The following is a 127,632-nucleotide window of genomic DNA, read 5'->3' on the forward strand; positions in this document are numbered from 1 at the left end:
TGCACATGGTTTAACCATATTCTCTGGCATATTGCTGTATTATCTTTATGGAGTCATATAATTAATTTAATGTGATAATTGCTTAGTCTTCTTACAAGTCACATGAGGAGTATATAATATGCATTACATATCAAATATTACTTCACTACAATATTGTCCAGCAAATTACCCATATTAGCTTACTAATGACTTGCAGTAGTGTAGTTTCATGACAGGAAATGTATTAATATTACATGATATACATGAACCAACATTCAAGACATTTTACGTGTATATTTATCTAATTCAGTGGGTGTATCAGATCAAAGGCATTCAAAAGTCAAAGACTCCTGTTTATACTACAGAAGCAATAAAATGCCAGACACTGAGGTTTGGTATCATTATTTTTATTGTTCAGTTATACGTTTTCATCCTGCTGTTTATTTGCAATGTTTTTCTATTATATTATGCATATGAAGGTGTTTCAATAAAGGTGCAAACATTAGCAAACACATAGAAAGACCATTTACCGTAAATATGGCATTAATCGCACCCTTCAGTTTTACCCTCCATGGTCAGGGTGAGATCGACAAAGGGCCTACTTCCTTGATGAGATATCCAAACACACCGGTACACATTTAGGCAGGGCTCTTTTTGCCCCCATACCATTGCCCTGACCTTATATCAATGACCCCAACTCTCCAACACAACTAGTCCTAGTGCTGGTGTCATTTCCCCCCAATGGAAGATTCTCAGAGGCAGTATGGAGTGATTGGATAATTTATCTCCTTAGTGGAGTAGTAGTGCACCAATGAAATGCAGAATCACCAATTTACACAAATAAAATTCAGGGGGGAGGGGGGGGCTACCCGCCTTCAGGCCGGGTCTCCTTCAGCACAGCAGCCAATCAGAGACAACCTCATAGACCTCATGACCCCTTGATAGGCTTATTTGAACATATCTAAAAACTCTCCTCCAGTGTTGGTTGACCGAGTCATGATGAGTTTAACTGTGATAAGTAAAGAGATAATAAGACAATAGGACATAGGGCAGTGCGTGTAGATATTCCCAGCAGTGGATCCAGAGTCTACAATGAATCAGGGCAGTGTATAACAGATTCCCAGCAGTGCAACTTATCACACAGGAATGCTGAGGTTCATACAATGACACATTGTATGATTTGGATGGTCGAGAAAGCAGTGCATTTAGCAGAACTCTCAAAAATCTCGATTGCTATAATAAGTGGAGGTCCCACTGAAATATGAAGGACTTCCTGGATGATGTCTGAAGGTATACTTCGGTTTGATGACAGCAGTAAGTATCATGACATCTGACATCAGGGTTTGACCTTTGACCTCTCTCTTTAGCCCTAGCTGTTCCCTCATTCAGGATCCTTCAAGAGAGTCCATCACATCTCTCACATTCAAATCATTGTCTGGGTCTTTTTATCAAATGCTTTTTAGTGTAGCAAACTATTCAAAAAAAGCATCACACTAATAACAATACTCCCTTTTCAGAATTTCATACTGTACATATAATGTTTCTTGGCGTAAAGAACAATCAGTGAACCCCTTGATTACTGTACATGTGCAGTATCGGAACTCTATATGTCTGTCTGTCTCACAGAAACTTCTGGACCAGCGTCTTGACCATGGCATGAGACTGCTCTTCGAGTGCAGGAGAACAGTGGCTGCACTAACATCTCAAGTGACTAACAATAATACTAAACTGTACCATGTGACCAGTCTAACGTTGGACAGGTAGCTTACTCCATCAAGCCCAACAGATGACTGGTACTGTGAAGTACAGTGACCCCCTCTACCCCAGTGATTCCCCTTGCCCATCCATCCCCTTCCCCATGAGAGCATCATAGCAAATCAGAGAGCAGGATTCGTGATACACGCCTATTCATTTCTGACGCCAGTGTCTGCAGAAGAGACCATCGAACCTCCCCGTGCCAAACCCCTGCCTTTACCCCCCCTTCCCCAACCCAAAAGGAAAATGATCGTAATGATAGGAGGGAGGGGGGAAAGAGTCTTAGGCCTAGATTCTATCAGATCAAGCGTTAACCGGCGATAGCCAAAACATAGCTGATGTTTTGGCAGTGTCAGCGGTGTAACTACGTTGGAGCTGTCAAATCGGTGAGCAGCTGCTCTTGATCATTGTTACGAAGCCAACACCCGAGTTCAGAATGAGAAAGTGTAGGCTATATAGAAATAATGACGCTCAAATTTAAAATCATTAAACAAAATTATAAGGATTTCTATCAGCCTAATCGAGGTGTAGATTACATCTCACATTACAGTGTTCGAACTTGTAAACAAGGCTGCATGGATTTCTCTTTTTGGCAATGTCTGTTTTAGGTATAATGCCAGGAGCCTCTTGTCGATTTCACAGCTCTAACACAGTTCCACCTCCGACACCGCCAAAACAACCGCTTTGCGGATGTCGACTAAAGCTTGTCTGATTGAATAGAGCCCTAAATGAATTACAATACAATTCTTATTCATGATTATAACAACACAAAGAAGTAAGTGAAAGTGCTGTTGCATTCATAAAATCAACGTGTGTGAACTACCATGGTTTAAAGCTTATTTTAGAGCTCGACTTTGAAACATTGACATTGTCATGATGAGGAGGATGAACTCCCTGGTGCCACACTCGTATCAGGCTTTTGCATAAAATGTCAATTCAATGTCCTGATTTTAAAATATTTCCCCCCTTTTTTTCTAAAATATTTCACAGGCAAGAATTTTTTTCAATTGTGTTGTTGTTGTTGTTTGTTGTTGTTGTTGTCGTTTATCATCGTTGTTGTTGTCGTTAAACAAGGTGTAAGAAATCCGTGGGGCGATGTGCAGGCTATGAGCCGCCATCCTGCTCTGTGGAGTCCTGCCCCACCACTTTTTCTCCTCCGTTCAGGAGAGCGGGAGCCTCAGTCCCTGAGTTTTTCCGTGAGCGGCCCTTCTCCTCGATGTCATGCAGCGATGGCTCTTTGTACATGCAAACTGCAGAAAGGGCAGGGGAGCGTGGCAAGTGAGAAAAAAAGAGCGATGGAGAGAGGGAGGGAGGTAGAGAGCGAAGAGGAGTGAGAGAGATGGGATATTTATACAGTATAGTAAAGAGATATGGGGAGAGAGAGAGAGAGAGAGAGAGAGAGAGAGAGAGAGAGAGAGAGAGAGAGAGAGAGAGAGAGAGACAGAGAGACAGAGAGAGAGAGAGAGAGAGAGAGAGAGAGAGAGAGAGAGAGAGAGAGAGAGAGAGAGAGAGAGATAAAGGAAGTAAGAGAGAGAGACAAAAAACAGAGGAGATTAATTGAGAGGTTCAGCAACATTAGAACCTACATTTGCCCCCCAGCAGGGTTGGGGTCGATTTGAATTGAAGTCAGTCAACTCATGAAATAAACTGAAATTCCAATTCGATAATTGAAAAAAGGGCATACATTTTCAATGATTTCTCAATAAACTGAAAAGGAGAAGCTATTTATTTCAAATCACTTCCTGAATTGCGTGACTTCAAATAAAATTGACCCCAACCCTGCCTCCCAGTACCAAGAAAGTTATTTAGCTTCTCAAACTTTAATGGATTATCTGGGTACCTGTGTCTGAGGACTCAAATCTATCAAACACACATTGAGGTCTTCTCAAACAAACATAATTCTTGTAATCTGGCAATCTGACATTACCCCAACCAGAATATGTCATTATAATGTCTCATGACAATTTTGGCCTGCTGGGTAATTTATAAACAAAGTACAAAGACACTTCATTAACACAGCTATGGCTTGTAAAAGTGTGTTATGACTCTGGCATTTTAAATAAACCTTGACTTGACTTTTGGCAGGTGTTGCATTTGAATCCAGCCCTGAGTGTGGCTGGCTGGCAGCCAGAGGGTGTTTCGGTCTCACCTTCGATGGGTCTGGGCACAAAGTGTGAGGAGGGCTTGGTCTTCTTCACCCGGTTGCCCTTCATGACCATGCCGTCCTTGTTGAGGCCCAGGTACCAGGCCCTGCCAGACTCATGCTGCCGGTACAGCGTCGATGAGTAGATGACGTAGTAGTTCTCAAACACAGACTCCTTGAATTTCGCCTCTACTGTGAACAAGTCCTGATGAACAAAGAGAGGAAGACAAGACTTGAGATCAGGTAGTACAATGTTCAGAGAGATAGCCCACCGGATTTAAAATACATTGAATATCGATGGGATTTTTGGTTGAAAACGCAAAAAAAGTTGTCAACGTAGACTCATTTTAACCCCGTCCACCACAAATCAATGACAGGATTAAGGTTTTGTTTATTTCAAGTAGAATTCACGTTTGTTGACAACTCAAATAAATATCAACCAAAAATGGACTTTGATTTTACGTTATGTCAGGTTTTTGCCTGTTACCAGTGGAGGCTGTTGATGGAAGAAATTAAGAGGTTGGGCTATGGGTGTTTACTATGATTACATTACATTCCATCCAGACATCACAATGAGCACATCCTCCCCATTTCTACCTACATCGCTGTCCACTGCGTACAACAGGTTGGTTATGTATAAAATCCAATACAATGATGGAGTTTGAGCAGAATAATCCAAGTCGACCTCTAAAAGATCCTACACTCTTAGAAAAAAAGGTGCTATCTGGAACCTAAAAGGGTTCTTCGGCTGTCCCCATAGGAGAACCCTTTTGGGTTCCATGTAGGACCCTTTTCACAGAGGGTTCTAAATGGAACCCAAAATAGTTCAACCTGGACCCAAAAAGGGTTATCCTACGGGGACGGCTGAAGAACCCTTTTGGAACCCTTTTTTCTAAGAGTGTACGTCATACTACACTTACAGAGAGTAACATTTGGTCTAGATTTCTCATTTTTTTCAGGCCTTGGAATTGGATGACTGTGCCATTGTGTCATAGTACCCTCGAGCTGTGTACAGGTGGACAGGGTGGAGAATGTGATTAATCAGAGCACAAAACACCTCAAGTTGTGTCTACACACACACACACACACACCTACCTGACACATGCTGTAGACATGGACGAAAAGACAGAGATCGCCACGTTTAATGTTTCCAGAAATTCAATTTGACAACATTATTTCTACAATCACCCCTCCATTATTTCAGCAGATGGTAATGTTTCCTTGAGCCCTGAGGGATGTTTTTGTGAGGAAGACAGCGTGGAGGACAGTGGGAGAAGAGCGGGAGGGAGAGCAGTGGGAAATTGAGGGATGGAAAAGGAAAAGTAGAGAATATAGCGATGAAATAGACAGTGAACTTTAGTCAAGGGTCATTACTTTTTATATCACCATCTGACCTCCCAACCCAAATCACTCTATTCGGATAAAAGATCACATTAATGAATAAAAATGTACATTGTCTACAGTGGCGGTCGGTGCCGTTTAAGATGATGGAGGACGATTTGTTTTTAAATGAGCATGGACTTATTTCTATTACAGCATATTGGAGGTTGCTACAATTTACCCTACAACGTAGGTGCACAGGTCGAGAGAAATAATTTAGTAATCAAGGTGATAGACAGTGACACATTCAATACCACCTGACACACTCTTGCCTGAATCTAGCTGATCTAGGGTGTAATCATTAGTCCAACAGTTGCAAACGAGAGTTTCTTTTGGACAAATTCAGGTATGTTTATCCCCGTTTCGTTCCGTTTGCTTCCGTTTAAGAAACGTTTTTCAACAGAATCGGCGGAATTAATACACCCCTGATCACCGCAAACACAGTTTACTTTCATAGCAACCACATACAAACAGCATGATAGTTTGCTCATTGTATAATTCCTTCTCGCATCTACGCGCTCTCCTCCTCTCACCTTTTCAGTGCATAATCCAACAGCTGTCTGTGACCAGGCAAAAAAACTTTCCAAGACATACCATAACCGCTAACCTCTACACACAGCCTACATCGTTGTCACCATATTAGCTAACGTCATAGACCCCCCCACATTCTAAAATAGCATTTTTGTCCCACCCTGTTTTATCATTGCACTGTGATACTAAAAGCAGCATCGGACCATGCGGACGCCTCAGAGCGGTCGGGTAGGCTGTTCGGCTGGATTTAGGACCACACGGACACCACAGAGCGTGCGGACATGCTGTGTGAAGGCAAAGCATATGAAAGGCACGGTGCTGCTGTCTGCGTGTTGTGGCAGCGATTACTCACCTCGCGTTGGACGAAGACTTTTTCTTCAACGAGGCGTTCGCAAAGGATATTCTACAGACTCCCGACAAGGCCCAGATCCCCGTCATTCGCGTGAGGAAGAGACGGAGATATCGTGGACGCAGATCCGGGTGCCTTGTAAGGATCCGACGGCGAACGAGTAAACTGCCTCTCCCATCAATCCTATTAGCCAATGTTCAATCTTTTGAGAATAAAATTGACGATTTAAGATTACGGTTATCCTACCAACGGGACATTAAAAACTGTAATATCTTATGTTTTACGGAGTCGTGGCTGAACGACAACAATGACAACATTCAGCTAGCAGGCTATACGCTACATCGGCAGGACAGAACGGCAAACTCCGGTAAGACGAGGGGTGGCGGTCTCTGTATATTTGTAAACAACAGCTGGTGCACAAAATCAAATACTAAGGAAGTCTCGAGGTTTTGCTCGCCTGAGGTAGAGTATCTTATGATAAGCTGTAGACCACACTATTTACCAAGAGAGTTTTCATCTATATTTTTCATAGCTGTCTATTTACCACCACAAACCAATGCTGGCATTAAGATTGCACTGAATGAGTTGTACAAGGCCATTAATCAACAGGAAAACGCTCATCCAGATGCAGCGCTCCTAGTAGCCGGGGACTTTAATGCAGGGAAACTTAAATCCGTTCTACCTCATTTCTACCAGCATGTTAAATGTGCAACCAGAGGGGAAAAAACTCTAGACCACCTTTACTCCACACACAGAGACGCATACAAAGCTCTCCCTCGCCCTCCATTTGGCAAATCTGACCATAACTCTATCCTCCTGATTCCTGCTTATAAGCAAAAACTGAAGCAGGAAGCACCAGTGATTCGGCTAATAAAAAAGTGGTCAGATGACGCAGATGCTAAGCTACAGGACTGTTTTGCTAGCACAGACTGGAACATGTTCCGGGATTCTTCAGACAGCATTGAGGAGTACACCACATCAGTCACTGGCTTCATCAATAAGTGCATCGATGATGTCGTCCCCACAGTGACCGTACGTACATACCCCAACCAGAAGCCATGGATTACAGGAAACATCCGCACTGAGCTAAAGGGTAGAGCTGCCGCTTTCAAGGAACGGGACTCTAACCCGGACGCTTATAAGAAATCCCGCTATGACCTCCGACGAACCATCAAACAGGCAAAGAGTCAATACAGGTCTAAGATTGAATCATACTACACTGGCTCTGACGCTCGTCGGATGTGGCAGGGCTCGAAAACTATTACAGACTACAAAGGGAAGCACAGCCGCGAGCTGCCCAGTGACACAAGCCTACCAGACGAGCTAAACCACTTCTATGCTCGCTTCGAGGCAAGCAACACTGAAGCATGCATGAGAGCACCAGCTGTTCCGGACGACTATGTGATCACGCTCTCCGTAGCCGATGTGAGTAAGACTTTTAAGCAGGTCAAGATTCACAAGGCCGCAGGGCCAGACGGATTACCAGGACGTGTACTCCGAGCATGTGCTGACCAACTGGCAAGTGTCTTCACTGACATTTTCAACATGTCCCTGACTGAGTCTGTAATACCAACATGTTTCAAGCAGACCACCATAGTCCCCGTGCCCAAGAACTCTAAGATAACCTGCCTAAATGACTACCGACCCGTAGCACTGACGTCTGTAGCCATGAAGTGCTTTGAAAGACTGGTCATGGCTCACATCAACAGCATAATCCCAGGAACCCTAGACCCACTCCAATTTGCATACCGCCCCAACAGATCCACAGATGATGCAATCTCTATCGCACTCCACACTGCCCTTTCCCACCTGGAGAAGAGGAACACCTACGTGAGAATGCTATTCATTGACTACAGCTCAGCATTCAACACCATAGTGCCCTCTAAGCTCATCACTAAGCTAAGGATCCTGGGACTAAACACCTCCCTCTGCAACTGGATCCTGGACTTCCTGACGGGCCGCCCCCAGGTGGTAAGGGTAGGTAACAACACATCTGCCACACTGATCCTCAACACGGGGGCCCCTCAGGGGTGCGTGCTCAGTCCCCTCCTGTACTCTCTGTTCACCCATGACTGCATGGCTAGGCACGACTCCAACACCATCATTAAGTTTGCCGACGACACAACAGTGGTAGGCCTGATCACCGACAACGATGAGACAGCCTATAGGGAGGAGGTCAGAGATCTGGCCGTGTGGTGCCAGGACAACAACCTCTCCCTCAACGTGACCAAGACAAAGGAGATGATTGTGGACTACAGGAAAAAAAAGAGGACTGAGCACGCCCCCATTCTCATCGACGGGGCTGTAGTGGAACAGGTTGAGAGCTTCAAGTTCCTTGGTGTCCACATCACCAACGAACTATCATGGTCCAAACACACCAAGACAGTCGTGAAGAGGGCACGACAAAGCCTATTCCCCCTCAGGAGACTAAAAAGATTTGGCATGGGTCCTCAGATCCTCAAAAAATTCTACAGCTGCACCATCGAGAGCATCCTGACTGGTTGCATCACCGCCTGGTATGGCAACTGCTTGGCCTCTGACCGCAAGGCACTACAGAGGGTAGTGCGTACGGCCCAGTACATCACTGGGGCAAAGCTCCCTGCCATCCAGGACCTCTATACCAGGCGGTGTCAGAGGAAGGCCCTCAAAATTGTCAAAGACTCCAGCCACCCTAGTCATAGACTGTTCTCTCTGCTACCGCACGGCAAGCGGTACCGGAGTGCCAAGTCTAGGTCCAAAAGACTTCTCAACAGCTTCTACCCCCAAGCCATAAGACTCCTGAACAGCTAATCATGGCTACCCGGACTATTTGCACTGCCCCCCCACCCCATCCTTTTTACGCTGCTGCTACTCTGTTAAGTATTTATGCATAGTCACTTTAACTCTACCCACATGTACATATTACCTCAACTACCTCAACTAGCCGGTGCCCCCGCACATTGACAATGCAACGGTACCCCCCTGTATATATAGCCTCCCTACTGTCACTTTATTTTACTGTATATATAGCCTCCCTACTGTCACTTTATTTTACTTCTGCTCTTTTTTTCTCAACACTTTTTTGTTGTTGTTTTATTCTTACTTTTTTGTTTAAAATAAATGCACTGTTGGTTAAGGGCTGTAAGTAAGCATTTCACTGTAATGTCTGCACCTGTTGTATTCGGCGCATGTGACCAATAAAATTTGATTTGATTTGATTTGATTTTAATAATAATATATAATAATATAATATAATAATATGCCTACTCTTTATTTGACTGATGAACAGTGCCTTGCAAAAGTATTCATCCCTCTTGGCGTTTTTCCTATTTTGTTGCATTACAACCTGTAATTTAAATGGATTTTTATTTGGATTTCATGTAATGGACATACACAAAATAATGATTATTATTATTTTTTTTATTATTTTTTTTTAAAGTGGTGCATGCATATGTATTCACCCCCTAGCTAGCTCACTAACTTTAGCTATTATTTTTGCCTCAATCACACTAGACCTGAATTAAATGATGAAGCCAGCGGCCAAACAATTGAAGACCAATATTCGTATGTTTTCTGACAGCGCGATGTGAGTTTTTATTAGATTCGGTATAGCAATGTAACATTATTGATCTGTCAATTTCCCTAGCTTATTCCCTACTTTTTACACTGACATGGTATAAGCAGCTCTACAGGCTACACTGTCATGGTGCACAGTCAGTACACAACACTATGCTCATCGTGTCTTAGCAGGATCAGATGGTGACAGGTGTCCCAGAAGGGTTAGACAGCAAAGGAAGACCAGTCTACGGAGCGCAGGTGAATTTTGCAGTATATTATAACAATCAGTGAATGGATACAAAGTGCCATCTTGAGTTGATGGGTGGGCTACAGTCTGGGATCTGGGAATAATGGTCATTTCAATTATTGAACCATTTGTATTTGTATTTATTATGGGTCCCCATTAGCTGCTGCCAAGGCATCAGATACTTTTCCTGGGGTCCAGTAAAATGAAGGCAGTTATACATTTAAAAAACATTAAATCCATAACAGATTTCACAGCACACTAAGTGTGTGCCCTCAGGCCCCTACTCCACTACCACATATCTACAACACAAAATCCATGAGTACGTGTGTGTATAGAGCTTATGTTATCGTGTGTGTATACATGTGTCTGTGCCTATGTTTGTGTTGCTTCAGAGTCCCCGATGTTCCATAAGGTGTATTTTTATCTGTTTTTTTAAATCTGATTCTACTGCCTGCTTCCTGATGTGAAATAGAGTTCCATGTAGTCATGGCTCTATGTAGTACTGTGCGCCTCCCATAGTCTGTTCTGGACTTGGGGACTGTGAAGAGACCTCTGGTGGCATGGCTTGTGGGGTATGCATGGGTGTGTGAGCTGTGTGCCAGTCGTTCAAAACAGACAGCTCAATGCTTTCAACATGTCAACACCTCTCTCAAACACAAGCAGTGATAAAGTCAATCTCTCCTCCACTTTGAGCCAGGAGAGATTGACATGTTTGCTCTCTGTGTACATCCAAGGGCCAGCAGTGCTGCCCTGTTTTGAGCCAATTGCAATTTTCCTAAGTCCCTCTTTGTGGCACCTGACCACACGACTGAACAGTAGTCCAGGTGCGATAAAACTAGAGCCTGTAGGACCTGCCTTGTTGATAGTGCTGTTAAGAAGGTAGAGTTACGCTTCTCCCCATCTTAGCTAATGTTATATCAATATGTTTTGACCATGACAGTTTACAATCCAGGGTTACTCCTAGCAGTTTAGTCACCTCAACTTGCTCAATCTCCACATTATTTATTACAAGATTTAGTTGAGGTTTGGAGTTTAGTGAATGATTTGTTCCAAATACAATGCTTTTAGTTTTAGAAATATTTAGGACTAATTTATTCCTTGCCACCCACTCTGAAACTAACTGCAAATCTTTGTTAAGTGTTGCAGTCATTTCAGTCGCTGTAGTAGCTGACATGTATAGTGTTGAGTCATCCGCATACATAGACACTCTGGCTTTACTCAATGCCAGTGGCATGTCATTAGTAAAGATTGAAAAAAGTAACGGGCCTAGACAGCTACCCTGGGGAATTCCTGATTCTACCTGGATTATGTTGGAGAGGCTTCCATTAAAGAACACCCTCTGTGTTCTGTTAGACAAGTAACTCTTTATCCACATTATAGCAGGGGGTGTAAAGCCATAACACATATGTTTTTCCAGCAGCAGACTATGATCAATAATGTCAAAAGCCGCACTGAAGTCTAACAAAACAGCTCCCACAATCTTTTTATCATCAATTTCTCTCAGCCAAACATCAGTCATCTGTGTAAGTGCTGTGTTTGTTGAATGTCCTTCTCTATAAGCATGCTGAAAGTCTGTTGTCAATTTGTTTACTGTGAAATAGCATTGTATCTGGTCAAACATACATTTTTCCAATAGTGTATTAAGGGTTGGTAACAGGCTAATTGGTTGGCTATTTGAGTCAGTAAAGGGGGCTTTACTATTCTTAGGTAGCGGAATGACTTTTGCTTCCCTCCAAGCCTGGGGGCACACACATTCTAGTAGGCTTAAATTGAAAATATGGCAAATAGGTGTGGCAATATCGTCCGGTATTATCCTCAGTACTTTTCCATCCAAGTTTTCAGACCCCGGTGGCTTGTCATTGTTCATTTCTTCACCTCTTCCACACTCACTTTAAGGAATTCAAAATTACATTTGTTTTTCATAATTTGGTCAGATATACAGTGGGGAGAACAGGTATTTGATACACTGCCGATTTTGCAGGTTTTCCTATTTACAAAGCATGTAGAGGTCTGTAATTTTTATCATAGGTACACTTAAACTGTGAGAGATGGAATCTAAAACAAACATCCAGAAAATCACATTGTATGATTTTTAAGTAATTAATTTGCATTTTATTGCATGACATAAGTATTTGATCACCTACCAACCAGTAAGAATTCCAGCTCTCACAGACCTGTTAGTTTTTCTTTAAGAAGCCCTCCTGTTCTCCACTCATTACCTGTATTAACTGCACCTGTTTGAACTCGTTACCTGTATAAAAGACACCTGTCCACACACTCAATCAAACAGACTCCAACCTCTCCACAATGGCCAAGACCAGAGAGCTGTGTAAGGACATCAGGGATAAAATTGTAGACCTGCACAAGGCTGGGATGGGCTACAGGACAATAGGCAAGCAGCTTGGTGAGAAGGCAACAACTGTTTGCGCAATTATTAGAAAATGGAAGAAGTTCAAGATGACGGTCAATCACCCTCGGTCTGGGGCTCCATGCAAGATCTCACCTCGTGGGGCATCAATGATCATGAGGAAGGTGAGGGATCAGCCCAGAACTACACGGCAGGACCTGGTCAATGACCTGAAGAGAGCTGGGACCACAGTCTCAAAGAAAACCATTAGTAACACACTACGCCGTCATGGATTAAAATCCTGCAGCGCACGCAAGGTCCCCCTGCTCAAGCCAGCGCATGTCCAGGCCCGTCTGAAGTTTGCCAATGACCATCTGGATGATCCAGAGGAGGAATGGGAGAAGGTCATGTGGTCTGATGAGACAAAAATAGAGCTTTTTGGTCTAAACTCCACTCGCCGTGTTTGGAGGAAGAAGAAGGATGAGTACAACCCCAAGAACACCATCCCAACCGTGAAGCATGGAGGTGGAAACATCATTCTTTGGGGATGCTTTTCTGCAAAGGGGACAGGATGACTGCACCGTATTGAGGGGAGGATGGATGGGGCCATGTATCGCGAGATCTTGGCCAACAACCTCCTTCCCTCAGTAAGAGCATTGAAGATGGGTCGTGGCTGGGTCTTCCAGCATGACAACGGCCCGAAACATACAGCCAGGGCAACTAAGGAGTGGCTCCGTAAGAAGCATCTCAAGGTCCTGGAGTGGCCTAGCCAGTCTCCAGACCTGAACCCAATAGAAAATCTTTGGAGGGAGCTGAAAGTCCATTTTGCCCAGCGACAGCCCCGAAACCTGAAGGATCTGGAGAAGGTATGTATGGAGGAGTGGGCCAAAATCCCTGCTGCAGTGTGTGCAAACCTGGTCAAGACCTACAGGAAACGTATGATCTCTGTAATTGCAAACAAAGGTTTCTGTACCAAATATTAAGTTCTGCTTTTCTGATGTATCAAATACTTATGTCATGCAATAAAATGCAAATTAATTACTTACAAATCATACAATGTGATTTTCTGTATTTTTCTTTTAGATTCCGTCTCTCACAGTTGAAGTGTACCTATGATAAAAATTACAGACCTCTACATGCTTTGTAAGTAGGAAAACCTGCAAAATCGGCAGTGTATCAAATACTTCTTCTCCCCACTGTGTGTGTATATATATATATATATTTTTTTTAAATAGCTATATATATATATATATATATATATATATATATATATATATATTTAAAATATAGCTATTATTATATATATTTATATTTTGAGGTGAGAGCATTGGAAATGCTTTTGGCAGTTGACCTGCTTCGGTATTGTGGGTGGCACTGTGTGCTGTTTTCGATGGATGGTTCCTGGCCTCTCGGGGGCCTAGGGATCCGGGGGGACGGGGGTGGTATGTCGATCACTGGGATGACGGCCCAATTTGGGATGGGGAGGGGCTTTAGCGGGGGAATTAGTGGAGAACAATTGGAGGGTTACTTAGTAGCAATGCAAATACAGTGCTATGAAAAAGTATTTGCCCCCTTTCTAATTCTCTACTTTTGCATATTTGTGATACTGAATGTTATCAGATCTTCAACCAAAACCTAATATTAGATAAAGGGAACATAGGTGAACAAATAACACAACAATTACATATTTATTTCATAAACAAAGTTACGCAACACCCAATTCCCCTGTGTGAAAAAGTAATTGCCCCCTTACACTCAATAACTGGTTGTGCCACCTTTAGCTGCAATGATTCCAACCAAATGCTACCTGTAGTTGTTGATCAGTCTCTCACGTCGCTGTTTTAACTCAGTGACGTGTGGGTTTTCAAGCATGAACTGCTCGTTTCAAGTCCTGCCACAACATCTCAATTAGGATTAGGTCTGGACTTTGACTAGGCCATTCCAAAACTTCCAATTTGTTGCTTTTCAGCAATTTTCATGTAGACTTGATTGTGTGTTTTGGATCATTGTCTTGCTGCATGACCCAGCTGCGCTTCAGCTTCAGCTCACAGACAGATGGTCTGACATTCTCCTGTAGAATTCTCTGATACAGAGCAGAATTCATGGTTCCTTCTATTAAGGCAAGTCGTCCAGGTCCTGAGGCAGCAAAGCATCCCCAAACCATCACACCACCACCACCATGCTTGACCTTTGGTTTGATGTTCTTACTGTGGATTGCAGAGTTTGGTTTTCGCCAGGCATTCCTCATGATGCCATCTATTTTGTGAAGTGTACCAGTCCCTCCTGCAGCAAAGCACCCCCACAGCATGATGCTGCCACCCCTGTGGTTCACGGTTGGGATGGTGTTCTTCAGATTGCAAACATCCCCCTTTTTCCTCCAACATAACAATGGTCATTATGGCCAAACAGTTCTATTTTTGTTTCATCAGACCAGAGGACATTTCTCCAAAAAGTACGATCTTTGTCCCCATGTGCAGTTGCAAACCGTAGTCTGGCTTTTTTATGGTGGTTTTGGAGCAGTGTCTTCTTCCTTGCTGAGCGGCCTTTCAGGTTATGTCGATATAGGACTAATTTTACTGTGGATATAGATACTTTTGTACCTGTTTCCTCCAGCATCTTCACAAGGTCCTTTGCTGTTGTTCTGGGATTGATTTGCACTTTTCTCTAGGAGACAGAACGCGTCTCCTTCGTGAGCGGTATGACGGCTGTGTGGTCCCATGGTGTTTATACTTGCATACTATTGTTTGTACATATGAACGTGGTACCTTCAGGCATTTGGAAATTGCTCCCAAGGATGAACCAGACTTCTGGAGGTCTACAAAAAAAAATCTGAGGTCTTGGCTGATTTCTTTAGATTTTCCAATGATGTCAAGCAAAGAGGCACTGAGTTTGAAGGTAGGCCTTGAAATGTGTATGTGTGTATGTGTGTATGTATGTAAGTATATATATATATATATATATATATATATATATGCGAGGGAAAAAAAACACATGGGGGATTGGAAGTGATGCAGACAATTACATTGATGGAAGTTACAATCTATGTGCAATATTAAAGCTGATCTACCCCCTAAAAATTTAATTAAAATAAGAAATGGCTCATCCTCCTGATAACACCACTGTCACACTTATGACATTATATAACGCAAATGTAGCGGTAGGAAACTGTAGCTATAAAAGGTCATTTATTTCCTCAGCCATAGATCTTGATCAAGTAAAACAACAAAAAAACGAACACCCCGACAACAACACCTCAGTATAACAAGCAAGACAGCAATCAACAGGATCGCACCACACATTCACACTTTTCCCTTTTGGTTCCTGGGTCCTTCCACAAAAAAAAAAGAGTGCCTTTTTCATCCCTTTGATATTTTAAGTAGAAATTGTGCACAAATACTGAATTTTAAAAGACTGGTATATTACTGCCCTTTTACATAGTCCACATGGAGAATTACATTTTTAATATGAATAAAGACTTGCTAAAGTGCCAAAATTCTGCACCCTCTGTGACTTTGAGGATGATTTTAACCCACTTAACCCCAACATTTCACAGAGTTCCTAGAGGTATCTTCCAAACCTCTAGGATACATCTGTTTAGTGAGTGTATTATGCAGTGAGTGCATTATAGTCAGAGAGCATTGATAAAATCAATTTGGAGAGCGGTTATTATATGTACGATTTCTCATGGTCCCCAGAGGACGACCCAAAAACAAACTGGGAAGATTTGTGCCAGTTTTTATCAAGCATCTCAGAGTAGGAGTGCTGATCTAAGATCAGGTTCTCCCTGTCCATAATAATCTGATTCATTATGATCTAAAAGAAAAGCTGATCATAGATCAGCATTCCTACTCTGAGACACTTAATGAATATGAGAGAGGATTATATACCACCAGACTGGAGGAAGAAAAGGTAACGTAGGTGGAGAAATAGGAAACATGAGAAGTGGAGGGAGGGAAAGGAAGGAGAAGAGGAAGAAAAGGAGGGAACGGATAGAAATGAGGGATGGAAAGGAGGATGATAACAGGGATCGAAAGAGGATAGGACTTCACTGAGGCAGACAGTAAATAGTTATTATTCATAAATAACCCAAAAGATACACAGATTGCATCCCAAATGGCACCCTATTCCCTATGTAGAGCACTACTTTTGACCAGAGCCCTATGGGGTGCTATCTAAAAGGTGCTATCTAGAACCAAAAAGGGTTATTTGGCTTTCCCCAAAGGAGAACCCTTTGAAGAACCCCTTTTGGTTCCAGGTAGAACCTACTCACAGAGGGTTCTACATGGAACCCAAAAGAGTTCTACCTGCAACCAAAAAGGGTTCTACCTGGAACCAAAAAGGGTTCTCCTATGGGGACAGCCTCAGAACCCTTTTGGAACCCTTTTTTCTAAGAGTGTATGTAGGTAGTAATAGGGTACCATTTGGGACACAGCCAGTGTTCAAATGCAGACCTACAGCGAATCTAAACTGACTTGGTCCACAGTACTAAGTCAGTATTATACAGTACAACAAGAGTACCTGTTACTAAAGAGTTTTTCTAGAACGAGTTTTAATATATCTAGAATATAATCACACACACAAACACACAAAAACAAACACACACACACACACTCAGAGTCAGTCAGGTTTCAGAGTAGCAGAGGCAGGACTCACTGAGGTGTAGAGGAAGCCCTCTCCATTCATGGCTGCGTAGAGGCCGGCCTTCACCCCCTGGATGGCTACCACCCGCAGCCCCACCGGAATGAGGTTAAACAGAGCTGAGAGAGAGGGGGGAGGGAGAGAGAGAAAGAGAGAGAGAGACAGACAGTGGGGGAGGAAAAAGAGAGATACATGGAGAGAGTTACATGGAGAGAAAGACAGAGATAGAGAGAGACAGAGAGAGAGAAAGAGAGAAAGAGAGAGAGACAGGAAGAGAGGAGGAGAGATAATGGGAAAGAGAGAGATAGAGAGAACGAACACAGGTATAATAAAGGTCACAGTTTATTCCTACCCACCTTACTATTTATAAACAGTACAGCAACATCACAGCACTATGTGACTTTCACATTTCAGAAGGGTGTTGACTGAACGGAAACCAAGTTCAGTGTTCTCTGGGGGTCATTGTATTGAATAAGGTAGGCCGTGGAAGGAAAGTGATCTATGGTGGATCTTTGAGTGAATAAGGGAAAAGGTAATAAGCGAATCAGATAAGAACCTCAGGTGTAGGGGGGAATGTGCCAACACGCCCTTGTCGGACGTACTGATTCAATTTCACTCAGTGAAAATTGACAGGCTCCTTGGTTGGCCCACAAATTGCCTTTGGGGCAGAAAAAGAGTAGTGCATACCAGAAGCCAGGAGAGGAGCGAAGCAAGAGCCCATAAATGGTGTGTGTGTGTGTGTGACTGTGCATGCATGTGTGTGGATGTCTGAGCACGATGGAGGTGGATCAAAAGAAATGCATGAGGGAGAGTGAAATGGAGTCAGTGTGAGTGTATGTGTTTGGGATAAAGACAATGAGCAATTGTGTTAGAAAGTGGCTGTCTACGTGCGTGTGTGTACTCTGTGAAGAGGCGTCATGCCCATAGGCCAGTGGAGGAGGAGAGAGTGTAGTCACATACACAGCGTTTGATTTGATTTTATCTGCCGGTGATGGGCAGGACTCGCAGGAGGTATGTTTGTAAATGAATTTGATTAAGCTATGTAGCCTATTGATTCCTTCTTGATGAATAAATTAAACAAAAATGCTTTGTTGTTTCTCTGTAATACTAGCCACCTACCATTTTATGAAGTTGGCTTTAGATAGCCCGTTAGATAGGTTCCCAATCTCCCAACCTCATAACTAGCTACTAAGCCATTTCATGCTATCAATCAAGTTATACATGAGCCTAAGCCTGATGGGATGTTAATTAACTCAGGAAACACACCTGTGTGGAAGCACCTGCTTCCAAGAAATGGCGCCGGAGAAGATGGCTGCGGTTTTACAGCCCTCTAACCAATTGTACTATTATGTGTGTTTTTTCGCGTTATTTGTAATTTATTCTGTACATAATGTTTCTGCCACCGTCTCTTATGACCAAAAAGAGCTTCTCGATATCAGGACAGCGATTACTCACCTTGGACTGGACAAAGTTTTTTCTTCAACGAGTCGGACGCGAAGGATACCATACAGACACCCGACAAGGCCCAAATCCCCGTCATTCGCATGAGAAAGAGACAGAGATATCGTGGACGTAGGTCGGGGTGCCTTGTAAGGATCCGACGGCGAGCGAGTAAACTGCCTCTTCCATCAGTCCTATTAGCCAATGTTCAATCATTTGAAAACAAATTGGACGACCTAAGATTAAAGTTATCCTACCAACGGGTCATTACAAACTGTAATATCTTATGTTTCACAGAGTCGTGGCTGAACGACGACATGGATAACATACAGCTGGCGGGATATACGCTACATCGGCAGGATAGAACGGCTGACTCCGGTAAGACAAGGGGTGGCGGTCTGTGTATATTTGTAAACAACAGCTGGTGCACAAAATGTAATACTAAGGAAGTCTCAAGGTTTTGCTCGCCTGAGGTAGAGTATCTCATGATCAGCTGTAGACCACACTATTTACCAAGAGAGTTTTCATCTATATTTTTCGTAGCTGTCTATTTACCACCACAAACCGATGCTGGCACTAAGATTGCACTCAATGAGCTGTATAAGGCCATAACTAAACAGGAAAACGCTCATCCAGAGGCAGCGCTCCTAGTGGCCGGGGACTTTAATGCAGGGAAACTTAAATCCGTTCTACCTAATTTCTACCATAATAATAATAATATGCCATTTAGCAGACGCTTTTATCCAGCATGTTAAATGTGCAACCAAAGGAAAAAAAACTTTACTCCACACACAGAGACGCGTACAAAGCTCTCCCTCGCCCTCCATTTGGCAAATCTGACCATAACTATATCCTCCTGATTCCAAACAAACACTCGCTGCTTCAGTGTTGTGAAATATTTGTCAGATGTTACGATGGTATACTGAAGTATAATTACAAGCATTCCATAAGTGTCAAAGGCTTTTATTGACAATTACATTAAGTTTATGCAAAGAGTCAATAGTTGCAGTGTTGACCCTTCTTTTTCAAGACCTCTGCAACCCCACACATGAATGGTCTCAGGATGCTTTACTGTTGGCATGACACAGGACTGATGGTAGCGCTCACCTTGTCTTCTCCGGACAAGGTGTTTTCCGGATGCCCCAAACAATCGGAAAGGGGATTCATCAGAGAAAATGACTTTACCCCAGTCCTCAGCAGTTCAATCCCTGTATCTTTTGCAGAATATCAGTCTGTCCCTGATATTTTTCCCGGAGAGAAGTGGCTTCTTTGCTGCCCTTCTTGACACCAGGCCATCCTCCAAAAGTCTTTGCCTCACTGCGCGTGCAGATGCACTCACACCTGCCTGCTGCCATTCCTGAGCAAGCTCTACACTGGTGGTGCCCCGATCCCGCAGCTGAATCAACTTTAGGAGACGGTCCTGGTGCTTGCTGGACTTTCTTGGGCGCCCTGACGCCTTCTTCACAGCAATTGAACCTCTCTCCTTGAAGTTGTTGATGATCCGATAAATGGTTGATTTAGGTGCAATCTTACTAGCAGCAATATCCTTGCCTGTGAAGCCCTTTTTGTGCAAAGCAATGATGACGGCACGTGTTTCCTTGCAGGTAACCATGGTTAACAGAGGAAGAACAATGATTTCAAGCACCACCCTCCTTTTAAAGCTTCCAGTCTGTTATTCTACCTCAATCAGCATGACAGAGTGATCTCCAGCCTTGTCCTCGTCAACACTCTCACCTGTGTTAATGAAAGAATCACTGACATGATGGCAGCTGGTCCTTTTGTGGCAGGGCTGAAATGCAGTGGAAATGTTTTTTGAGGATTAAGTTCATTTTCATGGCAAAGAGGGACTTTGCAATTAATTGCAATTAATCTGATCACTCTTCATGACATTCTGGAGTAAATGCAAATTGCCATCATCAAAACTGAGGCAGCAGACTTTGTAGAAATTAGTATTTGTGTCATTCTCAAAACCTTTGACCACGACTGTACATACCCCAACCAGAAGCCATGGATTACAGGCAACATCCGCACTGAGCTATAGGGTAAAGCTGCCGCTTTCAAGGAGCGGGACTCTAACCCGGACACTTAAAAGAAATCCCGCTATGCCCTCCGACGAACCATCAACCAGGCAAAGAGTCAATACAGTACTAAAATTGAATCGTACTACACCAGCTCTGACACTTGTCGGATGTGGCAGGGCTTGAAATCTATTACAGACTACAAAGGGAAGCACAGCCGCGAGCTGCCCAGTGACACAAGCCTACCAGACAAGCTAAACTTCTTCTATGCTCGCTTCGAGGCAAGCAACACTGAAGCATGCATGAGAGCATCAGCTGTTCCAGATGACTATGTGATCACGCTCTCTGTAGCCGATGTGAGTAAGACTTTTAAGCAGGTCAACATTCACAAGGCCGCAGGGCCAGATGGATTACCAGGATGTGTACTCAGAGCATGCTTTGACCAACTGGAAAGTGTGAAAGGGAGAGGTGAAATAATCTGCAAGGGGAGAGGTGAAGGTGAAATAATCTGCAAGGACACAAATTCAAAGGGATAAGGAGGGGATGTAAAAATACTCCAGCATCGTGAGTGGGTGCAACTGAGCTCCTGTGTGAAGAAGGAGCCCTCCGGCTACAATCCTCTCTCTCTCTCTCTCCACGAAAACACATACTGTACTGTAACCACCATCCATCCACTCTGAAAGAGCACAACTGGGCAGGCGTCTGCCAGTCGTTTTGGGCCGGGAAACAAGAGTTTTTCTTTCCTCTCCCCTCCTCCTCTTATCAGTCCTCTTTTCCTCCTCTTCTCTTTCACTCATATTTTCCTCTCTTCCCCTCTCTTCTTCTCTCCTCTCTTCTGATAGAGCTCATTGGGTTTACTTCTGGCTCCTCTACTCCATCTCTGTCTTCAATATGAGTAGATGTGAACGAAATACGTCTAACATCTTGCCAGCTGTTTATTCTTCTATCCTCCTTCCCCTGAAGCTCTGGAGACTCATATGCTATGATCTTTTCGTTCTGACACAATGAGAGGCCTTCTTCTTCTTCTTCTCCCCCTGGTACAGCAGAAGGGAAGAGGAAGTTTGACTTTCCTTTGCTGAATAGTTTTTTGTTCAGCAGAGTTGCGAGTTGAGTTACTGTGGGAACTGCGGCTGCCGCCGCCCACTCTTCTCTACCATTTCACGACTGCCAGGTACAGTAGATAATCTCGCCCCTGCAATACAGTGTGTGCTGCAGCGCTAACATACACACTCTGACATGACATAGATAGGGAAATAGTCGTTGTGTGTTGAGTCGACCAAGCACAGGTTAACTGCTCACTTACATCTCTATTGAGACACAATGAGCTCCCTCCACTTCATTCTGTCCTTGGCAACATGTTGTGCCTCACTCCAAGAGCACACAGGTTGGATGAGTGGTCCTCTGTGGCTCAAATGGTAGAGCCCGGCACTTGCAATGCCAGGATTGTGGGTTCGATAGCTGGGACCACCCACCATACAAAAATGTACTGTATGACTAAGTCGCTTTGGATAAAAGTGACTTATAGGGCCTTTGCTCTGGACATTAACTGTCACTTTAGTGTGTGTGTGCCCGCACAAGGTACACAAGTCATGGTGCGCACGCACGCATGCACGTAACTTCTGTACCTCTAGGCTGATACTGCATGTAAGTCAAGGAGAGGACAGATCCCCTTCCCACCAGACAGATGGATGGACGGGAATGCTCCTGGCCTGACAGTTAATAGATTGTTTGAGAAAACAGAGCGGAGAGCGATGACACTGATAGCTGGGGCGAATCAGCTCGCCCAGCTGAGAAATACAGCGGCAGAGTGCGAGCCATCCATCAGTCCTCTCTACTCAACTCCACTCTTTTCGGTGTGTCTGCACAGATTTAGCTAGTCACACACAGAGTTGTTTGTGTTTGTGAAAGTGACACAAACGTGACCCTGTTCGACAGGTATGTGAAGGTAATACAGACGGGTGTGCATTGAGTGTTGAGGTTTGCACATGTGATCTCTGTGGAATTCTAGATTGCGGTGTGTCAATATCCATGTACACTATCATGATGAAATGGCATTTGTTATCGTAAGGGCTAGGCATTTTTTCGGACCCACGTGACCTCACCAGGACAAAGTGTATTGTACTTTCAGATTGTATGATAGGAGATGTGCATGTTGGGAATTGTAATGTGTGCCATAAAAACTCACTGTAGTCGCTGTTCTCATCCTTGGTCCCATTTATGGTTCCGTCCGGCTTCATCTGCAGGTAGAAGCCCTGCTCGCTGAACAGTCGTGTCACAATGCCCTTCAGCTGCGGCTCTGCAACATAACACAACAGGGATAAGGGTTAGCTAGCTACTTGGGTCGTGTTCATTAAGCACCAAACAGAATAAAATGGACTGAAACAGGGAGGAACTACCTGAACGTGTCCAATAAGAATAGCTAATTTTAGTTTTCCATTGCAATGACCACGGCCCAGGTCACTCAGGCACCAAAACACTTGAATGCCATGCCCTCATACCCTTACTACCTATTTCAATGATTAAGGGCTGACCAGGAAAAACTATAGACAATAACTAGGGCCCAGAGTTCTTCCTGGTCTGGTCAGGTCACGTGATCAGGAAAAACTCCTGGTCTTATAGTGTAAGCCTGAGTTAGTACCCATTATTGCAGTACCATGTGATAGGCTACATAATGAATGCATTGCTGTGTGATACATGTGATGACTCACAAGTAAACAATGCCGCCCATCATGACAGAGAGGCAGACAGATCCTCTTGCACCATCTCCTCAGACCATCACTCAATGGTAAAGAGAATAAGAGGAATGAGGTTTTTAATCGCGGCAGCTAATTGTACTTTAGTGCCATTCAGAGCATGCAGACACCAACATAACACTAAAATCAGTGGAAAACCATCTCCCAGTTTTGTAGATAACAAAAAGTTTCAGTTGGTGGGTCAAAACTGAACTGAAAAACAAACGGTCTAAGAAGCCACCTCCAGATCATGAACCGGGCACACAATGTGGGGCAGATAAACTTGGCACTACAGCCGCCTGACGCCCAAATCATGCAGGAAGAGACAGAAAAAGACTAAAATACAGCACTATTTAGAGCAAGTCGGTGTGCCAGTTAAACGCTGATGATGAGGCCCCAGTGGCCGATAAAAACCCTGAAAGGTGGAGGGATACGTTAAATAGGATGCAGAAGTGTGTGGTCCGCCCCCTTTCATCCTTCAGTGATAGATATGATACTCTCAGACCTCTGACTAACTTGTAGCCTAACTGTGAGAAATGGCCCATGGGTGGATCAATAAAAGCATTCTTCACCAACGACGCTTCACCTTAACATGGACACTGATATTTTTAGTGCACGTTTTTTTTTATCGTGATTAATCGCATCGTCTGAAAGCATTCAAAATACAAAGAAAACATCCTAAATATATTATCTATACAGCTAAAAACAATGCGCTGTCAAAACAAATTGACATTGGGGGTAAAGTAAGTGTGCTTTATCAATTTAATTGATAATAAATATGCATGGTCAAGACATTGGCTTCTCCCATGGGAGACCCGGGTTCTAATCCCGCCAGTTACAAAAGCATATGCTGATTTAGAGAATCACATGTGAAATGTTGGAAAACACCAAGGGCTATGAGTCATGTGAAAAATCCATGTAAAACTTCACGTGTCCGAAAACCATATGTCTGGTCTGTGCATTTTTTGTTTTCACATGACACTTTTCACGTGATTTGTTCACGTGAAAAATGTACATGTGAAAAATCCATGTGAAACTTCACACGTGTCTGATTTATGTGAATAAAAAACTTTTTTTTCATGTAACATTTTTGACATGATTTGTTCATAAATTATGTGTTTTCATACATGTCTCCGAAAACCACGTGATTTTTCTTACGTGTGTTTTTTTTCATGTTTTTTTGTTGTAAAGGCACTCAGTGCAGCAACCCCCTAGCTAATAAACATTTACCTGTAGCCAACAAGACTAAATAGCCCTTGGTACATTGCCGTTGTAACTCACTTGACCAGTATCCTACATGGATTTTAAAACTCTGATGTCCTCCCCAGGTGAAATGAATAGGGGAGAGAGGTTGCTTACAACTGTGTACATCGATGTTCAGTTACAGACTTCTTTAAAATGATGTATTATGCCAACATAACAAACACGCAAAAAGTTTGAATTTGACTCTGATGGTGGCACGCTCAGTGGTGTAAAGTAACTAAGTAAAAATACTTTGAAGTACTACTTAAGTCAGGGGTTTTTCAGTATCTGTACTTTACTATTTCTATTTTTGACAACTTCTACTCCACTAAATTCCTAAAGACAATATGTACTTTTTACTCCCATACATTTTCCCCAAAAGTACTCATAACATTTCAAATACTCAGTCTGAAAGTGTTCAAAATACAATGAAAACATCTAAAATGTATTATCTATACAGCTTAAAACAACAATGTGATGTCAAAACAAGTTGACATTGAGGTTAAAGAAAGTGTGCTTTATCAATTTACCTGATTTTGCTAACTGTTACATTGGACAAAATCAATATGTTAATATTGTTGTAATGCTTTTTGTATTAAAAAAAATCTTACAGCTCAATTTGATCAAATTCTGAACTTGCGATTAATCGTGATGCTAATCGTTTGCTAAATTTCGGAACGATTTGTAATGAACAACACGTTTTCCCAAAACGTCCTTGTAGATTCTTGAACAGACTTTGAGATATGTTTGCTCCACTCGGTGGATTTGCGGGGTGTGGCTTGAAGCAATGATTGAAGTATTTAAAGGGAGGCGGTGCATTTTGAAACCACAACACAATCCCTCCCCGTTTTCCCCTGGTCGTTCAGTGCAGCTCCGTTTCAGTTAAATTGAACGTTCTATTACGTTTTAATGTACTGAACGCAGCCCTGCTCAAAAGTCACTGACCTGGTTTCCTGCGGACTGGTCTTTTCTTGCCGCTGCAGAACCGAACTTTGTTGAAGACAGTAAATATATGTCTCTCGCACAAGGAGCGGGGATCTTTGCTGGGGCTGGTGCGCCGTTTCGAAGTGGCGACCTTTTCGCTGTTTGCCTCTCTTGCTTGACGTTTCTGTCGTATCAGGGAGCTGGCGAGCGCCGCTGCCATCTCCCCAGTAGACTAACCTGAGTGTAAACCACTTGAATCGTCTCCGCATCTACTATGTGCGAGAATTTGTCCAGATATTGCTGAGGGTGCTGATTATGGTTAGTCCAACGCATAAGGTTGCATAAGTGCGCCATGATGATAAATATGTAGGTAAGGTGCATAAAATGACTGAACTTGCTGAATGCTGAAATCAAACATATTTACGATCCAAATAATGGTAACATCGATATACATTTAAAATATTGCAATGGCAGTCTTTACAAATAGGTAGACTACTATCTCTCTAAATAAAAAAGTAATATTTCACATTCAGCACATTGTGCAAATTTCTCCAAGGTATTCCTCTTTATCTCCAGTCCAGATTATTCACAGGTACCCAGATAAATTGTCCCGTAAATAGTTTCATTATCCATCGTTTTCAATCTTCGTACATTTTTTGTGCTCGACATTCGATAACTTTCGGAGTTCACTGCTCATGTGCGCGGACACACTGCTCGCTAGCCCCGCAGCCCGCGGACGGCATTGTCTTTTGCACAACTACGGGCTCGACACGCGAGCCCCAGGTAAAAAATAATCCAAATTCGAAACCTCAATGTTCTCTGGAAGACGGAGAGTCAAGTTGGACAACAGTCGAAAAATATATGTTGCCATCAGAATGACAGCTAATGAGCATCCTAAGCTGACATCATTCGAACCCATTGGGTACACACTGGTTGAATCAACGTTGTTTCCACGTCATTTCTTAAAAATTACTTTCAACCAACGTGGAATAGTCGTTGAATTGACGGCTGTGCCCAGTGGGAAAAATCTAAGCACAAATCTCACTGTAGCCTGTTGTGAAAAGTACATTCAGAGCAACCGGTGAAGTCCACTCTTCATTGCCTGGTTTGCGAGTGGTTTGCAATCAGCCTTTCTTTTGCGCTCTATGCAATCCTACGTGATTGTGGTTCGGATGTGGAATTCTCGTAGACTGAGAATGAGAGGGAGAAGAAACCAGGGAGGGAGAGAGGAAGAGGGCTTTAGCGTGTGTGTGTGTGGTTGAGAGATGGAGAGAGAGCAGGAGGGAGGGAGGAAGGAAAGAGGCAAGAGAGTTAGGGGAGGGGGCATTGTAAACGAAAGCAATGGTGGGCTGCTTGGCAGGTGGTGCGCCAGCAGCAGTTAAATTCTGTAACTTGAAAAATAAAAGGAAAGCCGCACACTCTAGGAGCTCAGATGCAATAATTTCATATCCTAATAACCAACGTTTCGACAGACAAGCCGTCTTCATCGGCGGGTCTGACCTAGAGTATGTGGACAACTACAAATACCTAGGTGTCTGGTTAGACTGTAAACTCTCCTTCCAGACTCACATTAAGCATCTCCAATCAAAAGTTAGATCTAGAATCGGCTTCCTATTTCGCAATAAAGCCTCCTTCACTCATGCTGCCAAACATGCCCTCGTAAAACTGACTATCCTACCGATCCTTGACTTCGACGATGTCATTTACAAAATAGCCTCCAACACTCTACTCAGCAAATTGGATGTAGTCTATCACAGTGCCATCCGTTGTCACCAAAGCCCCATATACTACCCACCATTGTGAACTGTACGCTCTTGTTGGCTGGTCCTCACTACATGTTCGTCGTCAAACCCACTGGCTCCAGGCCATCTATAAATCACTGCAAGGCAAATCCCCGCCTTATCTTAGCTCATTGGTCACCATAGCAACACCCACCCGTAGTATGCGTTCCAGCAGGTATATCTCACTGGTCATCCCCAAAGCCAACACCTCCTTTGGCCGCCATTCCTTCCAGTTCTCTGCTGCCAATGACTGGAACGAACTGCAAAAATCTCTGATGCTGGAGACACTTATCTCCCTCAATAACTTTAAGCATCAGTTGTCAGAGCAGCTTACCGATCACTGCACCTGTACACAGCCTTTCTGAAATTAGCCCACCCAACTACTTCATCCCCTTATTGTTATTTATTTTGCACCCCAGTATCTCTATTTGCACATCATCTTTTGCACATCTATCATTCCAGTGTTAATTATGAAATTGTAACTATTTTTGCACTATGGCCTATTTATTGCCTTACCTCCATAACGTACTACATTCGCACACACTGTATATATATTTTCTGTTGTATTTTTGACTTTATGTTTTGTTTACCCCATTTGTAACTCTGTGTTGTTGTTTTTAATCGCACTGCTTTGCTTTATCTTGGCCAGGTCGCAGTTGTAAATGAGAACTTGTTCTCAACTGGCTTACCTGGTTAAATAAAGGTTAATAAAAAAAAATTAAAAAAAAATCTGTGTATAATGACAAACACTGCGGGTCACTAGTTTATATAGTGTCAAAGGACACACGCGGGTGTCTATAATCATGGCCGGGTGTGGCCTAATAGCATTGGTCAATTCACAGACAAACAGAACATACAAAACACATGGATAGCATACGATCATACAGTGGGGGAAAAAAATATTTAGTCAGCCACCAATTGTGCAAGTTCTCCCACTTAAAACGATGAGAGAGGACTGTAATTTTCATCATAGGTACACGTCAACTATGACAGACAAAATGAGGAAAAAAAATTCAGAAAATCACATTGTAGGATTTTTAATGAATTTATTTGCAAATTATGGTGGAAAATAAGTATTTGGTCAATAACAAAAGTTTCTCAATACTTTGTTATATACCCTTTGTTGGCAATGACACAGGTCAAACGTTTTCTGTAAGTCTTCACAAGGTTTTCACACACTGTTGCTGGTATTTTGGCCCATTCCTCCATGCATATCTCCTCTAGAGCAGTGATGTTTTGGGGCTGTCGCTGGGCAACACAGACTTTCAACTCCCTCCAAAGATTTTCTATGGGGTTGAGATCTGGAGACTGGCTAGGCCACTCCAGGACCTTGAAATGCTTCTTACGAAGCCACTCCTTCGTTGCCCGGGTGGTGTGTTTGGGATCATTGTCATGCTGAAAGACCCAGCCACGTTTCATCTTCAATGCCCTTGCTGATGGAGGGAGGTTTTCACTCAAAATCTCACGATACATGGCCCCATTCATTCTTTCCTTTACACAGATCAGTCGTCCTGGTCCCTTTGCAGAAAAACAGCCCCAAAGCATGATGTTTCCACCCCCATGCTTCACAGTAGGTATGGTGTTCTTTGGATGCAACTCAGCATTCTTTGTCCTCCAAACACGACGAGTTGAGTTTTTACCAAAAAGTTCTATTTTGGTTTCATCTGACCATATGACATTCTCCCAATCCTCTTCTGGATCATCCAAATGCACTCTAGCAAACTTCAGACGGGCCTGGACATGTACTGGCTTAAGCAGGGGGACACATCTAGCACTGCAGGATTTGAGTCCCTGGCGGCGTAGTGTGTTACTGATGGTAGGCTTTGTTACTTTGGTCCCAGCTCTCTGCAGGTCATTCACTAGGTCCCCCTGTGTGGTTCTGGGATTTTTGCTCACCGTTCTTGTGATCATTTTGACCCCACGGGGTGAGATCTTGCGTGGAGCCCCAGATTTACATTTACATTTTACATTTTAGTCATTTAGCAGACGCTCTTATCCAGAGCGACTTACAGTTAGTGAGTGCATACATTATTAATTTTTTATACTGGCCCCCCGTGGGAATCAAACCCACAACCCTGGCGTTGCAAACGCCATGCTCTACCAACTGAGCTACACCCCTGCCGGCCATTCCCTCCCCTACCCTGGACGACGCTGGGCCAATTGTGCGCCGCCCCATGGGTCTCCCGGTCGCGGCCGGTTACGACAGAGCCTGGATTCGAACCAGGATCTCAGATCTCAGATCAAGGGAGATTATCAGTGGTCTTGTATGTCTTCCATTTCCTAATAATTGCTCCCACAGTTGATTTCTTCAAACCAAGCTGCTTAGCTATTGCAGATTCAGTCTTCCCAGCCTGGTGCAGGTCTACAATTTTGTTTCTGGTGTCCTTTGACAGCTCTTTGGTCTTGGCCATAGTGGAGTTTGGAGTGTGACTGTTTGAGGTTGTGGACAGGTGTCTTTTATACTGATAACAAGTTCAAACAGGTGCCATTAATACAGGTAACGAGTGGAGGACAGAGGAGCCTCTTAAAGAACAAGTTACAGGTCTGTGAGAGCCAGAAATCTTGCCTGTTTGTAGGTGACCAAATACTTATTTTCCACCATAATTTGCAAATAAATTCATTAAAAATCCTACAATGTGATTTTCTGGATTTTTTTTCCTCAATTTGTCTGTCATAGTTGACGTGTACCTATGATGAAAATTACAGACCTCTCTCATCCTTTTAAGTGGGAGAACTTGCACAATTGGTGGCTGACTAAATACTATTTTTTCCCACTGTATATACAACTTGGCTACATAGGCCCACAAACATTTACAATGAATAGCAAAATCACAATAATCACAAGAATGGCTTCAAATCAAAGTTGAGACCGAAGGGAGCAAGGGTCTTTAAATTAAAGATCCAGGCAGCCTCTCGTTTTAACAATAAGTTGTCGAGGTCACCCCCTCTCCTAGAGAGGGTGACATGTTCGATGCCGATATAACGTAGGGACGAAATCGAGTGGTTAGCTTCCAAAAAGTGGGCAGCGACTGGGTATGTCAAGTTTTTGCATCTAATGGTGCTACGATGCTCAGAGATTCGTACTTTTAATTTGCACTTTGTTTTATCCAGATAATGTTTACCACAAGGACAAGTTATAAGATAAATAACTGCCTTAGTGGAGCACGTAATAACACCTTTGATTGGCTAGTGGCCTGTATCTGTACCTGTAGCCTACCACACACATTGAACCAGCTGAATACCGGCTGTCCTGAGGCACTGCTTCTTTCTACCTTATACTGTAAACCTAATTGAAAAAGAGAGCGTATAGCATATTCCCTAAATATTTGTCTGTCAGCTACCAAGCTTGGAATCCAATGATGTATTGTATCCGATTAATCCAAGTAAGTAGATGCAGCAGGGGGGCAATAAAGTAATTAGATACGCTTTGATTGATGACCACAGGCACATTGAAACAGATGGTATCAGCAATGAAGTTCTAATGGTCTGATCTTTCATGGCTATCCTATATCACATTTAACTGAGAAATGGCTTTAGGACACTTCCATAAACAGGGCGATCTCTTGTCATAGCCCATCACTTAATATTCCCATCTCTCATTTGTCCAGAATGATAGTGCAGTTGTCAAATTGTTTCGTGATTCTCATGTTCTAGCAACTGAGACAATTCGATCCAGTGTGGCTTTTTTTAGGTTACAGCGAGTGACACGCACGCAAGTGAATCCTCCACCGTGGACAAGTCACACACTCATGCTATCTAAAATGGATCACCGGGCGGGCCTCGCTCTCCAAACACGGCCCTCTGTCGTGTCAAGCGCAACTTATTCACTCGCATCTCTCAGGGCCGATGCATATTTTTTTGGAACTCAGTTGTGGTCTCAACCTACTGTTGATAGTTAGAATAGTAGAATACACAAGGTACATTTCGAAATGTGGATGTGCATCAGTAGTTCTCTCTGACAGTCACTCAATAAGTCCATGTCAGCTAACATGTTTTATACTTGTTGTAATCATGGTCGAATTACCGATCGGGCCCCCATTGATTTTGTTAGTTACTCTCACCAGATATCATATTAAAGACTGGGGGTGGGCCTGAGTGCATGTGTGGGTATGGATGTGTGTACGCAGACCCGGGAGCCACTGCGGTCATAATGAGTTCACATTTTTTGTGGCCCCCACCCACATCCAAGTTTCCCATCCCTTTTTTCCCACTAATTGGTCTTCTGACTAATCAGATCAGCTCTGAAAAAGACCTGATGTGAAAAGATCTGTGATTGGTCAAAAGTCAATTAGTGGAAAAAATATCAGAATTGGGCTGCCTGTCTAAACGCAGCATACAGTGAGGGAAAAAAGTATTTGATCCCCTGCTAATTTTGTACGTTTCCCCATTGACAAAGACATGATCAGTCTATAATTTTATTGGTAGGTTTATTTGAACAGTGAGAGACAGAAAAACAACAACAAAAATACAGAAAGACGCATGTCAAAAATGTTATAAATTGATTTGCATTTTAATGAGGGAAATAAGTATGACCCCTCTGCAAAACATGACTTAGTACTTGGTGGCAAAACCCTTGTTGGCAATCACAGAGGTCAGACGTTTCTTGTAGTTGGCCACCAGGTTTGCACACATCTCAGGAGGGATTTTGTCCCACTCCTCTTTGCAGATCTTCTCCAAGTCATTAAAGGTTTTGAGGCTGACGTTTGGCAACTTGGACCTTCAGCTCCCTCCACATATTTTCTATGGGATTAAGGTCTGGAGACTGGCTAGGCCACTCCAGGACCTTAATGTGCTTCTTCTTGAGCCACTCCTTTGTTGCCTTGGCCATGTGTTTTGGGTCATTGTCATGCTGGAATACCCATCCACGACCCATTTTCAATGCCCTGGCTGAGGGAAGGAGGTTCTCACCCAAGATTTGATGGTACATGGCCCCGTCCATCGTCCCTTTGATGCGGTGAAGTTGTCCTGTCTCCTTAGCAGAAAAACACCCTCAAAGCATAATGTTTCCACCTCCATGTTTGACGGTGGGGATGGTGTTCTTGGGGTCATAGGCAGCATTACTCCTCCTCCAAACACGGCGAGTTGAGTTGATGCCAAAGAGCTCGATTTTGGTCTCATCTGACCACAACACTTTCACCCAGTTCTCCTCTGAATCATTCAGATGTTCATTGGCAAACTTCTTGAGCAGGGGGACCTTGCGGGCGCTGCAGGATTTCAGTCCTTCACGGCGTAGTGTGTTACCAATTGTTTTCTTGGTGACTATGGTCCCAGCTACCTTGAGATCATTGACAAGATCCTCCCGTGTAGTTCTGGGCTGATTCCTCACCATTCTCATGATCATTGCCACTCCACGAGGTGAGATCTTGCATGGAGCCCCAGGCCGAGGGAGATTCGAGTTATTTTGTGTTTCTTCCATTTGCGAATAATCGCACCAACTGTTGTCGCCTTCTCACCAAGCTGATTGGCGATGGTCTTGTAGCCCATTCCAGCCTTGTGTAGGTCTACAATCTTGTCCCTGACATCCTTGGAGAGCTCTTTGGTCTTGGCCATGGTGGAGAGTTTGGAATCTGATTGATTGCTTCTGTGGACAGGTGTCTTTTATACAGGTAACAAGCTGAGATTAGGAGCACTCCCTTTAAGAGTGTGCTCCTAATCTCAGCTCGTTACCTGTATAAAAGACACCTGGGAGCCAGAAATCTTTCTGATTGAGAGGGGGTCAAATACTTATTTCCCTCATTAAAATGCAAATCAATTTATAACATTTTTGACATGCGTTTTTCTGGATTATTTTGTTGTTATTCTGTCTCTCACTGTTCAAATAAACCTACCTTTAAAATTATAGACTGATCATGTCTTTGTCAGTGGGCAAACGTACAAAATCAGCAGGGGATCAAATACTTTTTTCACTCACTGTAAGTAGCCTACTTCTAGCTGAAAGGTAAAGACACAGCTATTAACTATTTGCTAGCAATAGTCTAGTATCGCAAGATTTTAGTTCTGGGTTAACGAGATTATATATACTTTATTAAACAAACTTTAATTGTGAATGAATTGCAACTAAAATAGTCACCGATTCCCTGTATGGATCAGGGTTCGGGTCAATTTCAATTGAAGTCAATCAATTCAGAAAGTAAACGATTAGTTACCGGAGTGTAACTCCAGTTCTATGAGTGGAGCGGAGCCCCATAGGGGAGCTCTGCTCCTATTGGTTTACCCACTGCCCTAAGGCAGCATCAGCCTGATACAAAATTATGCACACACCTGCAGCCAATAGGAGTACAGGTGTCCCTATAAGAGGGGATGCCTCCCCTCAATCAGCCTCCCGAGATATTTATCTTCAGCGAGACTAGAGAGGGTCGGCAGGGCCTTAAGTCCTATGGGGCTCCGCTCCACTCATAGAACTGGAGTTACACTCCGGTAACTAATCGTTCTATATCGTGGAGCTCCGCCTTAAACCAATAGGAGCAGCGCTCCAAAATGTACTCCCTGCCGAGCCCAACACTTCCCATCAAAATGAAAAGGTCAGGCCTAGCAATGGCTGCAACCAATTCCCGCAGTACTGCAACCACTGTCACCATACAAGTGTCACAATATACTGCGTCATCGGTTAAAAACCCGCCCCACCAATGGCAACACCAATGACTGGTGGGCAGATCACCAGAATACAGGCCATACTAATCTGTACTAGCAGATAGATGGTACCTCAATATCCTGTTACAATACTACCGACCACTAATGGAATAACACCAAGTGTCACTCTACATTGTGTACACGGTAGGCCGCCTCACTCAATCAATGGAACCCCAGAGATTAGTGGGAAGATCCCAGAACATGATTCATACTAATCTGAACAAGCAGATAGATGACGTCACATTCCGTCAAATTGTCATGACCGGTCTAATAGTATCGTAACCAAGTTACTACTATTATCCCACATCATTCCGCCTCACTCCAGTGAATCACTGGTGGGCAGATCAATACATGCCCTCTACTGTACTGAACCTGTCAGTCAGGAGTCATGCCAAAAAGATGTCCTTCTATCAGAAGCGGACCTGATAGAGACCCTGTCTCCTCAGTCCTGCATTCCTCTCCTCCTAGCTCAAGTTCTCCCTTCAGCTACGCTGAGTACAGACTGAGCCAAAGAGTTAGAAGACACATCTAAGAGATAGAAACTGATAAATGGAGACGGTGTTGACCATGACGCCGCTCTACATATATCCTCTACCCCTGTTCCTCTGAAAAGGGCAGTAGAAGCTGCTACTCCACGAGTGGAGTGAGCTCTGATACCCTGAGGCCTGTTGCCCCGCTGCCTCATAAGCTGTCTCAATGCCCAAACAAAGCCAATGAGACAGACGCTGTTTCAAAAGTGGTCTACCTAGTGCAGCCGCACCGTGACACACAAACAGCTGAGGCGATGACCTAATCGCTGCTGTGCGCTCGACGTAACACGCCAAGGCGCGTACTGGACACAGGCGATGGAGCCTTTCCTCACTCCTCTCCCTATGAGGAGGGGGAGAAAAAGCCCACAGCTCCACGGTCTGTGATCTATATGAACTCCTAATAACCTTCGGCACAAATGCCAGGTTAGGACGTAACACCGCTCTGCTCAGATCGCCATTAATGGCCAGGCAGTCAGGTCTCGTCGAAAGAGCACACAAATCACTGACACGCTTAGCAGTAGTCAAAGCGAGCAACAGTGCCGTCTTCATAGACAGCATCTTGAGGGGTATTTGATTCAATGGCTCGAACGGCGACTTACATAGCGCTTCGAGTACCAAAGCCAAATCCCACTGAGGAAGCGTGGCTCTAGGTGTTGGCCTAAGCCGCTGCGTTCCTAATAGGAAACGTTTCACTAGAGGGTGGCTAAAGACATTGTCTCTGCCAAACCCCTCGTGACAAGCTGAAATCGCCGCTGCAAACACCTTAATGGTGGCGGGCGATCGCTGCTTATCAAACATAAGCTGTAGGAAAGAGAGAATACTCTCAACCTGACAGCTCATAGGGTCTACACCTTGTGTGACACACCATCGTGAAAACACGTTCCATCTACTGGCATACATCCTGGAAGTGGAACTGGCACGTGAACCCTGTATGGTCCTGATCACTGCATCAGATAACCCACGGCGCTCTAGCCTGTCCCTCTCAGCAGCCAGGCCTTCAGTGGTTGGCCGATTATGGGCAACTGAGACAACGCGTCCCGTCGATGTGGAATTGGCCAAGGTGGCGCAATCAACATCTGACTCATCTCCGCAAACCAAGGAGCCCCTGGGCGATCGGGGGCTATCAATATCACTGACAGCCCTCCTGACCTCACCCTGGCTAACAGTGGGAGAATGCAGGACAGCGGAGGGAATGCATACAGAAGAACTCTCGGCCACGGGTGGTGCGCAAAAGTGTCTCTTCCCAGTGGCGGTTCGTCCTGTTCCCTCAGAGAGAACCATAGAGGACATTGCGCGTTCACGCGTGACGCGAATAGATCCACCTCGGCTCTCCTGAACTGTTCCCAAATTTGGAGAACAATGTCCGGATGCAGACACCACTCGTCGTCTCGAGGACCCCCTCTTGACATGAGGTCTGCTCCTACGTTCAAGTAGCCCGGAATGTGTGCTGCTCTCAATGAGCGAAGGTGCTCGTGAGCCCATAGCCACAATTCCTCTGCCGCCCGATGGAGAGCAGGAGACCTGACTCCTCCCTGGCGATTTATGTGGGCTACTGTGGTCCGGTTGTCTGACCAGACCAGCACATCGCGACCCCGAAGGGTAGACACGAAGTGGGTCAAAACCAGTCGAACTGTTTCCAACTCCAAGAGGTTGATGTGGCGACTCGAAAGAGGCCGCACACCTCCTATCGCTTGGGTCTGACATGTCCCTCCCCATCCAGTCAGAGACGCATCTGTGAACACTGGGATGTAAGAGGACACTTTGCCTATCGGGACTCCGTGCGTGAGAACGCGCGGGTTTCTCCAATAGTTCAGATCTGCACTGAGCGAGAGGGGAACCACCACCAACCGATGACGTTGACGCAATGGGTCTAGTCTTAGTTAGGCGAACCATCGCTGCATCCTGCGCATGTGCAGGAGTCCCAGCGGAACCACAGAGTGGGCTGACGACATGAGACCCAAAAGTGATATGATCGACAGCGCCGTCACCGTGTAATTCGGACGACACTTCCTCAGGGCTAGCAACAACAAAAAAATTCGAGCCCTCATCATTAGTGTCTAGCTGTATCCCCAGGTAGACAATCTGATGACTGGACCAGGGCGCGCTCTTTTTCCAATTCACAGCGAACCCCAGACGTGTGAGATGAATCACTGTCTGTGTCGTGTGAGTGATCGCCAGCTCTGCTGACGGGGCGAGAACCAGTAGGTCGTCTAGGTAGGCTAGTAGCCGTATTCCCTGACGACGCAACGGTTCTAATGCCGCCTCCACACACTTGGAGAACGTGCGAGGTGCCAGGGCATACCCAAATGGCATCCTCGTGTATTTGTACGCCACCCCTTGAAAGGCGAATCGCAGAAACTTCCTGTGACGCGGATGTACAGGCACATGAAAGTACGCGTCCTTTAGGTCTATGCTCGTACAAAAGTCTCCTTTCTGGACACATTCCAGCAGACGTTTTGTCGTTAGCATTCGAAAGGGCCGTTTGGTTACGCTCTCGTTGAGAATGCGTAAATCCAATATCGGCCTCATTCCCCCCGTCTTTTTGGGCACCAGGAAGTAGGGCGAATATAGCCCTTTGTTCCTTTGCTCCTGTGGAACTACTGTGACCGCCTCCTTCGCCAAAAGTTCCGTAATCTCTGAAATCAGAGCGGCCACTTTTTCTGGCGTTTTCATCACCGTCTCCACCACTCCCCTGAATGGGGGTGGGGTCCGATGGAATTGGAGAGCATAACCCTTCTGCAACGTCTGTTCTAGCCAGCGTGAGAGGGTGCAGCTTCGCTGCTACTGCCAGCAATGCAGAGAAAGCGGCCGAGCGCGAAGCTGTGGTACACTCAGTAGGAAGGACCTGTATTCCTCTATGGCCCTTGCCGCCGCTGTTCTCCAACACTGAGGTGGTGGAACAGCCCAAGGCGGGCCTCCCATGAAAGGGAGAGGAAACATTAGTGCGTTCTGAACAAGAAGGAGGGGCAGAGACGTCAGTTAAACCCGTAACCGTCGTTTTCCTGCCCTCCGTGAACGCAGCGTGGGTCTGAATTGCACTGTTCGAGGCCACAGCCTGCGACAGGGCACCATCCCCAGCAAGCGATTGCGTCATCATCCCAGATGACTGCAATTCGCTATTAGAGCCCCTCACTACAATACTCCTAGGAGTCTGTAATATGAGGTCTCTATGAGGTAACACAAGTCGGCGCCTTGATACCTTTTTAACCTTCACCTTCTGTGTGTGTTCAACTCTGCACCTCTGGTGGGTTGAGCCACACTCAGCGTGGTGAGCATCAGCGCGTTCTGTGAGAGGTGGGGGCGCCTATACGTTGGTTATACCCGTAACCGTAGTAATCAGGCCCTCCGTGAACGCAGCATGGGTCTGAATCGCACTAACAGAGACCTTAGTCTGTGATAGTGCGCCGTCCCCAAATAGTGGCTGCGTCATCATGTCTCCTGACTGAGACTGCAGCCTGCTATGAGAGGCACTCACTACAGTACTCCTTGGAGTCAGTAATGTGAGGTCTCTTTGAGATAAACCAAGACGGCGTCTTGGTATCTTTTCCCCTTTCACCTCCTGTGCGTGTTCAACTCTGCACCTCTGGTGGGCTGAATTACGCTCAGTGTGGTGAGCTTTGGCGCGTTCAGAAAGTGGTGGGGGCGCCGATACGTTGGACACTTTCGTGACCGTAGTAATCGGGCCCTCCGTAAACGCAGCATGGGTCTGAATCGCACTAACAGAGACCTTAGTCTGTGATAGTGCACCATCCCCAAATAGCGGCTGCATCATCAAGTCAGAGTCTGACAGAGACTGCTGCCTGCTATGTGAAGCACTTCTTATACTTGAAGTGTTATGTGTACCTACTCTGAATGCCTGTTCAGCAACGCACCCCTGGTGGGCTGAACGGCGCTTAGAGTGGTAGGGAAGAGAGGGTGAGATTTGAACGCTCTCAGATGTATTATGGAAAAGGGGCTCTTTTTTGACAAAGTCAGGTGGAGCCAACTCTTTATTAAACACATCATTCAAGACATTAACATCATCACCCATCCCTTCAACCGAAGGGTGGGGGGGAACAGTGGCCACGTTCGAAATCGACGTGTCCTCCATCCGCTCCCCCGCGTCCCGTCATGTGCGCCTCCTCTTGTGGCCTCCCTTAGGGGCCCAGGTTGGCGCTCTCACTACCTCCCTCGCCGGCTGCAATGGGGCCACCGTGGCTGCTGGGGGGGCTGGGCCCGCTCTCCTGCTTCCTGTGGCCACCGACTGGCGCCGGATACGCCGCCTCGCTGTAGAACTCTGTCTACTCTGGGGGGCGGAAGTGGATGGTCTTTGTGGAGGTGCAGGGCCTAACCTCCCTGCCAGTGGCAGGTGTCTGGCCAGCTGCTTCTTCTCCTCGTCCAGTTTTGAGAACCTCTCAGTCGCCTCTTTGACGGCGACTCCGAAGAGCCTGTCGTCAGAGAGGGGGGCGTTCAAAAGGGACGTCCTGTCTGCCTCTTTCATGGTTGTCAGGGACAACCAGAGATGTCGCTCCGCAACCACCGAAGTGGCCATGGACCTCCCCGAGCAGACGGCCGATGCCTGTGTTAGGTGCAGGATGGCGCCAGAGATCCTAGACGCCTCCTCCACCTCCAGCTCTGTCTTGCCCGTAGTTAAACGGGACAGAGCGGCTGCCAAGAGGGCAATGTTATTGGCTGCTGCTACAGCCTGGGCTCCCAAATTGAAGGACTTCTCTAACAGCTGTGCTGTGAGACGGTCCTTCTGAGATGGCAAGGTGGCCTTCTTGGAAGAGGGCCAGGGACTCGAACCCTGTACGAGATACGCCGCCATGGCGCTCTCTAACCTGGGGATTCCCTTAGCTTGGCCCTGGAACCTTCCCTCCACTCTAGTGAATGGGAGGTACGATTTAGCCGGCGAACGCGCCGCTAAAGGTGCCTCCCATGAGCCCTCAACGTATTTAGCCAACGAAGGCATGGCTGGAGCTAGTGGCTCTGCCGCTCTTCTTGGCCTGGAATAAGGGCCGCCCTCCATTAAATCAACCTCCGGTGTGGAGGGAATAGGGGGCAGCGGTATTTCCAACCGTCTGGAAGCTCTCTCAATGAGTCCGGGAAAATCCGTTCTCAGAGACACTGCGGCGAAGGACAGGGCTTCTGATTTCTCAGAGCCCGTGTCGTCATCGCCATAGGAACTACAAGCCCTCTCGCTAACCAAAGGAAAGGGGGGCTTGAATGTATGAGGGACGGGGTCTGACTGTGCCAACCTCTTCCTCATAGTCCCCATCATCTCCTGAGTCTGCTCAGTCAGATGATGCCTCTGAAGCAGAGGCTAGTATCGATAGCACGTCCTCTAGAGGAATATCCTCCCTAAAAAACGCCCAGCGCTGCTTCCTCTCCTTCATAGAAAGGAGGGCGCAGGAGGCGCAGTTAGGGGGACTGCAGACGCCCTCTTTGGCATGCTGGGACCCTAAACACACGAAACATAAGTCGTGGGAGTCGCCGGCCGCCATGGAGGAGCATCTGCATTGAGCTCTGAAAATAGCTTTTGGGGGTGGAAAATCTCCTGGTGTGCTCATTGTAGGACGACGTCGATGACTGGAAATTCGACGGCGTTTTCTTCGTCCTGAGTCTTTTCTTCGTCTCTTCTTGGCTTCTTCAGTCTAGTCCAGTCGCTGAAGATAAAGGGAGGCTGATTGATGGGAGGCATCTCCTCTTATAGGGACACCTGTACTCCTATTGGCTGCAGGTGTGCATAATTTTGTCTCAGGCTGATGCTGCCTTAGGGCAGTGGGTAAACCAATAGGAGCAGAGCTCCCCTATGGGGCGGAGCTCCACGATATAGAACTGAAATTCCAATTCAATTATTGACTGCCTTCAAATGGAATTGACCCCAACCCTGGTATGGATTACTGTGATGTGATCATTCTGAAGTTGACATAACATAATTGTAAATGAGGAAAGGGATCACAACTATTACCCCATGTTAATATCAGAAGCTCATGGCTGATGCTGATGATTCAATAAATAAAACAACCTTAATTGCAGAGCTATGAGCTATGAAGCCCCCTCTCTCCTCCTAACTTCTTTATTCTAGCTTGCCACCATCCTCAGAGCACCTTGTCATGGAGAGACAACCAGTGTGTGCATGTAGATTGTATGAATGAATGAATGAATGAATGAATGAATGAATGAATGAATGAATGAATGAATGAATGAATGAATGTGTTCTCTGCATCGGATAAAGAGTGAAGAAATCAAAATCAACACATAATAGTAAATAATAATAATAATAAATATATACATACATACATACACACACATACAGTGCCTTCGGAAAGTATTCAGACCCCTTGACTTTTTCCACTGTGTTACATTACAGCCTTATTCTAAAATGGATTTTAAAAAACAAAATCAATCAATCAATCTACACACATTACTCCATAACGGCAAAGCGAAAACAGGTTTTTAGACATTTTTGCAAATGTATTACAAATAAAAAAACTGAAATACCTTATCTACATAAATATTCTTAAATTGAAGAAGTTTGGAACCACCAAGACTCTTCCTAGAGCTGGCTGCCCGGCCAAACTGAGCAATTGGGGGAGAAGAGCCTTGGTCAGGGAGGTGACCAAGAACCCAATGGTCACTCTGACAGAGCTCCAGAGTTCCTCGGTGGAGATGGAGATGGGAGAACCTTCCAGAAGGACAACCATCTCTGCAGCACTCCACCAATCAGGTATTTATGTTATAGTGGCCAGACGGAAGCCACTCCTCAGTAAAAGGCACGACAGCCCGCTTGGAGTTTGCCAAAAGGCACCTAAAGGACTCTCAGACCATGAGAAACAAGATTCTCAGGTCTGATGAAAACAAGATTTAACTATTTGGCCTGAATGCCAAGCATCACATCTGGAGGAAACCTGGCACCATCCCTAAGGTGAAACATGGTGGTGGCAGCATCATGCTGTGGGGATGTTTTTCAGCGGCAGGGACTGGGAGACTAGTCATGATCGAGGCAAAGATGAACGGAGCAAAGTACAGAGAGATCCTTGATGAAAACCTGCTCCAGAGTGCTCAGGACCTCAGACTGGGGGCAAAGGTTCACCTTCCAACAGGACAACGCTGTGCAGCAACGCTCCCCATCCAACCTGACAGAGCTTGAGAGGATCTGCAGAGAAAATTGGGAGAAACTCCCCAAATACAGGTGTGCCAAGCTTGTAGCGTCATACCACAGAAGATTCGAGGCTGTAATCACTGCCAAAGGTGCTTCAACAAAGTACTTAGTAAAGGGTCTGAATACTTATGTAAATATGATATATTTCAGTTTTTTATTAAAATTAGCAAACATTTCTAAAAACCAGTTTTGCTTTGTCATTATGGGGTATTGTGTGTAGATTGATGAGGGGAAAAAACGATTTAAATAATTTTAGAATAAAGCTGTAACCTAACAAAATGTGGAAAAAGTCAAGGGGTCTGAATACTTTCTGAATACATACATACATACATACATACATGATAAATAAATACAGAAAAATTTAACAGAAGGCATTTGAACCCAGTCTGGCACAAAGAGAAGATTCATGTGGGAGACAGGCCTATACACAATCTATATACCGCACGTGCCATTTACCACAGCTAAATATTTTTATAATTTAATTATAGGTAGCCCTTTTTCTTTTATTTCAGGCTTTATCTAAATATTCTGCAAACGGAAATACACAATGGACAAAAAACCATTTCAGTTTCTCCTCATTGCTCAGCCACATAATGCCAGGGTATATCTGGTGTGCTGTCTGCAATAAGAGCAAGCATATATCGTGGTAGAAAGGGCAACAGAGGATAAAATGAGCTTCATTCTCTATTTCTTCGAGGTCACAATAGTTACATAGTCTTTCCTCTTCCATTTCACCACAATACCAACCTGTTTCAATACGCAGAGGCAATATCCCTGATCTTACCTGTGCACATAGCGATCTCTTGGTTTTAGGTAGGTATACATAATACAGTGGGGGAAAAAAGTATTTAGTCAGCCACCAATTGTGCAAGTTCTCCCACTTAAAAAGATGAGAGAGGCCTGTAATTTTCATCATAGGTACACGTCAACTATGACAGACAAATTGAGAAAAAAAATCCAGAAAATCACATTGTAAGGTTTTTTATGAATTTATTTATATATATATATATCACCTAGTCGGCTCGGGGATTAGAACCAGCGACCTTTCGGTTACTGGCACAATGCTCTTAACCACTAAGCTACCTGCCGCCCCGACACAAATGAGAGAACAGCTCACTCTGACCATTTTACTTGCCCTAGCAGAGCTGGTTAGGCAGTTTTTATGTTATCCAGAGGGTTGGTGACTTCAACTGTGCTGCTGTCAACAATTTAATTAAGCTTTTTTGCCCATGTTTACTGACACCGGTCATATTCAACAGGTGTTGAGCGTTCGTAAATTTGTCTGTTATTCTGCGCTCTGGCACACTCAGACGAGAGTGCTCTGAAATCGGAGTAGATAGCCAGAGCGAATTTACCTGCTACGTCTATCGACAGTTGTCGCAGTGGCATTATAAACATTCTATTGAAATAGTTTCTTGCATGGTGGAGTCTTTTGTTTAGACATTAACCATAATCCCAACTCATAACGTTACTATCCTGCATGAATCTGCAGGTAGCTAACCAACCAGGTTCAATGTTAGCTAGCTAACATTAGGCTATCACTAGCAATACAAATGGCTCTGAGATACGAATAATATTACTACACAGATCATACATGTAACGTTAGCTAGCTAGCCTGCCTGCTAACGTTAGCTAGCTAGCTAACAGTACACTTTAACTTGAAATGAAACGTGTAGTATCTGAAAATGTAGCTAGCTAGACTCTCTTACCCGTATACATGGATGGACGCTTCTCCCTCTCTGTCACGGATGCCATGGTTGCCCTTAGTTTGAAGATGTAATCCGGAGACAGGTGTTTTATACAACAGCCTTCTGTGTGTTCTCTTCTCGACTCCGTCTGCATATTTGCAATCAAACGCCAGAATTCTTAGCTATCATACTCTAATTCCATTGATTTCAAAACTCGGTCCTCCAGAAAGTGGAGAGCAACACTTATGCAGTTCTAACCCTAACCCTGAAAAAAACTGCGTTAGAAAGGATTACCTACGCATACCTGACCAGCTCATATTATAGACAGAAGCGTGCTACATGGCAGACAAATCCGAATATGGCAGCCCACTCATTATTGCTCTGGGACCCTCTTTCCAGGAGGTCATCTGAATATTCGTAGCATTATTTCTAAGAGTGAACAGGTAGAACATTTATTGAATGACTCTAATCTTGATTTTTTCTGTTTCTCTGAGACATGGCTGAATAAATCTTCTCCTATTTCTGCCTTTAATGTCCCTGGATATTCCATATTCAAAAGGGACAGGGGAGAGGGCAGAGGGGGTGGATTGCTTATGTACATGAAAAGATAACTTTAAATGCAATCGTATCATTTGGAAACATGCCAATGACCTTGAATGTCTTCCTCTCCCCTCATTTGTCTCACTATTATTGGATTATATCGACCACCAACATCTGATATCTTGTTTTATCATGTTTAACGAATGTGATCATAAGGAGATCATTTTCATGGGTGATTTCAATATAAACTGGGAAAACAAAACTTGCAGGAAAACTAAGAGATCACAGACTATTTCAACCTGACTCAAATAATACAAGGACCAACCAGAGTGACACAGACATCCCAGACTCAAATTGATCTGGTGTTTACTAACAGACCTGATCGAATAACTAAGTCCATTAACTTACTAACTGGCATATCTGACCACAATGTTACATTGGTGGTTAGAAAGCTCACTAAAAAGAGATTTAAGAAACATATTAAAGTGCAACAGTACAGTAAAAAAAATCCAGAAAAGTGATCAGAGTAACTACGATGCAGCTATAAGTCAAATTGACTGGTCTGATCTGTTAAGCAATGAAGACCCAGAGTCTGGATACAGAACATTTCTGTCAGCTATTGACAATGTGGATACCTCTTTTACCAGGAAATTTCAACGTAAGCCAAGATGGAAAACCTCTCTATCATGGCTCAAACTATCCTCCCTTAATGTGTCTACTGAAGCCATTAGTTGGATGTATTCCTATCTGACAAACAGAAGTCAAAGGGTTCGTTTGGGGGACACTCAGTCGGACTCTCTTTAATATAACATTGGGGTCCCACAAGGGTGAATATTAGGCCCCCTTCTGTTTACCATCTATATAACTGATCTCCCACTTGCTTGCCCACAAGTTAACATGCAGATGTATGCAGACGATACAGTCCTGTATGTACACTCAAAAAATAGACAACAAGTTGTTAACAAGTTAACTGAAGCTATGGTACACATTTCTAAATGGATGACTGATTCTTGCTTCAGGTATCTCAGCGTCATTTTGGACTCCAACTTGACATTTAAGAAACATGTGAAAAAGGTGGATAACACGGTTTGGATTATCCAGCTTTAGGTTCATAAGACCTTACCTTCCTCTGGAGGCTGCAAAACTATATATGCATACTGTGATCTTCTCACATCTGAGATATTGCCTCACATGCTGGTTATAAGCAGGAGCTACTATTCTGAAACCAATTGAATCGCTCTACAAACACTTCAGATTTTTGATAACAAACCAAACAGTTACCACCATTGTCACATCATTCACAAACATAATTTATTCAGTGTGGATAGCTTTAAGCAGTATGTAGATGCAAGCCTTGTCTTTAAGATACTGCATGGTCTTGCCCCTCCACCCCCATGTCAGCATATCATGCTCACTGAAAGCACCTCCAGGATAACAAGGGCAGTAACTAGAGGGGATTGCGTTGTCCCTTTTCGGCACAGTAAATTTGGTCAATCGGCCTTCTCTGTTAGAGCTACAATATACTGGAATGACATGCCCATGGACTTGAGAAGTGGCACTGATTATTGTACTTTTAAATTTTAAATTGAAAACATGGCTCAAATCTATCCAAACCTGTACACATGAGTTATCTGTGGTTCCTCATATGTAAGACGACAGTTGATGATAGTGTTGTTGTTGTTAGAATGATATATTAGTACTCATCACTGCATTCTCTACCAGGAAGTTGGTTGGCCCTCTTTGATGTCACATACGTTGATACATTGCTATGTTTTCATAAAACCCCAAAACTCCCACTGTACCTAACATCATTACTAATCTTTAGTTACCACACCCGGTCTCAGTGGTGGCTAACTCTGGAAATTCCTTCGGTCTCTGGTAAATCAGCTGTTTTTGCACCGTGTTTGTGGAACGATCTTAAAAAATGTTCTCTAGGTCAATTCATAAAACTGATTGAGGACCTTATTACTGATGAATGTGCTTGTTTTTTTATGAGCGTTTTTCTTTCTTTCTGCTTGCATTTTGATGTGTGTATTTCTGTAATTCAGGACTTCTCTGTAAAACAGACTGATCTCAGTATGACTCCCTGATCAAATAAAAGTTAAATAAAAAATGTCAGATGACAAAAATTCATACTACTCTTTTTGTTTTATGTAACTCAAACTCACTCATTTTATGTTGCATGCATCCAACTCGTTCGTGTCAGTGTGAGTGAATAGGACAACTGTCCTACAACTTCCTCTCTGTATGCATCTGGCTGAGTCAAACTACAGCACACAGTAGAGGCAGGAGGAAATGATGATGATAATGACTTATACGGTCTTATCTCCCGTGGGATGAGGAGGGAGGCATCGAGTGCAGTGTATTTTTAAAGTGTTACAAGGTACACGAAAACCCTCTTGCCGGCCATGCCTGCAAGCTATCGGCATTAAACATTGAAGTCAACGTGAATGTCAGCCAGTGTCTTGTTCTTCCTATTTTCATACAAGGCTGCGAACGCTCTGAGAAAGCTCTGGCCCAGAGTCAACACTCCCCAGTCCCCTGAATCTTTTATAGTGCAGTTCTCTCTACTCGAAAAGCACCTGCAGAACAAATAATATTTGAAATGATCTCAAATACTTTCTCTGGGCTTGATTGAGCATTCCTGACACAATGGAACCAAGGAGTGCAAACTTCTGCCCATCTGGCACTCTAGGCAGGCTAAAGCAAACGCTAAAAGTATTTGAAAATGTTCAAATAGTATTTGAACCCAGGTCTGTTGCACGGGTGTGCATATTAAGTATCTGTGGATAAATAGTCTTAGCAAATAGCTGTATACACTCAAAGACACACAAATGCAAATAATATGAGCACATAACAAGGCTACTATACTATGAATCCTTGCGGCATAGAAAGCAAATCCTGTGTATGTTGATGGGTGAGTTATCCATGAGAGACATTGCCATCTAGTGTATGTTCATGAGAACTGTACTCTACTCAACTACGATGAACATCAGCACTGTTGGATCATTTCTGAAGGATGAATGACCTTCTATCATCTTAAACCCTAAACACAGTATTTTATCCTGTAGGTTACAAAGATACATCTCTTTGTATATTCTAAGAGATTGCACTGAAAGATAGCCTTGCTCTTTTAGCCGGCACCCACGCGTAGATATACTGTTACTTTATGTAGCCTATATTCCTCATCTGTTTCTCTCTCTCACACACACACACACACACAGTATACACACATATTGCAGCAGAAGCAAGAGTGTGTTAAATGTTTGATGTGTCCACGTCTCTGAGCTCCATTCCACAACTAGTGACAAATTTAGAGATTTGGCTTCTGTAAAATGTATGAATCTGAAACACAACTGGCTTATAAACGGAATCTTAAAACATCCCGGGTGCCTCATCATGCACACACAGCAACTGTAAGGTACGAGGGCGGTGGGGTATATCAGCCACCGGTTACATATGGTAAAATGTATATTATGTGGTCAAATAAAATTCACTGCTCACTGTTTTCTCAAGAGTGTGCTGCACTCTCCCATCAGTATCCTAAATGTAAGTAAATCACTGTCCTCTTACTGCTTTCTTTATGCTTAAATAATGACCATCTCTAATTTGTACAATACAGTCAAGAATACAATGTTATTGTATCGGAAATTCCCAACCCCCCCCCGAACACCACACATACAAGAGGCTAGAAGCAGGACAGGGTCTGCTGCTGAGCAGCACCCCTACAGCCGGTAAGTTGCCTTGCTCAAGGTCAGAACAGCAGTAGCTGGTACATGAGATTTGCACCAGATTGCTCTCTGTCCATCCTGGGAATCGAACCAGCGACCCTTTGGTTACTGGCCCCATCTCTAACCTAGAGACTGCCACCACCGTTTTATGATTGAGCTATATTACATAATGCATACCATGTCACTCTCTTCTACCATGTCTGGGCTAGTCTCTCGTTATGATCCGTGTCTGTAAGCCAGATAATGAGCTATATCAAGGCTCATCATCACGTCATGTGTTGAGGGTGAAGTTGCCCTTAAGCCCAGATCTAAGACCAGGTGAGAGGCAACTTCTGCCTACTCTCTGCTTAATCTAGCCAGGTGGGGGTGCTCATGTCAACCACTATGATGATGTGACAAGTGAAATCCGAGTGTTGACAAGCAACAGAATTTAACGTGATCCTGCAGGTTAGCGCTGTATTTCTTAAAACGCTACTAATGGGAGATTACTTGACGGCAATGAAAAACCCACAACGATAAAACAGCAGATCAGGGGTGTATTCATTAAGGAAACCATTTACCGTTTACGAACCAAATTGAAGCAAACACTGTGGGACCAACTTGAATGTGTCCAATAGAAACTCTCGTTTTCGTTGCAAAACGTTTTCAGTTTGGAGTAAACGGTTTGTTGCAAAACTTTTGCAAAAGACAAACATTTTGCCACAGAATCAGCGTAATGAATACACCCCAGTTGATCTCTCGATGTTACCATGTCAAGTGATTATGATACCAGACAGCTGGAATAAATCATTTAAAATTCCTTATATGAAGCATTTTTTTGCGGATAGCCAGGGGCACTCTCCAACACTCAGACGTAATTTACAAATGAAGCATGTGTGTTTAGTGAGTCCGCCAGATGAGAGGCAGTAGGGATGACTAGTGATGTTCTCTTTATACAGTGGCTTGCGAAAGCATTCACCCCCCTTGGCATTTTTCCTATTTTGTTGCCTTACAACCTGGATAAAAAAAAAAAAAATAGGGGTGGGGGGGGTTGTATCATTTGATTTACACAACATGCCTACCACTTTGAAGATGCAAAATATTTGTTATTGTGAAACAAAACAGGAAATAAGACCAAAAAACTTGAGTGTGCATAACTATTCACCCCCCAAAGTCAATACTTTGTAGAGCCACCTTTTGCAGCAATTACAGCTGCAAGTCTCTTGGGGTATGTCTCTATAAGCTTGGTACATCTAGATACTGGGATTTTTGCCCGTTCTTCAAGGCAAAACTGCTCCAGCTCCTTCAAGTTAGATGGGTTCCGCTGGTGTACAGCAATCTTTAAGTCATACCACAGATTCTCAATTGGATTGAGGTCTGGGCTTTGACAAGGCCATCAATATTTCCCCTTAAACCACTCGAGTGCTGCTATAGCAGTATGCTTAGGGTCATTGTCCTGCTGGAAGGTGAACCTCCGTCTCAGTCTCAAATCTCTGGAAGACTGAAACAGGTTTCCCTCAAGAATTTCCCTGTATTTAGCGCCATCCATCATTCCTTCAATTCTGACCAGTTTCCCAGTCCCTACCGATGAAAAACATCCCCACAGCATGATGCTTCCACCACCATGCTTCACTGTGGGGATGGTGTTCTCGGGGTGATGAGAGGTGTTGGGTTTGCGCCAGACATAGTGTTTTCCTTGATGGCCAAAAAGCTCAATTTTAGCCTCATCTGACCAGAGTAGCTCCTTCCATATGTTTGGGGAGTCTCCCACATGCCTTTTGGCGAACACCAAACGTGTTTGCTTATTTTTTTCTTCAAACAATTGCTTTTTTCTGGCCACTCTTCCGTAAAGCCCAGCTCTGTTGAGCGTACGGCTTAAAGTGGTCCTATGGACAGATACTCCAATCTCCGCTGTGGAGCGTTGCAGCTCCTTCAGGGTTATCTTTGGTCTCTTTGTTGCCTCTCTGATTAATGCACTCCTTGCCTGATCCGTGAGTTTTGGTGGGCGGCCCTCTCTTGGCAGGTTAGTTGTGGTGCCATATTCTTTCAATTTTTTTTATAATGGATTTAATAGTGCTCCGTGGGATGTTCAAAGTTTCTGATATTTTTTATAACCCAACCCTGATCTGTACTGCTCCACAACTTTGTCCCTGACCTGTTTGGAGAGCTCCTTGGTCTTCATGGTGCCGCTTGCATGGTGGTGCCCTTGCTTAGTGGTGTTGCAGACTCTGGGGCCTTTCAGAACAGGTGTACAGTGAGGGAAAAAAGTATTTGATCCCCTGCTGATTTTGTTCGTTTGCCCACTGACAAAAACATGATCAGTCTATAATTTTAATGGTAGGTTTATTTGAACAGTGAGAGACAGAATAACAACAAAAAAATCCAGAAAAACGAACGTCAAAAATGTTATAAATTTATTTGCATTTTAATGAGGGAAATAAATATTTGACCCCTCTGCAAAACATGACTTAGTACTTGGTGGCAAAACCCTTGTTGGCAATCACAGAGGTTAGGAGTTTCTTGTAGTTGGCCACCAGGTTTGCACACATCTCAGGAGGGATTTTGTCCCACTCCTCTTTGCAGATCTTCTCCAAGTCATTAAGGTTTCGAGGCTGACGTTTGGCAACTCGAACCTTCAGCTCCCTCCACAGATTTTCTATGGGAGTAAGGTCTGGAGACTGGCTAAGCCACTCCAGGACCTTAATGTGCTTCTTCTTGAGCCACTTCTTTGTTGCCTTGGCATTGTGTTTTGGGTCATTGTCATGCTGGAATACCCATCCACGACCAATTTTCAATGCCCTGGCTGAGGGAAGGAGGTTCTCACCCAAGATTTGACGGTACATGGCCCCGTCCATCGTTCCTTTGATGCGGTTAAGTTGTCCTGTCCCTTTAGCAGAAAAACACCCCCAAAGCATAATGTTTCCACCTCCATGTTTGACGGTGGGGATGGTGTTCTTGGGGTCATAGGCAGCATTTCTCCTCCTCCAAACACGGCGAGTTGAGTTGATGCCAAAGAGCTCAATTTTGGTCTCATCTGACCACAACACTTTCACCCAGTTCTCCTCTGAATCATTCAGATGTTCATTGGCAAACTTCAGACGGGCCTGTATATGCGCCTTCTTGAGCAGGGGGACCTTGCGGGCGCTGCAGGATTTCAGTCCTTTACGGCGTAGTGTGTTACCAATTGTTTTCTTGGTGACTATGGTCCCAGCTGCCTTGAGATCATTGACAAGATCCGTCTGTGTAGTTCTGGGCTGATTCCTCACCGTTCTCATGATCATTGCAACTCCACGAGGTGAGATCTTGCATGGAGCCCCAGGCCGAGGGAGATTGACAGTTCTTTTGTGTTTCTTCCATTTGCGAATAATCGCACCAACTGTTGTCACCTTCTCACCAAGCTGCTTGGCGATGGTCTTGTAGCCCATTCCAGCCTTGTGTATGTCTACAATCTTGTCCCTGACATCCTTGGAGTGCTCTTTGGTCTTGGCCATGGTGGAGAGTTTGGAATCTGATTGATTGATTGCTTCTGTGGACAGGTGTCTTTTATACAGGTAACAAGCTGAGATTAGGAGCACTCCCTTTAAGAGTGTGCTCCTAATCTCAGCTAATTACCTGTATAAAAGACACCTGGGAGCCAGAAATCTTTCTGATTGAGAGGGGGTCAAATATTTATTTCCCTCATTAAAATGCAAATTAATTTATAACATTTTTGACATGCGTTTTTCTGGATTTTTTTGTTGTTATTCTGTCTCTCACTGTTCAAATAAACCTACCATTAAAATTATAGACTGATCATTTCTTTGTCAGTGGGCAAACGTACAAAATCAGCAGGGGATCAAATACTTTTTTCCCCTCACTGTATATATACTGAGATCATGTGACAGATCATGTTACACTTAGATTGCACACAGGTGGACTTTATTTAACTAATTATGTGACTTCTGAAGGTAATTGGTTGCACCAGATCTTATTTAGGGGCTTCATAGCAAAGGGGGTAAATACATATGCACACACCACTTTTCCGTTATTTATTTTTTAGAATTTTTTGAAACAAGTTTTTTTTTTTCATTTCACATCACCAATTTGGTCCATTACATGAAATCCAAATAAAAATCCATTTAAATTACAGATTGTAATGCAACAAAATAGGAAAAACGCCAAGGGGGATGAATACTTTTGCAAGGCACTGTGTAGGTGCGTAAATTGGACCATTTTCCTGTCCTGCTAAACATAACAATGTAACGAGTACTTTTGGGTGTCAGGGAAATATATGGAGTAAAAAAAGTACATTACTTTCTTTAGGAATGTAGTGAAGTAAAAGTTGTCAAAAATATTAATAGTAAAGTACAGATACCCAAAAACCTACTTAAGTAGTACTTCAAAGTATTTTTACTTTAGTACTTTACAACACTGCGCGATATCCCCATATCTGCAAACATGACCAATGGCATAACACCTTAATAATATGTATTGGTTATGTATACATAAACATCGACTACATACATTTCTGCAGTGACATGTGGAAACATAACCAACACTGTTACATGAGGAAATACTTAATTTCAGTTGTACGGAATGATGGTCAAATAGATAAATCACCCTTAGTCAGCTCAACTAGTGAAATGAAAATGTTCCAATGGTAATACCCAACAGAGGGCAAAATCGTCTTGAAAAATATTGGTTGGAATCAGGACTATAAGATAACTCTGACATCCGCATTATAGAGAGGTAAATCGGTGGTGGATGATGGTTGCAATTGAGATCAGCTGTGCGGGGGATTTGATTTCGCATTGATGCTTTAATGAGAGATAAGCTGGCAATCTAGTGGCCATCAATTGGCCCAGATTGTTTCACATAGCTATACTCGAAGACTATAGACTTAAACACTGGTGAATAGTGTGTTGATTGATAAAGAGGTCAGAGTCAATTAAATTAAACTATTGCTCAGCTGACTGATCTGCGTATGTGTTCAGTGTGAAAATACTTTATTACCCCAACAGCAATGTGTAGAAGATGAAGATAAACAACAGCTTCCCACCTGTAAAGTAACAGTGTTACTCTACATACTCGTATTTAATAATAATTGAATATGCCATTTAGCAGACGCTTTTATCCAAAGCGACTTACAGTCATGCGTGCATACATTATTTTTTTTGTGTACGGGTGATCCCGGGGATCGAACCCACTACCTTGGCGTTACAAGCGCCGTGCTCTGACTCCTGTTTTATTGAGGAAAGTTTTACTAACAATGATTGGGATATGTGGTTGTCTTACCTAGCTACCTTAAGTTGAATGCACTAACTGTAAGTCGCTCTGGATAATAACCTCTGCTAAATGACCAAAATGTAAATGTAAAAATGTTGTTGAAATGCATGTAGTACTTCAAACCTCCGCCAGAGGCTACCATGGGAGCAAAGCTGTCGTGTCTGTACATTCGTCACCCTCTTGGCGTTGTCAATGACTCGTTCTCAATGCCATAGAGAGCTAGCTGAAGGACAGATGGGTCCAGCTCTTAGCTAATGCTGGAAGAGACTCACTGAAATCAACCTCTAAAACAACTGCCGCCATCACAAAAACTCATACAGTAACTTAACTAATTCTGTCCACATTCAAACCTGCATCTAAAAATCCTTAAAACTTGCTTATGATAAATCAATCATTTAAAGCAGCCATTATATACACACCCATGCAGATGCTCACAGACATAAACACAGAAGGAGCGATGGACAGACAGTTGCAGGGGGGCAGAGGTGTATTGTCTATTATCAAATCAAATTGTATTTGTCACGTACACGTGTTTAGCAGATGTTATTGCGGGTGTAGCGAAATGCTTGTGCTTCTAGCTCCGACAGTGTAGTAATATCTAACAAAGTGCAGTAATATCTTATTGATGAGAATCCATTAAGATTCATAGAGGATGGATGATGCAGCTGCTGAAATAGTAAAAACACAGCTTCGACTACACAATCTTACACACACACACAGTAATGTTTCTCACAAATATTTAGTCTATCTTGCATTACATGTAATGATGATAGATCAGGTAGCTTAGTGGTTAAGAGCGTTGTGCCAATAACCGAAAGGTCGCTGGTTCTAATCCCCGAGCCGACTAGGTGAAAAATCTGTCAATGTGCCCTTGAGCAAGGCACTTAACCCTAGTTGCTCCCCTAAGTCGCTCTGGATAAGAGCGTCTGCTAAATGACTAAAAATGTAAAAAAATTAGGGTCAAAAGATTTTCCTGCTGAGGTCACATGAAAGACAGACAGACAGACAGACACAGATAAACAGCCAGTCAAACTGTCCCCTGCATCACACACACACACATACATACACAGAGAGAGAGATCAGCTGCATGGTTTCTCTCTAGAGAAGGGTCAGCTGGACTGCCTCAGCTGTGTGGTTTCTCTGTGCTGAGCCATACATGTCGCATACACTTCAGTGACACATCAATGTCAAGCAGTGGGCTACCTGTCCATCACAGATGACTATAGGACCACCCTCTTCCACCATTTCTCCCCATCCTAAATCTCTTCTCTTTTTTTTGTCTGTATACTGCAATTTAGCATTTAGCTGCAAATGTGTACAATATCCAATAAACCTGTGATCAATTTCTGTAAATGTTAGAGCATGAATTGTGTCTTCCCATTAGACAGTCAATGAAAGGAATATTATGGGGGCCATGTGTAGGGCTGTGGTGGTCATGAAATTTTGTCAGCTGGTGATTGTCAAGCAAATACCTGCCGGTCTCATGGTTATTGACCGTAATTAACATAAACAAGTTTAGCATCTCCTGGCTTCCAAGCATAGCCTACAAGCCCCTGATGCAGACCTTTGGAACATCTACATTTTAAAAAGTCGAATAAATCAATTTAATATAGACTACACCATCAAAATAAATCCATTATTTATTTTAGACAGGTCTAAAGAAACATGATTTGAAGAAAATTTAGTCAATTTCAGAAGAACAGAATTGCATACTCTGAGTTGTCCTTATGTTAGGCCCTGATCTGGCTATACCATATGGCTGTGGGCTACACTGGTTTATTTAGCAGACAAGATTGGCTTAGAATTACGTGGTATTATTTTATAGTATGAAGAATGGGCATACAATTCAAACAAAGCTGAATAAAACAAAAAGGATATTTTCTACAAACAATTTCTGAGGGAGTGCACACGTGGCTATTCTGTGTTTAGCGGTTAACAAAGAAATAGGTCCTCCTATATACTTAATTTAGAGTATTTATGCAGCTTTAGTTGTGATACAATTAGCGGGAAAACACAGTTCTCAAAAGTGCGGTTTCATATGACAGAGATGAAAATATCCTTCAGAAATGTTGAAAGAGGGAAAATCTAAAGATGCAACAACAAGCATGGGTTGTTAATATGACTAGGAGTGTGTCTTTGGCTGATTTAAAGGCATGCGCTGTTTCTTGCCTTACTGCACACACTGGGCATCATTCACAAGTGATAATATATCATTCACAAGTGATAATATTGTCACCCATCAGACTATTCTTAATTGAATCTTGTCATTACATACTGTATACTAAATAATATATATGAAATTTGTTTTGATTTAGAATGGACCATTATCATGCACTTGTCGGAACAGGGGCAGGGGAAAGAAATACATGTCATCTATGTACTTAAATAGCGAATGGAGGATGCTTTTCCCATGGTTCATTTTCATGGCAGCCAGGTAGGCTATACTCCTGTTGTAAAGAAAATCAATGTGCTTAACATTAGGAAAGTTGAGAAATAAATATTAGTAGGCTTGGCCTATAGAAAGCTGATGGGATCCTCCTATTTTTAATAGAGGCCATCAAAACTCTTTTTTTTTTTTATTTGACTCTGACCTCTTTATTAATCAACACACTATTCACCAGTTTAAGTCTATAGTCTTCGAGTATAGCTATGTGAAACAATCTGGGCCAATTGATGGCAACTAGATTGATGCTTTAATGAGAGATAAGCTGGCAATGCGAACTCAAATCCCCCGCACACGCAATTGCATAGCCTATAGAAATGTTGGGCAACATGAGCTCATGGGCTCTCATGAAGTGTTTGATTTGATTGATGTCAGAGTGATTAGAGGGACAATAGAGTGCTGAGTACCAGGCCATTAGCGACTGGCAGTTAGCAAGTTTGGCAGGCTACTAATGACTATCAGCAGCATCAGAGCGCAGTTTTGGAGAAGCCTTGTTCTGGAGAAGTCTAGTTACCGTGACTAAATGGTCACGTGGAATTTGACTGCAGTCATGACTCGTGACAGCCGGTGTAGCGGTAATATGGTCACATAACAGCCCTAACCATGTTCCCTTCAAATTAAAAGGCACAAGCCTGGCTCTAAGCCTGAACCTGGCCTGGCTACTTTGTTTGGTGTAAAGCTGAAGGATAAGACTGGGCAAATGTTACCGCTCTCAAATTTGTAGACAGCGCTTTGGATCAGTCCATGAGATTTTGAAGCTTGTTTACAAAGACTCAAATGACAAAACATATATAATCAATAGAGTAATACAACATTTATTGAGCTCATGAGGGATTTTTAGGTTATATTGTTCAAGAATCTAGGGCATACAGTATATACAATGCCTTAAGTGTTCATACCATACTTATTCCACATTTTGTTGTTACAGCCCGAATTCAACATCTACACACAACAACCCATAAGTGAAAACATGTTTTTAGACATTTTTGCAAATGTATTGAAAATTAAAGTACAGAAATCTAATTTACATAAGTATTCATACCCGAGTCAATACATGTTAGAAACACCTCTGGCAGCGACTACAGCTGTGAGTCTTTCTGGGTACGTCTCTAAGAGCTTTGCACACCTAGATTGTACAATATCAGACCATTATTCCTTTCAAAATCATTGCTAGACAGCCATTTTCATGCCTTGCCATATATTTTAACATGTATTGACTCAGGGGTTTTAATACTTATCTAATCAAGGTATATTAGTGTTTAATTTTCCATTAATAATTTTCTTTTTTGTATTTATTTGTCTTCCACTTTGACATTAAATAGTATTTTTTGTGTTGACCAAAAAATGACAATTAAATCAATTTTAATCCACTTTGTAACAACAAAAGTTGGAAAAATACTTTGAGTGTACAAAACATTAAGAACATCTGCGCTTTCCATGATATAGACTGACCAGGTGTATCCAGGTGAGAGCTATGATCCCTTATTGATGTCACTTGTTAAATCCACTTCAATCAGTGTATATGAAGGGGAGGAGACAGGTTCAAGAAGGATTTTAAAGTCTTGAGACAATTGAGACACGGATTATGTATGTGTGCCATTCAGAGGGTGAATGGGTAAAACAAAAGATTGAAGTGCCTTTGAACAGGGTATGGTAGTAGGTGCCAGGGGCAACGGTTTATGTCAAGAACTGCTACACTGCTGGGTTTTTCACGCTCAACAGCGCCCTGTGTGTATCAAGAATGGTCCACCACCAAAAAGATATCCAGCCAACTCAAGACAACTGTGGGAAGCATTGGAGTCAACATGGGCCAGCATACTCAGTACTTTGTTGAAGCACCTATGGCAGCGATTACAGCCTCGACTCTTCTTGGGTATGACGCTACAAGCTTGGCACACCTGTATTTGGAGAGTTTCTCCCATTCTTGTCTGCAGATCGTCTCAAACTCTGTCAGGTTGGATGGGGAGCGTCGCTGCACAGCTATTTTCAGGTCTCTCCAGAGATGTTCGATCGGGTTCATGTCCGGGCTCTGGCTGGGCCACTCAAGGACATTCAGAGACTTGTCCCGAAGCCACTCCTGCATTGCCTTGGCTGTGTGCTTATGGTCGTTGTCTTGTTGTTAGGTGAACCTTCTCCCCAGTCTGAGGTCCTGAGCACTCTGGAGCAGGTTTTCATGTAGGATCTCTCTGTAATTTTCTCCGTTCATCTGTCCCTCGATCATGACTAGTCTCCCAGTCCCTGCCGCTGAAAAACATCCCCGCAGCATGATGCTGCCACCACCATGCTTCACCGTAGGGGTGGTGCCAGGTTTCCTCCAGACGTGACGCTTGGCATTCAGGCCAAAGAGTTTAATCTTGGTTTCATCAGACCAGAGAATCTTGTTTCTCATGGTCTGAGAGTCTTTAGGTGACTTTTGGCAAACTCCAAGCGGGCTGTCATGTGCCTTTTGAGGAGGGGCATTCGTCTGGCCACTCTACCATAAAGGCCTGATTGGTGGAGTGCTGCAGAGATGGTTGTCCTTCCGGAAGTTTCTCCCATCTCCACAGAATAACTCTGGAGCTCTTTCAGAGTGACCATCGGGTTCTTGATCACCTTGATGACCAAGTCCCTTCTCCCCCGATTGCTCAGTTTTGCCGGGTGGCCAGCTCTAGGAAGTCTTGGTGCTTCTAAACTTCTTCCATTTAAGAATGATGGAGGCCACTGTGTTCTTGGGGGCATTCAATGCTGCAGAAATGTTTTGGTACCCTTCCCCAGATCTGTGCCTCAACACAATCCTGTCTCGGAGCTCTACGGACAATTCCTTCGACCTCATGGATTGGTTATTTCTCTGACATGCACTTTCAACTGTGGGAACTTATATAGACAGGTGTGTGCCTTTCCAAATCATGTCCAATCAATTGAATTTACCAAAGGTAGACTCCAATCAAGTTGTATAAACAGCTCAAGGATGATCAATGGAAACAGGATGCACCTGAACTCAATTTCGAGTCTCATAGCAAAGGGTCTGAATACTTATGTAAATAAGGTATTTCTGGGGGGGGGGGGTTGAATAAATGTGCAAACATTTTTAAAACCTGCTTTCACTTTGTCATTATGGGGTATTGTGTGCAGAATAATGAGGAAATGTTTTTATTTCATCCATTTTAGAATAAGGCTGTAACGTAACAAAATGTGGAAAAAGTAAAGGGGTCGGAATTCTTTTCCGAATTCACTGTATCTAGTCATATCAGTTTAGATTACAAAGGATGCATTCTTAAATTATTCAAACAGGGCCCTCTCCTTTTTTCCCTATACACCAAGTCACTTGGCTCTGTCATATCCTCACATGGCCTCTCCTATCATTGCTACGCTGACGATACACAACTAATCTTCTCCTTTCCCCCTTCTGATAACCAGGTGGCGAATCGCATCTCTGCATGTCTGGCCGACATATCAGTATGGATGACGGATCACCACCTCAAGCTGAACCCTGGCAAGACGGAGCTGCTCTTCCTCCCGGGGAAGGACTGCCCGTTCCATGATCTCGCCATCACGGTTGACAACTCCGTTGTGTCCTCCTCCCAGAGTGCGAAGAGCCTTGGCGTGACCCTGGACAACACCCTGTCGTTCTCCGCTAACATCAAGGCGGTGACCCGATCCTGCAGGTTCATGCTCTACAACATTCGGAGAGTACGACCCTGCCTTACACAGGAAGCGGCACAGGTCCTAATCCAGGCACTTGTCATCTCCCGTCTGGATTACTGCAACTCGCTGTTGGCTGGGCTCCCTGCCTGTGCCATTAAACCCCTACAACTCATCCAGAATGCCGCAGCGCGTCTGGTGTTCAACCTTCCCAAGTTCTCTCACGTCACCCCCCTCCTCCGCACACTCCACTGGCTTCCAGTTGAAGCTCGCATCCGTTACAAGACCATGGTGCTTGCCTATGGAGCTGTGAGGGGAACGGCACCTCCGTACCTTCAGGCTCTGATCAGTCCCTACACCCAACCGAGGGCATTGCGTTCATCCACCTCTGGCCTGCTGGCTCCCCTTCCTCTGCGGAAGCATAGTTCCCGCTCAGCCCAGTCAAAACTGTTCGCTGCTCTGGCACCCCAATGGTGGAACAAGCTCCCTCACGACGCCAGGACAGCGGAGTCACTCACCACCTTCCGGAGACATTTGAAACCCCACCTCTTTAAGGAACACCTGGGATAGGATAAAGTAATCCTTCTACCCCCCCCCCCCCCCCCAAAAAAAAAAAAAGTATAATTGTAAAGTGGTTATCCCACTGGCTATAGGGTGAATGCACCAACTTGTAGTCGCTCTGGATAAGAGCGTCTGCTAAATGACGTAAATGTGCCCTTGAGCAAGGCACTTAACCCTAATTGCTCCTGTAAGCCGCTCTGGATAAGAGCGTATGCTAAATGACTAAAATGTAAAAATGTAAATGTAATGATGACCATGTAGCTCAGTTGGTAGAGCATGGCGCTTGCAACGCCAGGGTTGTGGGTTCGTTTCCCACGGGGGGCCAGTATGAAAATGTATGCACTCACTAACTGTAAGTCGCTCTGGATAAGAGCGTCTGCTAAATGACTAAAATGTAAATGTAATATACCCTTGCTAACTGTTTTGCTCAAATATTCTCTTTAACTCACTTGACCTGTATTTGACTCATACCTGGGTTTAAATATACTGAACAAAAATATAAACGCAACATGTAAAGTGTTGGTCCATGTTTCATGAACTGAAATACAAGTTCTCTAAAATGTTGTGCACAAATTTGTTTATGTCCCTGTTAGTGAGCATTTCTCCTTTGCCAAGATACATTTTTACATTTACATTTTAGTCATTTAGCAGACGCTCTTATCCAGAGCGACTTACATCAGCAATTAGGGTTAAGTGCCTTGCTTAAGGGCACATCGACAGATTTTTCACCTAGTCGGCTCGGGGATTAGAACCAGCGACCTTTCGGTTACTGGCACAACGCTCTTAACCACTAAGCTACCTGCCGCCCTGATAGGTGTATATCAAGAAGCTGATTAAACAGCATGATCATTACACAGGTGCACTTTGTGCTGCCGATAATAAAATGCCAATCTAAAATGTGCTGTTTTGTCACACAACACAATGTCTCAAGTTTTGAGGGAGCGTGCAATTGGCATGCTGACTGCAGGAATGTTAATTTCTCTACCATAAGCTGCCTCCAACGTTGTTTTAGAGAATTTGTTAGTACGTCCAACCGGCCTCACAACCGCAGACCACGTGTAACCACACCAGACCAGGAACTCCACATCCGGCTTCTTCACCTGCAGGATTGTCTGAGACCTGCAACCCGGACAACTGATTAACCTGAGGAGTATTTCTGTTTAATAATGTCCTTTTGTGAGGAAAAACTCATTCTGATTGGCAAGTGGGTGGACCTACAATATGCCCTCCCAGACCCACCCATGGCTGCTCCCCTGCCCAGTCATGCGAAATCCATACATTTGGGCCTAATGAATTTATTTCAATTGACTGATTTCCTTATATTAAATTGTTCCATGTTGTGTTGATATTTTTGTTCAGTATAGTATTTGAAATCGCTCAAATACTTTAGCTGTGCTTGATTGAGCTTGCCTGGCACAATGGGACCAATGGAATAGTCCTCAAAGTGCAAACCCCACCCATCTGGCACTCCAGGTAGGCTCAAGCAAATGCTCAAAGATACTATTCGATCCCAGGACTTAGTTTGACTCATTAGCTCTTGTGGACAAAGACCACTAACTCAGTCGATCACTGTGTGCAAAATGCCCTGCTTTTATTAGTCAAATTATTATTAATTTTTTCACCCTGCATGTGCATCTGCCCCAGTGCTGAAGTCTCTGCACCCCTCCTACTGTCCTCTGCATTGTGAAGGCCAGGGCGAATTCCTGAGAGAGGCATGGAGTCCTGCCCCAGAGAACTGCAAGCACAGCATAACTCGAGAAATATAATTTCAGAGGAAAGCACCAAACACTTTCATAAAGCCACCACACTGTGACCACAGTTTTAGGGAGGCATTCGGTAATTCATTTTAGAAAAATATTGTGAATAATTAGTAGTAGTCGTACTGTGCTGTCGCTAACTTTGGTAAATCGAGTGTAGTGGTCTACTTTTACGTTACTGGTTTACCGAAAAAAGTCAGTGGTTAAGGTTCTGTGCTGTCCAGTGTGCTGAATCAGTCTTGGAGCGCAAAACTCACCGGCATAGCAGTTTAGATTTTGTTTGGCCATTTTCACTGGGTAGAATACCAGCGCTGCAGAATACAATTCCTGAATGCAGTTACTTTCTTCCACTGAGCAATCTATCCTACACACAAGACACGTATTGCTACTTGTGAAACTGCACTTGACAGTCTAGGCCTACATACACGCATTAATGCATCTACACACTGCATCACACAGACATACTCCAACGCACAAACACGTCTTCTGATAAAATCACCACGACTTACACATCAAATAGAAGATGATGAAATATTATCATATAAGTGTCATGGCTAATGTAGATAGATGCTCACTCAGTATGAAATTACTGCCTCTCAGTGGCCCACTTAAGCGACTCCACTGGTTTGATTATAGGGACTTTTAGATGTCTAACTGGTCGCACTGATTGAATAAAAAAATACTGATAAAGGAGGCAATTTGTCTCAATGTTAATGATTCTACAATAATGTCTAATTGTTTTGTTTTCAAATGTATGGCTCTCACTGTTTCTCCCATTTAGAAACGGAGATTTCTGAAAGCACACCGATGGAGAGAGACGAATCACCCCACACCACTACGGAGAACAGAGCCCCTCGCACTGAAAGAAAGAAGCATGCAAGATGTCTCACCGCTCGTGGTTGTAGTCGACTTCGATCGCTTTCCACAGAGACACTGCAGCATATGCGCACCTTTCTTTAGGAAAAGCCTCAGAATCTTCATTGATTTGGGTTATAGTGTTCCTTCGTCAATTCACTCAATCTGACACTATTGCGATGGAGGTTATTGAAGTATAGTCACCTCAGGTCGACCACGGTGCTATCCAGATCACTGGCTTCCCTCAGCAGATCTAAAACCGCAGAAAAGCCTCGACAAAGGGACGCGATACATTACACCGACACATCCTGATATATTTTCCATTGATGAGATTTCCAACAAAAACACCCATGACTCCATTAATTGCAAGCAATGCCACAAGGACGTCAGAATAATATCCCATAGTCCATGCCTCTTCTCGGTTTTACTCCCATAAGTAAAACGAGGTCTCCTCTGGTTCAAGCGCGCACGCCAAAGTTAAACCGCAGGGTAGCGTGACAGGATCGCCGTGGATGAGGTAATGCGCCTTGTTCATCCTTGGTGGTAGGCTACAGTGGTGCGAAAAGCGTGGGATCACAGGCCATGTCAGAGTGAGAAAGATAAACTGTTGACTATCGGAGTGGCTGCGGTTCCGGATTTTCTGGAATCCTTCACTTGCCGTGGCTAAAGATAAGGAGTTTTCTGCGCATGTGCGGGATTTATTTTACGTAGTTGCTGCCCACTCCACTGCCTGCGTTGCTGCTGCACAATTCTCCACTGTCGCTTCCCCAGCTGAGCCTTTGCCTGGTGTAGCCTACAAACTTTATGTTGTACATGTTTGAACTATTGCATTCCATGCCTAAGTACGCTGTAAAGCATAAGCTCAATTTCATGTTATTTTTTCAGGAAGTTAGTTAGGCTACATGCAACTATTTACATGTTGTGCACAAAAGACACAATCAACATGTTCATACAAACTCACATCGTTTTTTGCCCCAATGCAAAACTCAAGTGGGGAGTTTTGCATTGGGGCATGAAGCTATCAAGACAGCATATTAAACACAAGCGAGACACAGACACACAGTCTAATTAGTGATTTAATATTATTTTGTAATAATCATTACAAACATTGGCTAAGCAGGAGGCAGACAGGAAGTCAAAGTAGTAGTGTTCTTGTTCAGCAACTCTGGCAAGTGACTATAATATGGCAGCAACTACAAAGATTAGCCTACATCATCACACAAAACGCAGATCGTTTTTGCTCCAATGCAGTATGTAGGGACTGTGTCCTCCTTGTGTAACTGCAATATCCGTTACAACAGACAGAGAAGGTTCTAGCCTTCATAATGGCCTTGAATGTTCATTCGTTCAAATCGCGCCAGGTTTTTATTTCAACTGTTCATAATTATGAGGCAGACACATAAGCTGCATAATCATGGTTCCCGAAGAAGGTGAGTAAAGAGAGAAACGTGTGTGCGTAAAATTACACATACGCAGAACGTGATCCAGATCCGTAGCTTTGAGAAAGAGGTTTCCAGAGGGGCGGGGGCGAAAACTCTGTTGATTACACTGTGCATTCAGAAAGTATTAAGACCCCTTCACTTTTTCCACATTTTGTTATGTTACAGCCTTATTCTAAAATGGATGAAATTGTTTTTTTTATCTCATCAATCTACACACAATACCCCATAATGACAAAGAAAAAACAGGTTTTTAGAAATGTTTGCAAATGTATATAAAATACAAAACTGAAATATCACATTTACATAGGTATTCAGACCATTTACTCAGTACTTTGTTGAAGCACCTTTGGCAGCGATTACAGCCTCAAGTCTTCTTGGGTATGACGCTACAAGCTTGGCACACCTGTATTTGGGGAGTTTCTCCCATTCTTCTCTGCAGATCCTCTCAAGCTTTGTCAGGTTCGATGGGGAGCGCCGCTACACAGTTATTTTCAGGTCTTTCCAGAGATGTTCAATCGGGCTCTGGCTGGGCCACTCAAGGACATTCAGAGACTTGTCCCGAAGCCACTCCTGCATTGTCTTGGCTGTGTGCTTAGGGTCGTTGTCCTGTTGGAAGGTGAACCTTCGCCCCAGTCTGAGGTCCTGAGCGCTCTGGAGCAGGTTTTCATCAAGGATCTCTCTGTACTTTGCTCCGTTCATTTTTCCCTTGATCCTGACTAGTCTCCTAGTCCCTGCCGTTGAAAAACATCCCCACAGCATGATGCTGCCACCACCATGCTTCACCGTAGGGATGGTATTGGCCAGGTGATGTGACACTTGGTATTCAGGCCAAAGAGTTCAATCTTGGTTTCATCAGACCAGAGAATCTTGTTTCTCATGGTCTAAGAGTACTTTAGGTGCCTTTTGGCAAACTCCAAGCGGGCTGTCATGTGCCTGTTACTGAGGAGTGGCTTCCGTCTGGCCACTCTACCATAAAGGCCTGATTGGTGGAGTGCTGCAGAGATGGTTGTCCTTCTGGAAGGTTCTCCCATCTCCACAGAGGAACTCTGGATCTCTGTCAGAGTGACCATCGGGTTCTCGGTCACCTCCCTGACCAAGGCCCTTCTCCCCTGATTGCTCAGTTTGGCCGGGTGACCAGCTTTAGGAAGAGTCTTGGTGGTTCCAAACTTCTTCCATTTAAGAGCGATGGAGGCCAATGTGTTCTTGGGGACCTTCAATGCTGCAGAAATGTTTTGGTACCCTTCCCTAGATCTGTGCCATGACACAATCCTGTCACGGAGCTCTACGGACAATTTCTTCGACCTCATGGCTTGGTTTATGCTCTGACATGCACTGTCAGCTGTATGACCTTATATAGACAGGTGTGTGCCTTTCCAAATCATGTCCAATAAATTGAATTTACCACAGGTGGACTCCAAATCAAATTGTAGCAATATTTCTAAAAACCTGTTTCCACTTTGTCATTATGGGGTATTGTGTCTAGATTGATGAGGAAAACATTTTATTTAATACATTTTAGAATAAGGCTGTAACATAACAAAATGTGGAAAAAGTGAAGGGGTCTGAATACTTTCCGAATGCACTGTATGTGTGGCCACGGGGAAAGGGGAGAGCGCAGTTACAGTACCACCGATGTCAGCTGGTGGGTTTGATGATTTTAAAGACAAAGCAGTGCCTCTGCTAGGAGTGGGTCCACTGTCTAAGATTGTGTGTGTTTTCCGGTCTGAAAAAACATCTAGCCTAGTGATATTATATTTCACTGCCCAGGTAATGCATTGAATATGAAATCACATAGAGCTTTTTCTATAATATAGGCAACATTATGTATGCCATGTCATAACATTAGATACATTGTTTCTAGGAATGTTGGGCTTTATACATTGAAATGTAACCTGCAGGTAGCCTGCACTATGGCCATAGGGTTACCATCAAGTCGGGTGAATAGTTGGAACAGCTAAACAAGATGACGATATCATGAGAAGATCATAAGACCATTATATCTGGTTATTTTAGAAGAGTGATGCAGACATAGTAGATAGTAGAATCAAAACATAGAGGGACCTCCTTTTTTCAAATCTGATTCTAAACCTAACCTTAACCCCACTGCTAACCCTAATGGCTAACCCTAACCTTAAATTAAGAACAAAAAGCAATTTTTTGTTTTCATGAATTTCTACAATATTTTGACTTTGCATCTGGCACATCTAGCGGAAATTGCTCATCCCTGCCTCCAGGAAAAGACTCATCCCAATAAATTTCAACCTGCCCCATAAAGGCCAATTATAGGCTACTAAAGTCTATACAGGTGAATGTGCTCACAGCTCCATGCAAGGTAATCATTTAGCCAAAAGGGGGCGGTAGCATCCAGAGGACAGAGGCTAATGCAGCTGTAACGGGAACCCTGGCTCCCCATCACATCTATATACGTCAAAGGGTGGGATGTCGACGCTCTCTTACGTACTTGCGTACACGTACAGTCAACGCACCTAAACACCAAACACAACACACATCTCTCTTCATAGGGTACTACATTATCTTCATTCCCACTGCAGAGTCATTTCATGATTTTATAATATTGAAAAGTATTAAATCTATGCTTGTTCGCTTAATATGATATAGTACAAAACTTATTAATTACATTTTGCTTACAGTTTCATTGTGGTCCTATTGTAGACATTGCACCACACAGAAAACCCTGTTGTTCCTTCTCCTAACTTTTTTCATGTCTGCATGATGACAACTTCAAACATGTATTTTGTGTCATCATAGCACTAGAAAATAGCCATCAATATTTACATAGTTTTGTGTCTTTATCTATGGCCATAGATTCCTCCATTCACAAACAACACATCATACAGGACACACTAGATCTACTGGGTGATGAAATCTCTGACGTGAGTGTTGAAATGAGTTAGAAAAAGGACCTATACTGCTGCTGCTACTGCCTGCTATAAATACATCAGTCTTCATCGTCAAGGTCAGTTGATACACAAAACGCATGCACGCAGAGATACACACATACACACACACACACACACACACACACAGGGAGAATAGGCAACAAACAATCAGCTCTCTCACAGACACACACCCACTAACACACAAAGAGCAGCAAACACAGTCTCACACATACACATTAGGCAGACAGATGACAGACGTTAATGCCAAATTGACATCGCACCCCACTTTTCACATCACTGTACCACCCTCCGGTTCATTCTCTCTGCCTCTCACATGTGCCTTATAATCTCATATGGCACTTATATATGGATTTCATCAGGGGCGCAACTTTCACTGGGGACGGGGGGGTCATGTCCCCCCCACATGCTGAAATTGCATTTTTGTCCCCCCCCCCAAGTTTTATCATTACAATGTGATACAAAAAGCGGCAATGGTGTGCTTTAAGACCATGCAGATGCCTCAGAGCGGTCGGGTAGACTGTTTGGAGTGTTCACCCGGCTGGATTTAGGCACCAGAGTGGGCTGACAGGCTGTGTGAAGGCAAAGCTTCTGGAAGGCTGGCTGGACCAGCACGGAGAGTTGAGCATAGTTCAGTGTGTATGTGTTGCGCTCTTTCACCGAGTTGTAAAAGGAAGCAGAGCAGAAACTGGCTACTCTTTAGTTGACTGATGTAGCTGGCAAGGTAACTGCTGCTTAACTTAACAGAAAAAAACTAAACTAGTGTTTATTCGCTGTCACGCCCTGACCTAGAGAACTCTTGTTGGTTGGGTCAGGGTGTGAGTTCAGTTTGAGATCTATGTTATTGTATTTCTATGTTGGATTCTAGTAGTTGTATTTCTCTGTTTGGCCGGGTGTGATTCCCAATCAGAGGCAGCTGTCACTCGTTGTCTCTGATTGGGGATCATACTTAGGTAGCTTGGTTGCCTTCCTTAGTTGTGGGATCTTGTTTGTGATCCTGGTTGGCTTGTTGTGTGTATAGCCCATAGGACTTCACGGTTTCCTTGTTTTGTTATTTTGTCTAGTGTTTATTCGTCTTAATAAACATGTACGCATACCACGCTGCACCTTGGTCTGACCCGTCTCTCAACGATCGTGACAGAAGATCCCACCAAACAAGGACCAAGCAGCGTGCCCAGAAGGAGCAAACGCCTGGGACTCAACAGGAGGTAACCTTAGTAGATGTCCTTCTCGGTTGGGGGAGAATTACTGAGGAGGAGGCCGTCCGTTATCAGGAGGCAATGAAGGAGAGTGTAGCCGAGAAAGGACCCTGGGCGAAGGAAGAAGCCTGGGTAGGAGAGGAGAAACGGCGACTTAAAGGGACTCGGTCATTAAGAAAGCCAGAGAAGCAGCCCCAATAAAAAAAAAATGGGGGGGCACACGGGGTGGACGACGAGGCAGCAGGAGGCCGTGAAAGGGCTCCTGGTCTCCAGTGCGCCTCCACGGTCCAGTATATCCTGCGCCAGTCCTACGCACTGTGTCGCCAGTACGCGTTCACAGCCAAGTGCGTCCTGTGCCAGCGCCCCGCACATGTCGTGCAAAAGTGGGCATCCAGCAAGGACGGGTTGTGCCAGCACTAAGCTCCAGACCTCCAGTGCGCCTCCACAGCCCGGTACGGTCTGTGCCAGCTCCTCGCACCAAACCAGTGGTGCCTGTCGCCAGACCGGTACGCACCGTACCTGCTCCCCGCACCAAACCAGTGGTGCGCGTATCCAGTCCAGTACAGCCCGTACCTGCTCCACGCACCAAACCAGTGGTGCGTGTCGCCAGCCCGGTACGCCCCGTACCTGCTCCCCGCACCAAACCAGTGGTGCGAGTATCCAGTCCAGTACAGCTTTTTGTTGTGTGTATAGCCCATAGGACTTCAAGTTTTCGTTGTTTTGTTATTTTGTCTAGTGTTTATTCGTCTTAATAAACATGTACGCATATCACGCTGCACCTTGGTCTGACCCGTCTCTCAATGATCGTGACATTCGCAGTGCTGAGATACTATTGTAACTGACATGTAACGTTAGCTAATGTTTCATCCCCTCTCGACTGAGGTGAATAATTTAGCTACGCTAGCTATTATTACTATCTAACAGCTGTTGTTTGTATGGACATGTTTTGTAGCCATTGTTTTGTCCCATTTCAACAGAAGTAAATTAACTTGGCTAGCTTTCGCCACTTGATGTACAGTTCGAGAGAGAGCTGGCCAAAAGTTGGCAAACATTAGCTATTATTTTTTGCCTCAATCACACTAGACCTGAATCAAACGATGAAACCATTGTCCAAATGATTTAAGATTAATATTGTGACGTGCAATGTGAGTTGTATTAGTCAGTATGGCAATGTAACATTATTGATATGTCAGTTTCCCTAGCTAATTCCCTTCTTTTCACACTCACACAGTAATAAACAGCTCTAACATTACAGTCGTCACTGCACAGTAGAGGTCTGCGCCAGACCGATTTCTTCATCCCGCTCCTGCCTGCACCTGCAGCTTTTCATACCAGCTGGCTTTCTGTCCGACTCCCTCCCACTACTGCAAGAACTGGTCCCAAACCCAACCGCAGTCCTGCAATGTTATTTTAGGCATATGTGATGCAGCTCACTTGCCAGCCATGGTCCCAGCAATTTTGTGCCCTATAGGAAATATCAAATGCGCAAAAATAACTTAAGAAATAGGTTCAATTACCAGAGATTCTCACCTGGCCCTTATATTAGGCTATCTGTATTACTGGGCTAGATCAGCCAATATGCTAGATGTAGTTTGAAGAGAGCAGAGTTGGAGAGACTTGCACTTTCTCTTCAGCTACAGTATTTGTATAGCCTACCTTTTAGGAGTAGGAAGATTTTTAGACTGAGAAATATGGGGTGATCAATATTTAGGCAATGTAGTAAACTATTTAGGAAGTACATTTCCTTGGAAAGATAACTGCCCTGTGCTTCTCCGCCCATGCGTAGGCTATAGCCTACTCTATTTAATTGAGACCACAAGCGCACCTGATCTCGCGGGTATGGCTACAGAACTTGAAGCAGCAAGAATGATGTCAGCAACACTTGCTACATTTAGCATAGTCCTATAGGATATATCCTACCATAGTCCTATAGGATATAGCCTACCATAGTCCTATAGGATATAGCCTACCATAGTCCTATAGGATATAGCCTACCATAGTCCTATAGGATATAGCCTACCATAGTCCTATAGGATATAGCCTACCGTAGTCCTATAGGATATAGCCTACCTTTTAGGAGGCCGATTTGCAAGCAGAGACAAATAAATGGGTAATCAATATTTATTGAAAATGAAAAGGCGCGACGCTCGCTCACCATAGTAATCTAACCTATGTGCGCTTTGTGCCTTTTCCTTTTCAATTACGATAAAAATGTTTAATTGCACTTCAACTCACGTTGGTTGAGCGCCCTCCACTTCTTTCCATTATCAATATTTATTTACAGATACTGTAGTAAACTACAGTCTAATCATATTTAAGGTAATTTCATATTTAAGTTAACTGCCATGTGATTCTCCACTCATGTAGGCAGCCTACTCTATTTCAATGAGACCACACATACTAGGCGCACTTGAACTCTCAAGCCCAACTAGGAAAGGTAGAATACTGAAGTTGAAGCAGCGAATTCTGAGTGTGTAAATAATGCGAAAAATATGTGATTTTAATACAATAGGTAGGCTAACGCATACAAAGCAGAAAGAGGACCATTTCCAAATAATCGGTTTCATCCCAAAGTCGTCTGTCTGACCACCCGCTCCCGCCCGCAGACAATAGTACGTAAGTATAAACACCATGGGACCACGCAGCCGTCATACCGCTCAGGAAGGAGACGCGTTCTGTCTGCTAGAGATTAACGTACTTTGGTGCGAAAAGTGCAAATCAATCCCAGAACAACAGCAAAGGACCTTGTGAAGATGCTGGAGGAAACAGGTACAAAAGTATCTATATCCACAGTAAAACGAGTCCTATATCGACATAACCTGAAAGGCCGCTCAGCAAGGAAGAAGCCACTGCTCCAAAACCACCATAAAAAAGCCAGACTACGGTTTGCAACTGCACATGGGGACAAAGATCGTACTTTTTGGAGAAATGTAAAGAATAAACAATTCTATACAATTGACTGGTTAGTTTTTGTGATTGATGATGGTGAATCATGATGATGATGAGGAGGATGGTGATGATGTGGAGGAGGAGGAGAAGAGGGATGATGTGAATGACTATGATGGTAATTGTGGTGATGATGATGATAGTAGTGATGATCGTGATAATTGAGAGTACAGTAGTAGCTTGTTCTTGATGGGATGGCTCAGAGTGTCCGCTCTTTACTATCCATTGGAGTGTGGTTGGCAAGGAATTTGGGTTTGTGTAAGTGGGGGATGGAACTGTTTCTGTTCAATTTCTAAATATCAGGGAAAGGAAGTCATTAGGCTGATAAGAGTAAGGGGTAAGATAAGGGTAAGCAGTAATATGATGTTGATGATGATGCTCTCTAAAGTATCTGTGACACTGAAACCTGCCAACCAAACCTCATCCTCCCCCTTCTCTCAATGCCGGCAAAAGAAAGTACACAAGTATTCAGCACTGTATAAAATGACATGATTATAATGTCACGCCTGCTCCCTCTCCCCCTCCCTGGCGCTCGAGGGCGAAAGGCTACCCATCATTATGCACACCTGTCACCATCGTTACGCGCATCAGTGCTTCATTTGACTCACCTGAACTTCATCATGGCTTAATTACCTCCCCTACAGTTGAAGTCGGAAGTTTACATATACCTTAGCCAAATACATTTAAACTCAGTTTTTCACAATTCCTGACATTTAATCCTAGTAAAAATTCCCTGTTTTAGGTCAGTTAGGATAACCACTTTATTTTAAGAATGTGAAATGTCAGAATAATAGTAGAAAGAATGATTTATTTCAGCTTTTATTTCATTCATCAAATTCCCAGTGGGTCAGAATAATCTCTGTAAACAATTGTTGGGAAAATTACTTGTGTCATGCACAAAGTAGATGTCCTAACCGACTTGCCAAAACTATAGTTTGTTAACAAGAAATTTGTGGAGTGGTTGAAAAATTAGTTTTAATGTCTCCAACCTAAGTGTATGTAAACTTCCGACTTCAACTGTATATGTAGCCTTAGAAATAAGGTTAAAGAAATCAATAACTTGCTAACATAAGATAACATTCATTAGCCATTTCTGAGACTCACTTAGATAATTAATTTGATGATACAGCAGTAGCAATACAAGGATATAACATCTATAGAAGAAACAAAAATGCTTTTGGGGGAGGTGTTGCTGTATATATTCAAAGCCATATCCCTGTAATGCTTAGGGAATATCTTATCTCAAGTGTTATTGAAGTGTTGTGGTTGCAGGTTCACTTGGCACACCTAAAGCCTTTTCTTTTGGGGTGTTGCTATAGTCCACCAAGTGCTAACAGTCAGTATCTAAATGATATGTGTGAAATGCTTTATAGTGTATGTGATATAAACAGAGAGGTCTACTTTCTTGGGGACCTGAATATTGACTGGTTTTCATCAAGCTGTCCGCTCAAGAGGAAGCTTCTCACTGTAACCAGTGCCTGTAATCTGGTTCAGGTAATTAATCAACCTACCAGGGTGTTTACAAACATTACAGGAACAAGATCATCCACATGTATCGATCACATTTTTACTAATACTGTAGAACTTTGTTCTAAAGCTGTATCCGTACCCATTGGATACAGTGATCACAATATAGTGGCTATATCCAGGAAAGCCAAAGTTCCAAAACTGGGCTTAAAATAGTGTGTAAGAGATCATACAAAAGATTTTGCTATGTGGATGATGTTAAAAATATTTGTTGGTCTGATATGATTAAGAAGGAGCATCCAGACGCTGCACTTGATGAATTTATGAAATTGCGTCTTCCAATTATTGATAAATATGCACCTGTTAAGAAACTGACTGTTAGAACTGTTAAGGCTCCATGGATTGATGAGGAATTGAAAAACTGTATGGTTGAAAGAGATGGGGCAAAAAGAGTGGTTAATAAGTCTGGCTGCACATCTGACTGGCTGACTTACTGCAAATTGAGAAATTATGTGACTAAACTTGACAAAAAGAAGAATAAACTGTATTATGAAGCCAAGATCAATTATATAAAGAATGATGGAAATAAAAAAATGGAGTACTCTAAATGACATTATGGGCAGAAAGATTCATCACAAAACCATTTGATGTTGCCAATTATTTTAATGATTACTTAATTGGCACAGTGGGCAAATTTAGGCAGGAAATGCCAACTACAAACAGTGAGCCATCGTATTCATGCATAAAAAAACAAATAATGAATGAAAAGCATTGCAAGTTTGAATTTTGTAAAGTTAGTGTAGGAGAGGTGGAATTATTGTTATCGATCAATAATGACAAACCTTCTGGCATTGACAACTTAGATGGAAAGCTACTGAGGATGGTAGCTGACTCTACAGCCACTCATACAGTGGGGGAAAAAAGTATTTAGTCAGCCACCAATTGTGCAAGTTCTCCCACTTAAAAAGATGAGAGAGGCCTGTAATTTTCATCATAGGTACACGTCAACTATGACAGACAAATTGAGAAAAGAAAATCCGGAAAATCACATTGTAGGATTTTTAATGAATTTATTTGCAAATTATGGTGGAAAATAAGTATTTGGTCACCTACAAACAAGCAAGCTTTCTGGCTCTCACAGACCTGTAACTTCTTCTTTAAGAGGCCCCTCTGTCCTCCACTCGTTACCTGTATTAATGGCACCTGTTTGAACTTGTTATCAGTATAAAAGACACCTGTCCACAACCTCAAACAGTCACACTCCAAACTCCACTATGGCCAAGAGCAAAGAGCTGTCAAAGGACACCAGAAACAAAATTGTAGACCTTCACCAGGCTGGGAAGACTGAATCTGCAATAGGTACGCAGCTTGGTTTGAAGAAATCAACTGTGGGAGCAATTATTAGGAAATGGAAGACATACAAGACCACTGATAATCTCCGTCGATCTTGGGCTCCACGCAAGATCTCACCCGTGGGGTCAAGATGATCACAAGAACGGTGAGCAAAAATCCCAGAACCACACGGGGGGACCTAGTGAATGACCTGCAGAGAGCTGGGACCAAAGTAACAAAGCCTACCATCAGTAACACACTACGCCGCCAGGGAAAAACTCAACTCGTCGTGTTTGGAGGACAAAGAATGCTGAGTTGCATCCAAAGAACACCATACCTACTGTGAAGCATAGGGGTGGAAACATCATGCTTTGGGGCTGTTTTTCTGCAAAGGGGCCAGGACGACTGATCTGTGTAAAGGAAAGAATGAATGGGGCCATGTATCGTGAGATTTTGAGTGAAAACCTCCTTCCATCAGCAAGGGCATTGAAGATGAAACATGGCTGGGTCTTTCAGCATGACAATGATCCCAAACACACCGCCCGGGCAACGAAGGAGTGGCTTCGTAAGAAGCATTTCAAGGTCCTGGAGACCTTGAGATCTCCAGATCTCAACCCCATAGAAAATCTTTGGAGGGAGTTGAAAGTCTGTGTTGCCCAGCGACAGCCCCAAAACATCACTGCTCTAGAGGAGATCTGCATGGAGGAATGGGCCAAAATACCAGCAACAGTGTGTGAAAAACTTGTGAAGACTTACAGAAAACGTTTGACCTGTGTCATTGCCAACAAAGGGTATATAACAAAGTATTGAGAAACTTTTGTTATTGACCAAATACTTACTTTCCACCATAATTTGCAAATAAATTCATTAAAAATCCTACAATGTGATTTTCTGGAAAAAGAATTCTCATTTTGTCTGTCATAGTTGACGTGTACCTATGATGAAAATTACAGGCCTCTCTCATCTTTTTAAGTGGGAGAACTTGCACAATTGGTGGCTGACTAAATACTTTTTCCCCCACTGTATCTGTCATATCTTTAATCTGAGCCTAGAGGAAAGTCTTTATCCTTAGGCCTGGAGGGAAGCCAAAGTAATTCCTCTACCCAAGAGTGGTAAAGCGGCCTTTACTGATTTTAACAGCAGACATATCAGCTTGCTGCCAGCTCTTAGCAAACTGTTGGAAAAAATTGCCAGTCTCTCTTGGCTAAGACTTGAGTTGAGACTGACTGCATCACTTCTTCTTTTTATAAGAAACATTAATGTGTTGGAAATCCTAAATTGTTTGAATAGACAACTTACACACAGCTCTGACACACACACTTACCCCACCAGACATACCACCAGGGGTCTTTTCACAGTCCCCAAATCCAGAACAAATTCAAGAAAGTGTACAGTATTATATAGAGCCATTATTGCATGGAACTCTGTTCCATCTCATATTGCTCAAATGAACAGCAAACCTGGTTTGAAAAAACAGATAAAGCAACACCTCACAGCACAACGCCTCTCCCCTATTTGACCTAGATAGTTTGTGTATGTATTGATATGTACAGTACCAGTCAAAAGTTTGGACACACCTACTCATTAAAGTTTTTTTGTTTATGTTTTACTATTTTCTACATTGTAGAATAATAGTGAAGACATCAAAATTATGAAATGACACATATGGAATCATGTAGTAACCAAAAAAGTGTTAAACAAATCAAATTATATTTTATATTTGAGATTCTTCGAATAGCCACCCTTTGCCTTGATCACAGCTTTGCACACTCTTGGCATTCTCTCAACCAGCTTCATAAGGTAGTCACCTGGAATGCATTTCAATTAACAGGTGTGCCTTGTTAAAAGAAAATTTTTGAAATGTTTTTCCTTCTTAATGCGTTTGAGCCAATCAGTTGTGTTGTGACAAGGTAGGGGTGGTATACAGAAGCCCTATTTGGTAAAAGACCAAGTCCATATTATGGCAAGAACAGCTCAAATACGCAAAGAGAAACGACAGACTATCATTACTTTAAGACATGAAGTTCAGTAAATCCGGAACATTTCAAGAACTTTGAAGGTTTCTTCAAGTGCAGTCGCAAAAACCATCAAGCGCTATGATGAAACTGGCTCTCATAAGGACCGCCACAGGAAAGGAAGACCCAGAGTTACCTCTGCTGCAGAGGATAAGTTCATTAGAGTTAACTGCACCTCAGATTCCAGCCCAAATAAATGCTTCACAGAGTTCAAGTAACAAACACATCTCAATGTCAACTGTTCAGAGGAGACTGCGTGAATCAGGCCTTCATGGTCAAATTGCTGCAAAGAAACCACTACTAAAGGACACCAATTATAAGAAGAGATTTGCTTGGGCCAAGAAACACGAGCAATGGACATTAGACTGGTGGAAATCTGTCCTTTTGTCTGATGAGTCCAATTTTGAGATTTTTGGTTCCAACCGCTGTGTCTTTGTCAGACGCAGAGTAGGTGAACGGATGATCTCCGCATGTGTGGTTCCCACCATGAAGCACGGAGGAGGAGGTGTTATGGTGTGGGGGTGCATTGCTGGTGACACTGTCTGTGATTTATTTAGAATTCAAGGCACACTTAACCAGCATGGCTACCACAGCATTCTGCAGCGATACGCCATCCCATCTGGTTTGCACTTAGTGGGACTATCATTTGTTTTTCAACAGGACAATGACCCAACACACCTCTAGGCTGTGTATGGGCTATTTGACCAAGAAGGAGAGTGATGGAGTGCTGCATCAGATGACCTGGCCACCACAATCACCCGACCTCAACCCAATTGAGATGGTTTGGGATGAGTTGGACCGCAGCGTGAAGGAAAAGCAGCCAACAAGTGCACAGCATATGTGGGAACTCCTTCAAGACTGTTGGAAAAGCATTCCAGGTGAAGCTGGTTGAGAGAATGCCAAGAGTGTGCAAAGCTGTCATCAAGGCACAGGGTAGCTATGGTCATGACTCTCATGTGATGGTCCCACGTGAGAAGCCCAAGATCAGAATACAGAGAAGCAACAGTCTACAGATCTCTCTCTCTCTCTCCCGTGGTCATTTTTATGAACAAAGGAGGGATTGATGTGGGGGTTTTATGACCCCTCGCGCCAATCCTAAATGGTTTACTGCAAACGACTCCTTGATGGTCCCTAGTATTGGTGATAGGAATGTCTCTGTGTTACAGGGACAGATTGCCGCCTAAAAACTATAACATCAAAAGATTAGAAATTAGAACATTGTTGTTGAGATCCAAATGTTTGGAATGGTCGGTGGGGATCTAAAGAATAATCATGTCATATTGTTTATTGTTTTGTGATGTCATTAAGGATGGTATTACTAAATAACTGTATATCTGAAAGTGTACACATTTCAGCTTTCAGGTTTGAATCTAAATGTTCTATAAATTATATGATTAAGTATGAGAATACGTTTGTGAAGATAGCAATGTGATTTTAGCCTTCTAAATGAGATAATTGTTTTTTATAGAATCTTTTGCCAGTCAGTAACCATGCCCAATTGAGCACAGACATTGGGTCGGCGTGATGGAATGCCCCTTTTTACCCGAGCATAAAAAGCCTTGAAAAACAAATCAACATTTAGACCAGGAAGCGTGAAACTGTGGCTACACGGCTTAAAATGGTTGACACTCTACAGACCAGAAAACGTGAGAGTGACGACTGTACGTTTAGAAATGGTGAAACTCTGAAACTCTCAATCTCTAAACAAGAAGAAGAAACTCACTAGACCAGCTGGCACGTAAAGCAGTCTAGAACATTTTACTAAAGACACGAGGTGGGAAGGACAATCCCTCTCAGACAACCGTTGGTACATCTGAAGTATCTATTCTAACGAACACTCCATTAGAAGACAAGCCGAGTCTCACCGAAGTGGGATAGGACACTTAAACCCTTTTCGAGAAAGTGGTTAAACAGAGAGACAACGATCAAGGACAGCTATGCGTAAATATGCATTGCATTTCTCATCCGAATGAGCGGTGGTTAGGGTGCTACGTATTAATATTTCCGTGAGCCTAGCTTCCAAATGTAACAACGATAAGTTGAATCTCTGTCTCTCCCTTTCACTCTTTCTATTGACCCCCTTCTTCCCCTAACCAAGCAGTCATGCTATTGTTTGTCCAGTCCACTAGGGACCTGTTTTCATTGTATTATGTTAGTAATCAATAACTTATACCGTGTGTGTGTGTTTATGTATTCTGTGTTATTATTTAGTTAGTTAGTAAATAAATAATTAAGCCAATTTGTGTATTGCTGATTCATCAATAAGGTTAGGGTTCTTGCAGGTTCAAGGATTATGCGACGTTCAGAATGAGACTGATGAGGTAATGATTTAATAAGTGACTGTATAACATACAGTATCTCACCAAAGTGAGTACACCCCTCACATTTTTGTAAATATTTGAGTATATCTTTTCATGTGACAACACTGAAGAAATGACACTTTTCTACAAAGTAAAGTAGTGAGTGTACAGCTTGTATAACAGTGTCAATTTGCTGTCCCCTCAAAATAACACAACACACAGCCATTCATGTCTAAACCGCTGGCAACAATAGTGAGTACACCCCTAAGTGAAAATGTCCAAATTGGGCCCAAAGTGTCAATATTTTGTGTGGCCACCATCATTTTCCAGCACTGCCTTAACCCTCTTGGGCATGGAGTTCACCAGAGCTTCACAGGTTGCCGCTGGAGTCCTCTTCCACTCCTCCATGACGACATCACGGAGCTGGTGGATGTTAGAGACCTTGCACTCCTCCACCTTCCGTTTGAGGATGCCCCACAGATGCTCAATAGGGTTTAGGTCTGGAGACATGCTTGGCCAGTCCATCACCTTTAACCTCAGCTTCTTTAGCAAGGCAGTGGTCATCTTGGAGGTGTGTTTGGGGTCGTAATCATGTTGGAATACTGCCCTGCGGCCCAGTCTCCAAAGGGAGGGGATCATGCTCTGCTTCAGTATGTCATAGTACATGTTGGCATTCATGGTTCCCTCAATGAACTGTAGCTCCCCAGTGCCGGCAGCACTCATGCAGCCCCAGACCATGACACTCCCACCACCATGCTTGACTGTAAGCAAGACACACTTGTCTTTGTACTCCTCACCTGGTTGCCGCCACACACACTTGACACCATCTGAACCAAATAAATCTTGGTCTCATCAGACCACAGGACATGGTTCCAGTAATCCATGTCCTTAGTCTGCTTGTCTTCAGCAAACTGTTTGCGGGCTTTCTTGTGCATCATCTTTAGAAGAGGCTTCCTTCTGGGACGACAGCCATGCAGACCAATTTGATGCAGTGTGCGGCGTATGGTCTGAGCACTGACAGGCTGACCCCCACCCCTTCAACCTCTGCAACAATGCTGGCAGCACTCATACGTCTATTTACAAAGACAACCTCTGGATATGACGCTGAGCACGTGCACTCAACTTCTTTGGTCGACCATGGCGAGGCCTGTTCTGAGTGGAACCTGTACTGTTAAACCGCTGTATGGTCTTGGCCACCGTGCTGCAGCTCAGTTTCAGGGTCTTGGCAATCTTCTTATAGCCCAGGCCATCTTTATGTAGAGTAAAAATTCTTTTTTTCAGATCCTCAGAGAGTTCTTTGCCATGAGGTGCCATGCTGAACTTCCAGTGACCAGTATGAGGGAGTGTGAGAGCGATGACACCAAATTTAACACACCTGCTCCCCATTCACACCTGAGACCTTGTAACACTAACGAGTCACATGACACCAGGGAGGGAAAATGGCTAATTGGGCCCAATTTTGACATTTTCACTTAGGAGTGTACTCACTTTTGTTCCCAGCGGTTTAGACATTAATGGCTGTGTGTTGAGTTATTTTGAGGGGACAGCAAATTTACACTGTTATACAAGCTGTACACTCACTACTTTACTTTGTAGCAGTGTCATTTCTTCAGTGTTGTCACATGAAAAGATATACTCAAATATTTACAAAAATGTGAGGGGTGTACTCACTTTTGTGAGATACTGTTTATACAGTTGAAGTCGGAAGTTTACATACACCTTAGCCAAATACATTTAAACTCAGTTTTTCACAATTCCTGACATTTAATCCTAGTAAGAAATCCCTGTCTTAGGTCAGTTAGGATCACCACTTTATTTTAAGAATGTCAAATGTCAGAATAATAGTAGAGAGAATGATTTATTTCAGCTTTTATTTCTTTCATCACATTCCCAGTGGGTCAGAAGTTTACATACTCTCAATTAGTATTTGGTAGCATTGCCTTTAAATTGTTTAACTTGGGTCAAACATTTCGGGTAGCCTTCCACAAGCTTCCCACAATAAGTTGGGGGAATTTTGGCCCATTCCTCCTGACAGAGCTGGTGTAACTGAGTCAGGTTTGTAGGCTTCCTTGCTCGCACACGCTTTTTCAGTTCTGCCCACAAATTTCTATAGGATTGAGGTCAGGGCTTTGTGATGAACACTCCAATACTTTAACTTTGTTGTCCTTAAGCCATTTTGCCACAACTTTGGAAGTATGCTTGGGGTTATCGTCCATTTGGAAGACCCATTTGCGACCAAGCTTTAACTTCCTGACTGATGTCTTGAGATGTTGCTTCAATATATCCACATACTTTTCCTTCCTCATGATGCCATCTATTTTGTGAAGTGCACCAGTCCCTCCTGCAACAAAGCACCCCCACAGCATGATGCTGCCACCCCCGTGCTTCACAGTTGGGATGGTGTTCTTTGGCTTGCAAGCAGCCCCCTTTTTCCTCCAAACATAACATTTTACATTTACATTTTAGTCATTTAGCAGACGCTCTTATCCAGAGCGACTTACAGTTAGTGATTACATTATTATTTATTTTTGTATACTGGCCCCCCGTGGGAATCGAACCCACAACCCTGGCGTTGCAAACGCCATGCTCTATCAACTGAGCTACATCCCTGCCGGCCATTCCCTCCCCTACCCTGGAGGACGCTGGGCCAATTGTGCGCCGCCCATGAGTCTCCCGGTCGCGGCCGGCTGCGACAGAGCCTGGATTCGAACCGGGATCTCTAGTGGCACAGTTAGCACTGCGATGCAGTGCCTTAGACCACTGCGCCACTCAGGAGCTTAACGATGGTCATTATGGCCAAACAGTTATATTTTTGTTTAATCAGACCAGAGGACATTTCTCCTAAAAGTACGACCTTTGTCACCATGTGCAATTGCAAACCGTAGTCTGGCTTTTTTATGGCGGTTCTGGAACAGTGGATTCTTCCTTGCTGAGCGGCCTTTCAGGTTATGTCGACATAGGACTCGTTTTTATCTATATACTTTTGTACCTCTTTCCTCCAGCATCTTCACATGGTCCTTTGCTGTGGTTCTGAGATTGATTTGCACTTTCCGCACAAAAGTACGTTCATCTCTAGGAGACATAACGCGTCTCCTTCCTGAGCGGTATGATGGCTGCGTGGTCCCATGGTGTTTATACTTGCGTACTATTGTTTGTACAGATGAACGTGGTACCTTCAGGCATTTGGAAATTGCTCCCATGAATTAACCAGACTTGTGGAGGTCTACCATTTTTTTCAGAGGTCTTGGCTGATTTCTTTTGATTTTCCCATGATGTCAAGCAAAGAGGCACTGAGTTTGAAGGTAGGCCTTGAAATACATCCACAGGTACACCTCCAATTGACTCAAATTATGTCAATTAGCCTATCAGAAGACTTCTAAAGCCATGACATCATTTTCTGGAATTTTCCAAGCTGTTTAAAGGCACAGTCAACTTAGTGTATGTAAACTTCTGACCCATTGAAATTGTAATACAGTGAATTATAAGTGAAATAATCTGTCTGTAAACAATTGTTGGAAAAATTACTTGTGTCATGCACAAAGTAGATGTCCTAACCGACTTGCCAAAACTATAGTTTGTTAACAATACATTTGTGGAGTGGTTGAAAAATGAGTTTTAATGACTCCAACCTAAGTGTATGTAAACTTCCGACTTCAACTGTATATCTTCTAAGAGTTTAATAGTAACTCGTTAAACAACTTCTTCTTAGGTGCCCCAAATTCCTAATTAGTTAATTGTTACATGATTAATTTAATCGAGTGAAAATTAAACATAGTTAGTTGATTCGATAAATAACAGTCATCACATTAATATAAGTCACGTCACGACACTACTTTGAAGAATCTAAAATCTAAAATATCTTTGTTTAACACTTTTTTGGTTACTACATGATTCCATATGTGTTATTTCATAGTTTTGATGTCTTCACTATTATTCTACAATGTAGAAAATAGTAAAAAATAAAGTGTGTCTGCTTTTGCAACAGCTAATGGGGATCCTAATAAAATACCAAAAAAATACCAAACCTATGCGGAGGGCTTGGAGCACGTGTCAAACTCATTCCACAGAGGGCTGAGTGTCTGAGGGTTTTTGCTCCATCCTTGTACTTGATTGATTAATTAAGTTCACTAATTAGTAAGGAACTTCCCTCACCTAGTTGTCTAGGTCTTAATTGAAAGGAAAAAACAAAAACCCGGCCCTCCATGAAATGAGTTTGACACCCCTGGCTTGGAGTAAAGAGAACTCACCCTGCTCATCGCTGTCTGGTTTTGCTGTTCCTTCCTCCTCGTCTTCCTCCTCTCCCTTACTGTCTTTGGACAGCAGTCGTCGAAACAGGCTACCAAGCGAATTAGTCATGTCTGGCTCTCCAACTCTCTCTGAGACGTCCAAAAACACAGTTCGTAAAACGCAGCACCCCCCTGTACCCCTTAATCTGCTTTCACAACCCCTCTGCCCATGTATAAGTCAGTTGTCCGTGTCACTTGTAAAGGCTTAGGTTAGCTGACCAGTCCTTGTCCACTCGGTGTGTGTCTGTCTGGCCGTATTTAGCCTTGGCTGTCCTTGTCCCGCTCCTGTTGACACTAAAACTCTAACTCACTAAACTCCCACCCTCCACCTCACCACCACCACTCTCTCCAGGCTCCTGTAGCACACACACACACACACACACACACACACTTGCGTCCATACACGCCTTGGCTTTACAAGCAGGTTATCTAACACTGCAATGAGACACGGGAGTCAACCTTTTCACCATTGTCAAGCGGGAAAACTGCTCACCTCCCTGTCTAGCGATCGACGCCATGCGTCAAATACAATTAGGAGTTATTTGAACGGTTTAACTGTGGATATGTGATCCCTTGGCCCTGGCAAGCCATGCAATAGAAATGGATAGAGTCTATTCTAAGAGTGTAAATGAGCGTCACTGCATGGTGGGAACTATTTATATCTGTGTTTACGTGGAGAAAGTGCTGGGAGAGGAAATTCCCGGTGAGCAATGACAGAGGCAAGACATCGGAGACACTGGGAACATATTAAAGAGAGTATGTCTTCGTTAGGTAATCAGGGTGTGGGTGGCTAAGTATGCAAGTCAGTGTACAGTTGAAGTTGGAAGTTTACATACACCTTAGCCAAATACATTTAAACTCAGTTTTTCACAATTCCTGACATTTAATCCTAGTAAAGATTCCCTGTCTTCGGTCAGTTAGGATCAACACTTTATTTTAAGAATGTGAAATGTCAGAATAATAGTAGAGAGAATTATTTATTTCAGCTTTTATTTCTTTCATCACATTCCCAGTGGGTCAGAAGTTTACATACACTCAATTAGTATTTGGTAGCATTGCCGTTAAATTGTTTAACTTGGGTCAAATATTTTGTGTAGCCTTCCACAAGCTTCCCACAATAAGTTGGGTGAATGTTGGCCCATTCCTCCTGACAGAGCTGGTGTAACTGAGACAGGTTTGTAGGCTTCCTTGCTCGCACACGCTTTTTCAGTTCTGCCCACACATTTCTATAGGATTGAGGTCAGGGCTTTGTGATGACCACTCCAATACTTTAACTTTGTTGTCCTTAAGCCATTTTGCCACAACTTTGGAAGTATGCTTGGGGTCATTGTCCATTTGGAAGACCCATTTGCGACCAAGCTTTAACTTCCTGACTGATGTCTTGAGATGTTGCTTCAATATATCCACATAATTTTCCTTCCTCATGATGCCATCTATTTTGTGAAGTGCACCAGTCCCTCCTGCAGCAAAGCACCCCCACAGCATGATTCTGCCACCCCTGTGCTTCACGTTTGGAATGGTGTTCTTCGGCTTGAAAGCGACCCCCTTTTTCCTCCAAAAATAACGATGGGCATTATGGCCAAACAGTTCTGTTTTTATTTCATCAGACCAGAGGACATTTCTCCAAAAAGAACGATCTTTGTCCCCATGTGCATTTGCAAACCGTAGTCTGGCTTTTTTATGGCGGTTTTGGAGCAGTGGCTTCTTCCTTGCTGAGCGGCCTTTCAGGTTATGTCGATGTAGGACTTGTTTTACTGTGGATATAGATACTTTTGTACCAGTTTCCTCCAGCATCTTCACAAGGTCCTTTGTTGTTGTTCTGGGATTGATTTGCACTTTTCACACCAAAGTACATTCATCTCTAGGAGACAGAACGCGTCTCCTTCCTGAGAAGTATGACGGCAGCGTGGTCCCATGGTGTTTATGCTTGCGTACTATTGTTTGTACAGATGAACGTGGTACCTTCAGGCGTTTGGAAATTGCTCCCAAGGATGAACCAGACTTGTGGAGGTCTACAATTTGTTTTTGAGGTCTTGGCTGATTTCTTTTGATTTTCCCATGATGTCAAGCAAAAAGGCACTGAGTTTGAAGGTAGGCCTTGAAATACATCCACAGGTACACCTCCAATTGACTCAAATGATGTCAATTAGCCTATCAGAAGCTTCTAAAGCCATGACATCATTTTCTGGAATTTTCCAAGCTGTTTAAAGGCACAGTCAACGTAGTGTATATAAACTTCTGACCCACTGGAATTGTGATACAGTGAATTATAAGTGAAATAATCTGTCTGTAAACAATTGTTGGAAAAATTACTTGTGTCATGCACCAAGTAGATGTCCTAACCGACTTGCCAAAACTATACTTTGTTAACAAGAAATTTGTGGAGTGGTTGAAAAACAAGTTTTAATGACTCCAACCTAAGTGTATGTAAACTTCCAACTTCAATTGTATGTTTGAACGGTCTTCGAGTACGTTTGTGTGTGTGTGTGGGGGGGGGGGGGGCAAATTCAGTAGCAAAACCATGTCTGTAGCAAATTCATTTATCTGCAAAAATGAGCTAATTCTGAAGACTAAGATGTCTAGTTTTTGGTAAAGTGTCTTATTTTAAATACATTTTACAAAAATGCGTCCGGATTAAATTCTCAGGGCATTTAATAAAATCTTACTTCAGAAAAAACGAATTTATTTGAATACAACACAAAACATGTTTCTGTAGTTTGTCCATACATCATAAAAATGGTATACTAGTTGAAGTTGACATTAAACTATAATATTTATTACGTAAAAACACAATGTTTTTCAAGTCCCTGTAAAAACTCCAATCAGTTTTTAAATAAAGTTTTATTCACCAAAGATGCATCCCGCTACTCTCTCCTCTTCCATCCTATCATCTCTTCCCTCTGCTCAATCCTTCTCCCTCCAATCTCCTGATTCTGCCTCCTCAACCCTCCTCTCCTCCCTTTCTGCATCCTTTGACTCTCTATGTCCCCTATCCCCCCGGCCGGCTCGGTCCTCCCCTCCAGCTTCGTGGCTTGATGACTCATTGCGAGCTCACAACACAGAGCTCCGGGCAGCTGAGCGGAAATGGAAGAAAACTAGACTCCCTGCAGACCTGGCATCTTTTCACTCCCTCCTCTCTACATTTTCTTCATCTGTTTCTGCTGCTAAGGCCACTTTCTACCACTCTAAATTCCAAGCATCCGCCTCTAACCCTAGGAAGCTCTTTGCCACATTCTCCTCCCTGCTGAATCCCCCCCCCCCCCCCCCCCCTCCCTCCTCTCTCTCTGTGGATGACTTCGTCAACCATTTTGAAAAGAAGGTTGACGACATCCGATCCTCGTTTGTTAAGTCAAATGACACTGCTGGTCCTGCTCACACTGCCCTACCCTATGCTTTGACTTCTTTCTCCCCTCTCTCTCCAGATAAAATCTTGCGACTTGTGACGGCAGGCCGCCCAACAACCTGCCCGCTTGACCCTATCCCCTCCTCTCTTCTCCAGACCATCTCCGGTGACCTTCTCCCTTACCTCACCTCGCTGATCAACTCATCCTTGACCGCTGGCTATGTCCCTTCCGTCTTCAAGAGAGCGAGAGTTGCACCCCTTCTCAAAAAACCAACACTCGATCCCTCTGATGTCAACAACTACAGACCAGTATCCCTTCTTTCTTTTCTCTCCAAAACTATTGAGCGTGCCGTCTTTAGCCAACTCTCTTGCTATCTCTCTCAGAATGACCTTCTTGATCCAAACCAGTCAGGTTTCAAGACTGGTCTTTCAACTGAGACTGCTCTTCTCTGTGTCACAGAGGCTCTCCGCACTGCTAAAGCTAACTCTCTCTCCTCTGCTCTTGTCCTTCTAGACCTGTCTGCTGCCTTTGATACTGTGAACCATCAGATCCTCCTCTCCACCCTCTCCGAGCTGGGCATCTCCGGCGCGGCTCACTCTTGGATTGCGTCCTACCTGACCGGTCGCTCCTACCAAGTGGCGTGGCGAGAAGCTGTCTCCGCACCACGTGCTCTCACCACTGGTGTCCCCCAGGGCTCAGTTCTAGGCCCTCTCCTATTCTCGCTATACACCAAGTCACTTGGCTCTGTCATATCCTCACATGGCCTCTCCTATCATTGCTACGCTGACGACACACAACTAATCTTCTCCTTTCCCCCTTCTGATAACCAGGTGGTGAATCGCATCTCTGCATGTCTGGCAGACATATCAGTATGGATGACGGATCACCACCTCAAGCTGAACCTCGGCAAGACGGAGCTGCTCTTCCTCCCGGGGAAGGACTGCCCGTTCCATGATCTCGCCATCACGGTTGACAACTCCGTTGTGTCCTCCTCCCAGAGTGCGAAGAGCCTTGGCGTGACCCTGGACAACACCCTGTCGTTCTCCGCTAACATCAAGGCGGTGACCCGATCCTGTAGGTTCATGCTCTACAACATTCGGAGAGTACGACCCTGCCTTACACAGGAAGCGGCACAAGTCCTAATCCAGGCACTTGTCATCTCCCGTCTGGATTACTGCAACTCGCTGTTGGCTGGGCTCCCTGCCTGTGCCATTAAACCCCTACAACTCATCCAGAATGCCGCAGCCCGTCTGGTGTTCAACCTTCCCAAGTTCTCTCACGTCACCCCGCTCCTCCGCACACTCCACTGGCTTCCAGTTGAAGCTCGCATCTGCTACAAGACCATGGTGCTTGCCTACGGAGCTGTGAGGGGAACGGCACCTCCGTACCTTCAGGCTCTGGTCAGTCCCTACACCCAAACGAGGGCACTGCGTTCATCCACCTCTGGCCTGCTGGCTCCCCTACCTCTGCGGAAGCATAGTTCCCGCTCAGCCCAGTCAAAACTGTTCGCTGCTCTGGCACCCCAATGGTGGAACAAGCTCCCTCACGACGCCAGGACAGCGGAGTCACTCACCACCTTCCGGAGACATTTGAAACCCCACCTCTTTAAGAAATACCTGGGATAGGATAAAGTAATCCCTCTACACCCCCCCCCCCCCCCCCCCCCCTTTACTCCAACCCACAACCCCCCCCCAAAAAAAAATAAAAAACATTGTAAAGTGGTTATCCCACTGGCTATAAGGTGAATGCACCTATTTGTAAGTCGCTCTGGATAAGAGCGTCTGCTAAATGACGTAAATGTAAAAAATGTAGAGGAGTAGTCCTTAAATGAGCACATGTTAAGTAAATGTATTTGCTTTAATGCCTTCACAAGGAGGTTCTTATTCTCAAAGACCCCATTTACCCCACTTGGCCGTCTTATGTGATATCCCAAGACCATTGTTGGTCCATATCTCACATATTTAGATACTTTATAGGCATATTGTATTATGCCGTTTGCCCATAGGATCCCATTCAATCCAGAAATACAGTGCATTGAGAAAGTATTTAGACCCCTTGACTTTTTCCACAGTTCGTTACGTTACAGCCTTATTCAAAAATTGATTACATTGGGGGTTTTCTCATCAATTTACAAACAATACACCATAATGACAAAGCAAAATCAGTTTTTTTGAAATTTCTGCAAATTTATTAAAAATAAAAAACTGAAATATTACATTTACATAAGTATTCAGACACTTTACTCAGTACTTTGTTGAAGCACCTTTGGCAGCAATTACAGCCTTGAGTCTTCTTGGGTATGACGCTACCAGCATGGCACACCTGTATTTGGGGAGTTTCTCCCATTCCTCTCTGCAGATCCTCTCAAGCCCTGTCAGGTTTGATGGGGAGCGTTGCTGCACAGCTATTTTCAGGTCTCTCCAGAGATGTTCGATCAGGTTCAAGTCCGGGCTCTGGCTGGGCCACTCAAGGTAATTCAGAGACTTGTCCCGAAGCCGCTCCTGCATTGTCTTGGCTGTGTGCTTAGGGTCGTTGTCTTGTTGGAAGGTGAACCTTCGCCTCAGTCTGAGGTCCTTAGCGCTCTGGAGCAAGTTTTCATCAAGGATCTCTCTGTACTTTGCTCCGTTCATCTTTGTCTCGACCCTGACTAGTCTCCCAGTCCCTGCTTCTGAAAAACATCCCCACAGCATGCTGCCGCCACCACCATGCTTCACCGTAGGGCTGGTGCCAGGTTTCCTCCAGACGTGACACTTGGTATTCAGGCCAAAGAGTTCAATTTTGGTTTCATCAGACCAGACCAATCTTGTTTCTCATGGTCTGAGAGTCTTTAGGTGCCTTTTGGCAAACTCCAAGCGGGCTGTCATGTGTCTTTTACTGAGGAGTAGCTTCCGTCTGGTCACTCTACCATAAAGGCCTGATTTGTGGAGTGCTGCAGAGATGGTTGTCCTTCTGGAAGGTTGACCACCGGGTTCTTGGTCACCTCACTGATCAAGGCCCTTCTCCCCCGATTGTTCAGTTTGGCCGGGCAACCAACTCTAGGAAGAGTCTCGTGGTTCCAAACCTCTTCCATTTAAGAATGATGGAGGCCACTGTGTTCTTGGGGACCTTCAATGCTGCAGACATGTTTTGGTACCCTTCCCCAGATCTGTGCCTCGACACAATGCTGTCTCGGAGCTCTACGGACAATTCCTTCGACCTCATGGCTTGATTTTTGCTCTGACATGCACTGTCAACTGTGGGACCTTATATAGACAAGTGTGCGCCTTTCCAAATCATGTCCAATCAATTGAATTTACCCCAGGTGGACTCCAAATCAAATTGTAGCAACATCTCACGGATGATCAATTGAAACAGGACGCACCTGAGCTATATTTTGAGTCTCAAAGCAAAGGGTCTGAATACTTATGTAAATAAGGTATTTCTGTTCTACATTTTTTATACATTTGCAAACATTTCTAAAAACGTTTTTTTGCTTTGTCATTATGTTTAGATTGCTGAGGATAAAAAAAAAATCAATTTTAGAATAAGGCTGTAACGTAACAAAATGTGGAAAAAGTCAAGGGGTCTGAATAATTTCACCGAAGTCACTGTACATCTAAAATACCTTACAGTCACAAATATATGTGTCCTAATACACCAATACTACCTGTATATATATATATATATTTATTTTAAGTAACTTTGTTACGTTTAAGTCCACTTTTGACTTTTGAAAATACATGCATGTAATTACAGTACTTGACTTTTTACACATTTCGTTTTGTTACAGCCTGAATTTAAAATGGATTAAATTGAGATTTTGTGTCACTGGCCTTCACACAATACCCCATAATGTCAAAGTGAAATTATGTTTTGAGACATTTTTACAAATGTATTTGAAAAAAAATGAAAAGCTGAAATGTCTTGAGTCAATAAGTATTCAACCCCTTTGTTATGGAAAGCCTAAATAAATACATACAAATGTGCTCAACAAGTCACATAATAAGTTACATGGACTCACTCTGTGTGCAATAATAGTGTTTAACATGATTTTTGAATGATATCTCATCTCTGTACTCCACACATACAGTACACGTCTGTAACGTCCCTCAGTCGAGCAGAGAATTTTAAACACAGATTCAACCACAAAGCACAGGGAGGTTTTCCAATACCTCTCAAAGAAGGGCACCTATTGGTAGATGGGTAAAAATAAAAAAGCAGACATTGAATATCCCTTTGAGCATAGTGAAGTCATTAATTACACTTTGGATGGTGTATCAATACATCCAGTCACTACAAAGATACAGGCGTCCTCCGGACTCAGTTGCTGGAGAGGAATGAAACCGCTCAGGGATTTCACCATGAGGCCAATGGTGACTTTAAAACAGTTACAGAGTTTAATGGCTGTGATTGGAGAAAACTGAGGATGGACACAATACTAACCTAAATCACATCACTGAGTACCACTCTTTATATTTTCAAGTATGGTGGTGGCTGCATCATGTTATGGGTATAACTTGTCATCGGAAAGGACTAGGACGTTTTTTAGGATAAAAAAGAAACGGAATAGAGCAAAGCACAGGCAAAATCCTAGACAAAAATCTGTTTCAGTCTTATTTCCAACAGACACTGGGAGACAAATTCACCTTTCAGCAGGACAATAACCTAAAACAAGGTCAAATATACACTGGAGTTGCTTACCAAGACGACATTGAAAGTTCCTGAGTGGCCTAGTTACAGTTTTGACTTAAATTGGCTTGAAAATCTATGGCAAGACTTGAAAATGGCTGTCTAGTAATGATCAACAACCAACTTGACAGAGCTTGAATAATAAAACAATTAAATAATGTGCAAATATTGCACAATCCTGGTGTGCAAAGCTCTTAGAGCCTTACCCAGAAAGACTGTAATCGCTGCCAAAGGGGTGTGAATACCTACATAAATGAGATATTTCTGTATTTAATTTTCAATAAATGTGCAAACGTTTTCTCTTCATCATTATGGGGTATTGTGTGTAGATGGGTGAGAGAAAAAAATCGATTTTGAAAAAAATAAATGTTGTATTCAGACTGTAACACAACAAAATGTGGAAAAAGACAAGGGGTATGACTACTATCTGAAGGCACTGAAATAAGTGTTATTCTAGTAAATTGCATTAAGATCAGTGATTTTAGTATTATGCCAGTCATTTGGTATTAACAAATTTCACACTTTGATGATTTGTTGGGTTTCTGAATCTCTGATAGAGATCAGTACAGTTTTTCAATGGCAAACTATGCAACACTCATTTCTGAAACATACAGTCTCATCTCCAAAACCTGCTCATCATTACCGTAATGCACCAATATTTAGGAAATATTAGGAAAAATAAAATAATTTGATAGTGTGACTTTTGTTCTTTTGTTCTTTATCCAAATGTGTGTACATAAAAAATACTAATTATAACACGTATACATAAGTGATTATTCAAAATAGGTTATGTGTTACGATAATGACTAACTTACAAAATAGATTTTAATAATGACATTTTACATATTTATAAATTCAGTGTTATGTTTAACTTGGGCCTTTTCATTGCAGGAGCAATGTAAAAAAAAAAAAAAAAGTGTGTGAGCGTGCGTGTTTTCATTCGTTCGCGTGCATGCGTTCGCGAGCGTGGGTGTGTGTGTCTTCCAATTTATGAATAAGAGTTTCAGTAAAGGTTGCGTGAGGGTTGTAAATTGCTGCAGTTATTGTGACTGTGTATGTCTGAATAGTATTTGTGTGAATGAGTTCAGTTTCTGTGTGAATGAAAGCAGATGCACTTTTGTGTGTAGACATGTTTGTGTGTAGACACATAAAAAAAACTGAACACATCATTATGTGTCTGTTCCCATTATTTGTATCTATTAGGTATACGTTGGTCTTATATTAGATGGTCTCCTTGTGAATTAATAAGTAAGCTCGCCTGTGATTGGCTACAACTCATAAAGCCCGCAGACTGTGATGCAAATCTTCTATTGGCCAGCAGAAGGCACTATATAGCAATTGATGACACAAGCAACACCTGATTATGATGATGGCAAATAACTCCAGTCTACTTCCAACTCAGGTCAGGGCCCAGTTTTCCGATAGCGATGGAACTTAGGCTTATGAGTGTTTTAACCATAGACATTAAAACCAGGTTTTAACATGCATCTTTCCTACAGCTGCCGAAGATGTAACATGTGTTTCCCAAAACAGAACGGTCGCAAAGCACATCGTTGGAGCATGTGTCGATACTCATCAAAAGGAAGGCAGCACTACTCTCGGGTCAGCTTTCTCAATTCAAATCTTACCTTAACTTTAGAATTATTCCACAATACTGACAACGGATCAGCTACTAGAGAGATATTACCACCTATGGCTGCAAATATTGACGTGGCTTATGCTTATGCTTACCCAATTAAATAGGCCTATAGCATACTGTTTATATTTAATGCAGTCATCTCAGTTTTCAGTTGAAGGATCTTTGAAGCTTGTTTGTATCAATTGCAAATACATTGGAAACTTTGTATTTGTAGTCAACTTTTTTCTGAAGTTATCAGCAGTCACAGAGAGACGGATAAAGCATGTGATTCTATGTTTAGCGGAGATCTTATGTGTAAAGTGACACTGGAGGGCAAAAAAGCATCTAACGACGCACTTAGCTGTTCTACGAGTGGTCTGAGGCAGGCGTTAGATTATGAGCGTTTTCAAGTGCAACTTTATAACGATGGTTTTAGGAAACAACTTGGAGACTTAACGTTGCTCCTACGAAGGTTCTAACGATGAATTTAGCCTTAAGATGCTTTTGGGAAACCAGGCCCTGGACCGTATTATGGACAGCTGAAGAGCCTCATAGTAGCAGCACAAATATTGACCTGCAAGACCTCTCTGCCTACACACACACACATGCAAACTCACTCATGCACATAAACACACACAGGCACGTACACATACCCAAACTCGCACTTGCGCACACACACACACAAACACACATACACACTGGTAGGCAGGGGCGGCCTGTTCAATAGGGCGATATGGGCGACGCACTGCCAAACGGGAAAAGGAAGGGATTTTTTTTCTAATCAATTATATCACGGCAACAGTAGTTATCAGTGTTGTAATCTATACGTCTGATCTGCCACAGTGCCACACTGCCACTAAATGTCGAATCAGGCTAAAGTCGTGCTTCAAATGGCCCCCCCCCCTTTTGGGGCGATTTCAGTCAGGTTGAAAATCGCCCAGAAGTCTGTAATAGACTCCCATGTAAAATCTATTTTTTTTCAAATTTCAGAGCCTTCAATACTATCTCAATGGGTGTCTGTGGGCTTGCACTTACGCGCTTTCGTCATACGTTACGTAACCATGAACGTAACTGAGAAAAGAGTGGATTGTTTGAAAGAAGTTCCTTTTTGTCGGCGAACAAATGGAGATAAATTGGCAACGAAACAATTAGGACCTCCCAGACCAAATTTAATAATTCAACAGGTTTCTACTAAAGGCGGAAAGTCCTACACCCGAGGATTTTCCAAAAATTGGTACGAACGAAAAAAGACATTGCCACTCACTCAACTGGATGACGAGGGATACAGGCTAGCTGTCCGCCGCCACAACGATGAGGTTAGTGTTGATAATCACAAGTTTACTGGATGTGGATATGGTGTAATAAAGGCAGTTTATTCAGAGGTAAATATATCTGGAATCGCGTTCACGGACCCGTTCGTCAAACTCTTAGGGAGCTATAAATTAAGCCCCATTACTTACCATATCAGATAAGAGAAATTGCTGCAGCTACATATATTTTACATCCTGGCCCTACATAGTTCACTATTTGCATCACTTACCAAAATATTACATGTGGTCATATATGCTTGGAAAGTGGAGATGCCATAGAACGTCAAAAAAGTAAACATTGCTGGAGACACATTTCCGTTTTGGAGAAGACATCGCGTTTGCTAGCGAAGAGATTTGTTGTGGCAAATGAACTTGGGCTGGGAATTGCCAGGAACCTCACGATAAGATATATGCATCAGCATTGCGAGTCTCATGATTCTATACGTATTGCGATTCGATACTGTGATTTTATTGCGCACCATATGTCTGTTGCAGAGCGATCAGAAAGCCATGAGAACGAGTTTTGATCAGTCATGGAAATAAAAGTGCTGAAAACAAATTTGCTCCCAATGTGAAAAGATTGAGAACAAGCTATGAAGGAACAATAATGGTGTTTTGGTGCAGGTACAGCCAACTAGCGCTAAAATATTGCGATATTGTCAATACAGTATATCGTAAAGTATCACTATGTAACTCGATTTCTTTCACCCCAATCCCTCAAATTAACGGTAAATAACTGAATTGTTTGCCCCACATTTAGCTAAGATGATTAGCTAGCCAGCTAAAATGTTTTATTTAGTTAGCAGTCGCATCTACAATAGTTTACTGTCAATAACATGTCTCCAAAAATGACGTGGTGTCTCCAATTGTGTTGACATTTTACAATTGCAATGCGCATCCATGAGTATCCACTTTCTGTAGCTCAGCTGGTAGAGCATGGTGCTTGTAACGCCAAGGTAGTGGGTTCGATCCCCGGGACCACCCATACACAAAAATGTATGCACGCATGACTGTAAGTCGCTTTGGATAAAAGCGTCTGCTAAATGGCATATTATTATTATTATTATTATTATTATTATTATTATTATCTGAAGAGAGCCCCGAAACATTGTGTGCAGACATTTTATGCAATAAATGAAGTAGGTTCAATCTAGTAGTTCTGATCTTCTGATTGGTCCTGATGAGTTGGGCGAGGTCCCCTGCAGGCTACTGTCACTGTTGCATTGGCTCTGAGTCGGGTTCTCTGTCTTCAAATGTTCAGCCTAAGAGAGGGGATTTTTGTGTGTGTGTGTGTGTTTAACAGTGATGATGTGTGTGTGTGTGTGTGTGTTTAACAGTGATGATGTGTGTGTGTGTGTGTGTTTGTGTGTGTGTGTGTCCTCAGAGCAAGAACTCGTGAGTTGGAAGAACTGAGAGGCCTATGGCGTGGGTGTTGTCCTTGGCCACCTGCTGACAAGGCTGACAAGATAGGACCCTTTTGTCCATTGTTATTGGATAGGAACAGAACTTATAACCAGCTCCTGACCTAAATAGATCTTAGCACAACATTTTACTCAACATATCATATTCCATATTCACTATAACAAATATATTTACTACGACATTAGCAAGAACCGCCACATCCTCAGCCGGCTAATCCAGTGTGTGAAGTTTTGCGGAGTGTTTGAGTTAGCTTTGCGAGGCAAAGATGAAACTGAGGGCTCCACCAACCCTGGTAAGCCAACACTTTTGAGATCAGTCAATAAATGCTTCTGGTATTGACTTATATGCTGCCCCTGTCTTCATGTTGTTGCTGGACATATCTTTTTTTAAATGTGTGTAGGTCACCTAAATCATCAGAAAAATTGCCCCTCCTGAGAATTTTTTCAGGAGCCGCCACTGCTGGTAGGCACAATCCTTAATAAACTTTTCAGCCAAATGGCAAACCTGCCACATAGTTCACTTTCAAGCTAAGGAATGGTGCTGGGAAAATGTAGCCACTCTAAAAATTAATTACATATTTCTATATTTATTCCATTGTTTGTTTACAAAAAAACAAACTACTTAATGAAGCCTTCATAAACACAGACATTTTTGGGGTTGTGTGTGTGTGTGTGTGTGTGTGTGTGTGTGTGTGTGTGTGTGTGTGTGTGTGTGTGTGTGTGTGTGCGTGCGTGTCACATTTACCCTACCCCCACCCCAATGGACATTTATCATTGTACAGTTGTTAATATGTTGATATAATTATTTTTATTTTTATTATTATCTATTTTTATTATATTTTTGTTTTAGTTCACTTTCTCCTGCTATGTTGGAGCTCGGAGCTCAAGAATTTAATTGTACCCTGTATTTATTTATACATTATTTTACTTGTAATTTTTACTCCCTTTTTCTCCCCAGTTTCGTGATTACGATCTTGTCTCATCTCTGCAACTCCCCAACGGCCTCGTGAGAGGCGAAGTTTGAGTCATGCGTCCTCCAAAACATGACCCGCCAAACCGCGCTTCTTAACACCCGCCCGCTTAACCCGGAAGCCAGCTGCACCAATGTGTCAGAGAAAACACTGTTCAACAAACGATCTAAGTCAGAGTGCGATGAGCCAAGTAAAGCCCCCCCGGCCAAACCTTCCCCTAACTCGGACGACGCTGGGCCAATTGTGCGCCGCCCTATGGGACTCCCGGTCACAGCCGGTAATGACACAGCCTGGGATCGAACCCCAGGCTGTAGTGATGCCGCAACACTGCGATGCAGTGCCTTAGACCGCTGCGCCACTCGCAAGCTATCCATCTATCAAACAAACGACTTAATGAATCCTTCATAAACACTTTACAAAGCCTATAGATGCTACATACCATTCATAAACAAATGTCATGCTCTGATTTTTTAAGCATCTCTGATGTGTTTATGAAGACTTTATGAATGCTCTATAAAGTCTTTATAATTTGTAGTTTGTTTAAAGTGGGACCAACACGGTCCTACAAACAAACAATTGAGTAAAACAACCATATATTTTGGGTTATGATGGGGACAGTCAGTTATACTAAGCTCATGAGTTATATTCTTCAAGGATCAATGGGTATATGATGTGACACAAATGTTCTGGTCCTAAATGTCACAAGAAAACAATAAGTTATCTTTGAACCCAGGTTAGTGGCTGACCGTAGCCCAGTTGTCATTCACAGTGAACAGGGAGTACATGTTGACCATGCCCCGAGATGGACTGTCCACGTGGACTATATGTGTGCTAAGCTGCAACAGCGCATGTACTTTCGGGGCAAGCTCTGGCCACACATATCAGTGGTGGGTTTAGCGTTGAAATGAGAATGCATAAGCAGAAAATAACCTCATACCGACTGTAAACTATGGTGGTGGATCTTTGATGTTATGGGGCTATTTTGCTTCTACTGGTCCAGGGGCCCTTGTTAAGGTCAATGGCATCATGAACTTTACCCAGTACCATGATATTTTAGCCGGAAATCTGGTTGCCTCTGCCAGGAGGCTGAAACTTGGTCGCAAGTGGATATTCCAGCAAGACAATATCCCCAAGCACACATCAAGATCCACAAAGAAATGGTTAATTGTCCACAAAATCAACATTTTGCAATGGCCATCTCAGTCTCCAACCTGTGGTTTGAATTGAGCACAGGATTCTGTACAGAGGAATGGTCTAAGATCCCTCCCAATGTGTTCTCCAACCCAATTGTTTTTAGCATACAATATAGCTCAGTATTTTAATTATTTATTTTATATAATCATTTTTGCTCAAGCATCAAGAGCATCAATAATTTTGGACCCCACTGTAAATGATGTTGGTAGTAATGTAAGATCTCCATTTGTATGCTGATGACAAAACAGCTTCTTCCTGTGCCTCCAAAATGGAGTTTGCTTTTCAGAACTTACAACAAGCATTTGATGACATTCAGAAACAACTTCACCAACAGAAACGTGTGCTGAATGCCAGAAAGCCACAGTTCAAGTTTTCTTCCAGTCTCAAAGCAGACAAATGGAGTCACTTGCAGATTGTAACTATAAATGGTCAACAAATTGAAAGGATATCTTCAAGACTTAAGTATCTTGGTATCTGGATAGATGAAAAGCGGCACGTTGACATTTTATCAAAAAAGCTGAAATTGAAGTTGGGTTACTATTTCAGGAATAAATCATGTTTCTATGTCAGTCAGGAAAGACCTTGTCCAAGGGACTTTTTAAAATCTGTGCTAGATTATGGTGATATTGTTTATATACATGCCTCAGCCAGCATCCTTAAGATACTGTACACTGTGTATCACGGGGCACTTAGATTTACAACAAATGCAAGACCACTCACCCATCACTGTGATCTATACGACATGGTGAAGTGGGCCTCCCTTTCTACGAGAAGGCTGAAGCACTGGTACATCTTTGTGTACGAAGCAGTACTTGGAATATTGCCTACGTACAATATACACTGCTCAAAAAAATAAAGGGAACACTTAAACAACACAATGTAACTCCAAGTCAATCACACTTCTGTGAAATCAAACTGTCCACTTAGGAAGCAACACTGATTGACAATACATTTCACATGCTGTTGTGCAAATGGAATAGACAACAGGTGGAAATTATAGGCAATTAGCAAGACACCCCCAATAAAGGACTGGTTTTGCAGGTGGTGACCACAGACCACTTCTCAGTTCCTATGCTTCCTGGCTGATGTTTTGGTCACTTTTGAATGCTGGCGGTGCTTTCACTCTAGTGGTAGCATGAGACGGAGTCTACAACCCACACAAGTGGCTCAGGTAGTGCAGCTCATCCAGGATGGCACATCAATGCGAGCTGTGGCAAGAAGGTTTGCTGTGTCTGTCAGCGTAGTGTCCAGAGCATGGAGGCGCTACCAGGAGACAGGCCAGTACATCAGGAGACGTGGAGGAGGCCGTAGGAGGGCAAAAACCCAGCAGCAGGACTGCTACCTCCGCCTTTGTGCAAGGAGTAGCAGGAGGAGCACTGCCAGAGCCCTGCAGAATGACCTCCAGCAGGCCACAAATGTGCATGTGTCTGCTCAAACTGTCAGAAACAGACTCCATGAGGGTGGTATGAGGGCCCGACGTCCACAGGTGGGGGTTGTGCTTACAGCCCAACACCGTGCAGGACGTTTGGCATTTGCCAGAGAACACCAAGATTGGCAAATTCGCCACTGGCGCCCTGTGCTCTTCACAGATGAAAGCAGGTTCACACTGAGCACATGTGACAGACGTGACAGAGTCTGGAGACGCTGTGGAGAACGTTCTGCTGCCTGCAACATCCTCCAGCATGACCGGTTTGGCGGTGGGTCAGTCATGGTGTGTGGTGGCATTTCTTTGGGGGGCCGCACAGCCCTCCATGTGCTCGCCAGAGGTAGCCTGACTGCCATTAGGTACCGAGATGAGATCCTCAGACCCCTTGTGAGACCATATGCTGGTGCGGTTGGCCCTGGGTTCCTCCTAATGCAAGACAATGCTAGACCTCATGTGGCTGGAGTGTGTCAGCAGTTCCTGCAAGAGGAAGGCATTGATGCTATGGACTGGCCTGCCCGTTCCCCAGACCTGAATCCAATTGAGCATATCTGGGACATCATGTCTCGCTCCATCCACCAACGCCACGTTGCACCACAGACTGTCCAGGAGTTGGCGGATGCTTTAGTCCAGGTCTGGGAGGAGATCCCTCAGGAGACCATCCGCCACCTCATCAGGAGCATTCCCAGGCGTTGTAGGGAGGTCATACAGGCACGTGGAGGCCACACACACTACTGAGCCTCATTTTGACTTGTTTTAAGGACATTACATCAAAGTTGGATCAGCCTGTAGTGTGGTTTTCCACTTAAATTTTGAGGGTGACTCCAAATCCAGACCTCCATGGGTTGATAAATTTGATTTCCATTGATAATTTTTGTGTGATTTTGTTGTCAGCACATTCAACTATGTAAAGAAAAAAATATTTCATAAGATTATTTCATTCATTCAGATCTAGGATGTGTTATTTTAGTGTTCCCTTTATTTTTTTGAGCAGTGTATATACAAAAGTATGTGGACACCCCTTCAAATTAGTGGATTCGGCTATTTCAGCCACACCCGTTGCTGACAGGTGTATAAAATCAAGCACACAGCCATGTAATCTCCATAGACAAACAGTGGCAGTAGAATGGCCTTACTGAAGAGCTCAGCGACTTTCAACGTGGCACCGTCATAGGATGCCACCTTTCCAACAAGGCAGTTCGTCAAATTTCTGCCCTGCTAGAGCTGCCCCGGTCAACTGTAAGTGCTGTTATTGTGAAGTGGAAACGTCTAGGAGCGACAACAGCTCAGCCGCAAAGTGGTAGGCCACACAAGCTCACAGAACTGGACCACCAAGTGCTGAAGCGCGTAGCGCATAAAAATAATCTGTCCTCAGTTGCAACACTCACTACCGAGTTCCAAACTGCCTTTGGAAGCAACGTCAGCACAAGAACTGTTCGTCGGGAGCTTCATGAAATGGGTTTCCATGGCCAAGCAGCCCCACAGAAGCCTAAGATCACCATTCGCAATGCCAAGCGTCGGCTGCAGTGGTGTAAAGCCCGCCGCCATTGGACTCTGCAGCAGTGGAAACACGTTCTCTGGAGTGATGAATCACGCTTCACCATCTGGCAGTCCGATGGAATAATCTGGGTTTGGCGGATGCCAGGAGAACGCTACCTGCCCGAATGCATAGAGCCAACTGTAAAGTTTGGTGGAGGAGGAATACTTTTCTGGGGTCGTTTTTCATGCTTCGGGCTAGGCCCCTTAGTTCCAGTGAAGGGAAATCTTAATGCTACAGCATACAATGACATTCTAGACGATTCTGTGCTTCCAACTTTGTGGCAACAGTTTGGGGAAGGCCCTTTCCTGTTTCAGCATGACAATGCCCCTGTGCACAAAGTGAAGTCCATACAGAAATGGTTTGTTGAGCTCAGTGTGGAAGAACTTGACTGGCCTGCACAGAGCCCTGACCTCAACTCCACTGAACACCTTTGAGATGAATTGGAACGCCGACTGCGAGCCAGGCCTAATCGCCCAACATCATTGCCCAATGTCACTAATGCTCTTGTGGCTGAATGGAAGCAATGTTCCAAATCATGTCCAATCAATTGAATTTACCACAGGTGGACTCCAATCAAGATGTAGAAACATCTCAAGGATGATCAATGGAAACAGGATGCACCTGAGCTCAATTTTTGAGTCGCATAGCAACAGTTCTGAATACTTATGTAAATAAGGTATTTACGTTTTTTTATATATATATATATATTTGCAACAAAAAAAGAAAAACCTGTTTTTGCTTTGTCATTATGTGGTATTGTGTGTACATTGATGAAGACATTTTTTTACTTAATCAATTTTAGAATAAGGCTGTGACGTAGCAAAATGTGGAAAACGTCAAGGGGTATGAATACTTTCCAAATGCACTGTAATAGATAGCTACGAGAAATATATACTGAACAAAAATATAAATGCAACATGCAACAATTTCAAGGATTTTACTGAGTGGGCAGGGGCACAGCCATGGGTGGTCCTGGGAGGGCATAGGCCCACCCACTTGGGAGCCAGGCCCAGCCAATCAGAATTAGTTTTTCCCCACAAAAGGGCTTTTTTTACATACAGAAATACTCTTCAGCACCCCCCTCCCCCTCCTCAGACGATCCCGCAGGTGAAGAAGCCGGATGTGGATGTCCTGGGCTGGTGTAGTTACACATGGTCTGAGGTTGTGAGGCCGGTTGGATATACTTCCAAATTCTCTAAAACATTAAATTCTCTGACAACAGCTCTGTTGGACATTCCTGCGGTCAGCATGCCAATTGCACGCTCCCTAAAAATGTAAGACATCTATGGCATTGTGTTATGTGACAAAACTGCACATTTTAGAGTAGCCTTTTATTGGTACAGTGGGGGAAAAAAGTATTTAGTCAGACACCAATTGTGCAAGTTCTCCCACTTAAAAAGATGAGAGAGGCCTGTAACTTCCATCATAGGTACACGTCAACTATGACAGACAAATTGAGAGAAAAAAAATCCAGAAAATCACATTGCAGGATTTTTAATGAATTTATTTGCAAATTATGGTGGAAAATAAGTATTTGGTCACCTACAAACAAGCAAGATTTCTGGCTCTCACAGACCTGTAACTTCTTCTTTAAGAGGCTCCTCTGTCCTCCACTCGTTACCTGTATTAATGGCACCTGTTTGAACTTGTTATCAGTATAAAAGACACCTGTCCACAACCTCAAACAGTCACACTCCAAACTCCACTATGGCCAAGACCAAAGAGCTGTCAAAGGACACCAGAAACAAAATTGTAGACCTGCACCAGGCTGGGAAGACTGAATCTGCAATAGGTAAGCAGCTTGGTTTGAAGAAATCAACTGTGGGAGCAATTATTAGGAAATGGAAGACATACAAGACCACTGATAATCTCCCTCGATCTGGGGCTCCACGCAAGATCTCACCCCGTGGGGTCAAAATGATCACAAGAACGGTGAGCAAAAATCCCAGAACCACACGGGGGGACCTAGTGAATGACCTGCAGAGAGCTGGGACCAAAGTAACAAAGCCTACCATCAGTAACACACTACGCCGCCAGGGACTAAAATCCTGCAGTGCCAGACGTGTCCCCCTGCTTAAGCCAGTACATGTCCAGGCCCGTCTGAAGATTGCTAGAGTGCATTTGGATGATCCAGAAGAGGATTGGGAGAATGTCATATGGTCAGATGAAACCAAAATATAACTTTTTGGTAAAAACTCAACTCGTTGTGTTTGGAGGACAAAGAATGCTGAGTTGCATCCAAAGAACACCATACCTACTGTGAAGCATGGGGGTGGAAACATCATGCTTTGGGGCTGTTTTTCTGCAAAGGGACCAGGACGACTGATCCGTGTAAAGGAAAGAATGAATGGGGCCATGTATCGTGAGATTTTGAGTGAAAACCTCCTTCCATCAGCAAGGGCATTGAAGATGAAACGTGGCTGGGTCTTTCAGCATGACAATGATCCCAAACACACCGCCCGGGCAATGAAGGAGTGGCTTCGTAAGAAGCATTTCAAGGTCCTGGAGTGGCCTAGCCAGTCTCCAGATCTCAACCCCATAGAAAATCTTTGGAGGGAGTTGAAAGTCTGTGTTGCCCAGCGACAGCCCCAAAACATCACTGCTCTAGAGGAGATCTGCATGGAGGAATGGGCCAAAATACCAGCAACAGTGTGTGAAAACCTTGTGAAGACTTACAGAAAACGTTTGACCTGTGTCATTGCCAACAAAGGGTATATAACAAAGTATTGAGAATCTTTTGTTATTGACCAAATACTTATTTTCCACCATAATTTGCAAATAAATTCATTACAAATCCTACAATGTGATTTTCTGGAAAATGTTTTCTCATTTTGTCTGTCATAGTTGACGTGTACCTATGATGAAAATTACAGGCCTATCTCATCTTTTTAAGTGGGAGAACTTGCACAATTGTTGGCTGACTAAATACTTTTTTTCCCCACTGTATCAAGAAGTTGATTAAACTGCACGATCACTACACAGGTGCTCATGCAGTTTAATCAACGTCTTGATATGTCACACGTGTCAGGTGGATGGATTATCTTGGCAAAGGAGAAATTCTCACTAACAGGGATGTAAACAAATTTGTGCACCTTTTGTGCGTATAGAACATTTCTGGGATCTTTTATTTCAGCTCATGAAACATGGGACCAACACTTTACATGTTGCGTTTATATTTTTGTTCAGTATAGATAAACTCTCTTGGTAAATAGTATGGTCTGCATTCAGGCGAGTTAGAATACCTTAACATTAGAGATCGCACACCAGCTGTTGATAACAAAGAGACACACACCCTCTCCCCTTCACCTTACCCGAGGCCGTCTGGTTTAGACGATGCATGGAAAAATGTATTTGCTCGCCAACGTAGTCTTTTCAGGATACCGCCTCATTTGCCTTTCTTGCGCCATTGCTTCATCTTTCGAGTCCCGGGGATTAGGGCCTGGTCCAGAGTAAGCAGATTGTCATCCAAATCAAAGTTAGTGATCGCTGTTCTGATATCCAGAAGCTGTTTTAGGTCATAGGAAATGATGGCAGATTCATTATGTACAAAAACAGTTAAGAACAGCGTAAAAAAACATTGGTCAGGAGCCCTTAAAACGGCTGCTATCCACTGCAGTGCCATCTTGCACCAAACTTCATCACGAAAGATAGATTCAGCCTACTTTATTAACTTAATATTTGAGACGAGAGATTAGGCAACATCCAATGTTGTCCGAATTATGTCCTCAACTATAATCATAATTTGTCACCAGGATTTGATTGTACAACACACTACAATGTCCATATTGGCTGTAACCAAGTCGCAACTAATGATACTTAGTGCTGTAGGAGTGCCTAACGTGGGTGTTGTTGTATGCGTAATCACAATGAATCATAGGTCAAGTGTAAATATCTATTTGCGTGTTTGTCATTATCCAAAATTAGTTTAATGGAAGTCCTACTAACACTCCCAGGTGAAAATTATATTGAGGCAAAAACAACATTTAAAAAAATGAACAACTGGAGTAGAAGATTTGTGTCATAGATTTGTCAAGAAAACAACCTGCCCTATAGTCCTTTAAAGGGGCAATCAGCAGTTGCTATTTATGGACTTATCAATTAATTATATGTACCTCATGAGCTTAGTTCAACTGTCGTACCCCATCAGAACCCAAAATATCAACTTGTTTACTCCAATGTCTGTAAACAAAGTAAATCTAGCCTCAAAACATGGTTAAAACTATATTTTTGATATCACGTATGGTCAGTCCTTGCATCCATAGCTCTGTCTATGAATTTGAGTGGTTACAATTATCCAGCCCTATCCCTCACCTTTTAACCAAAACAGGGGCGGAGAATACACTTTGTTGTTGTTTCAACTGCTGATTGCCGCTTTTAGATTTCCATTGGAGTTTAGGGGAGGGCTGGAGGGAAAAAAGCATATAGCTAACATACAGGTATATGTAAACTCAGCAAATAAAGAAACTTCCCTTTTTCAGGACTCTGTCTTTCAAAGATAATTCATAAAGATCCAAATAACTTCACAGATCTTCATTGTAAAGGGTTTAAACACTGTTTCCCATGCTTGTTCAATGAACCATAAACAATTAATAAACATGCACCTGTGGAACAGTCGTTAAGACACTAACAGCTTACAGACCGTAGGCAATTAAGGTCACAGTTATGAAAACTTAGGACACTAAAGAGGCCTTTCTACTGACACTCAAAAACACCAAAAGAAAGATGCCCAGCTCATCTGTGTGAACGTGCCTCAGGAATGCTGCAAGGAGGCATGAGGACTGTAGATTTGGCCAGGGCAATAAATTGCAATGGCCGTACTGTGAGTCGCCTAAGACAGCGCTACAGGGAGACAGGACGGACCTGCACAGGATCGGTACATCCGAACATCACACCTGCGGGACAGATACAGGATGGCAACAACAACTGCCCAAGTTACACCAGAAACGCACAATCCCTCCATCAGTGCTCAGACTGTCCGCAATAGGCTGAGAGAGGCTGGACTGAGGGCTTGTAGGCCTGTTGTAAGGCAGGTCCTCACCAGACATCACCGGCAACAATGTCGCCTATGGGCACAAACCCACCGTCGCTGGACCAGACATGACTGGCAAAAAGTGCTCTTCACTGACGAGTCACAGTTTTGTCTCACCAGGGGCGATTTTTGGATTCACGTTTATCGAAGGAATGAGCGTTACACCGAGGCCTGTACTCTGGAGCGGGATCGATTTGGAGGTGAAGGGTCCTTCATAGTCTGGGGCGGTGTGTCACAGCATCATCGGACTGAGCTTGTTGTCATTGCAGGCAATCTCAACGCTGTGCGTTACAGGGAAGACATCCTCCTCCCTCATGTGGTACCCTTCATGCAAGCTCATCCTGACATGACCCTCCAGCATGACAATGCCACCAGTTCATAACTTTTTATCAGACCGGGGTGAAGAGGAGGAGGAGTATCCATCAACCCACTTCCAGCTGGGATGGAGGGAGTATTTGAGGCAGAGTGCAGCCAGCCTGCTCTCCCCCTAGTGAGCGACTCCATTTGCAGAGCTCTGTAAATAATTAAGAGGTCCACTGAGCACCACATAGTCGCACACTCATACACTCATCATTACTCTGCACAGAGGGAGAGCGAGAGACAGAGAGAGAGAGAGAGTGAGAGAATGGCTATGCAGGACTGCATGGCTGTGCACCTTAATGTGTTTATCTATAGGACTGCATGGGAAGGCCACATGGGAATATACTATCGATCACATGATGAATAGCGCCGTGCATCACACAGCACGCCAATGTTCCAATAGAAAGCAACCTTTTGTATGACTACCCTCACGATAAGGGGAATCCCAGGCCACTGAAAATTAAAATAATATTACAGCATATTTTACAACTAAATATCATGTAGCATGTACTGGGAGTGTAGGGAGTATGTGTGAGTGTGTGCATGCGCGTATGTGCGTAAGTGCATGTGTGTGGAAAGAGGAGAGAGAGGAGAGACATAGAGGGCTCAAAATGAGACAGGGTCTCTTTCTGCCTCCTCTCAACGGTAATGTATAAGGGATCTCAATGGCTGCAGCATTTCCCCTCCACTGCTGCAGAGCCATCAAACACTCTATCTCACATAGAGAGAGAGAAGAAAGAAGGGATAGAGAGGGGAGAGAAGAGGAAGGAGGTATTAACCAGAGAGTGAGAGAGAGAGAGCATGGGGGATGGGAGGGTGGAGAGATAAAACACAGGAGAGAGTGAGGAGAAAAATGGAAGATGGCTGACACGACGAAGCAAATGGAAGATGGCTGACACGACGAAGCAAAAGGAAGATGGCTGACACGAGGCATGAGTGGTGAACGGGGCCATATGATAGGTCCGTGACAGGTGGGGACAGGATATGATGTACAGTGGCTTGCGAAAGTATTCACCCCCCTGGGCATTTTTCCTATTTTGTTACCTTACAACCTGGAATTAAAATGGATTATTGGGGGGTTTGTATCATTTGATGCCTACCACTTTGAAGATGCAAAATATTTTTTATTGTGAAACGGAAAACTTGAGCGTGCATAACTATTCACCCCCCCAAAGTCAATACTTTGTAGAGCCACCTTTTGCAGCAATTCTCTTGGGGTATGTCTCTATAAGCTTGGCACATCTAGCCACTGGGATTTTTGCCCATTCTTCAAGGAAAAACTACTCCAACTCCTTCAAGTTGGATTGGTTCCGCTGGTGTACAGCAATCTTTAAGTCATACCACAGAGTCTCAATTGGATTGAGGTCTGGGCTTTGACTAGGCCATTCCAAGACATTTTTAAATGTTTCTCCTTAAACCACTCGAGCGTTGCTTTAGCAGTATGCTTAGGGTCATTGTACTGCTGGAAGGTGAACCTTCGTCCTAGTCTCAAATCTCTTGAAGACTGAAACAGGTTTCCCTCAAGAATTTCCCTGTATTTAGCGCCATCCATCATTACTTCAATTCTGACCAGTTTCCCAGTCCCTGCCGATGAAAAATATCCCCACAGCATGATGCTGTGGCCACCACCATGCTTCACTGTGGGGATGGTGTTCTCGGGGTGTTGGGTTTGCGCCAGACAGATCGTTTTCCATGATGGCCAAAAAGCTCTCATCTGACCAGAGTACTTCCCACATGCCTTTTGGTGACAAATGTGTTTGCTTATTTTTTTCTTTAAGTAATGCCTTTTTTCTGGCCACTCTTCCGTAAAGCCCAGCTCTGTGGAGTGTACGGCTTAAAGTGGTCCTATGGACAGATAATCCAAACTCCACTGTGGAGCTTGCAGCTCCTTCAGGGTTATCTTTGGTCTCTTTGTTGCCTCTCTGATTAATGCCCTCCTAGCCTGGTCCATGACTTTTGGTGGGCGGCCCTCTCTTGGCAGGTTTGTTGTGGTGCCATATTCTGATCTGATCTTATGGTTGATTGTGGAGGAAAGGGGTTGAGTACGTTTTTTTCCTCTTTTTTTAAATCTTTATTTATTTTTATATTTTTTTAAAGGGGTAGATCAGCTTTAATATTGCAGATATATTGTAACTTCCATCAATGTAATTGTTTGCATCACTTCCAATCCCCATGTTTTTTTTTCGTTTTTTTCTCGCATATATACAGTGGGGGAAAAAAGTATTTAGTCAGCCACCAATTGTGCAAGTTCTCCCACTTAAAAAGATGAGAGAGGCCTGTAATTTTCATCATAGGTACACGTCAACTATGACAGACAAAATGAGAAAAAAAATCCAGAAAATCACATTGTAGGGTTTTTAATGAATTTATTTGCAAATTATGGTGGAAGATAAGTATTTGGTCAATAACAAAAGTTTCTCAAAACTTTGTTATATACCCTTTGTTGGCAATGACACAGGTCAAACAAACATTTTCTGTAAGTCTTCACAAGATTTTCACACACTGTTGCTGGTATTTTGGCCCATTCCTCCATGCAGATCTCCTCTAGAGCAGTGATGTTTTGGGGCTGTCGCTGGGCAACACAGACTTTCAACTCCCTCCAAAGATTTTCTATGGGGTTGAGATCTGGAGACTGGCTAGGCCACTCCAGGACCTTGAAATGCTTCTTACGAAGCCACTCCTTCCTTGCCCGGGCGGTGTGTTTGGGATCATTGTCATGCTGAAAGACCCAGCCACGTTTCATCTTCAATGTCCTTGCTGATGGAAGGAGGTTTGCACTCAAAATCTCACGATACATGGCCCCATTCATTCTTTCCTTTACACGGATCAGTCGTCCTGGTCCCTTTGCAGAAAAACAGCCCCAAAGCATGATGTTTCCACCCCCATGCTTCACAGTAGGTATGGTGTTCTTTGGATGCAACTCAGCATTCTTTGTCCTCCAAACACGACAAGTTGAGTTTTTATCAAAAAGGTTATATTTTGGTTTCATCTGACCATATGACATTCTCCCAATCCTCTTCTGGATCATCCAAATGCACTCTAGCAAACTTCAGACGGGCCTGGACATGTACTGGCTTAAGCAGGGGGACACGTCTGGCACTGCAGGATTTGAGTCCCTGGCGGCGTAGTGTGTTACTGATGGTAGGCTTTGTTACTTTGGTCCCAGCTCTCTGCAGGTCATTCACTAGGTCCCCCCGTGTGGTTCTGGGATTTTTGCTCACCGTACTTGTGATCATTTTGACCCCACGGGGTGAGATCTTGCGTGGAGCCCCAGATCGAGGGAGATTATCAGTGGTCTTGTATGTCTTCCATTTCCTAATAATTGCTCCCACAGTTGATTTCTTCAAACCAAGCTGCTTACCTATTGCAGATTCAGTCTTCCCAGCCTGGTGCAGGTCTACAATTTTGTTTCTGGTTCCTTTGACAGCTCTTTGATCTTGACCATTGACCTCCTGAGTGGCGCAGTGGTCTAAGGCACTGCATCGCAGTGCTAACTGTGCCACTAGAGATCCTGGTTCGAATCCAGGCTCTGTCGCAGCCGGCCGCGACCGGGAGACTCATGGGCGGCGCACAATTGGCCCAGTGTCGTCCAGGGTAGGGGAGGGAATGGCCGGCAGGGATGTAGCTCAGTTGATAGAGCATGGCGTTTGCAACGCCAGGGTTGTGGGTTCGATTCCCATGGGGGGCCAGTATAAAAAAATTTATTCACTAACTGTAAGTCGCTCTGGATAAGAGCGTCTGCTAAATGACTAAAATGTAAATGTAAATGTCTGATGAGACAAAAATAGAGCTTTTTGGTCTAAACTCCACTCGCCGTGTTTGGAGGAAGAAGAAGGATGAGTACAACCCCAAGAACACCATCCCAACCGTGAAGCATGGAGGTGGAAACATAATTCTTTGGGGATGCTTTTCTGAAATGGGGACAGTACGACTGCACCGTATTGAGGGGAGGATGGATGGGGCCATGTATCGCGAGATCTTAGCCAACAACCTCCTTCCCTTAGTAAGAGCATTGAAGATGGGTCGTGGCTGGGTCTTCCAGCATGACAACGTCCCGAAACACACAGCCAGGGCAACTAAGGAGTGGCTCCGTAAGAAGCATCTCAAGGTCCTGGAGTGGCCTAGCCAGTCTCCAGACCTGAACCCAACAGAAAATCTTTGGAGGGAGCTGAAAGTCCGTATTGCCCAGCGACAGCCCCGAAACCTGAAGGATCTGGAGAAGGTCTGTATGGAGGAGTGGGCTAAAATCCCTGCTGCAGTGTGTGTAAACCTGGTCAAGACCTACAGGAAACGTATGATCTCTGTAATTGCAAACAAAGGTTTCTGTACCAAATATTAAGTTCTGCTTTTCTGATGTATCAAATACTTATGTCATGCAATAAAATGCAAATTAATTACTTAAAAATCATACAATGTGATTTTCTGGATTTTTGTTTTAGATTCAGTCTCTCACAGTTGAAGTGTACCTATGATAAAAATTACAGACCTCTACATGCTTTGTAAGTAGGAAAACCTGCAAAATCGGCAGGGTATCAAATACTTGTTCTCCCCACTGTATATACCTACATACACATATATATATATATATATATATATATATATATATATATATATATATATATATATATATATATATATATATATATATATTACACATACATATCCTTTAAAAATATATATATTTCCCTTTATTACTTTCCAACCCCACCATCCCTTCCCTATTTGGAGTAAACTAGTGAACAACAATGCTTAGGCCTCTACTTCATGCTTATACATACTATATACATTTTATGGACACAGTCAATAATTGTATTTTGTTTGTTTTTACTCCTGAACTTCCTCCGATCATTTTCATGATGTCCATCTGGTATGCTTCTATATGCCATATCTTTCTAACTGTGCTCTTTCACAAAAGCTCACAATATATAACCTATATACTTATTATGGACACAGCATGTCCTACACTAGTTATCTTGTTGTTATTAGTTGTTGTTATTAGTCCCATCCTTCAGCTCCATTCAACACCTCCCATCTATCTCCTAACACCATCCATATTGGATTTCTATTTGCCATATATTTTTCAACTGTACTGTGATGTTTTACAAAAGTTCTGAACCTTTCTATTCTCATTGTTTCTACAGTTTGTGAATTGAAAATAATTTTTTTTGCTAAAAGTATTATTATATTATTGATCGATTGACTATGACTTTTCAGATCACCCAGTAGTGCTATCTGCAGGGTCAGCTACATGCAAATATTGCAATCCTTCAGCCATTCCTGGACCTGTGTCCAGAAACAAGCTACAAATGGACAGTACCAAAACTAATGATCTAATGATTCTGTCTCTTCACAGCCAAATCTGCAGAGCTGGGAAGATTGTATCCCCCATACAAATAACATTCTATTGGTTGTAAGAATTTTATATAATAATTTAAATTGAAAAATTCTAAGTTTTGAATCCGGCGTCATTTTGCGTATTAGTTCATAAACACTATGCCATGGAATCGGTACATCAAAAATCTCTTCCCAACTATTTTGCAATCTATATGGGATGGCTGTCAATCTTTTGGTCCTTAAATTATACTGGTAAACTTTTTTATTTATCACAATTTTCTTTAACCAATTATGTTCTTTAATGCAAGGCCGACAGACAAGTTCCTTACTTTTTCCTCCTTCCACTTTCCTTTTCCATTTTTGCGGTAATGCTGCAATTATTTGGTTGTAATTTTGGGTAGAGCAGACATTTCCATATGTTTTTGTTAGCTGCATGTGCGACATAACTCCACCATTCCTACCGATAATATAATTTACAAAGATTATAACTTTTTTTTAAATGTTCTAAAAAAAAGAATGGTTTTTTATCAATTAGTATATTTGAGTTTAACCACAATATTTGTTGCAATATTTGTTCTGTCATTTCTGGAGGATTAAATTGAAATTGCAACCAACTTTCTATTGCTTGTTTTAGAAATAGTGATATTTGGGAGATTATTTCCTTTTCAAATACCTGAAAGTGAGGGGTTTTAATCTGAATAAAGGAAAAAAGTCCCTTCTTGAACATTGGGTGAGACAATCTTACTAGTTTGCTAGAGAACCAGTTCGGATTTAAGTATAATTTTTGTATGACTGAAGCTTTTAGTGATAGGTCTAATGCTTTAATATTTAATAATTTCTGTCCTCCTAATTCATATTCATTATATAAATAGGCCCGTTTAATTTTGTCTGGCTTGCCGTTCCAAATAGAATGGAATATTTTTTTCTCATATAATTTAAAAAACGGTTCGCTAGGCGTAGGCAACACCATAAGCAAATAGGTAAACTGGGATAATACTAAAGAGTTAATCAGGGTGATTTTTCCACAAATTGACATGTATTTACCTTTCCATGGTAGAAAGATCTTATCTATTTTTGCTAACTTTCTATTACTTTTTTTGGGAATGAGATCATTTATTTCATTTGGGATATGTATTCGAGTATATCCACATCACCATCAGACCATTTTATTGGTAAACTACATGGTAATTACATTTACATTTGAGTCATTTAGCAGACGCTCTTATCCAGAGCGACTTACAGGAGCAATTAGGGTTAAGTGCCTTGCTCAAGGGCACATCGACAGATTTTTCACCTAGTTGGCTTGGGGATTACATTTACATTTACATTTTAGTCATTTAGCAGACGCTCTTATCCAGAGCGACTTACAGAAGCAATTAGGGTTAAGTGCCTTGCTCAAGGGCACATCGACAGATTTTTCACCTAGTCGGCTCGGGGATTAGAACCAGCGACCTTTCGGTTACTGGCACAACGCTCTTACCCACTAAGCTACCTGCCGCCCCATGTAATGTAAAATTGTATTTTTTAGTGATCCAATACGTAATATACTTTAGTACATTTATCATAATTTGGTTGTAATCCAGAGAGGTTAGAAAATGTATCTAGATCCTCTATGAGGCTGTGGAGGGATTCAAGTTACTATACATGATTTTAAGCCAATTTATAAGAGATTGTCCAAAATTGAAATGCTCCAGGCATTTATATATAAACCCCAGTCATACTTTATCAAATGTCTTTTCGAAGTCTGCTATGAATAGTAGGCCTGGTTTCCCAGATTTTTCATAGTGTTCTATTGTTTCCAGTACTTGCCTTATATTATCTCCAATATATCGCCCATGTAAAAAACCTGTCTGATTAGAATGAATACTGTCCGGCAATACCTTTTTAATTCTATTCTATTGGGTTCTATTCTATGAACCCAACAGAAAATCTTTGGAGGGAGCTGAAAGTCCGTATTGCCCAGCGACAGCCCCGAAACCTGAAGGATCTGGAGAAGGTCTGTATGGAGGAGTGGGCCAAAATCCCTGCTGCAGTGTGTGCAAACCTGGTCAAGACCTACAGGAAACGTATGATCTCTGTAATTGCAAACAAAGGTTTCTGTACCAAATATTAAGTTCTGCTTTTCTGATGTATAAAATACTTATGTCATGCAATAAAATGCAAATTAATTACTTAAAAATCATACATCTCTGGCCATTGTGGAGAGGTTGGAGTCTGATTGATTGAGTGTGTGGACAGGTATCTTTTATACAGGTAACGAGTTCAAACAGGTGCAGTTAATACAGGTAATGAGTGGAGAACAGGAGGGCTTCTTAAAGAAAAACTAACAGGTCTGTGAGAGACGGAATTCTTACTGGTTGGTAGGTGATCAAATACTTATGTCATGCAATAAAATGGAAATTAATTACTTAAAAATCATATAATGTGATTTTCTGGATTTTTGTCTCTCACAGTTGAAGTGTACCTATGATAAGAATTACAGACCTCTACATGCTTTGTAAGTAGGAAAACCTGCAAAATCGGCAGTGTGTCAAATACTTGTATATTTGTGTATGTATGTATGTATGTATGTATGTATGTATGTATGTGTATATATATATATATATATATATATATATATATTTGCGAGAGAAAAAACATATGGGGGATTGGAAGTGATGCAGACAATTACATTGATGGAAGTTACAATCTATCTGAAATGTTAAAGGTGATCTACCCCCTAAAAAAATAAATGTTTTGCCTTTTTTCTGGCCACTCTTCCGTAAAGCCCAGCTCTGTGGAGTGTACGGCTTAAAGTGGTCCTATGGACAGATACTCCAATCTCCACTGTGGAGCTTTGCAGCTCCTTCAGGGTTATCTTTGGTCTCTTTGTTGCCTCTCTGATTAATGCCCTCCTTGCCTGGTCCATGAGTTTTGGTGGGCGGTCCTCTCTTGGCAGGTTTGTTGTGGTGCCATATTCTTTCAATTTTTTTATAATGGATTTAATGGTGCTCCGTGTGATGTTCAAAGTTTCGGATATTTTTTTAGAACCCAACACTGATCTGTACTTCTCCACAACTTTGTCCCTGACCTGTTTGGAGAGCGCCTTGGTCTTCATGGTGCCAATTGCTTGGTGGTGCCCCTTGCTTAGTGGTGTTGCAGACTCTGTGGCCTTTCAGAACAGGTGTATATATACTGAGATCATGTGACAGATCTTGTGACACTTAGATTGCACACAGATTGACTTTTTAAAACTAATTATGTGACTTCTGAAGGTAATTGGTTGCACCAGATCTTATTTAGGGGCTTCATAGCAAAGGGGGTAAATACAGTTGAAGTCAGAAGTTTACACATGCCTTAGCCAAATACATTTAAACTCAGTTTTTCACAATTCCTGACATTTAATCCTAGTAAAAATTCCCTGTCTTACGTCAGTTAGGATCACCACTTTATTTTAAGAATGTGAAATGTCAGAATAATAGTAGTGAGAATTATTTATTTCAGCTTTTATTTCTTTCATCACATTCCCAGTGGGTCAGAAGTTTAGTATTTGGTAGCATTGCCTTTAAATTGTTTAACTTGGGTCAAATGTTTCGGGTAGCCTTCCACAAGTTTCCCACAATAAATTGGGTGAATTTTGGCCTATTCCTCCTGACAGAGCTGGTGTAACTGAGTCAGGTTTTTAGGCCTCCTTGCTCGCACACGCTTTTTCAGTTCTTCCTACACATTTTCTATAGGATTTAGGTCAGGGCTTTGTGATGGCCACTCCAATACCTTGACTTTGTCGTCCTTAAGCCATTTTTTCACAACTTTGGAAGTATGCTTGGGGTCATTGTTCATTTGGAAGACCCATTTGCGACCAAGCTTTAACTTCCTGACTGATGTCTTGAGATGTTGCTTCAATATATCCACATAATTTTCCTTCCTCATGATGCTATCTTACATTTACATTTACATTTTAGTCATTTAGCAGACGCTCTTATCCAGAGCGACTTACAGTTAGTGAATACATTTTTAATTTTTTTATACTGGCCCCCCGTGGGAATCGAACCCACAACCCTGGCGTTGCAAACGCCATGCTCTATCAACTGAGCTACATCCCTGCCGGCCATTCCCTCCCCTACCCTGGACGACGCTGGGCCAATTGTGCGCCGCCCATGAGTCTCCCGGTCGCGGCCGGCTGCGACAGAGCCTGGATTCGAACCAGGATCTCTAGTGGTACAGTTAGCACTGCGATGCGGCGCCTTAGACCACTGCGCCACTCAGGAGACGAGTGCAAATCTATTTTGTGAAGTGCACCAGTCCCTCCTGCAGCAAAGCACCCCCACAGCATGATGCTGCCACCGCCGTGTTTCATGGTTGGGATGGTGTTCTTCGGCTTGCAAGCGACCCCCTTTTTCCTCCAAAAATAATGATGGTCATTATGGCCAAACAGCTCTATTTTTGTTTCATCAGACCAGAGGACATTTCTACAAAAAGTACGATCTTTGTCCCCATGTGCAGTTGCAAACCGTAGTCTGTCTTTTTTATGGTGGTATTGGAGCAGTGGCTCCTTCCTTTGCTGAGCGGCCTTTCAGGTTATGTCGATATATGACTCGTTTTACTGTGGATATTGATACTTTTGTACCTGTTTCCTCCAGCATCTTCACAAGGTCCTTTGCTGTTGTTCTGGGATTGATTTGCACTTTTCGTACCAAAGTACGTTCATCTCTAGGAGACAGAACGCGTCTCCTTCCTGAGCGGTGTGTCAGCTGCGTGGTCCCATGGTGTTTATACTTGCGTACTATTGTTTGTACAGATGAATGTGGTACCTTCAGGTGTTTCGAAATTGCTCCCAAGGATGAACCAGACGTGTGGAGGTCTACAATGTTTTTTCTGAGGTCTTGGCTGATTTCTTTTGATTTTCCCATGATGTCAAGCAAAGAGGCACTGAGTTTGAAGGTAGGCCTTGAAATACATCCACAGGAACACCTCCAATTGACTCAAATGATGTCAATTAGCCTATCAGAAGCTTCTAAAGCCATGACATCATTTTCTGGAATTTTCCAAGCTGTTTAAAGGCACAGTCAACTTAGTGTATGTAAACTTCTGACCCACTGGAATTGTGATACAGTAAATTATAAGTGAAATAATCTGTCTGTAAACAATTACAATTACTTGTGTCACGCACAAAGTAGATGTCCTAACCGACTTGCCAAAACTATAGTTTGTTAACAAGAAATTTGTGGAGTGGTTGAAAAACGAGTTTTAATGACTCCAACCTAAGTGTATGTAAACCTCCGACTTCAACTGTATGCATTCACCACTTTTCTGTTATTAATTTTTTGAAACAAGTTATTTTTTTCATTTCACTTCACCAATCTGGACTATTTTGTGTATGTCCATTACATTAAATTGAGGGGTCTGAATACTTTCCGAATGCACTGTATAGCGCTAGGGAGCAGTCAGGTTGTTCTGATGGCCGGGCTCATATACACACTGCTCCTCCAGAAATAGGACTGGGATGGGTAAACACACTTTTGCCCTCAGAACAGCCTAAATTCTTCAGGGCATGGACTCTACAAGGTGTCAAATGCGTTCCACAGGGATGCTGGCCCATGTTGACTCCAATGCTTCCTACAGTTGTGTCAATATGGCTGGATGTCCTTCCGGTGGTGGACCATTCTTGATACACACGGGAAACTGTTGAGTGTGAAAAACCCAGCAAAATGGTGCACCTGACACAAACCGGTGCGCCTGACACCTAGTACCATACCCGTTCAAAGGCACTTCAATATTTTTTCTTACCCTTTCACTCTCTGAATGGCACACATACACAATCCATGTCTCAATTGTCTCAAGGCTTGAAAATAATTCTTTAACCTGTCTCCTCCCCTTCATCTACACTCAATAAGGGATTATCAGTTGTGTAAAGTACTTAAGTAAAAATACTTTAAAGTACTACTTAAGTAGTGTAACAGATGTGATCGTACTTCGTAACTCTCTTGTGTTATGTTTTCAAAGAAAGGACTGTCCAGCCAGCGGTCCCAGTTGATTGGTGTTTATTCTGACAACAGACACAAAGAAGCACATTAGATGTGCAGGACAACATTATGTTGTTGGCTGTAGATTCGTGATTCATCGCTTGCATGTCAATATCAGACTGAGTATGTTGTAATCAAACATCATAACAATGACAAAAATAGTACACAATACAATAAATGTAAGTACCTGACGATAGACACAAGGAAGCACATTAGATGTGCAGGACAGTATGTTGATGGCTGTAGATTCGTGATTAGTCTGCATGGAAATAATAGTGAATTAACAACAGCACCCCCCCCCCCCCCACACACACACACACACTTTTGCCCTCAAAACACCCTAAATTCGTCGGGGCATGGACTCTACTAGGTGTCAAATGCGTTCCACAGGGATGCTGGCCCATGTTGACTCCAATGCTTCCTACAGTTGTGTCAATATGGCTGGATGTCCTTCTGGTGGTGGACCATTCTTGATACACACGGGAAACTGTTGAGCATGAAAAACCCAGCAGCGTTGCCGTTCTTGACACAAACCGGCGTGCCTGGCACCTAGTACCATACCCGTTCATTATTTTTTCACTCTCTGAATGGCACACATACACAATCCATGTCTCAATTGTCTCAAGGCTTAAAAATCCTTCTTTAACCTGTCTCCTCCCCTTCATCTACACTCAATAAGGGATTATCAGTGGTGTAAAGTAATTAAGTAAAAATACTTGAAAGTACTCCTTAAGTAGTTTTTTGGGGTCTCTGTACTTTACTTTACTATTTATATTTTTGGCTACTTTTACTTTACCTACATTCCTAAAGAAAATAATGTACTTTTTACTCCATACATTTTCCCTGACACCCAAAAGTACTCGTTACATTTCGAATGCTTAGCAGGACAGGAAAATGATCCAGTTCACGCACTTATTAAGAGAACATCCCTGGTCATCCCTTCTGCCTCTGATCTGGAGTACTACATAGAGCCATGACTACATTGAACTCTATTCCACATCAGGTAACTGATGCAAGCAGTAGAATCAGATTTATAAAACAGATAAAAATACACCTTATGGAACAGTGGGGACTGTGAAGCAACACAAACATAGGCACAGACACATGATAACATACGCTCTATACACACACGTACACAAGGATTTTGTGTTGTAGATATGTGGTAGTGGAGTAGGGGCCTGGGGCACACACTTAGTGTGCTGTGATATCTGTTATGAATGTATTGTAATGTTTTTTAAATGTATAACTGCCTTAATTTTGCTGGACCCCAGGAAGAGTAGCTGCTGCCTTGGCAGCAGCAAATGGGGATCCTTAACAAATACAAATACATATTAAACACAAATTATGTAGTGTGCCCCTGGCTTTCCGTAAATAAATAAAACACAAAAGAATTGTGCCGTCTTAATAAGTAATTTGAAATTATTTATACTTTTGCTTATACTTTTGATACTTAAGTATATTTTTGCAATTACATTTACTTTTGATACTTAAGTATATTTAAAACCATATACTTTTAGACTTTTACTCAAGTAGTATTTTACTGGGTGACTTTCACTTTTACTTGAGTCATTTTCTATTAAGGCATCTTTACTTTTACTCAAGTATGAACATTGGGTACTTTTTCCACCACTGGGGATTATAGCTTTCACCTGGATTCACCTGGTCAGTCTATGTCATGGAAAGAGCAGGTGTCCTTAATGTTTTGTATACTTAGTGTATAGCTTTTTGGAAAAAGAAACCTCTTCATATATCTCATTATCTGAGTAGAACTAACAAGGACTCAATTAGGGGGGTTGTGGAGGGGGTAGAGAGAGAGAGAAATAGAGGAAGGCAGGGGAGAGTGTTTGTGTGCTGTATGTGTTTGTGTAATGGAGAGAGAGTTAAAGGGAGGAAGGGAGGAGGTAGTGTGTGTTGTGTGAGTTTGTGTAATGGAGAGAGAGAGAAAAAGAGAGGGAGGGAGGGAGAACAGAAGAAAGGGAGAGAGGGTTTGTGTAATGGTCTATGAAATAATTCATCATTCACCCTCTGTTCTATGACCCAGTCTGAAGCGTCACAGAAGCAAGCATGACAAGACGGGCCTTTCTCTCATCATCCACTCCAATGTGCCTACCTCTTTGTGGGCCTATTGTAAAAAAATAATATGGATGATGCTAATACGCTAGTCACTAAATTTGCATGTAGATTTTTGATTTGTAAAGAAAGTATAAATAACAGACCTGGGGCACTATTTTAACTAACCTAACCTAATGGTAGATCTAAGCACAGGCGGTAGCGTTATAGGTTCAATGATGTGTCAGAAATATTTTAGCTATTTGCACTATCACAATTATCGGCGCACTTAATGGCTTTGGCGCGAAAGGGCTGGGTTTTGATGAATAAACAAGTTGTGGGTTTGTCGAGGATGGCGAAATATGTGGTTGCTTCAAGTTGTGTTATTGCCTTGGGATCCACTCTAATTTCAATGTTAGTCCGTTATAGTTTGTTAAATGGCTTACAGAAACGAAATATAGACCTATCCCATCTTTGCTAAATAGGTTAACTTAAACCCATTTGCAGTCCACATTGTTCTAAGTAATTGCATGGCTTCAATAGCATTCACACTGATATAGGGTCTAGGCCTACTTTAAATTGCATTATGGCTGAGCATGGATTTGCCAAACATTGTCAATAAGCAAGATTAAATTAATTATTGATAAGGCCTAAGAAGAGAACAAATAATTCTAATCAAATTCTAAACAAAACGAAACAACAACTTGTTTTAAATAGGCTAATGTCACACTTACAGGAACCATAATTTCTCCCCGTGGGCATTTAATATTAAAACAACGCAGATTATGGAGGGTTTTACACACATCCAAAACGGGACCTGCATGGCTAAAATAATGTGGGCCTGCCTACAATGCATAGATAAAAACGGAATGTCAGCTCACTGTTTTACTCCTCTCAAACTTGATATTTTAATAAAGCTTTGGTGGTTAAGATTTATTTCAAAGCGGTCTCAGGAGCCAAACCCTTTATCGATAGTCTTGACTACTTCACGATTGCATTGGGCAGACAAAAGAAAAAGCCTTAATTGAGAGGAGGGGAAGCTATGCTTGTTTTTTAATAAAATAAAACGGAATGGGAAAAAAAACATTAGTTTGTTATGTTTCTAAATACAAAGTATACAGGCACTAAAAGCACGTTAGGCTACTCTCGTTCTATGCGCCTATGGGCAGTGGCTGGATAGGCTGCGTTTCCGATGTCAAAATTCATGCCATTACCAACTGCGTTACCGCTAAAATCAGCTTTTGGTTGGTCTTAAATATCCCTGTCAGCGCTACCTGAAATTAACACTTTAGATCATATTTTTAAGGACACAACGCAAATATTTCCACCCCACCCATCTGAGCGCAAGCGAGCTGATATAAGACAGGTAAATAGCCAAACTTGGCGTTCGTGCTGGAAAATGCCACTGCGTCAGTTTTTACGTTAGGAAATTGCAAAGTAACGTGCCTTTGACACTAGCGCCGCCTTAACCGCAGCCGAAAATAGAGCCCCTGGTTTCCAACAGTATCATTCAAATACTTAAGCTTTGCTTGACTGAGCTTGCACTTTTACTCAAATACTATGTTAACCCAGGCCTGATGAATAATAAAGTGGCTCTCCCAAGACAGTGAGCTAGAGGTGGTGACTGGTAGGGGGAAACAAACATAACATCAGTCTAACGTTCAGCTGAAAATCCTTGACAGAGCAGACGCAACACTACTCTGCTTTGGGGACCTGGGGACTGTCCCACCTTTGGCAACCAATATTGTTTGGGTTCTTTCCCCACTACATCTGGGCAACGTAACAGACAGACATCGATTGTGTAACCCAGCACCTTGTTTGACTGTATGTGTCTGGGTCTCCTGGCCTCTTAGCTAGCCGGCTGGCTGAGGGAGAGAGGGAAACCCTTTTGGCCCATCAGCAGGGTCTCAGGTTACACTCCGAGCAGCAGAGGAGAACCTAAACACCCTCTCACAGACAGGGCCTGCCCCTATGTAAAACTGTAGGTAAGGAAGGGAGAGGTACTGTTGTGTGGTGGGACTGGGTACTGTGACAACAAAAGTAACCATTTTTGTTGTCTCTGTATAATTGATCAATAAAGATATATTGTTTTGTATGGGATTGGATTGTACTGTGACAACAAAATTAATTCTCTATTGTCTGTGTAATGGATCAATATAGAAAATTGTATTTGTATGTGATTGTATAGATACTGCCTCAATGAAAAGTATGTATGTGTCTGGAAGTTATGAATTCTGAATTCTTTGAAATTGTTTTGTTTGTGATGCTGATCTGAACCAAATTAATCCCGGACACATATTAAGCCTAATCCTGGACAAACAAGCACTAGATTCTCCACTGAGCTTGCTTTTTAGTCCAAGGCTGGGCATAATCTATTCCTGGTAAACCGGCCCTAAACATCTATGACAGCTTTGGTTTAGTTTCTTAACCACACCTAGGAACTGACTGACTAGACATACCAACCTGGTCTCAGAGCATTTCGTAGTATTCTGTATGTAAATCCGAGACACTCCCTTTAGTATAATATGTTACGTTTCGTATGGTATATATTAATTTGTGAATGTCCATCACCCATTTCGTATGATATGTTACGAATTACAAATCGTATTATATGTTACGAATTTGCTAAACTTATATGTTTCGAATTCTAGCTAGGCAGCTAGGTGGCTAACGTTAGCTAGCTGGCTAACATTAGCTAGGCTTGGGGTTAGGGGTTAGGGTTAAGGTTAGGGTTAAGTTTAGGAGTTAGGTTAAAGGGTTAAGGTTAGGATTAGTGTTACGGTTAGGGTTAGCTAAAAGGGTTAAGGTTAGGGTTAGGGGAAGGGTTTGCTAACATGCCAAGTAGTTGCAAAGTAGATCAAAAGTAGTAAGTAGTTGAAAAGTAGCTAATTAGCTAAAATTGTCCGTGATGAGATTCGGACTCGCAACCTGTTAGGATTTGAAAGAAGTCCTCAACGTAAAGGAATTTGTTTCATTTAGATGGTCATTTTCACGTTATCATAAATTCATAGAATGTTTGGGAACAATGTATAGTAAGCCATTTGTGAAAATTCTTTGCAATATAGAGTAGGAAAGCGGCCGTGCGTTTGGACAATTAATGGAAACTGTAGTAAATAAAACCTAATAAAAACATCTTGTCTCCTCCAGGACTGGAGTCTACGCAGACCGGTGTGCCATAGCCAATCAAAGCTACAGTAGACCTTTATGCAAATAAGCCATTTGCCACATGGGCCTGCCATCATTCACTTTGAACTGGCATGTGTGTTTACAGGCAGTAGCATCAGCGTGACTTTAGATCATGTGACTTTAACACATTCGCCAAAAGCCTCAAAACACACATGAATGGATTTCTGCAAATATGTAAATATCACAGGAGTCCTCTTACATTTGGGAACTTTACAGTCCTATTGATCAAACAACCTTGAAAAGGTAGGCTCTCTCTCCCTCAGTTATGCACATCAACAACAACAAGATCAACAACTAATGGTAGAGATGAGCAAGAAATCTAAAGAGGCTATTCTGTGTTGAGCCTGACGCAACAGATGAGAACGTTTAGCTTAAAATTTTGATAAACTATTACATGCTGACTAAACCGGACATGCGCATGCGTCCGCGTGCATCCGCATGTTGACTTTGTCCATCCACACCAGACGCGATCAGGACACGCATGTTGAAATATCAAAACAAATTGAACCAACTATATTCATTTGGGGACAGGTCGAAACGCATGAAACACTCATGGTCATTTAGCTAGCTTGCTGTTGCTAGCTAATTTGTCCTGGGATATAAACATTGGGTTGTTATTTTACCTGAAATGCACAAGGTCCTATTCTCCGACAATTAATCCACAGATAAAAGGATAAACCTAGTTAGTTTCTAGTAATCTCTCCTTCTTCAGTCTTCTTCTTCTGACTTTATATGGCGGTTGGCAACCAACTTTAAGGTGCATTACCACCACCAACTGGACTGGAGTGTGGACCTCAGTTAATCTTTCAATCACCCACGTGGGTATATGCTCCTAAAAACCAATGAGGAGATATGAGTAGCGGGACTAGCAGCGCATCAAGCGTCAAAAATAGAACCAAGTTCTATTTTAGCGCCTCGCTACACAGACACTCGTTGACGCGCGTGAGCAGTTTGGATGAAATTATTGAATAACATGTATGTGTACATTTATTTTGCAATGCTTGCGCACGTAACGCGAGCGGTGTGGTCAGCCTATTTCTTCACATTATAAGCGCAGCAATGCGCACACAGCAGTAGGCTATAAGCGTGAATGTTCCATTATCAGGAAAACACCATTCACATGTGTGAAATTTGTTTTGATTTAGAATGGACCATTATCATGCACCTGTCTCAAAAGGGGCAGCGGAAGAAAATACATGTCATCTATGCACTTAAATAGTGAATGGAGGACACTTTTCACGTGGTTCATTTTCATGCCAGCCAGGTAGGCTATACTCCTGTTGTAAAGAGAAGCAACGTACTTAATATTAAGAAAGTTGAGAAATAAATATAGTAGGCCTAGCCTATAGAAAGCTGATAGGATCCTCCTCTTTTTAATAGAGGCCATCAAAACTCTGTTTTCTCATGCAATTGCATAGCCTATAGAAATGTTGTTCAACATGAGCTCATTGGCTCTCATTAAGTGTTTGATTAGATTTTCGATTACATTTGCATTGATTTCAGAGTGATTAGAGGGACAATAGAGTGCGGAGTACCAGGCTGTTAGCAAGTTTGGTAGGCTACTAATGACCATCAGCAGCATCAGAGCTTGGAAAAGCCTAATTACCTGACTAAACGGTCACATTGAATTTAACTGCGATCATGACTCGTGACTGCAAGTGTGGCAGTAAAACGGTCACCGTAACAGCCCTAGGTATACACCGCCCAATGAAATGCTTACTTGCACGTTCCTTCTCGACAATGCAACAAAAATAATACATAATAAAAGATAAGAATACGATAAAAGATAAGAATATGGAGTAGAATATAATAAACATTTTAGCATAAGTATAACACAGGAAGGCACAATTTATAGTCCAATATTTACACATGTTTTGGGGAAGGGGGGATAGGGGGGCAAGTGTTTAAACTGTGCAGTATTTAGCAATAATAATATGAGTCTGGTAGCAGTGTGTGTGTGTGTGTATGTGTGTGTGTGTGTGTTGAGCCAGCAGGATCCAAGGACCCGAGGCTGCAGAGGTGTTTAGGACCACCGGGCACCTGGCACACACACACACACACAAAAACACCAACAGCAATAACCATCCATGGCCCTGAGAGGCCCAGCTGGATCCAGTGGACTGAGGGTGATGAGATGGGAATGTTGGCAGAGCATGAGAGAGTCACAGCACAATGAACATCACTCATCACCATGTGTGGTCATATTCATCGTTACACATTTAACCAATGTTGATTTTGTGTGTGTGTGTGTGTGTGACATCCCATCTTTAAAACAAAACTGTTTGGATATAAGATTAAGGAGCTTTGTAAGGGAATTCTCATCCTATAACTGGTGCAAGATGTACGTCATGCTGATATCAATACATGGAGATGACACTATATCTATAGGTGTCGCATTAGAATTGTCAGGTAACCTTTTATGTGTATGGGGCATCTGTCCCATATACGTTTTGTCACACAAGTAGGCAGCCATTAACCTCAAACCAAACACACGCACACGCACGAATAAATAGCATCATGAATTGGCTATTGACAGATAACATGTGCCATGGCCCATGAAGCACAGGTATTTAATAGGTAGCCTAGATAAAAATCAGGCAGGTGTAGGATTTATTTGACTGAACCTAATTTTAATATTATTATAAAAGAAAGGTCAACTCAAAACACCCGTTTTATCAACCAATATGCTACTCCTTTTATATCCGGTGTCAAAGTAGGCTAGAACACAGGCTACATGTGTAATGATAATGCGTGTGGGCCTTCAGCCTTGCCCAAGGCAGAGAATTGAGAGAACTCACCCTTCCCCTTCCGAAACCCTACGTAGTTGTAAATTTGGCAGGTTGACGTTTATTGTCATGAATCTTGAACTGATTGAACTGAGTGATTTCCGCTAGATTGGCTATATTCATTAAAGAAAGAAAAAAATCGCTTTTTGGTCTTAATTTCAAGGCTAGGGTTAGGCATGAAAGTTAGCAGTGTGGTTAAGGTTAGGGTTAACGTTCGGGTTAGCTTTGAAATCAGATGTTATGACTTTGTGTCTGTGCCAGCTGACCGCTCTGCAGAGCTGCCTCCAGAACAAGATTCATGACGAAAAACGCTACCCTGCGTAAATTTGCTGCATCAGGGTTCTTTCTGTCAGCCATTCTCTGAAAACAAAAGCAACGAGGTAGCCTACAAGGGCGAGTCGTAGTAGGCTATGGATGCTCTACGCCCGCAGCAGCAGGAGACAGACACAGCTGTTCGTAGCCAAATAAACCACACCTTAGTTCACCGCTGCTATTTTCATGTAGGCTAAGCGGCAAGGCGCCTGTCCTGTGTACGAGCTCCAAGTACCGCAGTCTACTCACACAGAGGCGTGGGCCACGCACTGCCCCGCCGACACGCCACCAGACCCACTTATTCAATACACACAACACACCCACACAGTCTGTTATTAAATGACTAAAGAAGTTGCTTACCGGGTGCTTTGTCTGCTTTATCTACTTTAATGATCTCCATCTCCAGTTGTGATTAGGTTGATCAGAGAGGGAAGTTAGAGACGCTGCGTTTCTGGGAGATGTCAGAGCTGGTCTGGTCAGGATGTGGTTCTTCTACCCCCTGCTTTACCTGCCTCTGTAATCAACAAGCGAGACCCTTGAGAACAGCTGTTTATCAATTGCCGGACACTCCGTGAGTCAACTGATATTGGTTATAAGTGAAGGGTAGATTGTCTGACTCGGAGATTTGGGGGTGATTTCCGAACGCTGTGTCTGTATTTCCTCTGTCCACGCTCGTGCATTAAACCAGTGTCCGCGCGCTGCTTATCCGGAGCTGTCCTCGCGCTTTGGTGCTGAAGTCTCTGCTGCAGCTCCGGCTCCTATGAAATACAGAAGTGACGTCACGACAGACTCCCATGCGTGACATGTTAGAAAGTGGGGGAGTCACTTCCATTATAGAATCTGTGCATCCGACAACAAACACCTGTTATTGTGCACTACCTGCTATATATTTTCCTAGACATCAAATACTTTTTCCCCCTTTTACATAATCAAGGTGAGAATAGCTTCGAGGCAGCGTTGACTATCACGAGGTAGGGTGCATCCGATTCCGCCCAATAACATTCTCCTCGTCATTGCCTACTCTTCTGAGATTTTTACATCGACTCATTTGTATTTAGAACACTCAGAAGTTTGGTTCTCACATAATCTAGCTGAGCTCAGAAGTCCCTTTGATCTCATTTGTATAGGCCTAAGATTTTTGCTGTCTTAGGAGGCTGAATATGTCTGGATACAGAAGAAACGTCCTGTTCTTTTCCAGATATAGTCTCAAGTGATGACTCAGTTGGGAGCAGGTGTAGGCTGGAGGAATTAAAACAATTTTGCAGGATTTTTATCAACTAGGTTTAGTGTGAGTTTCCATGGTAACACAGGTTGGTACCCAAGTACAGTGATGTTAATGTGATGGGCATACTTTTGGGTGACCTGTAGGCTGAAGGGCTGAAAGTTGCTATGGAGACTGTAAGTGATGACATACTGCATTTTAGTTGCCCCAAAAAAGATTGACATTGAAATATACTGAACAAAAATATAAACGCAACATTTAAAGTGTTAGCCTCATGTTTCATGAGCTGAAATAAAATATCCCAGAAATTGTCCATACACTCAAAAAGCTTATTTCTCTCAAATGTGGTGCACAAATTTGTTAACATCCCTGTAAGTGAACATTTCTCCTTAGCCAAGATAATCCATCCACCTGACAGGTGTGGCATATAAAGAAGCTGATTAAACAGCATGATCATTACACAGGTGCACCTTGTGCTAGGGACAACAAAAGGCCACTATAAAATGTGCAGTTTTGTCACACAACACAATACCACAGATGTCTCAAGTTTTGAGGGAGCACGCAATTGGCATATTGACTGCAGGAATGTCCACCAGAGCTGTTAATTTCTCTACCATAAGCCGCCTCCAACTTCGTTTTAGAGAATTTGGTAGTACGTCCAACCGGCCTCACAACTGCAGACCATGTGTAACCACGCCAGCCCAGAATCTCCACATTCGGCTTCTTCACCCATGGCTGTGCCCCTGTCCAGTCATGTGAAATCCATAGATTAGGGCCTAATGAATTTATTTCAATTGACTGATTTTCTTCAATGAACTGTAACTCAGTAAAATCTATGAAATTGTTGCATGTTGCGTTTATATTTTTGATCAGTATAGTTATGGCCCATAAACTATTTCAATTGTATTTTATTTGGGCCAAGTAGGGTTACATGTTATGTATTGCAGATAATATAGGCCTATATGGTACTGGTTTATGGTTCTCAATATTTCTAAGGGTCTGTCCTAAATGGCACTGTATTCCCTATGTAGTGCACTACTTTTTTACCAAGGCCCATATGGCTCTTGACAAAAGTAGTGCACTATACACTTAGAATTAGGGGTGACTCGAGGAACCCTGGAGATTCTCAACGAACCCTGGAGTTCCTCAAGGAACCGTTGCAGTCAATGTGTTCATTTTCGCAGCATTGGTTAGTTGAGGGGTTCTTGGAGGAACCTTTAATGTTTCAATGTTGCAAAGGTTTCTGGAGGAACCTTTTTGCTGAGGCTTGCAGAGCACTTAGAATGTATTTAGTAGTTGGACCTCCTTGCCATGGAATATTGATTTGACATTTATTTGACCGAGACGCGTGCCGACAGAAAGACGCATCAATCTCAGATAAAGCATCTGAGCGAGCGAAACAGAGTCCCTCTGTCTCAGTATGTGTAGCCAATTTGCCTGATGCTGTCTGGCCAAAAAGAGCAGAAGACAAAGGGACGCTGTTTCGCTCGTTCCGATGCTTTCTCCAATGAGATAGTTTCAGCCACTTGCGAATTGAAGGAAAGTTGGCGGGTGCACAGTGCAAGGTTCGGATGCTGGTATTATTCTGGACGAACGTGCAAAGGTAATCTACTTTTTGAAGTTATTTGTTTGACAATTAGATGAAAACATAATGACTGGTTGTGTTCTTGCCATATTAAAAGGTAATACATTTTTACAGTTAAATTACATGTCTTTACTATAAAAAATATTTTAAAAATCATTCACACATACTGTACATAGGAGGTCCCGTGAATCAAATGCCTGTCCAACTGAATCACTCTGGCGCCGGCCCTGCTCAGAAGAAGATGAAACTATGTCGTTTTCGGCCATGGCTTTATGGGATAGCTAGCGACTTATAAACAATTACCCATTCCTATATGAGTACTATTTAAATAGCAATGTTGAATAATGGCTGTCAAGCCAATTATATTATGACTGTAGCCTATACTCTTCAAAATGCTTGGTTGTTTGGATGACCCAACTGCTGAGTTGCAGGCATTGGGTCACTTAGTTGGATTATTTTCTTTAAAAAGAGCCAGGTTGGGTTGTTGATGCTGGGTTATTGATGCTGGGTTATTAAAGATATGACCATGTCAGATGAGAAGACTGAGGGCGTGGCTTAGTTAGAGCGTGGCTTTCAGATAGTTCTT

The 127,632-nt window shown here is 43.0% G+C and overlaps 1 protein-coding gene across 3 annotated transcripts; it reads right to left on the minus strand.

Annotated features, from left to right (window-relative positions):
- Nucleotides 1-2,838: 2,838 nt before the first annotated feature.
- Nucleotides 2,839-81,762, minus strand: LOC311102061 (fibroblast growth factor 12-like; the record flags this gene model as incomplete). Of its 3 annotated transcripts, none has more annotated exons than XM_084143279.1 (5): nucleotides 2,839-2,984; nucleotides 3,884-4,082; nucleotides 16,922-17,025; nucleotides 22,550-22,660; nucleotides 81,654-81,762. In XM_084143279.1, 5 exons carry the CDS (start codon nucleotides 81,760-81,762, stop codon nucleotides 2,839-2,841), a joined length of 669 nt encoding a protein of 222 aa, XP_083999405.1. The 3 variants fall into 3 exon arrangements, with proteins under 3 accessions (XP_083999405.1, XP_083999406.1, XP_083999404.1); XM_084143280.1 differs by lacking the exon at nucleotides 81,654-81,762 and adding an exon at nucleotides 61,823-61,913; XM_084143278.1 differs by lacking the exon at nucleotides 81,654-81,762 and adding an exon at nucleotides 25,284-25,482.
- Nucleotides 81,763-127,632: the final 45,870 nt, after the last annotated feature.

Source organism: Coregonus lavaretus (assembly GCF_964263955.1).
Source record: "Coregonus lavaretus genome assembly, chromosome: 26".
Classification (NCBI taxonomy): domain Eukaryota; kingdom Metazoa; phylum Chordata; class Actinopteri; order Salmoniformes; family Salmonidae; genus Coregonus; species Coregonus lavaretus.